Source organism: Python bivittatus, unplaced genomic scaffold (genome assembly GCF_059951505.1).
Source record: "Python bivittatus isolate LINGU-HERP-01145 unplaced genomic scaffold, Pbiv_v1 ctg000840_np1212, whole genome shotgun sequence".
Taxonomy (NCBI): domain Eukaryota; kingdom Metazoa; phylum Chordata; class Lepidosauria; order Squamata; family Pythonidae; genus Python; species Python bivittatus.
The window spans coordinates 10,833,307-10,948,548 of record NW_028277113.1 but is presented as its reverse complement, the minus strand read 5'-3'; the positions used below and the strand labels follow the sequence as shown (position 1 = coordinate 10,948,548).

Sequence of the window (115,242 nt, the reverse complement as noted above, 5' to 3'; positions counted from 1 at the left end):
CCATTGCAAACCTAGAGCCGGTGCTGATGGTGTGGATGATCTCTTGCATCCACCTGGTACAGTAGTCGTCAGTGGAGATGTTTTGACTCTGGTTGCTCCATTCATTATCATAAGCAGGAGCTCTAAATAGTCAAAGGTATTTGGGGATGGCTGAGTAGATTTCATATATAGCTGCTGTCCCACTGAAGTAAACAAAGTAAGAGGTGAGAACATGGATTCAAAGGATTTGATTTGATTGAAAGAGATAGTACAATGCAGCTTTCCAGTATTTCCCCCTTTTTATTCAAACGGCTGATCAAATGCAGAGCAGAAATAGTTCTGTTTCCAGTCAAGCTTTGCAAGTGTGATTTACAGCTCTTGATTGCTGTGCTTACCAACATGTAGAGTCTTCCCGTCCCTGTTTCAGAAGTAGATGTGAGAGCTTTTGTTTTCCTGAACTCTGACTTTCAGTTCTAATCAACTCTTTATGTGAAAATATGTCTAGTTTATGATCTAAGGTTAATATATGTGTGCACTCTTCTACTTTTACCCCGACCTACTCTTAACTATTTCTAGAGTTAAGGAAGGGCTTACAAGTGTTGGTGGCAAGATTTTCTCTTCCTCTGATTTGGTGGGACAAACTGGCAGTTGGCCTTTGTTTAACTGGTGATCCTTTGACGGGTAACCTTTCATATGTTTATTTCTTGTCTGTCTCTACTGTGCCATCTGCATTGACATGTTAGGTCCCACAGTGCTTTTCCTCTTCAGCTCTCTTCCCCCAGACTGTGCTCTCAAATGCTTGGTGGGCTTCAGACAAGCCTTCTACAGTACCAGTTGCTGACCATGTTAGGATCATTAGCCACCCCTTCTCTGGACTGAAACCAACATTGCATCTTGAACAGTTGCTGGAGCTAAGTCCAGATTAGCCATTTTAGCTGTCAGCCATCACTTCATTTTCAAGTCTCTGTTTCTAATGTTTCTATTTCCCACAGTCTTGGGCATTTTTTCCCTTTTTGCCACTCCTTATCGACCACTCTTCCTTCTGCTATGAGAATTATTTCCTATCAGAATCTAAACTGACACCTACTGTCAACTTGTTATCAGCAAAGGAGGTACAAACTCTTTTGTTTTGGTGTCTACACGGATGCCTGGATATGTGAAGAGAAAGCAAAAAACTATCGATGACAGCAGACTCATCACAGGAATACTGCAATGTTCAGACAGCTCTGACTCAGAGCATCATTCATTCATTGATTCATTCATGTTTCAGTTGTAACTCCAGTTTAATCTGCTTGAAAAAAAATCCTATTATTCTTACAGGTCTTAGATCGCACTAACTTCTTCCATACAAAATGTCTGATGGCAATATACAAAGGAGACAACAAAACAGAAGGCAGATATGAAGGCAGCGATAACATTACTGAGAATCTCAGTCATATCCCCTATATTATCTGCTATCCATCTTTTCAGCATGATCCCTGGAAACAATTCTCAACTCAGGAAACTTACTACATAAAGGGAGGGAGGGAAGACAGACAGATATGTTTTGCTTTCCCATTAAAGTTAAGAGCAACTATGCATAATTAATGTCGGGTGGATTATTTTCCTTCCACACAGCAATTCTTATTTTAGCTCTAAGTGTAGCATTCATTGCAGCCAAGGTAATTACAAAGCAGCATGCGTGTTACTGTTGGAAGCTACAACAATATTTTTCTGGGTGTATTCTCTTTATAAAACAGTTTGACTCTCAATAAATCTGCACATGCATTGTAAGAGATATATGGGTGGTATTTCTACTAGCACAGAGAAAAGGCAGAGAAATTATTCTATATATTTTTTTTCAACCAGTTCTTATCCAGTTCAATGAAAATAAAATTATGTGGTAGCCAAGGAATGTGTGTCTTTCACTCATCTCTCCAGCAATCTACAAGCTCCCTGCTTTCCCACATTTCAATTAAATGGGAAAACCACTTGCAAGAATTCCTCCCACTAGGCTTTTTCAGTAGCAGTGCTATTGACAGCATTAAGAAGAGCTTCTGCCCTTAAATAATTGTTGAAGATTTTCTCCTTCCTGAGAGAAATCCAGAGACTTTTATTTATCAAATTTCTCTGCCTACAAATTGGTCAAGAATTTAAAAGGCCGCTTTTGCCTAGCAGTAATTCAGACATGGAAGTGTCTACTTCGGTAGACCGCTACCTGGATCCCTTCCCTGCAACTCATTCTTATAAGAAAAGTCTTAGCAACCTTCAGATGCTTGGGGTTTTAACTCATAATCTCTTGCTGTTAGTCATGCTGGCTGGAGCTGCTGGGGATGGAAGTCCAAATTTCTATATGGTATCCACTTGCCTGCAATTGACATAATTCATAATACTCAACTAGAGATGAAAATATTGTTTTGGTCACAGCATGAAAACTGGTACAGCGCCAGAAAATCCATGGACAGATCTGGACTGAGATTCTGTCTTTGTCCAGAATGTTCACTGGGAGATTTTGGTTGCTGTGAGAATAAATGTGAAGAATGAAGTTTAGAACCATATATGCCACTTTGAACCCCTTGGAGTTAATGAGAGATAAAAAATGCAGTAATTTTGAGGGGGGGAGATAACACATGTATTCTAGCATACTTCACAAAAACAAATATTTTCATATCTTTCTGAAATGGAGCAAACATCTCCTATGTATTTGGGAGGGGTGACTTTTTTATTTTATTTTTTTAGCATTCACACTAGAATGTATTATGTATTTTGATTCACATTTCTCCAAATATATTTTGCTTAAAACACACATTATCCCAAGCATTATTCTGTAATATAATGCATTGCAGACATTATTTTTATGATTATTTGTATTTTTGTACAGACTCTTCTCTAATATACAGTACCCATCTTTATTACTGGTAAACTGCACTGTAAAATCTGGGTATCTGCAACATTCAACAAATAGTTACATTTCAGTTTGTGCCTTGATTTTAAAGCATGGAATTAAATACATTTGCATTCAAATGTGGACTAAACTCATCTATCCCATTCCTGAGCTGATTATTCCTTATTTTCTTCCCACAAATTAAGTAGGTGTGGCTGTTCTTGTATGAATCCCCCACTGCTACTATAGTTTAGGATTATGAGAAAATAGAAGGAAGTAATCCTCATCATTTTTTCCTCTTTCGTCAGTGGTCTAGCCATCACCACTGATTCATAGCATAACCATCACTAAGCAACTGTTAAAAACATGGACGCTATCAAGGGGAAGAAGCCGGGCAGCTAGGAGAGATTGACAACGACTGCTTCTGTCATCCAGAGGAATGGAAAAGGCGGCACTGACCAGAAGTGGGATAATTGTGAGGCTTGGAGAAATGTAAAAAGGAGAGTGGGAGGAAATTGGAGGAGGGAGCGGAAAGAACGTAATAGAAAAGGAGCTTACACTATGCAATCTGATAAAAGAAAAACCCAGCACAAGGGGATACCAGTGAAGGAAGAATTAAACTGAGAAATAAGTGTAATTGTTTTCCTTGCGTGTCCTTTTCATCTTGGAGAAAGGGCTAGTTAAACTGAATGTCAGTAGACGTTGTGAAATTGCAGAAGTCAGGTTAATGTTCATACATGAACATCCTCAGGCAAGGTTCTTCTTCTTCTTTAAACAGATTGGCAAACCTTTAGAGACAGAAACAAAACCTCACTGGAGACTTTGGCTGAGGAATAAGACATTACTGGAGGTGATGCGACTGGTGTTCATTATCTGATGCCTCCGTGATTTCCAGTAAAAATGTGCCTCTTAGTCAGAGCTAGGAAATAATAATGCATAAAAAGGAAGGATATGCACTTGTAGATTCATTGCAACACAGCTTCTTTGGAAGACAACTGCTGTTATAAAGGCAGTTCTACGCTTTAGAAGGCAGTTTCACTTTTCTGTAGTTCAAAGGGTTGCGTTTTAGGTTTCCGCTTCCTCAGCCCTACGGGTTGTGCTTTTTGCTTTATCGTGATCTTTGCCAGCCAGGGGATTTGGGGAATAATTTTGATCTGCCCTTTATTAAATAGTATCCACCTATGTAAGAAGTCGTTCCTTCCATATTTATTTCTTTTGAAGGTTCATATGTTGGCAAACAGTTCAGGGTGGGGGTGGGGATCTACTGGAGAAATGCAATAGAGATTCTGAGGGATTCTAGTAAAATCTTTTAACTTTGTTGACGATAAGGGACCGTTGCAAAGGTACATCCTTCCCATGGAGTTTTCTTGGTTAAACCTCAATATGTAGGAAGGAATGTCACATGTTCTCTATTACAGTCTTTCATTTTCAAGAAAGTACCAGGATTTCTAGTCCTAGAAAACAATCTCTTGGGCCAAGACCCACAGAGCTGGATCAGACTGGACCTCATGTTTAAGAAAACTGCAGTTGGAAGGTTGTCTCTGTGTGTGAGGGGAGAGAAGGATTATAAAGATTGGTTTAGTCTCCCAGCTCCTGTAATCGAGGTAAATCCCTCTAAATCTGCTTAGGACAGCAAAAAGAAAATACTGCTTAGCGCAATTCACATCAGAAATGGTTTCTCTTTTCTATCATTCCTTAACGCTGAGTGGGGAAAGTGGCATGTTTTCTGATGTTGGTACCCACAGCAGTTCTACCGTCCAGGAAACTATGCCTATTCTCAGAGAACTCGCTGGATCCATGTAGGTCCACATCCCCTCCTTACAAGAGCTCCATCTTTCTCCCAATCATTTCTCCTTTGTGTTTCATTGCATCTTCCTTCATGTTTGATTTCCTGACATGAACCCAAATTAGGCCAACAATTTGGCTTACTTTGTCTAAAGGCTGTTTAAGGCTATCATTAGTGGCAAACCCCGAGGAACACAAGTATAATTTTCTTAGGTTTTTATGTTATTATTTTTTTTAAAAAAAATGAAATTAGAAACAGCCCATAATGACATAAATATAATTTCCTCTTCACTAGCGTGCTTGACATTGGCTATCATGGTCCATTTATCATTAGAACATGTTTTATAGTTTATTTGCAGTTATTGAGGGCTTTTTCCTCAAACTGAATACTGGAAAGGGGCCTTTTATGTTAGATCAAGTTTTACTAAAGCTTGATCAAAAAGGGTGTCTTTAAGAGCCATGTCCCAAATAGAGGTTTGGCTGGTTTACAGGTTTGCTAAATTATAAGTGTAATACAAGAAACTGCACCTGTTAAGTTTCTCTCTGCAATGCATTAAAGGTAATGAGCTTTCTTTGGCCATGTCCGTACTAATAATTTAGAGCACCTTCTTATCTTCCAGATAGACTACTGCAATCCATTCTACATGGGGCTACCCTTGAAGAGTATCCAGAAGCTACAGCTGGTCCAGAATGTGGCTGTGCGGGCTATTTTTGGAGCCCCAAGAAGGACCCATATAACACCGTTGCTCCGCGAGCTGCATTGGGTACCAGTTTGCTTCTAGGTCCAATTCAAGGTGTTGGTTATCACCTTTAAAGCCCTACATGGCATGGAGGGACTGCCTCTTCCCCATGACTTCAACCCGTCCCACCCGATCACACAGAGAGGGCATGCTCCCGACCCCCTCGGTAAAAGAGCTCCGATTAGTGGGACCCAGAAGGTGGGCCTTCTCTGCTGTAGCCCCTGCTCTTTGGAATATCTTGCCCCTGGAGGTGAGATTGGCCCCCTCACTCCTGGCCTTCCGGAGGGATTTGAAGACCTGGCTCTGCCATCTGGCCTGGGGTGGGGAGGGAAGACATCAGGTGTGGGGTTGGCTAGCTCCTTAGAGCCCTGGTGTTTGTTGCTTTGAACCATGGGCCTCCTGGTCTCTTTCTTTTTTAGTAATTGTTTTATATAACTTTTAGGTTTTATGTAACTGTATTTTTATTTATTGTTTTAATGAGTTGTGAGCCGCCCAGAGTCCCCCATTAGGGGGAGATGGGTGGGGATAAATTAAATAAATAAATAAATAAATAAATAAATAAATCTTCATAGCATCACCAAGCCAGAGTTGGTGATATAAAACCTGTACTTTGTTGTTGTTGTTGTTTAGTCGTTAAGTCGTGTCCGACTCTTCGTGACCCCATGAACCATATTGCGCCAGGCCTTCCTGTCCTTCACTGCCTCCCTGAGTTTGCTCAGTTTCATGCTCATTGCTTCAGTGATGCTATCTAACCATCTCATCCTCTGCCGTCCTCTTCTCCTTTTGCCTTCAATCTTTCCCAGCATCAGGGTCTTCTCCAAAGAGATCTCTCTTCGCATTAGGTGGCCAAAGTATCTGAGCTTGAGCTTCATTATCGATCCTTCCAATGAGCAATCAGGGTTGATTTCCTTTAAGATTGACTGGTTTGACCTCCTAGCAGTCCAGGGGACTCTCAAGAGTCTTCTCCAGCACCACAGTTCAAAGGCATCAATTCTTTGGCGCTCGGCCTTTTTTATGGTCCAGCTCTCACAGCCATACATTACTACTGGAAAAACCATAGCTTTGACTATGCGGATCTTTGTTGGCAAGGTGACGTCTCTGCTTTTTAATATGCTATCTAGGCTTGCCATAGCTTTCCTCCCAAGGAGCAAGCGTCTTTTAATTTCATGGCTGCAGTCTCCATCTGCGGTGATCTTGGAGCCCAAATAAATGAAGTCTGTTACTGCTTCCATTTCTACCCCTTCTATTTGCCAGGAATTGATGGGTCCAGATGCCATGATCTTAGTTTTTTTAATGTTGAGTTTCAAGCCAGCTTTTGCACTCTCCTCTTTCACCCTCATCAAGAGGCTCTTTAGTTCTTCTTCACTTTCTGCCATTAGGGTGGTATCGTCCGCATATCTGAGGTTGTTGATGATTCTCCCTGCAATCTTAATTCCTGTACTTACTGCTGCTATTTTAGTATAATTATGGTTAGATTATTCTAGAAGACACTATAAGTCACTTGTGTGGCAATGATTTTGTGTCAAGAGTGGCACCTTTATATCCATCCAGAAGTTTTGCAACTATCCAATCTTCTTAGAAATTCTGCCTACCCTGTCCCATGTAACAACTAAAGGAAAGCTGTGGCTCCTAGAGTTCTTGATTTGTATCCTCTAGAAGTTTTCTGATCATGATACCAAATCAACTATGTGGTTCCTGCCTATTCTGACATAGGATGTACAAAATATTGTGCATACTGTGAAATAGATACCCCCATCCAAAGAACTTGCCTTTCAAATCTTGTGAGGTTTTGGTAGTGATTTACATGTGCCCCCCAGACTCCTGGTTGCACCTTCTGTCTTTTCACCTTCAGTCAGAACAAAACTTTGGAGAAAACTTTATTCAAAACAGATAACCTAGAAAAATTATTCCAGTGAAAGACAGGATGTTCAGACGTATCCCTTTTCTACCTCATAACTTGGCTAAGATCGAGGGTAGTATCTTTAACTTTATAAGTGCAGAAACATCGCAGTCCATCCACAAGAATTTGTCCTTAATTCTTTTGCCTTTTGAAAGGATTTCTCAGGCCATTTTTCTTTCATCAAGTTATAGAAAAAATGCAAGAGACTTTTTCTGCCTGGCAATAATTTCACTGATTATCCAAGCCACAATTTTGTCAGAATAAAGTGTTAGTTAGCTTCACTGTCCAGTTATTCCTCTTAACATACTAGTTCCAAACACAGCTTCCCTAGAATCTAAAGGAAGAGAAAAATTAGTTATAACATTAATGAGCTGATGCCAGGTCATCCTTACTCACTAGGAAGGCTCTTTCAACAGTTCAGAGATGAGATGGAGTTTTGTGGAATCCCAGAATTAGCCCTGAATCAAAGAGCAACGTTCTAATGCTTCCTTCTAAGATTGTGCTTGATTGGCCTGCTTGGGACCACTGCTGAATAGTGCCTCTTTGTTCCATCATAATGAGGCAACTCAGAAGAATAACGTGGCTGATGATATCAAAAGCCACGGAAAGGCCCCAAAAAACCAAGAAGAGCATTTTATTCCCAATAGTTCAGCTGGGTAATTTTAAACCTCTGATTGAATGTCCTTATCCTTGCCTCTACTTTTAAATTGTTCTGCATATTGTTTCAGTTGAGATCTTCTTTCCCACTCAGTCATGCAAACCTCACAGATTCTTTTACATTCCAAGCATCTTTTATACAGATACAAGTATACTGAACTGATTAGGCCTCCCCTCTGGATAAACATGCTTAAAACCAGTGAGCTAAACCAGCAACTTATTAGAAAGATGTATCGGGGGTCCAAATTATGTTCGGGAATGCCCTTCTTAATGTAGTAAAGGTCCTGATTCCTAATGCATGACTAAAAATTTGATGTAAAGTTAATTCGACACCAGAATCGCAAAAAGAAAAGGTAAAATGATTATACAGCATGGATTTCTATTTTGCAATTATATACATCCTTTACTTGGGATCCAGTAAATCCTTCTAACCCTTTCTTTGACTAAGGGCAGAGAAGGGAATGCTAGGGATTTAAGGCATCATTTGTTTACATGGCTGTATTTTAATAATCATCTCAAAGCTAGTGTTACATGGCCCAAGTTTGCAAATGTTCCCAGTCTTTTTGTTTATAAAAAGCCAGAGATTCTTCATATGCCCAAGCTGTTCCAAAGAAATTGGAGGAATGGGTTGGCAAGGGCAGATGAAGGAGGAGTAAAAGGTCAGATCCTCTGAAAGTTTCTAAACTTGTTAGAATCTTTCACTGTGTGGGTGGCAGGTATATCAGCTGACACAGGGGAAATGTAAGTGCAAAGCTGGCCACCCAAGACCTTGGGTCTCTGCTGACACTCCAGCTCTTGAAGCTTGGGAAGGCACCTGCTGTCTTTGCCAAAACAAGCCATCCACTACTACAGGCAGACTTGAAAAGACCAGTCTTTGTCAGCTCAGGGGAGGGGGGGATTTGGGAGCAACCGAGCCCTTGGTTTTCACTTAAAGAATCTCAAATGACTGGTTTAGAATGCAGGAATGTTTTGCAGAATTGACGCACCCACCCCAAATTAGAGGAGACCGGGCTTGAGATCTGCTGAGCATTAATATGCATCGGACTAGAATTTCACGCGTTGAGTGAGTTTTGTAACCCCGTGCGCTGGTGGTCTGCCATTGACAGGATCTCAATCTGCAATTTGTTATCTTTAGGCCTGATAAGGACATCTGGTTTTGATTCAGGTGGCCATGAGCTTGCCTCAGAGTTGAGGAAGAAAAAAGAGGCTCCCTCAATTCACTCAAATTGAATTTTCTCACAAATTTCAACCGGGATGAGAACCAGGAGAAGCTGGAGCCCTTGTCACACATGTACCCCAAAAATAAAAACAACCCAAAAAAAACCCTGCTTTGCTTGCTTGGACTTTTGGCTCATAAAAAACTACTATAAATCAGTTTCACCTGGTTGGCTAAGTGAGTACATGTTAAAAGCAATAAAAGTCATTAATGCAATCAGATATTTCTCTGCCTATGTGCAGATGTATTTTTAAAAGGGGTGAACTCTTTATGACCCTGATGGTCACATATCTTCCTTTGGCCCTGTAAGTTAGTTGCACAGTAACTTCTGGCTCTTCAGCTCCAAGAAAACAAAAGGAAGACAACTGAGCTAACACTGAGAACATGGGAGAGAAGAAGATCTGTAGCATCGCATTTTCCAGGGATATAGAGGAATATGAGGGTCACTCTCTGCCTATCCCTTTTTTTAAAATATAACTTTATTAAGATTTTTAAAAAGAAAGATAAAAACTAACAAGAACTAAAGTTTAGAATGAAGAAAGAAGAAAAAAGAGGGAAATAGGAAAAGAACAGAGCTAAAAGTACAGAAAATAAAAAGAGAAAAAAGGAAAAGAAATATAAAGAAATGACTTCCAATTTTCTTCTACAGCAGTTATAAATGTAAATTAACCACTCTTTCTATGGTTACATCATTGCTTATATTTTTTTTCTATAATCTATTTTTTTCTAACCATCAGATCCATACATCATAAGTTCATTTTTTTTCTGTTCATGAAAAAAGTCAATAAGACTCTCTGCCTATCCCTAACAAGCCTATGAAGATTCACCTTGGGGAAAATCTGACTTGCACTAGTGTAAGTATGGATAACATTGTACTGATGAGTATCTGCAAAAAGTTAAGGAAGTCAGTAAGTGCTGTCTTCTTTAGGAATTCTGAACCTTTCTCTGTAGACAACTGAAAAATAGCAAATATAATTCTTTCCACATACAACGACTGTGCCAATTTAGGATCAGCACTCCATCCCTGTGTCCCCACAATTGGGGCAGAGGTGGTGGTACATAAATTAAGGCAGTTAACCTTCAGATCAGCTGCTGCTCCCTGGGAAATGTTGCATTCTCCTCTTGGCAGAAGCTCTGCTTCTTGCCACTTGCTCCTTGGATTCCCCCAAAACCAAGGCACTTGAGCACCTCAGATCCATCTTGTGGCTGAAGCTATCAGAGAAGGGGCATACACAAGAGGAAGGTATTGGCAGTCTCTGAATCGTGAGTTTTGAAGCAGACTGACAGAAAAAATAAACCCCAGAGGAAGGATCTCAAAACAGTCTGTCGAGGACCAAACACAGACAGTGCCATGCTTAGCTGATTAGAAGATGATTTTCCCCCACTCCCAGTAACAAATTACTCTGTGAGTGGGAGTGTGTGTTTTATTTGCATTGGCTGATAAACATAGGAGAAGCTATTTATAAATAAATAGGGTGTTAAAAAGAAAAGAATTGGAGGGAGGTACAAATTACTGTTGCTCCAAATCCTTTGGAAGGGCTACTACCCCAGTTATATAACACTCTTTATAACACCGAAACAAACTTTTTATTTCTTCCCTGTCTCTTCTCTTTGCCTCATCTCCACCCAATTTAGTTCCCCTCTTCCCTTCCCTATGCAATTACCCATTCCTCTTACTCTACCTCCATCTTGTTTCTTCTCCGTCACTCCTCTTCCTGCTAGACTGAAGGGAAGGAAAGAAGGGAATGGATGTGTGTCTATATGATGTATTTTTATGTGTTAGAAGAATAGTTGGTGTATGCATGGAATCAACTAATGGTGTACTTATTTTACAAGCAATTATATTTAATCATCCACTATTAATAGAGGAATAGTTGGTGAAGATGTTGGAACTTGCTGAGATGGCTACATTGATTTCTTTGATCAGAGAAAATACAGTATCTATGCATTGCTGACTGGAAACCCTTACAGATTTTTTTGTGTGAAACAGAAACAAATGAACTTATGACTTATGGTTTTGATGATTAGACAGGATGGATTATAGAAAGAAGAGATTTATGTTGTAACCACAGTAAGAGGTAAATTCACAATTGTACTTATAACTGCTGTAAAGAAGATCGGAAGCTATTTCTTTGTATCTTTTTTTTTTCTTTTCTATTTTTCTTTTACTTTCTTTGTCCTTTCTTGCACCTTTTCCTTTCTCTTGTACCTTTTCCTTTCTCTTTGATTCCTTCTTCTTTTCTTTTTCTTACTTTATATTAGTTTGTATTAATTTTTATCTTCCTTTTTAAAAAAAATCTTCAATAAAAATTATAGATCTAGATATAGATCTATAATTTTTATGTGCAAACACATATAGGAATTGGGTGCATGCACACATGGGTGGGGAAGGAGATCGCCATGATTTGTTTCAGTTGGCACTACATGGGACCATTTGTTTGTTTTTTAAACCCATCTATTTTTCCTTTCAGCAAATCATAAAATGTGGATTGTCTTGTTTTTTGAGAAATGCAGAGAGGGAAAAAAATTTAGAAAACTGGGATGAAGGATAATTGAATGGATTATCCTGGAGGAGATATAGTTGACTGATGAGACCATCAAATGGGAGCATTTCATTCTGTAGCTGTTGCTGGTCCACTTGTTGTTCTATAAATCCTTGTAAAGTAGGTTTACTACAAAGTATAGAATCCAATAGAGCATCCAATGTTATGTTCCTGCAATGGGAATTCATCTAATACGTGATGTTCCATCAGAAGTTTCTGGATGAAACTCAAGATTTATGGCCATATCTCAGTAGTACAGAGTGATAGAACACATGCTTTGTGTACAAAAGATACCAGATTTTGCCCTTGGTGTCTCCAGGAGAACATGACCCCATCTGAAACACTGCAGAAATCTGCTTCCAGTTAAAATGACAGAATGAGGTAGCCATCTCAAGATAGCTAATTTATGATATCATTAAGGGCAACAAGCTATATAAGCTGCAATACTATATCTATTCCATTGAGAGCAAATTCAATGAGATTTATATCTGAGAGAACATAAACCACAGTGTGCTACTTATTATTATTATTCTTTTTTCCCCCCAATAAGCAGGGAGAAATATCTTTCTAGGATTTTCTCTTGTGGAATTCACTGTTGTCTATTCTTGCACTGGGAAAGGGTTAAATGTCTTTTTCTGCTTTTCTCTGCAGACTAACCTTCCTTATCTGAGAATTCCCAATAAGGGTGGCTGATGGAATTCTGACTGGATATTCTGGATCCCATATCAGCCACATAGAGAAGCTTACCAGTTTGGGTTAGACTGATATAGACCATACTGGGCCACTACTGTAGTAAAATACAGCTCCCTATACCCTTATCTTAGTAGGCGTGGCAGACATGTTGAGTATCTGGGTAGCTCCGGCTAAGCTTGAGCTAGCAAACCCAGGGCGGTTGATGACTCCTTGGTTTTGTGGTGAAACGGTTATTCCATCACTACTTCAACACAGAAATTTGGCTCATTTTCTGAAAGGCTGTGAGAAGAACCACATTGTTCTGGGTGCATAAAGGGCAATCATAGTTCCCTCAGGTCATGATGCCTACTAGGTGTCTGACCTGCCTTTCACTTTTTGATAAATTTATATGGTCAGACTGAGGGTTTGCCATACAAGTTAGGACAAATTAAACAGGCTGAAGTCTCAGTGAGATTGGTGAGATTTTTTGGCTTCACTTTGTATGTTGGCATCTGCGGGCTGCATTTAATTGTATTTATTGCAGCCATTCTGAATTATAGTCTGGAAAAATTAGAAATGCCCTTGTTAAGACATCAAAGGAACATTATTTAAAATGTTGTAGAGCCATCAGTGTCCTTTTACAACTGAGAAAACAAGGAGCCAGTCATCAGGCTAGAAAGCAGGAGACTGGGAGTTCTAGTCCTGCCTTAGGCATGAAAGCCAGCTGGGCGACTTTGGGCCAGTCACTCTCTCTCAGCCCAACTCACCTCACAGGGTTGTTGTTGTGAGGAACATAGGAGGAGGAAGGAGGATTAGGTATCTTCGCCGCCTTGAGTTATTTATAAAAATAATAAAGGCAGGATTTAAAAAAAAAAACATGTTTCTGTTCTGTTTAGGTTTTTTAACATAAACATGAAATTAATGCTCTTCATGTGGACCTGCATTTGCAGACAATTTGGAACTTGCAAATGGTCCAAAATGCATCTACTGGAGTTTTGATGGAAAACCAAAACTGAATCACATACCTGTCATCTCAGATCACTTGTATAGATTTCCTGTATATTTCCAGGCTCCATTCACAGTCCTGAAATTGAGTTTCAGACTCTCAGTAGCCTAGGCCCAAATATATCAACCACTTTCCTTTTTTGTGAACCTTGTGGATCCTTGTTAACACTTTTATCATCTGTCAACAGTTGCATGATGCACAGTATTGTGGATTCCCCTACACAGGAATATCTATTGTGGAACTCACTCCTTATGGGTATCTACTGTGGAATATTCCTGTTGCCCCAATCTGCTTGCCATTAGACAAGCAATGGAAGCATGCTTATTTAATCAGGTTTTGTCTAATGGCTGCTATTTCTTGGAATATTTTCAATTTGTTCCTCATAATTGGCTTACATTGGGGAATTGTGTATTCTTAGTTTTAGGGTTTTTTTGTTGCTGTTTGTGATTTTTTTTTTCTAAACATGTTTTTAGATACTGCAAATGGTTTCAAACTAAGAAATAGAAAAGTAGAATAAAATTCACTAAATAATAAAATAGACATATTAAAAAAAATGATTACATGGGTAGGTTACTATCTTAAATGTTTTCTCCTCAAACCTATCTTACCAATTTCATTATTCAGGAGCCGTGGATCAACTGACAATGCCTGTAGCATTATTGTAATTAAATCAAGGGCTGGACTGAAATAGTGAAAGATCCAGGTTAGCTGCTCTTAGCTTTCCAAAGAAGAGGGAGACATAAGTACATAATGACTTTCATTCAGTTAGCAAAGCTAATATACTGATTGTTTACGATAATTTACCCACAACTGGAATATACTGTACTGGATGGAGAAGTCAAGTGAATACAAGCTGCATACACGTTGTAGGGGGTGGCAGGGGGGCATTATGGAAATAAAAATCTTAAGGAAGTTTGAAACTTTTAATGGATTTTAAACGCTGTTCAAATGCTGCATTTTTATGTTAATGTATCACATAAGTAACAGAAAAAGTATATACATGCAAGTGTATTAGTGATGTAAGATGAAATCAAAATTAATCATTTTTAAAAGGATAAAAAGGGGACAGGGAACCCTTGGAAATTATACCACAAACAGAACAATTCTAAAATTTCTGATCATATTTTTGAAAGCCATCTTCCTTGTTTCTTTGTTGAAAAAAAAAGTCAACAATTCATTGCTGTCAATCAGGTTTCAGGTTTTCCTTTCAGTGTATATAATTCATTCTTTTGCCACCTTTCCATTAACTAAAAAATCCATAATTCTTGATTTCTTGCAAATAAAAAAAAATGCTGGAATTTAAGCCAAGAAAAAGTATGCATTTTAACATATTACAATTGAGCTAAAGTCACATTAACATTCCTGTTGATTTCAGCAGTAAATCTTTGGCAATATTAAGTACAAGTCCAAACCATATGAGTTAGTGTTCCAACTCCTGAACTGTAACTCCAACCGTAAGTTGGTAGCAATTAATGCTTCTTAAACATTTCTGAGGTGTCAAATATACAAGAAATCATTTTTAGTTGGCTATACAGTATTGACCTCATTTTAAGATTTAAGAACTTATTTAAGAAAAGCTGATACTAGGTTGCCACATCTTTTTTTAAAAGTTGCATAAAACTCTCTCAATGTATTGCAAACTAGAACAGACGGAAATGTAGCATAATTCCCTACATTATATATCTGTCTGATTATGGGAAACATGATTATAAAATTAAAGTTTTAGTAATCTGAAACATTCTCTTGCATAACTTTTTTCAGCCAGGCAAATTTTACTACAGGTAAACTGTTTGCAATTACGAAAGTGATGAACAAGTAACTTTACAACCAATCCTTGCATTTATGACCTTCGCAGGTCTGTAAAGCAAAGGAAAGCTGATGTAAGATTGTAAGCATAGTCATGGTTTCCCTTAGTGACTGGTTTGCTGAACAACTGAGTTGCCAGTCCCAGTTGTGGTTGCTAAACGAGGAGTACCTGTATATGGATCTATCATGACAAAAACTGTATATCTGAATAATATGTCAGTGATTATATGTCTTCATCATTGTGAAAATGACTGTGCTTTTTAAAATTGTTTCCCTTGCATATAATCTTTAAAACAGCTTATAAAAATGTTTTTCTTTTTTTACTCTCAACTGCTTTTTTTTTTTTTTTAAAGTATACAACCCTTTGCCAGTTGGCTGAAGCTTTCAATCATTCCAAGCTAAACAGCAAGAGAAATGCTTGCAGCAGGTTTTTGGAAAGCCTCTGCTTGCAAATGGCTCCAGACTTTGCATGGTTTACTCTTGTTCTCTGCAGATCAGTTTCTTTAGCAAAGGAACAAAGGGAGGCCCAACTGAACAGGGAGCACAAAGCAAAATGGAAAAATGAGTCATAAACAAGTGTTGCATTTGCAAGTGTCACTTTTGAAGTACAGTAATATTATTCCTAAAAGGCTCTTCTAAAATTGGGGAGGAATTGTCATTCAGAACTTAGCATATTTTCTTAATGGCATGTAGCCACATTGACACAGCAGTCCCTGCCTGGTTGGCACATTTTAGTTCAGTGGATTATATTAACATTAATGTATTAATATTAACATCTGTTTTAAAAGCTGTTTAAAGACTTTCCCATAGGACTCCTTGAAAGTTTATAAATGTTGGCTTTTCTCCCTTTTAATTATTTCAGTGCATTTAAATTCTGTGTAATGTGCCATGGAAAGAAAAGTGTCCATGGGAATTCACAGATTTTTTTTTTTAAACATGCCCCTACAATTACATGCTAAGGAAAAGCAAACATGGGACTACATTTTCTAATGATTACTGTGGTGTGTTGGAATCAGGGAGATCCAGATTCAAGCCCTCACAGATCTCACAGGTCATTCTGGGGCAGACACTGTCTCTCAGCCCTTCTCACAGAGCTGCTGATATGGGAAGAGAATTAGGGAAAATCTTCATGTACATCACCTTGAGCTTTTCCCCCCAAACAGTGGATAGAAATTCAGGCAAGCAAGCAAGCAAATAAACAAGAGTTGAGTAAAACGTGTATCCCCAAAAGATTTCATACAAAACTGAATTGGGAGATGCTCACTCCTAAACCTGATCAGTGAGATTTCTTCCATCCCATGTTTATCATAGTCAGGATTGCCACGTGTCCTCTAAGGATCATGGAAGTGGTCTATGTACATGTCTAGAGGGCATCAGTTTGGCAAAGGGTGGACTAGAGTGCTATCTAAAGTGAAAATGTAAGGCAAGTTTGGAGCTCCCGCTTCACATAAATTGGCTGAAGAACGCTGAGTGAAACAAATACACCACTGATACACTAAACCTGCTTTCCAATAAGATCAGAACTAGTCCTATTTATGTCAGTAGATGAATAAATATCACGTAGAGGAATAAAGCCCCTAATGAAGGCTGTAAAATTTTGAAAGGGCTGGTTTTTTTGTCTGTTTGCTTTCTCACAAACATTCCTGCCATTTTGGAAATACGTCATTGAGCCTTTATACCAGCAATGGCACCTGCCACCTTTTCCACATTTGTTCATGTTCAACAAGCTGGAAGGGAAGGAATTAGAAGCTAAAGCTGAGAGATGCTTTACATTTTTCTTCCATTGCTAATGGGAATTCTGAAGTATTTTTACCCACCCAGCTCATTCACAAGATTTTCCTTCTAGCTCTCTTCATTCTAGGTTTCCCAGTTACAGGTTTTTCTAGATATTTAAGTGTCCTTACATGGTGAGCTTCCATGGGCAAGAGGCGGCAAGGGGGGCAATGTATGATGTCATCAGCACATAAATGATGCAGCTTATGTATGATGTCATTACTCTGTCTGATGACTTACGTCGGTTGTCATGACATCATTTTAGGATGGTGCCATTTGTGCAATTATTTCGTGACACGTGTTGGCATTTTAAAAATATGTCATTTTCTTCAATTCCCTTTGGTTCATTTTCCAGGAGAAATAAAAAACCCAGAGTACTGTATATTCAGTCTAAAGTCCTCATTTCAGAGAGCTGAACATGAGGATGAGCTTCAGCCAAATGTCTCAGTTGATGTCTGTCATCTTATGTGCAGTCTGATAAGTTAAGAAAATAGGATTGCCAGTGAAAATGGTTGGCAATAGTGAATACACATATTGGGTTTGATATGCTGGGAACCCCAAACGACTGGAATTTTTTTTAAAAAAAAAAGGTCTATAAAGCTGCAGTCCAGTATTAGCTAGTTAGTGGGGGGCAGGTAATACCTACAGTGACCATATCTCCTTTATTATAAAAGATGGTCCTTTATTTCAGAAAGCTGTCCTTTAGATTTATTTAATTTAATCATCAATGCAAGCAAGAAGGAAACAAAAAGACCAGAACACATCCTCTCCAGCAGACAACACCCAGGTAAGTAGGGATTTACACCAGACAAACAATTGAGCAGAAAACAATACCCTAATCAAGGAACTACCAAGGAGAAAACTACACTCCACCAAAACTGGCAGGGCACGCTACAGTATATAAACAGTCAGCAAGCCTCACACTCACGTGCACTGATGATGTTACTTAATCGGGTAATGAAACATCTGCAAGCAAACAACCAAGCTGAGAGAGGACCAAGGACTCCACAGTTCAATCCTGAGCTATATATATTCTATTGGAATCATTTTCTTGGTACTGCTCTTGAATTTTCCTTTGTAAAGTAAAGTTATAACCATTTATTTATCCTTCAAAACCTCTTTCACATTTGCCCCTTTTTCAGGTGTGCCCTTTATTTTTTCCAAGAAACTATGGTCATTGTAGTTATACCTCATCCTGAAATATCATTTTAAAAGGAGGCTGTTTTCAAGCTTTATGGAAATGCAGGTCTCAGACTTGATCCTGGTTGGCAGACATGACATATTCCAAAGGCCCTGATGATTGCAGCATAGCATTTGTAAGTTTGGCAGAGGGTCAAGGCTTTCCCAGGCAAATCTCCTTTGGCAACTGGGGAACAGGGCTGATCCATGGCTGTGATAGGCAAGTAGGGACGACCTCTATCAATGGAATGGGGATTTTGGCAGAGGGCTTAACGCTGGAGGGGAGGGAGTGGCCTCACAGTCCAGCCAAGATCAAGAGCACTAGGGCTTGGCTGCTTCTCCATCAGCAATGGCGTAAATAAGTTACATTTAGGCAATGCACACAGACTGTTATCCTTGGAAAGTTCCCAGCTGGCCAGTCTGCAGCTGCTAAGAAGGCTGGTTTTGCACGATAGTTAAATTTGAACCCTATGTAGCACTGATATCACATCAGCTTCAATCAATAAATTATGACTAACATTTTCCCACCTTCTGAAACAAGTTATATGTTTTGTTGGTATCTTTCAGGATCTCCTCATTCTCCTAAAAACCTAATTTTAGCAAGAATTATGCCATTTTTAAATGTAGCACAGGCTCATTCTTATCTAAATCTCTTATCTAAGTCTCTGTAAAGAAATTAAATATTCCCTTCCTTTCTTCTCCCCCTTGCCTCTTTCAAACAAAATAATCAGAAATAGAGTATCAAAAGTGATTTTTAAAAGCCCAGCTAAATATGATATTGTGTGAAACATGATTAACATGCATATAAAAATGTGAATTCAATCAGGCCTGCAGGAGGTCATGAGGCCAGTTTAATTCTCCACCCATCTATTATCCTCTATGAAAATCTTTTCTCTCTCAAAGCTCCTGTCGGCATTAGTTGGCTAGTACAACTGGTGTCAATGGAGACTTCTGTCCCGCCTGGGGGCAATTTTATGGAACCACAACAGGTTTATGTATGTGTCTGTGTCAGTGTATGGAGGTGGGAAGAAATATTCCATCACACACGCAATAACTCTCATTTTAGTTTCTGCCCTTAATTCAGCTTTATTAAGGTACAGTGTACAAAGACCTAGTTGTTTTCTATTGTCAGGTTCTAGGCCAACCCATCTCCACAGAAAGGAAAATTCTTCCAGAGTATCTTTAACCAAATTGATCACAAGAGGATAAAATAAAACTGCAGAAAACTGCAACTGGATTGCTTTCCCTGCTCAGAATTCAGTTTTTCGCCCATGTTTGTAAGGTGGAGACTTTCTCGGTCTCTTCTCACCACTTCTGGATGAACTGGCTAGCATATGCAACTCTCTCCAGTTCTAAATATACCATTACATCTATGAACACAAAATAAAGCCTCATTACAGTATTGAGCTATAGGAGTGCACAGCTTATGAAAACTCTTAGTGTTCTAGTTCGTTAGTTTGTTTGAGCTTTGAGTAAAAAGCAGCGTTACATTCATTTTGGAGTATGCAGCTTGGCTTGTTTACTCAAGCTATCTAGGACTCCATTGGAGCTAAGTTTGTGCAAAGCTTTGAACAATTGCTTCCATTCAAGAAATCTTTGCTCAAATAATTCCGTTGATTTAGATTCATACAATGAAGCGGGGGCCACTTCAGTGTGACAAATTGAATCGGGTGGCTTTGAAGCACCTTATAAAGGGTTTCATAGATTCTTTGTATTTTCTTCTACTTCACATACAATACTCAGTGTGTTGGGGTTTGAGTGGATTGGAGTGATATCAGTGAGAGCCAGCCGCTTGATAAATTGGTGCTTTCTGCCTGGCCATACCCACTGTTGTAGCCATTTTGGGAAGAGGCCACCATTTCCTTTGAATGCCCACCTGCAGGATCTGGAAAGTGCACAGACACAACAATATTAACATAATTTTGGGTGTATTTCTCCTGAGATAGTTCAAGAGCAGGCTTTATATATGGAGAGTGTTTCATGAGACAGGCAGTTCCCTGTTCCACAGATGGAGATGCATAAGCTCCCTCCTGACTAGATATGAACTATAAAAATATTGTATCTCCTCAGGGTGGCTTAGATTGTTATGGCTTCATATTACACAGTTCATCTTCTTTTATTCTAAACTGGAATTTATTACTCATCTTTTCTCTGTGGAAAGGCAGTACCTCTCACCTGAGTGCCACTAGGAGTTCTATGTGATGCAGGAAGGTTGGGATATTATTATTATACTCTTAGAAATATATACTTCCAAAAGATGTATGCAAAATAGCACATATATTTGTGCATATTCCACATATAGATTTGTCCATGTGTCTGTGTGTCTGTGTATGTGTGTGTGCGCCTTTAAATCAGTATTGACTCCTGGTGACTGCCTGGATTAGTCCCTGCAGTTTTCTTGGCAATATTTCAGAAGTGGTTGCCATTGCCTTCTTCCTAGGGCTGAGAGAGAGTGACTGGCCCAAGGTCACCCAGCTGGGTTTTTGCCAAAGGCGGAACTAGAACTCCCGGGTTCTAGCCTGGTATCTTCAACTACTACACCAAAGTGGCTCTCGTATAGATACTAGGTTTTTAAAAATACCTACAGTGAAACCAAGCAATTTCATACCACTATGCAAGAGAACTATGCCCTGCAAGGGTCTACTGATATCAATATTAACCTTCTTTTCAGAACTAATTGCAGTTGGGAGAATGTTGTTCAGGACTAGGGAGGAGAAAGGAAGGATTAAACCCTTCTTTTCCAGTGTATAGTGGACAAATCTTGTGATTTTTCTCCCAATTAATACAATTATTCCTACTTTAGCATTTTTTCTAAGCCTGGGTATATGCATGTATATGCATATTTGTGTATATGTATGTATATGTATATCTATATATATCTCCAAACTGCATTGCAACATTGGAAATAGTAAGTAATTCGTTAAGTTCATGAAGAATGAATACAATAAATTCATAAACAAATTAGAATGGAACAAATTTACCATCAGTTCATGCCCTGTTACAAACTCAGGAAGACTAAATCAGGACACATAATTCAGGTTTGATGTGCCTGAAAATGGAAGATAATGCAGTCATATCATAGCTCATGCCTCCATACATATAATTTCACCATAAAACAAGACACAAGCATTTTTAGAAAGCATCTCTCTTCCCTTCCCCCACCAAAGACTAGAAACTTTAAAGTACTTCTGTTTCAGAGTTGTGACTTCAGAGGGCTAGAAATTTAATTACTAATGGCTCAGAGTTCTTTCTGGACAGAACTGCTAATCTAAGTCAGCCACCCCTGTGTTGATTTTGATTTATTTTACATCTATATTCCAATTTCTATGGTTAATTTATTGACAAGCAAAATCCATTATATATATAAATTCTGGTTGATCCAAAATTCTGGTTGATCCAGTGCAGGAAGTTAATGTGCCTTTCCAGGAAATCTAAAAAGTACAATACACATTTCCTCTGTGGCACAGTGACCAAACCACATTGGCTGTATTCTGTGTGATCTTTCTCATATGGTTGTGCATATTTAGTTTTTCAGCCTGCTCTGCTTTGTCATACACTTCCCTCCTCTTTTCCTGTCATTCATCACTTGTTTTGCTCTGTTTCTACTTCCTATCTGGCAGACAACAATATCCCCAAATCTCTTGAGGCTGTTTATGAAATCTCTTGCTAAGATTTTTTGAGTAGGATGGGAACGTCATCCGCTACTATAATCCTACAGTCATTACATCGTGATAGTTTTACAAATAAACTATGTGTTGCAGTACATTTTACTTAGCAATAACTTCTTATTTTTGTCACATTGTCCAATGAACTAAGGGTACTTTTTTTCTTCTTAGAATAACGAATTATAAAGTCCCAGCATAAGGTCGAATAAGCCACTCCAAGCTTGAATTATGACAACTGGGAACAAACACAGCAAAGAATTTTAAAAGTATTTCTCTTCAGCTCTGCAAATCTTTGGCCTGGCCTGAACGTTTTTGGGTTTTGTTTAAATATTTTTAATACATTTTCAGCCTTTGAGGGAGAGAAGAGACATGGGGAAAATGCAGTGACTTCATCAGAGGGGATAGTGAAGGATTTTTCTCCTGTTCTTTTATTTGGGGAGAATTAAAAGGGGACTAAAATCTAGGGGAGGTTAACTTGTTCTTTTTATAATTTCATTTCATTTTAATGGCACAGCTGATTTGGGCATTTTCATACTGACTTTCATTAGCGCAACCATGGTCATTGCAGGGGCTGGAGGCCCTACAGATTGCCCAATCTTGTTCAGATGACAAAGTTCAATATAAAAAGGGCTTGGGTGGGGCTATGGGGAACTCAAGGGGGGCAAAAGATGAAACATGCCTGATGTCATCATCATGCAAATAGCATGACATACGTACAGATGCAAGTATGTAATAGCAACATTTGCATGATGATGTCATGGCAGGTTGTCTTCTTTGGCTGCTCATGGTTTGCTGCAGATGCTGTTGGGTGGAGCACCTGAAGAAGGTTCAGCACTGATCTCAATGTCTGACATTTAGACATGACCTTACCATATGGGAACAGATAGTTCCTCAGCTACTGCAGCCCCAAAGCAAAGAAAGCCTTAAAAGTTAAAAGCTGCACATAGAATTGTTCCACAAATGGACTGGGAAAAACTCACTAGGACCAAGCTTAGTTACATTGCCCAATTCCGGCTAGCAGTTTCATAGTCGTATTGTCAAAAGCTTCTCTACTGATTTCAAATGCGGTCTGCACAGTGCATTGCAGTAACTAACACAAGCTTATGTTTCAGGTACACTAAGACAAAGAAAGATGGCCCTGCAGCGAGACATTCTGCTTCCACAGCTGATCTGGTCACTTAAGCTTCTTATGTGCCTCGTACATTAAAATAAATGAGAAAATGATTTTTCCTCCATCAAAAATGATTTGGCAGTCTGATACAAATTTAGAAAGGATGGCTTGCGGTAAGTAAACTGAAAAAACAGAAAGCTCCACAAAATTTCATGCATTATAGTAAGCCCGGGCTGGAGCTTTCTCTCAGGCGTCAATACAAGTCATTTGCTGCCAAAAATGAAAGATAAGATGGGGATTCATGGAGAGAAGGTGATTAGATTGCTGGTTGTAATTTGCCTCAGTACCACTAATGGCCTTTCATCATACCTGAGAGAAGCAGGAAACGTCAGGGCAGTGTTTCTCAACGTCGGCCATTTTAAGAAGTACGGACTTCAACTCCCAGAACCCCCAAGCCAGCATGCTTTAGGGAACGCAAGACAGACCTTTCCCCATTTTCACCTAACCACAGCACAAACACACTCTGGTGACTGCTTTTTTCTGCCCTGTCCCCACAACATTGCCTTCATCACTTTCCAGCCTATGAGAAAGTCAGCTTTAAATCATCCATAGCTGAACCTGTGTTAAGGTAATGTTTTCCCCTTTACTTGGACAGCGTCAAAAAGTAGCCTCAAGGTATATAAAATCTGTTAGGCTTTGTCACCCATTGATCAGAGGGAAGACAGGTGATGGCAAATATTGGCCACAGAAGTAGGATGCTGGTATATTTTTTTTGCCAGTTTAGGTCTGATGGAGAGCACTACAGCTGAGCAGAGGGGAACGGTCTTCTGTGACACTTGCAGTTTTGTCTTCCAACAGCAGCACAGGAGGACGGGATGCCCCGAGGCACCTGCCGCTTGAGAGTGTTTCCTCCCTTTCGAGCAAGAGGGTCACTGCTGCTTTTTCCATTATTTGTGCCTGAAGAAATCTATTTCTGTATGTCGTTCACTATCAGGATCGGTACAAAGCAATGCCCTTCTGCTGGGCTGCAGGTATCCTTCATCTATTTCTCTTAGTAAGGCTGGAGTATGCTTAGCCAAACGCAGCACCACAGTTTTACAAGATGGCTCGTTTTGAAAGGCATCGCTAAGGAGCGCTAGGAGGATTAAACACAGAAGCCAGTATAACCTGAAATTAGGCATTTCTTCTCAACTGGCCAGTCAAACAAAGAGATGAGAAATGGGGGAGGAGATTTGAGGTACTTTAGCATTATGACAGCCCTGTCTGGGGAACACAGTACTGAAATCTGGCCTATCATGTCTCCAATGTTTTCTCCTCCTGAGAAGATGCTTCTCTTTTTCCTGATATGTAATTTCTTTTGAATTTCTCTTGGTGGCGTTTTTGAACGTAATTGTTGGAGATGGTGGAGGATATTCCTGGTGGCATTGTTTTCATTGCATCTTTTTCCTCCCACGCTTCTCAATCTGAAAAATCTCCAACAGGAGAATAACCTTCACAATGTATTCCTTGAGATCTTATTGAAGCATGGAAAATTAGGAAGGGCATGGGTCACATGATCATGGCTGCCATCTTGCCGTCTCCCCCCCCCCCCCCCATAAATGTTCTTGCCTGTAAGAATGCACTGGGATAATTTTTCAGAATTTTCACATGGTTTGTCTCATTGTAAAATTTGGGGTTTTTTGGTGGGGGCGTCAGCTTTTCCCACACCCTACCACTTGGTCCTGTTCTGTTCAGTTTTTGCAGAGTTATGCTGCCGGATAGACAATTTCTTTCCCCATTCCAATGGGTTGGAAAGCATGGGGAAAGACTTGTATGCCTCTTTGTCCCAATACCTTTATAAATGGCTGTCACCTTGCAGCCTAGCACGCTCCACGTGAAGAGTGGCGACAGCTGCAGCCTCCCCTCCCCTCCCCCTGGAGTGACCTCCCCCTGGCTCTGGAGAAACAGGCTGATGCTGTCTCCTGGCCGTGCTAGGCCTTCCTGTGACCTGAGAGAAACCCCTCCAGCCTCTTTCCCACTAAAGCCACGCTACAGTTCTCCATTTATTTTTTCAGGTGAGTAAACGCTGTATCAAATGCTGGTGTCTCAGTTGCTTTTAATTAGCCTTCTGGAAGCCAGGCTTTCATCTTGGGTGAAATCTGCGTCACTTCACTTCGGCTATTTTCAGCTGTAAAGCTCTGGGTTTGCTTTTATGTAGCTCATGGAAGGCACACAGGAAAGGAAGGGAAAAGGGGCTAATCCCATCTATTTCAGATATATTATGGTTAGGCTTATTTTTTAAAAGACCCACACAGATTTTAGATACAAAGAACCACTTTCTCAGAGTTAGTGTCAGACGCAATCTCCCCACAGGGAATGTGAACGTATGAGAAAATCTGCTGTAATGACCCTCATTTTTGTGGCTTTGGTATTCCATGCAGTAAAGTAAAGCAGGTGAGCCTCTTCTCATGAATAAATATCTATTTGGAATAACTCCCCTACCAAATTAAACTGTCCTATGAAGAGATGTACAGAATCTCTCTCTCTCTCTCTCTCTTCACTGTATCAGTTTTGGCTCATGGTGAATCTGGATCCTTCTGGATGACTAGAAATGAACTTTGTTCCTTGTGTGGTAGACAAGGTGTGGACTTGGTGTGGGGAAACCCAGGTTCTAGTCACTCCCTCAGCTACAGAAGCTCACTGGGTGACTTTGGATCAATTACACTCTCATTCAGCCTAACCTACCTCACAGGGATGTTGCTGTGGGGAAAAATAGGAGGAGGGAGCACTATGTACATTGCCTTAACTCCTGTACAAAAGATGGAATATATATCTAATAAATAAAAATAGTATTATATAAAGGTTAAAAAAAGCAATATTGTATTAATGATGCTAACATGCTAGCACTATCCCTGTCTATTTAATGTCGGTCTGTGCTGCCTTTCAGAATAAAGCCTTCACAAGCCAATTTATATAAAACATAGAATACCATAGCAAGAACCAGGAAATATAATTCCACATTACAATAAACAAAACCACCTGAAGCAATAAGTATTGTCTATTAGCGGTAGGGCTACCATATCTGATTTGCAGAAATCTGGAAGACCATGAGATGACATCACAGAATTAGAGTTTACTGTCATCCAGTGGTCACCTGGATTTTTGCAGCCTAGATATAGTAGCCCTAATTAGCAGGGCAGTAACATATTTGTACAAGTCTACCATTACAGTTGAAAACTCATTTTAAATGAGCAGCAGAGGAAAAGAACCTAAAAGAAATGAATTTCAAAATCTACCTGAGATGTGGGACTCCTGAAAAAGATGATTTTCTCATGTCCCCGAATCCAATGTTATGGTGGTCTTATAACATGAACCACACTAATTCATCTTAAGATACTGAGAGATTCATAAAGTGCTTTTCCAACTATTCTTTTATGAAAGAGTATCTGATACTTTCCTGCTTCTGAATGAGGGAGTGAAGCTATTAGAATTTCTTCAGTGGATCATGGTTATCTGAATTCATGTCAGAATAATTATTCTTCCTCTAATGGCACATCTCTACCAGCAGTTTTAATGTGTGCTTTTAATTGTCTATCATTAGGACACATTATTATGCCACTTTAAACAATGGATGGCTTATTGGAGGTTAGTTATGTGTGTGTGTGTACACACACACACACACATATACACACCATATGGCTTGCCTTACATCCCTAAATTAAACCACTGACCTTAACTGATGGAGGACATATCCTGTTGCCAGCATGTTAGTAAGATTTAGCTTCCAGTCCTATCAGTGTCTATACAGTATAGGAAAGGTGAATAAATGCTGGATTCTCTCTCACATCCAGCTGCAAAATGTTGACTTGCTTTCCATATTGCCTGTTCCAAGTGACCATTGCCAAATAAACTCTTATTTAACTTACAGTGTGGGAGGTCTGAATGGCCTTAGTTTTAATTTGGGCTCGCTTCAGACATGCAGATTATGTATTGACTACCGAAAGAATATCAGCTCCATCAGGCAGTTTTGCCCATTCCTGGGGGTGGGGAGAATACAGGATAAAGCAACCCTTCCATTTTGGGATTGCAGTGATTTATTGGACCCTACAGCAACTTCTCCATGGTGTCTTCCAGTTGTGTTGGGACTAGGCATTTTGGGAGTTGTAGACTAATAATCTGATTCGCACTACATAGAAGAGGCTTGATCTGCAGCACTTATAAAGATTCTGGGACAATGCATTTGATAAGACCACCATGCTGCTCTTTGTATCTATAAATAACATGAAGGACAATCTCACTCTGATAGAACATTAGGCCCAAAACACTAACATGCTTGACATACATTATTGGATCTCTTGAACCTTTTAAAACTTCCAATTAGCCAGTGGGGACTCCAATTTCAAATGGCCAGCATCACCAGATGAAGTGGCAGTTTACTCACAGGTATGTTCCCATTATGTGAATCTGAATCCTCTCCCCTCCCCACCTCTGGGGTCAAAGTATAGGCACGATTCCCATGTTAGGCTAGCAGCAGCTCTCATATGTATTTCATTTAAAAGGGGGGGGGCATATATGAAAAGCAGTTGTCTTGATTTTTTTCTCTCTCTTTCACAATTATACATATGATATCAACATTTTTGAAAACTGAAATTCATCAGTGTGTGCAATGTGTGTTTTAAAAGCAAAGCCATTTTTGCCTGTAGCACGCATACTAGGAGATTTATTTAGTTGTACATTATTCAACGAATAGGATTAAATGAAGAAATAATCTCATCTAGCTGAAATAGCAGCAGGGTAAGGGAAGCTGAATACTGTAGAGGCCGCTCTGACCTCCCTAATTAGCACCTTGGCCCTCCACTCAGCCGTACTGAGGAGTCAGGCCTCTTAATGAAAGCATCCAGAGCAGACAAACAGAGCAGGCTTTATATTCATGAATATGTTGTAGATTAGACCAACGCAGCTGTAAGGAAAGAGCCAAGTTCCTTATTTCTGCTGATACTGCACCTTTGATAGGACTGTGTATTTTACTGCTACCAGTAAAATAAAATTGTTTTCTGGAGGGCATTGCTGATTTGGAAGCAAAATCATCTCCATCTCTATCTCCCCCTTCCCCACTCCCTTTGTAGTATATTATGGTCCAAAGGGAACTTGGGTAGGTAGGTAAGAATTGAATTAGATATGGGGGTGGATATTTTACAGCCCTCAGACATGTCTCAAACCAAAACTTCCTTAAGACAGAAGGAGGATAGGCCTCAGAAAAAACCTTCCCATGCTTGTTCTTCAAGTAACTTACTTACTTATGTACTTTATTTATTTATTTATTTATTGTTAATAGAATTTTAGACTGCCCTTGAAGAAAAACTATTGGGGGTGCCCTGCAGGATTAAAGCAATTAATATTGAATTAATTCAGAATTACAGCTCTGTTCTGCTTAATTTCAAAAGGCCACAATTTAATAATCTGGCACAAAAATACTTCTGGGATAAAACCATTATTCTTGTCAAGTTATTCTACATGCAGGAATACCTAGGCAAATAAATATCTCCTGGTATGAACACAGTGAACAAGCACCGGTCTCTGGTTATTAGCCCTGTTCCTTGATGAATGCTTATGATGGCTGGTGAAATGTGGGGCCACGCCTGTGTGGCAGAAAGCCCTCCTTTAGAAACCCACTGCATGTTTTCACATGTTTGGTATAGTATCTTAAACAGTTGTGATATTTCTTATCCTGATATAAAATTAAATGAGGGAAAGATTTTCTTTTGTCCTTACTTGAAATAAAGAGGAGTAGAGATTCTGTTTCTAAGAGTAAAGGCACAGGTAACATTTACGGACCACTGGGGGCAATTCGGAAGTTCCATCACTTTATTCAACTGTAACACACTTTTATTCTCCCTGGTGAAGCTATGGAAAGTCTGATCTTGCAAATCTGCAGCAAAACAAACTCAGCTATAGGCTCCGCTAGCTGGCTACTACTCATAGCTCTGGAAGTATTTACACTATAAAACAGACTAAAAACCTAATATACAAATTAACAGATATTTGCACAACACTTTAAATAATACTAGAAAGGCAGCCAGTTCATTTGAAATGTGGAATAAGACAAACATCTGACCCAGTATTTTTTTAAAATGAATATACAGATTGTGTGGTGCGGCTCAAAAGCGAGACTTTCATCTTCATTGCTCTTATAACCTCTTTCAACTTCATCTTCATCTTCATTCATCTAAAATACAATCCAGGTTTTAAAAGTGAAATTGCTCAATATTATTTTGCTGTGATTAAAGCCAACTATGGCTATGTTCAGCCTTGGTAAATCCAGGTATGTAACTATGTAACTGGTTTAAATATGTAACTCTATGTAACTAGTTTAAACAGGAAAAATCCATGGTCTCACATCTTTCTTCTGGGAGCTACCCTAATAAGAATGAAGAATAGATGAAAGAGTGAACAGAAGATGGTTGGGCTAGGTTGTACAAGAGGCTGAAGCAGAGTGCAGAATATTAATGGAAGTTGAAAGAGGTTATAAAAGCATCCGTTCACAATTTTATCTCATTAATATCTTGTAAGGTACACTTTCTTTTCATTTTGATTTTGAAATGGATAAATGTAGTAGTAGTAGTTGATTAGTCTTATGATCATATGAAATGAAATAAAATAAAATAAAATAAGTAAAATACAGGATCTAATTCCAGGGTAAAATAGATAAAAGAAAATACAATAATAAAATACATATGTGGTAAATACAAAGAATCAGCATTCAGATAAATACACCAGCTTTACATGATACCCCGATCTGTTCAGTATGATGGGTTCTTAGTTGAACTGCCTTGTCTATAAACTTAGCAATTCTGCTCACAATGTATATGTTAGAGCACAGGAGGAAATAGGACAATCTGTGATTCAGGTCCTAGTGGGCTGTTCAAGTAGGGATGTTAAATATCTAAGCCTAAAAGGGGCATAGAGTTGACAGTCAAACAAAACATGAGCAATATCTTCGATGGCTGGGGCACCGCATATACACACCCTCTCATGATATGGCAGGTGATGGAAACAACTCAAATCTTGCTCTAGAATAGGCCTTTCTTAAGTATTGTGTCAAACTCATTGATGGGTATTTTTTGAACTGGAAAACAGTTTTGTTCTTAGCCAGCTAATTTAAAGATTTATTTTTTACCAATAACTCCATGTCTGTTTGGGCACTGATATTTAGGAGTCTCTGTTTAAAAATTTCCTTTGCCTGCGAGGCAGTTGAGAGTAAATATTGGGTGGAAAACCCATGCTGTGAAATAACTTTGGTAAGTCAGCTTACCCAAGAGGTGGGCTGAGCCATACTTATCTGTTCAGCTAAACATATTTTGAGTAGCCTTTAATTATTGCGTGGCTGTGTATGGAGTGAATACCTGTTTCTGCTCTGACCACAGGGTTTGACGTGTTCTTGTCAGTTCCCGGTATGCTTCTTAAAAAACGGGTCTAAACCTGTTCAAGTGAGGTAGCTTTTGTAAGGCCCCACAGTTCTGCACCATAGGTCAGCATTGGGACTATTTTTGCCCTAAATACTTTCAGTATGGGGGTCAAGGCACCTGGGTAATTATAATTAAATAGCTTATATAATCTTTTGGTACTTGCCTCAGCCCTCGCCGAGCTTCTTTTGAAAAATAGAAAATGGAAAACAAGCATTTATTGTGAGCTTGCTTATTATTTGTAGGCTTAGATTAGATCTACCATTACAGGAAAACAAAAACAAAACTATGCTTGGTGGGCTTTATTGCACCAATTAAGCAGTTTTAATGTTCCAAATGAAGCAGTATACAATATTGCAGAACATATAGGAGAAGGACCACCTAAACGAACCCTGGACTGTGTTAGGAAGTAGATCACATGACATGGATAGAGGGAAGAATCAAGTGGAATGATTCAGTCTTAGCCCTGTCACTCTTCAGCATCTTTATTAATGACTTGAATAACAAGGTGAAGGGAATGTTTTTCATATTTACAAAGGACCACAACATTGGGCAGAATACGTCATACCCTAGAAGACAGAAATGCAAAACAATCTAGGTTGTTAGTGGTTGAAAATCAAATAATGAAATTTAAGTGCAAAGTTCATCATTGAGGAAAGAAAAAGGGGGCATATTTACCTTTGACACAAAAAGACTGAGTGGAAAGGTTACCATGCAAAGAAGACCCTGACTCAGTGTTTTTCCAACACTACAAATAATGGAAAGGAGCATAGTCTTCATTGCAAGAATAGCTTTGGAAGTCAGTTAATTACTAACAGTAGCAAATGCACTAAGTACTTTTTGAAAGGTAATGCTTTGGTTCCTCAGGATCATTGAAGTAAAACAATACATAGTATAATAAATTATTGTTGGTTGGTTAAGTATGTCTGTGATCTTGTACCATTGCTCGATTACCTTGGGATGCCTACATATGTTACCATTCTTGCAGACTCTCTGCAGTTTGTTCTTCTGGATGTTTCAGTAAAGCAAGCAGCAGAAAACCAGTATCCTCAATCTAACATCTTTTACTTGATCAGCAGAAAAGGCATTACCCTATATTTATCTCAAAGGGTTGTATATGAGGGTGTTTCAAAAAGCAATTATGATTTTTGGCATCAGCTATTCTTCTTTTCCAAAACATCTCATAGTTGCACAAACTAAAAATGTCACTCATTTTACCCTTCAATTTTCTCTGAAGTTAATGTAGAAAGTTGCTGTTCTGTCCATCACTGATACACATTCCTTGGATAGTTTTTTTTTTTTCCAGGAAATTCAAATTCTTGGTGTAGATTTCACTGCATAATTTTGTTCCCATTATATAAATAAACAAGTTGGAGAAAGAAAGAGCTCATTCCATTTCATATTCAGAATTCACCCAGCTAATAGCATTGCAAGCAATCATTACAAGGCCTTGGAAGGATTTTCACCCCAAAAGCACAGTGCATGATTGAAAACACTTCACTTTTCAGGTATGTTTTACACAGACACTGTTGTTTCATTTCAGATTGGATATTGACACTAGTAAAGGTTTTGAAAATGTAAAGAAATTGCCTTGCAGTATATTCCAGAAACTTTGGATTACAACTCCCACAATTCTTGTCATTGAGTGTTTTGGCTCAAGTTGATAAAAACTGAAATCTCAGCTTCTACCAGATCCTATGTCTGATATGTTGAATTCTTGGGTTATCTAAGATAGTTTTAAGATAGTTATAAGCTCTTCAGAGTGTCAAACAAAGGTCTTTTATATCTAGTCATGGATTGATTCTTTTAATTAACAAAACTGACAATTAACCCTGAGGTTTTATCCACACACAGTGTTATGTTCTACTATGAAGGTGGGAGTCTGTCCTACCTAAGTATGGATGGAATGAAAATCTCACTCTTATGAAAATATTTCATAGAGGCAGAAGAATGGGGAAGTTAAAAACCAAACAGCTTTTTTTAAAAACTTTTTTGTTGTCTTTTTTTCTTTTTTCTAGTATACATAAGCAAAAATAAGTAATAATAGAGTAGAGACCTTAATATTAAGTATTAGGCTTAAGATAGAAATCTTTACCACATGACAAATAACTTAATGTATTTTGCAGTATTTTATCAATGCCACACTCAGCTTTAAATGTAAAATTTAAGTAACCTTACACATATCAATATTAACATTTTAGAAATCATAGTTAACATTGATATAAACTTTCTTTTTTTCTTAATCTTTAAAGCTTTAAATTATCTAAATCATCAGTGTTAATAATCTCCAGTCAACACTGTATAAACACCACTGTACCTACAGTAAATAATACAACGTGCTACTTGAGTTTTATAATAATACAATAAAGCAATATTAAAAAATGAAAGTATTCCCAATCTTATCAACTATCCTTTAAAATAATATCCATGAAGGTCCATAAATAGTCATAACAGCTCAATCCTATTTTAAGTGAATATTAAATAGATTTGGAATGGTTAAGAGACAAAAAAGTTGGTGCTTTCAAAGTGCGCTCTAAATTTTTTTTAAAAAAATCAATGCTATTCAGGCATATAAAAGACAAAGTTCTCTTTGTGAATCCATCTTACATTTAAAAAATAGATGAAGGGCTCACCTCGAGGGCATATGAGAAGGTCTTCCATGGAATTGATTGGTCAGTATTAATTTCCCTCTCTAGAAGTTACCACTCCCTGCAATAATACATTTTTGTTTGTGTAAAGCCTTCTTTGGCCTTATCCACACTGCCTGGTTCACCAGAATAGGCTGGAATTAGTTTTTGGAAGGTAAAAATGGAAGACCTTGCCCTCTACTAAACCCCCAATTCACTGTCAAAGTGACCTGCAGGTGTATTTTTCTGTTCCACGTCCAAACTACACTTTTCTATAAAAGTTAGAGATTCCTGACCATTTCAAATAGAGTACTTCAGTTTGCTGCAGGCTAACTCCAGCAATTCATTGGCTACTTTGTAGAAGCAGGAATGCCCCCTTAACTGAATCAGTTGTTAGCATGGTCTCTAATATCTCTTAAAGCTTCTTTACCAGAATACTGTTATAGAAAAATAATTTATGTGCTCTTTAGGAGTTGCACATACATTCAGACACAACAAGCAGATTTAAAATAAAAATTTAATACCACTTTGTTGGTCTCTAAAGTCTTCAGAGGTTACTTTACCAGGGAACCTGTAATAGCACAGTAGTTCTAATACTTGCCTTGTAAATAGAAAGTTGCTGATTGAAAACCTCCACATTAAAAAAAAAAAAAGTTGTTATTCTTTCCCTGAGCCAGCTGCTTTTCCTAGGCTCTTTTTAATATAAGTTCAGCAGTGCACAGTTTCATCATTGGAAAAATGCTGTGCTATTACAGGATGTATATGCATTTTGATGCTTTAACTTTGTTTATATATTGTACTATATGTATATACATTCCATTTAAGTGTCTGTGTGTATATATATTCATATATTATTATTATCAGCTGAAGCAATCCACTGCAGGATGCAGGCCTCTTTATTGAAGGTTATGGACCAAAATCTATATCCTAATCCAATGGGGGGTTGGTAGACAGATGTTGTTTTTGACTTCCCAGTCTAAGGTTGAGAGAGAGAGAGAGTTACTAGCCCAAAGTCACCCAACTGCCTTCAGTGCTTAAGGAAGGACTAGAACCTGAGTCTTCCCTTTCCTTAAGCACCTTAATTCCTACACCACACTGGCTCTCATATAACACACATACATTTAGAAGTCTGTATGATCAGGAAGACTTGTTTATAGGAAGAAGAGCTATTGGCCACTGCTTTCCTGGAACAGAAAAGTGGTAGAGAACAGCAGCTGGAGGACTGTCCAATGGGAGGATACGATAGCCTGCTCTCCAGACTCCTTGCAAGCTGTTGCCAAGGTGTTTTAGTCCGGACAGGATTTTCTTAAGCAGTTTAGAATCAAGCCAGTGTAAAACCCAATAAAACATTCAAGTAATAAAAGAACAAAATAACACAACAACACAACACAAGCAGAAAACTACAACAATAAAAATACATTCCATTAAAGCAATGCGCACTGAAGGTCCACTCATGATATCTTAGAATTATGGAACTGGAAGGATACTGATTGGGTTATCTTGGAATAGTTCTAATGCTACAATAATTATAAAGCTGGATGGTACATAAATTCTTATAAATAAATAAACTTTATTTATTAGTTATTTGAAATTAAATAAAATTCACTTCATGGGTTTTAGACAAAACTTTTTCTAAAAAGATTCTACTTATCTTTTAAATTGTCCCCTCCCCCCTCCCCCCCAAATAAGGCTATTTGTGCAGATGAGTTTATACTAATCTAACTGAATATTTGCTTCAATTATCAACTATTTGAATTAACAATAATTTAATTTTACCTCCCTGTTGCCATTTCCTAATAGACATCCTATATATTTATTTTTCTAAGCATTCATGAACTCCCTTCCTTTTTTCCTTTTTGCTATTGGTACTTTAACTCAAAGTGTCATACAATCATTCTGCACAAATTTAATTTTTCATTTATAATTCTTCATTGTTTTCCCAACCCGTGTTTCATTATTTTTTTAACCACACTGAACTCTGTTAACAGAACATCAGCTTTCTGACTGGTAATACTAGGAACTCTTGATTTTGAAGTACTCCATGAAAGAACTGAATCAGAAGAAACAAGTTTTAATTATTTTTATGTAGCTTTTGAATGTGATGGGTTAGTCCATGTAATAGGATCCATTAGCATTAAATGAAAAAGCAACTTAGATTCTTCAGAGGAGAATTGGAATAATATAGAAGCCACATTTTAAGACAGGGATAGGCAGCTTTTGGTAGCTAAGGCCTATGCTCTTTTTTCTTTTCTTTTCTTTTCTTTTCTTTTCTTTTCTTTTCTTTTCTTTTCTCTTTTCTTTTCTTTTCATTGTATATTTCCAAGGGAACTGACTAGAAATGTAACATATCCAAAAAGGTGGAAATACCATGTTCCCCATTTTTCTTAATGGAAAAACTTTTAAAGCCATAGGAAAAAATGTTTTTCTCCATTTTAATAGAAATGTTTGGGGTAACTATAATATATGCAGTATTTAATTTTTAACAGTGTTTAAAGAGTTTTAAATGTTTTGGTGCTTTATATAATGCATTATATAAAATTTGCTTTGCATATGAAAGTATTTTGCTTTATATAATAGAAAAGTATAGTTTATTCAGACCAGTGATGTCCATGGAGAATATGGGTGGGATGGGGTCAAAATGGGCAAGTTGGAGATCAAAGCTCGTCCCTTTGTATGTATGTGTGATGCATGTATAAAAGGGGCAATTTTAAGACTGCCACCTTGCCTGTTTTGACTCTACCCCCATGGATGTTGCTAATTAAGACAATTATTATAAATACATTGACAGGGTTTTAAAAAACTGTTTTTTCAAATGGAGCCATAAACTGCTGAACACTCTGGAATATAGCATCTCTTCATTTTTGCCTGGTTAAGAAAAACAACAGGCTAAAACTTAAATCTGAAGTCACTATCAGCAGTGCAGCAAAATAAAATTCTAGATTTTACCTCTAATGGATCAAAGTAGAGGGAAAAATGAACGGGAGAAACCACGGCTCAGAACGCACATTTTCTGAATTAGAAATACTATTGCTATCGGCAGCTTCTGATTCTGATTCTTTACTTGCTATCATTTGATTATGTTTATGGGCCTTGAAAACTGAAGTTTTACCTATAATAAAACAAGCTTTTCCTCTCTTTCTCATATTTATTTCTTGATTGGTTGTGTTTCCAAACATAGTCCTATTTATTTCACCATAACCGTTTTATGCGCCATTTAACATGAACAAATATCAGGAAATAATCCTCTTTTTTGTAGAGAATAAACACAGTAAAAAAGGCTTCAGGTAGAAAAAGGACCATCATTACCCCCACCCCAGCATTATCCTCCTTAATACAGGCTTCATGATGATGCCATGTGAGTGAATAGGGCCGAGGTTTTTGGTGTGTGCCTCCACTATGCAGGTTATAATCCTTGCAACAGATCAGGGGCTACAACACGCTCCATCTCACCTTATAGCGTATGTTTGGCAAAAATCTGTTTATACTGCTCCTAAGCTTCTAAAATTAACAAGATCAATTTACTTTCACACATACTGAAAGTAAGTCCCCTGGTTCAGTGGAATGTAGTTTGGAGTAGCTTCTGCAAAGGTTTACTACTGTCTAGTAAATGAACCTGAAACATAGACTATGCAATTAATTGCTAGGGAGTAGGAGGAAGGAAAAAGGGAAATGTATATCTTTATATGAGTTTTGACTGCTGGCAACCACCTGGACAAGTCCCTATAGATTTTTTGCCAACATTTTTGGAAGCTGTTTGCCATTGCAGTCTTCTTAGGGATAAAAAAAAACGACTGGCCCAGAGCCACCCAGCTGGCTTCTTGCCTAAGGCTGGACTAGAGTTCACAGTTTCCTGTTTTCTAGTCTGATACCTTAACCACTACACCGAAGTGAGACGGATATGAATCCATAATATAATCTTTATGCATTTTAGTAGTGGTTTTAAGTAATAGTAAAAACAAGTTACACCTAAATAACTATAACAAATGATAATTAACTAAATCTATAATCTAGTGCAGTGATTGTTTTCATTTAACACAAATGTTGTGATCTCCAGATACTTAGAAGAAAGTCAAGTCACTTACTATCTAGTAAGGATGTGCAGTACTTCAGCATCATTCCGCAAAGATGCTTGGACCTCATGGGGCGGGGGAACGTAATACCTGTGTGCAGCATTTTAAAGCAGTCATGGTTTTTCCTTGCTCACATACAAACTACAGAATATTCCTGCATGCTCCAAAGCATCTTTTCTAAGTTATTTCTGAAATCCTGCACAGGCTTGGGAGGATCTAGAAAATGTTTATAAATGTAGCATATCAAGCTATTCTACGTGAATGTGCTGTCTTTATTTCTATATGCAGTAGTTTATTATACAAAAATGTTTATTATTATTGTTCTTATTGTTATATTATTATTCTATATTTCCATGAGAAACTGAAAGTGGAGGGCTCTCTCCATTAATTCTTACAAAATCGATATTGTTTGTTACATTGGACTAGGTGGAAAATAGGTGATGTACTTGTTTTACTTCTTTTTTTTGTTGTTGTTTAATGAACCTCCAAAATGCCCCAAAAGCTGGGGGAAAATGTTTGGCTCTATCAACGTCATAGTCATATGGTTTTCATCAGCACTTTTTGTTGTTTACCTGTAGTTCCCAACCACAAAAAAGATTCTCCATTCTTCTCTATCCTAATACAAGGCATATTCTCACATTCCTGTCCATACCCTGTCAGTCAGAAGGATATGGAATAGCTGGCAAAATACTGTTTAGCAGAATCAGATCTTAGCAACAGTGTAAATTCAGCCATTTGGTTTGAAACTGTAACTGTGTCAAACTTGACAAAGACATACATTTTCATATATCATGTTTTTTTACTGATTATTTAGCTTGATCTCTTTTATCATTTTGACCCAACATTGTCAATTATTGAAATATACAGGATCCACTTACATCAGCTTTTCTAAACTTGGCAGTCTCTAGAGCTGATGGATTTCAATTCTCATAATTTGAAACCAGCACTCTACTGGGAATTGTGAGTTATACTATTTCTAATGATTTACCAAAAGCCACTCAAAAAGCTGGTGAACCACTTCAAAGCTTTGGATGATTCTGACGTTCTTCTTGTGGAAATTCAATGGTTTTTGTTATTGCAAATTAATTTGTTCTCTTCCTATAATCAGTATTATACTATATAGTAACAGAAGCAGTGTACATCTCCACGTGCTTTTGTGCAATGCCTATACTATGAAATATAAAATTATTATATTATATGATACAATACAATATATTAGATGTTACTTAATCTAGTTTTGAGAAAAGAATCCAGTCTTCTGGAACTTCAGAACAAACTTCAAAACATATAAAAAATATATTCCCAAAGCTGGCTTTTCAAAATTATTGAGAAACCTTCAAGTGCATTTCACTGAATAAAGTATAGCAAAACTGACCCCTACTGGCTGACTGCACAATTTTTTAAAAATCTCCCTAACAAGTATTTAAGGCTAGATGGAAGATATGGGAGCAAACGATTTTTGTACAGGTAGTCCCTGGGTTAAGCACACCTGGTTTAAGGATGACCCATAGTTAAGAACAGAGCCTACTGTAGAAAAATTTGAGCTAAATACAAAATGGTTCAAGTTAAATACACAGTGGTTCAAGTTTATTACACAATACTACTTATACAATATTATATAATAATACTGTTCTGGCTTACATAGAAATTCGATTTAAGGATAGACCTTGGGAACGGAACCAGTTCTTAAACTGGGGACTGCCTATATTCAAAAAAGTTTTCAGGGGAGCTGAAAATAACACAGAGGGTTGTCTCTTTATGTCCATTTGCTGTTTTTCATTGCCATGATTAGCTGCAGCTTTAACAATAGCTCTCCTTAGAAATAGGTCTTCTTTATCCTGATAACAATGACATTGTTATGTCATCCATCACCAGGAAGAACAGTGATTTTTAAATATAAAGGAGCACCAAAGGAAAAGCTGCATGTTGAGATCATTCTAAAGCATGATTATTTTGACTGTCATTGCAGTGGGCCTTTAGGTACCTTGCCTGATGAGCTTGAAAAATTAAGCAGTCAGACCTAATTAATATTTAGATGGGAGAATACCAGGAAATTTCAGGACTGTGAGCTATATTGCAAACCGTCACGAAAGCAGGCAATAACAATCCACATTTGTACTGTTGACCAAGAAAACAGTATGGACTTTTCCACGTGGTCCCCGGGATTTAGGCTTGATTTCAGGGAGATTTTACCTTTCTAGTGGGCTGGAGGTGGGGACTTCAAAGTCACTTGCTAAATATGGATGGGAGTGCATGCTTCTGCTCCTCAGTACTGTCACCTTTTGGGATGGATCCCTATAATCTCCACAAAGAAAAAAAACAGGAGAATGTGTATCTTTTACCCATTTTACTTAATCTGTTAACATTATATTCAGTGAAATATAAGAAGAAAATGATGAATTCTTACTTATTATTTTCTATAAACATTCTAAACCCAATTTCTTGGCTTTAAGCTAAATTAGTTCCACAAAGAAATTTGGCTTAAATTATTTGAATATTGGATTGCAGACAAATCATTTTCTTCTTCCTCTAGTTCTCTGGAGATTTAGAGACATGAAGTTCAGAAATGCTGCTACATTCTCCTAATTCACAATTCTCCATTGACTGCCGTTCTGAATTATCTGACCTTGTTTTTGAAGAAGAATCTATGCATGATAAAATCTCTGTTGTTCGAGTTTATGCAAATTCTGTACACACTACCAGATTGATTGCTTGAATGAAGCCATGCTGTGCATTTCTCTACCTGTCCCCATTATGCACAGCATGGCTCATAGGTCCCTGTTTTACAGCCTCCATAACTCTGTGAAAATTCAGTACATTTCCTGCCCAACTTTATCTAGAAGCAAAGCAAAAACAGTGGGCAAGCCATCAGATAGGATTAACACATCTTCAGGTATGTTTCTCAGTTTCTGCAAAATACTGTCTCTTGAATTACTACACTAAGTTCCCCATCTAGCTATTTAATATTTCATTTCTCATGAAGACTGATGTTAAGATGGTTTATATAGTGGTGTATTTTGCTTCCAAATGCCACTGCGTAATTATTAGTCTTTACAGTTCTGAGGATGTGCATAAAAGTATGTGAATGTTGCCTGGATAAGAGAATTCTTGCCATTTTCACTCTGCGTATTCTTGAATTGCTTTATTATTGATCCAAGTCCAAGTTTAATTTACAAAACACATATTTCAGTAATTAGATTTCAAAATGGGAGCTGGGGAAGTCAGTGTAAATCCATCAAATGTCTCCTTTTCTAATAGAGATATCTGGCAGGCCGGTTGTCCTGTTCTTCAGTGGAGACAGGAAAAGTAACCATTGCTCCAACATAACTGTTTCACACCCATACATTTGACAGGATCAGCACTAGAATAGTAGGTGATCAATGGTGACTTGTGTACTACTGTGTTGTGGAAGGTAGTTCCTATAAATGTATGTATAGGTTTTTAATAAATGGTGATTAAACTAAAATAGAGTTTAAGCTGGGAATAAAATCATGACTGTTTGATGCCTTGTGTTCTCAGTAAAGCAAAGAAGATAAGAGATGTATATAGACTAGTTAAAAATGCTGCCAAGATTATTCATATGTCTCTGAACTGACACTACCATTGGTCCTACTATATCCTACATGAATTCTCACAGGTTTAATGTTCTCTTTCTCTCTAAACCGTGGAGAGGCATGGGAAAACAACCCATGCAACTTCTTTCTAACCCAATTTCCTAGAAAAATGATGTGACCAATTAAAATAATTGTATTTCAGCAATGTGGTCATTTTTCACTTTTGACTGCTATCCACAAAACCCACAATATTGATGACCAGACAGTTGTTTGTTAAAAATAGTCTGAGAAAAGGAAAAATGACATTGGTATAAAAAGTCATGGCTTCTTACAATGCAGTGTACTATTACTCTAAAAGTTTGTTCAGGAAGCCAGGTTTTATAAGCAATGTTAACCAATTTTAATGAGTTTTACAGGAAAACTGCAGTATATAAGAACTTATTTAAGTATCTTACCATAAAGTACTGCTGGTCATGTGGTTCCAACCCTAACAAACAGATTTGGGAGGGTTCTCTTCCAGCCCTAGAGATTAAACCTAGAACTTTCTACAGGTAAAGAATGTACATTTAAACTACAGTCCTGCCTACACCTATATGCTTCATGGTAGTATTTAAGACTGTGATGTAACATGGTGAAAGGAAGGAAGAAGTAAGCTCAAATCTTCAATCTGCTATCAAGCTCACTGGATTGATTTAGGCTAGGTGACCTCAGCCAGTCACATCTCAATTTATTGTAGTTCATAGGATTTTTGTGAGTATAAGATGAGGCAGAGAAGATAAATATGCTATTCTGAATATCTTGGAAGTTAAGTGGACTATAAATATAACCTAAATGTTATCAGATCTATTCCCTTAAATGAGCCATTGCTGCAGCAAATATGGATGATAATTTGCAGAGAGACTTACTCAGTGATTGCTTCCAATTTGGGATTTCCTTTAGTTCTTTACTCAAATAACTCAAGTTTATGTGTCTGTTGACAGTGGATTCTGAGCTCACCTCAACTGTGCAAGAGCATGAGGGGTGCAGGGGGAGGTATCAGTGATTTCCCATGCTACCTGTAACCTCTCTTGACCTCCCCAAAACTACTCCAAAGGGATTGTTTGGGAGGGCTTTTGAAGGTAAAAGGATCTCCAAAGGGAAAGAGTAGAATAGCTCCTTCCATGAGGAGTGTAAACCATCTGGTACTTGAGACTTATCAGTCTAACTCAGTGTTTCTCAACCTTGGCAAATTTAATATATGGGGACTTCAACTCCCAGAATTCCCCAGCAAGCCATGCAAATGGGTGGGGAAGTCAGCCATGCAAATGGGTGGGGGTACTGGCTGGGGAATTCTGGGAGTTAATAAGTCTGCACATATTAAACTTGCCAAAGTTGAGAAACACTGGTCTAACTATACATTTTCAATTCTCCTTCATGCAGTGGATTTGTGGTTAGCTTATTACTTTTCACTATAAGTCCCAGGTCTGCATCAAATGAAATAAATATTTTACCAGTGAAGCCAGCATAAGTTCTAGTGCTCTCTGAGATGGTAAATTGATAAAATACCAACAAGCAAAGTTTAGATATGATTAACCTGATCCTGAAGCCAAATCTTGTAATATTTGGAGGAAATGTGGTTGAAATAAATGAGATATTAAAATGTTATGTGGATTGAGTTGTATTTGCCCATAATTTCTCTGTGCATTTATTATATTAATATCTAGTAATATTTGTAGGACAGATCCTTTTCTGCCAAGTCCATCCTGACCATGTTCTCAAATAAACATATTGCTAAATGAGTACAACAGAAGCACCATTCAGAAAGGTGGGATTGTCACATCCAAAGAAACTGTGAAAAACAGTGAGTCACTGAATAAACTCCAATAAACTTCTTTCTTCTCTAATTAGTTCCATCACTTTTGGCAAGATTAATTCTTAATTGAAGTCAAAGCCAAAACTCTCACTGGCCTGATCAGAAGCCCAGTGAGCCTTTCATTAGATTTTAGTGTATTCAGGGGACAACCTCAAATGGTGGCTGTTAGATGGAACTCTTTGTACCCTGTTTTGGACTAGACCACTGATTATATTTGTCACCAAGGTGATGCCAAAATAGTCTCTTGATGAAAAGTAGTTTCTCCCCCTGACTTACAGTATACTGTAAAATTCAGACACTATAATATCAGAGCTAAGCCAGGGCTGTCTGGGTGGATTCTGATCTAGACCTGAAGGGTGTGTAATGCCAAATTTCCTGTCAGTGGTTGAGCAGGCATGTGTTGTAAGCAGAAGATATTACTATGTTGACAAGTCAACACAGACAACCAGCTTTCTAGTACTTACATCAGGTCTGGCAAATACATCAGACCAGCAGACAGTCTCAAGGGACCTTATTGCATATCTATCTCTCCTGAGCTTGAAAGAGAATTCTGAGGCCTGAATCTACACTGTCCATAATAGCTCATTTATCTGGGGCTCCACCTCAGATCTTTGAGTGTGGTTCCTTACACTCTACTCCATGGGGTCAGGAATATGAAGAGCCTGACATCCTAAGAGCCTGAGATAGCATGCCATTTTTGAAACCAAAGGCTTTATGTTGCATTCAGAAAGATACAAAATTGGCACCCAAGTACTCCAATTTATCCAGTTCTTAGCCAAGGAAAGTTGATTCTGTTCTGACAGGGTTTTGGCCATCTGTCAAACATCTTTGGTTTCTGCTAATCATAGATGGGGGGAAACCCTGGATAGTACCCAAGCACCTTCCCTCTCCTCTCCCCACTGAGTACCTTTTTTTAAAAAAAAATCTTCTCTTGGATTAGTATTCTTCTACATCACAGATATTATCAGGTAATGGGGTAGAAGATCAAGGCGGTAGAAAATAGGGACCAATTGCTGAGACTGCATCATTATGCAGAGAACTAAGTTATCTTTTGAGATATGTGCATTCAATGAGGGCATTAGCATAAAAGGGATCTGCCTCTTCCTGCTCCAATGTCCCCGCTAATCTTTGGACCATGAAGTTAGCTAAAGTTGGCTCAGCTCCTTGCTACTCTTCAGAATGGGATGTAGCTGCAGAGAGAGCCATGATCCAAATATATTAGGTAGACTGAGGATTTGAAGAGAAGTTAATGCATGAAAGAAGTACCCCTTTTCAAAAATATGAAGACTAAGGTTCTTAGTTCTTAACTCAGCAGCAAATTCTGTGTGATTTAAGCAACATGAATGGAGAATCTGTGCAAACTGAATAATAGATTATAATTGTCATATTCATTGATAGAATCATGAAGAACCCTCTTATCATCTCCTTAGGTCAGCAGGGCAACATTCATGTCAAAATTCTTTATGCTGGAGATGGGAATATTTTCTTCATAATTCATTTTCACAAATCCAAAGATTTTTATTATTATTTATTAAAGAATTAAAGAATAGAATAACTTTATTGTCATTCCACTATACACTATACACCAAGTGCATAATAAAATGAAATTCCATTGCGGTTGGCTCACAGTTACTATCAAACACTAAAATACAATCGAGATACTCTAGTTACTATAAAATATACATTCTATACACATTTGACATTAAACATTCAAACATCTAATAGTGTGAAGGAATGGTTGGATGAAGGCCGCGCTCAAGGAGATAAGCATTCCCTTAGCCCTCAACAGGAGCGTGGGAAGTTTAAGAAGTTGAGACTGGCACCATCTCACGGTGTTGTGGCCTGCTGGCTTGGGAAGTTAGATTCAGTTTGGAGAGATTCTGTCTTGAGGTGGAAGCCAATAAACGCAACAGAACTGTATCTGCGCTGTCTCGGGGAGTTTTTGGGCTGAACCTGACAAATAGCCTGGGGAACAAAGCTATTTCCCAATCTGGCTGTTTTACATCCGATACAGTGGAAGCTCTTCCCAGAGGGTAACAAAGAAAACAGGCCATGATGAGGATGGGAGGCATCACTGATGATCATTCGAGCTCTAGACAAACAGCATACATATGCTAGGTCTTGGATGAGAGGCAGAGAGATCCCAATTATCTTCTCAATTATTTTTTACCTTGTCTAGAATCTGTGTACCTCTAAAGTGTATCTTTGCTGGATTAGAATATCTTGATGAGTCCCATTTGATATAAATAGAGTGTTTCTAAAATATTCATTGCTTATAGGATAACTGTGTAATTGGGAAATCTCTATGGTCATTCCAAAGCATGTTATTAAAACAATCCAGAAACTTTCTTTGGAAACTTAGGAGATTTGAAAGTGAAAAATATTAAAGTTCATGTTTATTGAGCAAATGAACTGGGTTGAATAAATTTAGAAAATAAAAAATAATTGGGAAATAATGAAAATTAAACAGTTCTCCAAAATGTTTAAGGTACTACAAAAAGAAATTTAAAGGAAGTGTATTGGGCACATGTGTTTTGAAATAACTGGAAGATGAGAAAAGTTTTGTTATCATTGCAAATGACCTTCTAGAATTCTTTTTGCTGCAGTTAACCAACATGGAAATAAATACAATTAAAGAATACATTTCAACTGTTTGCATCAAGTTCTCTGAATGGAATATTTAATAGGCAGTGATTTTATTACTGTTGAAATTCTACATAGTAAACAGGAATCCCTGTATTCACTTCCCTGTTCATTTATATCAACTGCACTGTGCAAATACTGAAGAACTGGAATTTAGCTATTATAGCGCCTGTCTACAAAAAGGTAGTTGACATTTGCCAAGCACTTATATAATGAACTGCCTGATGGGGTCAATTCAAAGCCTAGTTGGGTTCCAGAGCTGAGTTCTCCATTTTCTATCATACCCTCATACTGCAACATCTGGCTGAAAAATATTCCCTTGAGCTAGGTTCTGCATGATGCATCACATTTATTGATTTCGAGTCTGCATTTGATCTTACCTCCAGAAAAAACCTCTAGAAAAAACTTATAAAAGCTACAGGTGATAGACAGTTGCCTCTAATAATCTACAAGTCCTTAAGAACTCCAGCATAAGGGTTTGCAAGCAAGGCCACTGTGCTAAATAGATTCCATCTCCAAAAGGAGTAAGGAAGTGTTTTGGCTCCCCTGCTGTTCAGTCTGTGCATCAATTATCTTCTGGCTGAAATAATTTAGAGTGTCATCCCCCAAAGTTAGCCAATAAGCACATTGCAATCTTGCTGTATGCAGATGATGTAGTGCTTCTATCACAAACATCAGTTGGATTAAAATGAGCTCTGAGTCCTAAGCCAATTATTGTTCTGACCAAGCATGTGAGATCAGTTACAACATCAATTAAAACTAAGATCCAGCTAAATGGGCAGGAAATGGAGCAAGGCAACATTTTTAAATACTTGGGTATAGTATTCAAAGCTCAACTAAACACAGGACAAATTAAAATTATGTATTTCAAAATGCATAAAACTCAGTGGCAGCAACACAATCCTTTTACATTGTAAAGGAAGACAGTATATTCCAGCAGGGATACAGTTATATTTGGCTAAGACACATGAGTAACTTTTGTTTGGAATTCAGTGGGGACCATATTGCTTCTTTGTTCCTCTGGAAAGGGTTCAGTCTAAATTCTTAAGGACTACATTTCAAGTGGTCCCCTGTATGTAACATGGTACTAAGGATGGAGGAAGGTCTGACTAAGATAGAAATGGGCACATTGATCTGTATTATTGCCTGTTGGCTAAAGTTACTGGTTTTCTCAGAAGATCTAGTTCTTTGTGGTGGATAATTTGGGTTGCTGATGGGCTATGATCAAACACTTACTGCACTCAAGAATTGTGCTAGAGACTTACCGGGAACGCATTACCAAGCAGTCAAATACTTTTTTTTTCAGTCAGACAAGATATTTAAACCAAATAACTGTCTCCAAACAGCTCTAACTCATTAGTCAGTTAGTTGGTCAGTCAATCTTTATTTCAGTCAGTGACCAGCAGAATACAGAGGCAGTCAATCAAACAACAAATAATTTTAAAAAAGGAATACCAATAGAGGCGAATATGTGTAGCTCAGGGTTGAACTGTGGAGTCCTTGGGGTTCTCTGTTTGAGATGTTTCACTACCCGGCTAGGTAACATCTTCAGTGCTAAAATGGGATGCTCTCTGTTTATATGCTGTGGCCTGCCTTGTCAGTGCTGGTGGGGGTGGCGGTTTTGTTTTGCTCCTCTGGTAGTTCCTTGATTAGCATATGTTTGCTGCTTAATTGTGTGCCTGGTGGTAACCTTTGCTTATCTGGGTGATGATTGCTGGTGAGGTGATCTTCTGGTCTTTTGTCTCTTTTGAATGGTATGTAGATGCTGTTTATCTCTATGCGTCTGTTAATTGCTGCTTTGTCTGAATACCAGGCTTCCAAGAATTCTTTTGCATATTTGGATTTAGCTTGGTCTAAAATGCTGACAGTTTCCCAGTTAAAACTATGGTTGAGTCTGTCCATGTGTTGTGAGATTAAGGAATTTTCATCATGTCTTCTGACTGCTAGTTGGTGCTTGTGGATGCGCTCTCTAGTCTTCTGCCTGTCTGTCCCACGTAGTGTTTGTCACAGTCCTTACACTGTATGTTGTAGATGACTCCTGCTTTTTCTTCTTAGGCTACTGGATCTTTTGGTTTACTTAGGGTAATTTGGAGTGATTTGGTTGGTTTATGTGCTACAGAGATGCCATGTGATTTTAATAGTCTGTTGGTTGTTTCTGAGATGTTTCTGATGTATGGCAGTGTGATCTTTTCATTGGTTGTGTTGTAGTAGGTTGAGCGGTCAGGCACTTTTTGATAAAGTTGCATGGATATCCATTTTGTTGGAAGAAGTTGTATAGGTGGCCTTTTTCCTTTTTCTGCTGTTCTGGGTTGCTGCAATGTGTTTGTGCTCGCTTGAATGTTCTTACACAGCTCCTCTTGTGGGAGGTTGGGTTGTTACTTTGGTAATCGAGTATTTGATTGGTGTGGGTTGTCTTCCAATAAACTTGGGTTTCTAATTTCCTGTTGTTTCCTCTGCTGATGAGGATATCCAGGAAGAATAGCGTGTTGTTGTTTTCTTCCTCTCTGGTGAATTTTATTCCTTTGAAGAACCCCAAGGACTCCACAAAAGGAATACCTCAGAGAACATCATCTCAGGTGACATCCTAAATATGAATAATGATCTTCCAACAGAATAATATTAATACTAAAACTGTAATCCTAAAGCTAAAACTATTGACTCTAACCCAAAGCTAAAAATTGGAGTCTGGGGAAACATTATATTCTATTAGTGGTACTAAAACTCTAAATTTAATGTTGCTGCATATAGTCAAGGGGGAAGTCTGAATCCCCTTGAGAATATGTATATGGCAGTAGAGCCCTTTTTTGTTCATCTAGTGGTGTGTTTGTTCCAGTCAGCAAGTAACAACAGTCGAGGGATGCCAAATCTCACACTAACGTTAGTATTAATTTTAATGTGCTCCCAACAGCTGTTCTTGAGGGCAAATATGAACTAAGATTATGCTCTTGTGGAGAAGAACCCGCTGAAACCATAGCTCATGTCCTGTTACATTGTACCTTCTATGAGGATACAAGGACCCACTTTATAACTCCATATTTGTCAAGTACCCAGACAATTCTGATTTATTTTATGTATAGTTACTCTTATCACACCAGTACAATTCCATTTCCTGGAATGTGCCTAAATTTTATTACACTGTTTGTAAGGCTCAACGTGTTTTGATTGCCTTGATGATCTAGTTACAATTTTACAATGATCTAGTTACAATTTGTTTTTTATTTTATCTGAAACAAATTGTGCAATTATTTTGTTAACTTGTAGAATTCTGGCCAATAACTGTAATTAAGACTACTATTACTATTTAGGAAAGTAGCCTGGCAATTAATATGCCTCATCCCATGAAACACTCCTGGATTCTTTGATCTCTGTAGGGCAGGTTCCCTTTTCAACCTGTGCCTCCCAGACAAATAAAGCTGATATGAAAATGGAAATAGCAATGACAGGGCTGATGAAGCTATGTCTGGAGACAGAAAAGTTAGGAGGAGGGAAAAGAAGGAAAGACTATTGCCAATTATGGTGGTGGTGGTGGTAGATCCCCAAAGAATTTTTTAGCTCCACATTGTGGTTCTGTTTTCTAGCAGTTCTGTCATTGTGCCTTGTGGGTAGAATGATGTAACACATTATAATTAAACTGGAACAAATTCATATGTAACAACAAACCACACTTAAAGACAACTTTTGACGTTCAGTAACACTTGATTTTCACATCTGTTGGTAGTTGGTCTGTAATGATTTTGTATCAACTGCTTACAATACGTTATACTGAAAAATTACTAAACAATCAATAGGTGTAAGTAACCTAAAGATGATGATTACATATTCAAAATCAGAAGGGTGAAAATTGGAACACAAAGGCACATCAATCCAAAAGTTGTGAGTAATCCAAGTAATAATTTATTCCAGATTATAATGTGTGTTCACAATTGCTATGTCTTCAAACTTAATAATACAAGAAGGCATGTTAATTTATAAACACAATATTCATTTCAAAATGCACTTATTACACAATCACCTGCACATTTGTATAGATCTAAGTCTACTGAAAGCATTAGCTACTTTTAAGAAAAAATATTATGGAACACGAAAAACATATTATGGGATGTAGTTATGGTGCTTATGACCTCTCTATATAAACTTGAAAAGCATATTTACAAACCATCTTATCTTGATGCATATTTCATCTAGTATTATAAATAGGTAGTTAACTGTTGAACTATAAGCCTTCATGGAAGGTGAAATTGTCCACTATAAAGCCAGAGTTTTCAAAGTAGGAAGGTGACCTCCTTAAAATGTCAGAATTGGCAGAGAGGGGCCCAATTAACTTCTCCCCAGATAACCCCCTTTTTTTTCCTTTTCAAGGCAATTTAGATAGCTCTTTGATCTTCCACACCACTAGAACTGATGGTCACATTCTAAGATAACTGAAAACATGCTCTTTTTTATGTGAGCTTTTGATTTCCCTATTCTTGGCTTATCTATGTGTATCCCATTGTATGTACTAAGTCTATATAATCTCAATTTGTAACTCGCGCTTGATTTCTGCATTGCAAATATGATCATTCCAGGATTGTATTTTTATTACACTTGGGGAGGCATAAGCACTGGAGGTAAATATATAATAGTGCTGTCTTTGAAAGACTCTGATCAAAATATTCCTACTGTAGATTCATGCAGTTTTAAGCGTGAATTCATGCATGTACACTAAATCAAATCCCAAGTATATGTAACTATGAATGAAAATGAAGCGCAAAGATGCAGCATCCTTCCTTTCTGAAGAACACATCAAAAGGCATTACAACTCCTTCTTGTGAACCAATGACAGTGTTGGTTTCTTGCTCTTAATTTTCCGTTGTTTACCAACATTATCTCTGTACAGTATCTGGTAAAAGCACTTTCAGGATAAAGATGTACAGGTAAATATGCTATTAAGGAAAAATGGGCATCTGGTCTGTAGCCCATTCTATTGGCTGCAGCCATTTTTCTGATCAGGTTTGCCTTTTGTCTTTTGATTCCAAATTGATAAAGGCAGAGGGAAAATGAAAAGGAGAGACTAAAGGAAAGCAACATTAAAATATATGTTTAGCTATTATAAAAACAGAACCAAATATTAAACTTATAAAATATTATTTTAAAATGCCTGTTCAAAATGCCACAAAACCTACTGCTTTTATTGAGATACACCATCCTTCTAGATACTGTGTGTGTTTTTCGCTGACCATTCAGCCAATAACTAAACCTAAAAGTCTATCAAGTCTTATGATGTTCTACATGAAACAGTTCCCACCAGGAACTACAATCCATGTTAATACTTTGTAAACCATGGAGAAAGATTGTGCTAGATCCCATAGATCTTATTATGAATGCTTTTTAAAATCAGTTTATACAAGTGGTGCTTACTTCAGAAGTTCTGGGGCTAATTATACTCACACCTATTTGGATGTCATCTATCTTGTTCTGTAAAACCTTCCTGAGTGTGTTGAATATCTCTAGTTATTGAGTTCAGTATCTCTACTTACTTATCAATCAAGAAGACACCCTGAATACTTCTGTTATATCTCTTTACTTGTTTTAAGAATCAAGTGAGCTCCTAAGAGCTCAGTCTGTCATACCCTAATATAAGAACAATCATGTCATAAGACTGAAGCAGTAACATGGACAAGAGAAAACACCTGAACTAAGGAAGCAGAAAGTTGTTATTATCACCATTTAGAGCAGTTTATATTTATGCAGACTGTATTGGTGTCACTGCAAATAGAATAATTTTTCTCAGACTATACTGTGGAGGATCCTGTGGAGGATTCTTGACACATTTTCCTTCAAATTTATTAGCAGAAACATCTACTAGGTACTGTTCCCTACTTCTGAAAATAATAGCTGCAGTCATGTCAACCCACCCGTGAAAATATACAGCGAACTGCAATAACTGCAGCTTTTAAAGTGCCTGTCAAACCCAATCTGCTCTCAGTCATGTTAATTCACATTTTCCAAAATATCTGAGCAAAATATCCCCAAACAGAGCAAATAAACAAGCACACATAGGATAATAGCCTCTGGAGGGGAGAGAAGATATTTTTTAAATGCTGGAATAACTGTAAGAGAACAAACTATGGTTATACCATTTACAAAAGAAACAATTTTAAAACATGCTGCTCAAAGTTTATAAATGTGGAATAATATATATATGACGTCTGTTAAAGTAGCGGTTGGCATTACGTATTATTCAACAAGCTCTTAAATGTTAGCACTCAAAGTTTTCCTTGAAATAGAATACCCTTATTCAAAGTAATGTTTTGAAACCACAACTATTGTAAGCATTATGTACATATGACATTTCCTTTCAACACAAACTGCATTGTATTTAGTGACAAACATGTACTTAGTTGCGCCCAACTGTTACACTTTCTGTGAGAACCAGCCGGTCTCATCAACCAATTGTGGGAATTCAGTGAATTGCTGTTAGGATTATGACATGCTTTAGGGGAATTGTCAAAGCCAAATGTACTTTATTTATAGACACAAGCATCCCATTGATCTTGCCTAGGATCTTTTAAAAGAATCACTTTTATAGGTCTGTAACAGTTGCATCTCGCTTGAAAAAAATGAGGTTCTGCATTTCATTTGAATTGGATAGCAAATGGCAATCTAACATTCAGCTTTCAGCTTAAGAAGGCCTTTATAGTCCAGGATGATGAGAATTGCACTGTACATCTTCATCGGTTTTTAGTTCAGTCCACTACCTTCAAAACAGGCAGTTGTTTTCTGCCTCTTTTGAAGGAAATAAGAATTAATTTTTCTAGTGACTTTATTTTTCATAATGAACCTTCAATGCATTTACAGCAACTTGAGGTCTGTTACTGCCATCTTCTTTCTTCCTTTTCTTATGATCACACAGTTATGTAATACACAATCATCTGACTGCTGTGTGTTCAGATAGTCATTATAAAAGGAAGAAGAAAAGAGCAGTGACAGCTTTTGCACTCTTGCAAGGAAGCAAGTTGTTTTTGATGAAGAAGGAATAAGACAAGGAGGACAGAAATAAAGGAGATTGGCATGAGCCCAATTATTATTTTCTTTGTTTTTTTCAATTATCATTAGATCATGCAACATTCATCTAAAGAAAAAGGATTTCATTTTGCTGCAACTGCGTGAAGGAGCTTCTTTTGAAGAAAAAAGTCACAGGAAAGGCACAATGTTTTCTTCCTTTTCTCTGAATTTGAAATGGTATTCAGTCCCTACACTTACTTTACTTGCTACTCTTCAGCATCTTCTCCCTTCCCTTGTGAACTAGGTAACTTTAAAGCAGAAGGGGTATTATGCACTAGCTGGTGGCTGTATGTGTGCTCTGAGTGTTACCTTTATTTATTCATTACATTAAGCTATAAAGTGGGTATTGACTTAGCATGTTAACCATAATGTGTTACCTTACAGGTAGTCCTCATTCAGTGATCACAATTGGGACTGGCAACTCAGTCGTTAAGCAAAGCAGTCACTAAGGGAAGCTGCAACTGTGCTGATTAGCTTACTTCAGCTTTCCTTTGCTTTATAGACCTGCAAAGGTCATAAATGTGAGGCTTGGTTGCAAAGTTACTTTTTCATTGCCATCGTAACTGCAAATGGTTGCTAAACGAGGCAGTTGCTAAATGAGGACTACCTGTACTTCTGAGTAGACATAATGGGTTTAAAGGACTGTAATATCAGATGCATATATCCATGGTCAGTTCACACTTAACACCAAGCCGTAGCAGAGTTGCTTTTAATTGGTTTACAATTATATTGTATGTGAACCATTCTGAGTAGTTCAGAATACCATTTTCCAATGCACATAAAAAGAGGGTGAAGGCTTTGATTGCATGGTTGAATACCATGTTGACTTTTTTGACTCCTTTCCTGTGGACACTCATGGACTTAATCTGGTGCATAGGGATAATTAAGAACACTGAGTAAAGATACTGATATGTTTATAGTAGAAATAGGGACTATAATAATATATATCTTATATTATTTAATTGTTTAAATTACCCCCCCCCCCCATCTTTTAACAAGTTCACGCCCATTTGTTAACTGCCGAGGTAAGGATTGGGTTTGATTTTCAGGGTCTCTTGGCAGATATGCCCTCAACTCACATCATACCTTATCTTCTGGTGCAATATGTGATACAATAACTGTCAGAATTCTCATCAATGGGCATGCTGGCTGTGGAGTTCTGGGATTTGAAGTCCACACACCTGGAAATTGCCAAGGTTGGAAAATATTTATCATGTGACCTTATTCTGGAACTTCCAAGAATTTGTAGAAAGGGACCTATAATTATATTCATAGATTGCCTGAGCAAGTATTGTGACATACTTATCAGCGATTTTAAAGATGGATCTACAAATCTGTACTACTTCTCCATAATACAACCTATACCTTATTTTATGACTGAACCAGGATATACTGAACTTATTAATAACATATTTTTGATTAACCATTATGGAAACCAACCCGGAGTTCAATCTGTCAGCTAGTGGAAAGCTTCCGTAGATGACATCAACTTATTTTGCTATTAGTCACTATTTCATGATAAGAACAAAATACTATATTTTCCAGTGACAGAATAGTGAAAAATTTGAAGAGCAAAATATATTGCTATTGCAGAAGCTTGCTTTCTGAAGCAACAGAAAACGTATTTAAGTTTAAGAACTCTTAGTATAACTATGATTATTTCATCAAATGAATAGGAATCCCCAAAATCTACTGCAATATTTTATATATATCAACACTTCATCAGAGTGGGTACAAGAAAAAAAAAGAAAGTAATGGAAAAAAAGAAAAGAAAAAAGTTACAAAGAAGTAGCTTCCAATTTTCTTCACAGCAGTTATAAGTACAGCTATAAGTTTTCCTCTTATTCTATGGTTACAACATACCTCTCTTCTTTCTATAATCTATTCTGTCTAATCATCAGAAACATAAATCATACGTTTATTTAACAAACAACTTAGACAAGGGCACAACTTTAGTAACAGTTTGGGATACAAGCAAAGCTTTTATTAGAGGCTATTTTATTCAACATAATATTGAATTGAAAAAAAAAAGCACAAGAGAAAATACAGGCTATTTTGCAGGAGATTAAGAGAAAAGAGGAAGAATTAAAGAAATTGCCAGCATATTTCTTTTGGGGCTGATGGATAAACAATTGGACTCATGGATCTTTGTTTTGTATATAACTGCAGTGAGACTTTTATGCTCAATGGTTGAAAGACTCGATACTATCTACAATGGAAGAATGGATGGTAAAGTTGATGGAGCTGGCTGAGATGGTGAAATTGACAGCTTTGATTAGAGAAAAGACATTGACTGATCTTACTGCTAACTGGAAGCCCCTTTTGGACTTTTTGTGGGAAACAGAAAAAAATGAAATTATGATATATGGATTTGATGATTAGTAAAATTAATAGATTATAGAAAAAATGGATGTTAAGTTGTAATCCTAGAGTAAGAGTTTAATGTATGTTTTACTTATATCTGCTGTAAAAGAAGTTGGAAGTCATTCTTCTTTCTTTCTTCTCTCTATCTTTCTGCACTTCTGTTCTCCTTTCTCTTTATTCTTTATTTTATTCTATTCTTTTTCTGGATTATTAGTTCTTGTTAGTTTTTATCTTTTATGTTTTTAAAATTTAATAAAGTTATTACAAAAAAAAAAGAATTATAGGCTGATATCATTATTGAATAATGACTACAAGTTGTTCACAACTATTTTAGCTCATAGACTGAAAATAATTTTGCAAGGATTTATTCATGAGGATCAATGTGGGTTTTTACCTAAAAGACAGTTAAAGGACAATGCTAGAAATGTGTTGGACATTTTGGAATATTTGGAGCAACATAATGAAAAACAAGCTGCATTGATCTTAGATGCAGAAAGGGCTTTTGACAATTTGAGCTGGGCTTTCTTGTTTAAGGTTCTGGAAGATATGAATTTTGGAGAGAGCTTCATAAAATGGATAAGATTAATTTACACTTCACAGAAAGCACAAATAATTGTTAATGGAGATCTAACAAAACCCTGTGAGATAGAAAAAGGAACAAGACAGGGATGCCCACTGTCTCCTCTCTTGTTTATTTTGGTTCTTGAAATACTGAATAGAGATATAAGACAAGATGAGAGAATTGTGGGAGTAAAGATTCAAAAAGAAACATATAAGTTTAGGGCTTCTGCAGATGACTTGGTGTTAGTTTTGGAAGATCCTTTAAAGAGAATTGAAATATTAATGGGCAAATTAAAAGAATTTGTTGCATTAGCATGTTTCAAGATTAATAAATAGAAGATGAAGATGCTAACAAAAGATATGAAGATCAAGCAGAATTGATGAATAAAATGGGCTTAACGATTGAAAAGAAGGTAAAATATTTGAGTATCATTATGACAAATATGAATTGTATGTTATTTCAAAATAATGTTAAGACATGAAATGAACTTAAAAATTAAAGTGGCTTATCTTGGGAGCTAATCTGTAAATGCCTAGAAATCTGTTATGGATCCAGGATTATCTAGTAAGCTGCAAAGGTATCATGTTTTCCACTTATATATGAGGAATAGTTTCATTTATGAAGAATCTGGTCCTATCTATACCATTCTTGTTTCAGTCCTTGTTCCATCTCATGAAAACAAGAAATTGAAATTTGAAGATCTGGATCAATCAGTTTTCCATGTTTAAAGAGATTGGGGTAATATTCCTCTATATATTTATTTTGGAAGAAGATTAAATTCATTTAATTTTTAATATTTATTAAAATTGAAAATTACATGAGCTAATCTATATTATGAACAGGGAAGCCCCCAATACTGGTACAAAAGTTTATACTGAACTCTCATTATCATCCTCCTAGTTTAAGATAAATCAGACTTCAATATTACAGGGAGTGTTGCCGGACCATGGAGGTCACTTGTCAAACTCACAACAATCTAAATCTAATCTGTAACTGACAAAGCTGATCGCTTTCAGATTCAGGGAAAGTCTGTGCTAGCAATAATTGTGTCCCCCTAGGCCAGAGCAGCGTTTTCTGATTTCTTGGCAAGACCATATATAAATCTAATTCCACAGAGCTCACCTTTCTACTGCCAAAGGACTTATGGGGTTGGATAAAGAAAGAGTCAGCCTCAAGGAAATAAAAGTTTTTTTCCCCCAAGGAACTCCCATTAGAATTTTTCTTGCTGCTTTGTAGAAGAGATGTTATTCTCTCACAACTTACCCAAATTACCAAATGCATATTTTAATTCCTTAGCCAGTATATATTTGGAGGGTGCTATCTTAAACTAAAAGCAAAATAATAATGCAGCTAACATAAATTCCCACTCGCTGATCATTGATCCTGCAGTATTTGTTTATAGCCAAACCTACTTGTAGATGTGTGTGTGTGCGCGCGCATCTATATCAGAGAATTTTCTGTCTTATTTCAGCCATCCTTACAACTAAGCTATCCAGTAGATCAGTTTTAGCTGTTGTAATATTGAGATGATGGGCTGAGCAGAGGCATCCAGTACAAGCTAGAAGACATCATATGTAGCATGATGTCATTTCACAAAGGATACAAATAATGACATCAGCATCACTTGCATGATGATGTCATGATGCATATGACATCTCTAGTTCCCTTGGCCCACCCCTGCTCTCCTTTGCAGGCACCCACAGAGCTAAAGCCGAGAGACCGCTTGTTGCCTAAGATCACCTGGGGAATTTCTGGCTATTCACAGCTCCCACTTGTAAACTCTCAACCCTACGCTGCGCCAGCTTTCAGAAACTAAGAGACTCCATATGTTTGTATTTTAGGCAATCTTAAATAGAAACATTCAAAGGATATGAAAAAGATTCACAGGCTAGCAAATTCAAACAAAATGAAAGAAAAACCCGCATTCAAAACCCATCCTTGCCAAGTGCAACTTTTCTAGTTACCCACTTTAAATGATATTCGAGTATTATGGAAGGCATGCATAGCAGGCATGGAAAAGGCATTCCAGGGGAACACCCTATCATGTTGTTCATGCATGACAGCAGCAGAGTCATTCTGTGTTTACAGGGAAAAGAGAGACTACCTTAGCTTAACAATTACATATCACCCATAATTTTACCCCATTTTTTCTAACAGCATGTTTTTCAATGCAGTAGTTTTGAAAGCAGCCATCATAAAATCAAGGTCAACCTCTATTGCTGGGCTGAGCTGAGTAAGAATCTGATCATCTCAACATACGTTCAACAGCTGACTCTGGAAACATCAGAAATATCATGCTGAATGTAAGCAAAGATACCAGTCTTAAACACAAATCAGTACCATCTTCAAATGGCACCCTTTCCTGGAAATACCAGCTGCCACTGAAGACTGAAAGAAAGCAGGGGAGGAGAGTAGCTCAGCACTGCTGGGATTTAATCCTGCAGCTCAAGTGGTTGTTGGTCCAGTTAGTAAAAACCTCAAGTCATCTTGGGGAGGAGGAGAGGAAGGCGAAGCCTCAGAATGACTCATTTGTGTTTCCAAGTATCACATAAGCAGTGATTACACAGCAGCTTCTCCTGCAAAAGAAACAGAAAACCCCCCAGGTTAAATCCACAATATATTTCAAAAGCATCACGGCTGCATCAAGAGGTTATACTGAATCATAGTTTAGTGTCAATACATACAGGGTGTCTGCAGGGTGTGGTCAAAAAAGGCAAGATGTCAGCCACAATGGTACATATGGAACATGTATGTTTAGCTATGATCACTGTTAGACCAGCCCAAGGTATTTTGTAGACCAGGGTAAGACAGTGCTCTGATATTTTGGCCATTCCATACACAGAGCTGATTATCTCAGAAGTGACCATCCTTCTACCATACCTGAGAGCAGCAGGCTAGTTTAGGATTTAGCACAAATATTGTACACATAATCCTGCCTTCCAGGATCTTATCTTGTGGTCTGCTTCATGGCTGGAGACCTCTGCTTTGATGCTGGCAGAATTCTGCCTTCTGTTGATACAGACAAACACCATAATTACCATTATTTGGAACTGGGGAGTGTTGGGAATGAAATAGTGGAGATCTAGTGGAACATGTTATGTGTCATCTGTGAGGCTTCTCAGTTCTGGAAGAGAGACCAGACAAAATCTAAACCATAAGAAATGAAAATATCTTTCATGAAAATTTTCAGAATTATTTTTTTCCTATGCCTTCAAGTCAGTGTTGACTCCTGGCAACTGCCTGGACAAGTCTCTGTAGTTTTCTTGGCAAGATTTTCAAAGTGGTTTGCCATTGCCTTCTTCCTAGGGTTGAGAGAGAGTGACTGGCCCAATGTCACCCAGGTGGCTTTGTGGCAAAGGCAGGACTAGAATTCACCATCTCCCGGTTTCTAGCCTGATGCCTTAACCACTACACTAAACTGGCTCTATAATAATCCACCTAGGATGGGATTGTATCATCGTAGAAAGCAAGCAGAGGTTACTTTTTGTATGAAATCCTCTCTGCACATTACAAATTAACTTAAGAGTAAGGCAAACTAAATGCTGTCTTCCTGACTGGAAGTTTTTATTTTCTCTTTTTAATAAAAGAATATAAATTCCAACTGTGACTGCCACAGTCCAGGAAAAGCTGCTCGATCACCATTTAAAAAGGAACACTATTTGAATCACAGTTTGAAAGATAATTTCAGGGGTTTCCTTTTTCATATTTTTGCACATTACCCATTTTACCAAGCAAAGAAATACCCCAAAGTGAAATGTTGTCTTGACTTGATTTCTTTTGAGTAAGAGATTATTTGAGATTTAGGATATTCTGTGCAAGCTGTGCAGGCAAAGGGGAAGAATGTTTTGAAAAAGCATTAAAGCCTGCACTGCCACACTTAGTCTGAGCAAGCTTGCGGATTGTGATCTTTATCCTGGTTTAACTAACTGCAAACATCTTTGTACCTCTTTACAAGCAGAACACTAGCGAGGCATACAGGAGGTATTCATACAAGACAACACACCTATTATTTCACATCTGATCCCCAGAAGGAGACAACTCCACAGATGTTTCTCTACCAGTTGTCCTTCCTTCATATAATCAAGTAGTCTCATGGGGTGGGGGATATAGACTATCTATAGTACCATCATGTTCCTGCTAAACATGGTCCTTGCCATGCATATTTTGGAGGAGAAAATTCAAGGTAGTCAGGGGATTCTACTTGATTTAGAATCTGCATGATCAGAATTTTAAATTGCATATAGAAACTCCCCACCTCAGACCTTCAGTCCCACTTCAAGGGGCAAAGTTTTTGTGTGGTTTTTCATTCACAGGCAACCATATATTCACTTTGCTAAAAGTTGGTTACTTTCCTCAAGCTTTACAAATATTTCAATAGGAAGAGATTGTGCGGGAAGGATGTTTCCTCTGTCTTATTCCACTGATGTGGCAGTATCATCAGCAAAAACACTGCATTAGATTTTACCCTATATATTCTTTTACAAGAAAAGCTATCCATTCTAACTCTAAAATGTACTCTGAGACTGTTGTGATGGTCTTTTAAAAACTATGAATGGATTAGCAGTCAGCATCACCAAGCAAGACAAAAGAGACATTGAGTGTGTATTATATTACAACATTTCTGTTTAATTTTGCTCTCTGCCTGCCAAGAGACCTGTGTGTTCTGCCTAATGCTGGAATCAGATCTGAGAAACTGCTAGCTTTTGCATTTTTTCCCTAAAACACGTGCAAGTAACTTACTATTGTTTCTTTGTTCCAATACTTCTGTGTATGATCTGAAATCTGTTTTGCACTCTGTACAATCTAATCTAAATTAGATTATATCTAATTAAGTCAAAGTAATACACTTTGACCTATCCATCATGGACTCCCAGCAGTTAACAACAATAAGAAGCTTCAATATTTTACTCACCCTTAGGAGATACTTTAACCTCTGGTGGCACTTAGCTTTCTTTCCCCAGTACAAGAAAATGCCTTTATATGATACTTACAATTGTTTCAGATATAATTAAGGTTTGGGATCAGGATCTAAATATGCTCCTCCACTAAGCTAAGGTGCATTTATACAAAACAGCATTGTATTTATTTTTTTTTTATCTGCACTCAGTCATTACTGACTCTGCAGTGACTGCTTTTGGGACGAGTCCTTTGCAGTTTTCAAGGCAAGGTGTTTCGGAAGTGGTTTGCCAGTGCCTCCTTCCTAGAGGAGAGCCCAGCTGGCGAGCGCAGGAGGCGGGGTTTCTGTTGCTTCACGCCTTTTTCGGGTGAGCGCAGCTTCCGCGCTACCGGCAACTGCTCCCGTCTCCTTTTGCAAGGCGCCACCAGCATTTTTCCTCCCACCAGAGTGAGAGTACTCATTTATCTACTCACGTAAGTTTTCGAACTGTTGGGTTGACAGGCTAGAGGCTATTGTTGCAGCCCCCTAGCCCCAATATGCATTTGCAAAGATGGTTCTCTCTGTAGGAACCTAGGCCCATCATTCCCATGTACCCCAAAGACAATCTGACATAGTGTCCAAATAGGAGGGCAATGGGAGGAAAAAAAATCAATAACATAGTAATCCTCAACAAAGCTAAGAAGAAAACTCCTGCCACCACCTTCTACTTCAGCTGCAGTGTCTGGCAGGACTTAGGTATGCCAATGGTGGAGTCCTTGGAGTTCTCTGAACTTGGTTGTTTTCTTGCAGATGTTTCGTTACCTGGCTAGGTAACATCTTCAGTGCTAGAAGGGAGTGAGATTTGTTCTCTGGTCATATACAGTAGCTTGCCCTCTCAGTGTTGGTGGAGGTGTTGCTTTCTCCTTGGTAATTCATAGATTAGGGTATTGTTTACTGCTTGATTGTTTATTTGGTGTTAATTCTGGTGTTAATCTCTGCTTATCTGGGTAGTGATTACTGGTGAGGAGGTGTTCTGCGAGGGAATTCCTGGAAGCTTGGTTTTCAGACAAGTCAGCCATCAACAGGCACATAGAGATAAAAACATCTACACACTATTCAAAGGAGACAATAAAAAGGAAACAAGGAGTAAACAACAGCCTAATCAAGGAACTACCAAGGAGAAAACAACACGCCCACCAACACTGACAGGGCAAGCTACTGTATATAAACAGAGAGCAAACCCCACTCCCTGTAGCACTGAAGATGTTACCTAGCTAGGTAACGAAACATATGCAAGAAAACAACCAAGCTCAGAGAACCCCAAGGCCTCCACAGTTCAACCCTGAGCTACATATACTCTCTTCTATCGACACCCTGGGTTCTCTCTCCTCTTCTTCATTCAGTTAGTTCCATTCAAGTGGCACCAAAGATCAAGGCCCAGTAAAAGTAAGAATTCTTTGTCTTATCCCTGTCTGGATCAAGCAATCATGGTTCTTCCCACAAATTTGACTCAATACATGTCTGAAGCGGTTAGGAACAATGTGGTTTTGGTGGCTTAGACATAGAAACATGCAGTGCAACTTACAGGAACCTACTGTAAACGAGGAGCCTTGAAACTCTGCAGAGGCGTCTTTACAAAGCAATATTTGAATGACAAACCATTCAATTACATTTATAGTTCCACAGTGCAGACTCATATTACCACACAGCCTGTTCAAAATTAGCCCTCTGAATGAAAAGTGGCATGTCTTCTTTTTTCTGTCTTACAGTTAATATTCAAGATATTTAAAAACAATAAGCGGTTGTGATAAAGCAGGAATTCTCAGCCTTTGCAAACCCAGAACTGTATTTATATATATACTTTCTAAAGTTCTTTAAAGTAGTGCTTTAAAAGAATACGTTCTTTTTCATTGATTTATCAAATATCTGTTTAAAAAATGCTCTCTGCTGTCCTTCATCTGTGCTGGGACTGCTCTTCCCTGAATTTCCAGCCAGAAGCCCTTCAACCATGCTGGCTGGGAATTCTGGGAGGTGTGGTCCTGACACATCTAAAGGGTGCTTGGCAGTGGAGAACCACTGATGGAATCTCTGGTAATGGAAAGACAAAAAGTTCTCATAGAGAAGGCCTCCAAATTTAAACACATGATTTTGGGCATGGACTGATGGCATTATAGCTTGGAGAGTCTGGCCTTAGGGTAGTCTTTATGAGGAAGATCCCATCACAATCACACATATGGAGATGAGGCTATTTTTTAATGCTTACGCTGCAAATACTAGACAATTTTGCTGTTTCAAAGTTAAAAAAACCAAGCTACTAGTTATAGAGGCTGTTTAGCATGACAAAACTGGCTTAATATACAGTTTGCAGGGTAACACAAAAGAGCTGGGGAATGTGGTCATGGCCAGAGAATACAGATTCCAAAGAATCTCAACTTTTCTTGAAGAGTAAGATTTGAGACCTTAGGACTTCCACAGTATTCTTGAAAATAGGTGGGCAGTATCTGCTGAAATCTCAAAGTAATTGCTCAGCAGGATTTCCTGAAATTACAGTGTGGGTTTTCAGTGCCCTGTACAACCCACAACCCACAACTAGTTAGGGGCATGACAAATTATGCAAAAAACAAAACAAAATGATATGTATAGAAGTCCCACATATTTGTAATATGTTTATATACTGTATAATTCAGCTTGTGGCAATATTTGGTACAAATTTCACCCCTACTCCTATACAGAGTATATGTGACCCTGCTCAAAATCAAACCTGAATACCTTTTCTTGTAAGTAAGTGTGTTCCATGGGGCTTGTTTGCAAGGATGTATATGCACAACTCAAGCCTTAGCATCGCTAATCAGATAGCAATGCTAACAGAAGGCTGACCTAATGCCGTATCCATCTGGTATTTACGAAAAGCCGGGCACATGCAGGAGCATGGGAAAATGACGCTAGATAATTGCAGTTAGTGGATTCAGTTTGCAACTGTTCATTACATAGTTTTAGTGTTTCTTTTGGCCACTGTGGTGGTAGGAAGAAATTACTTAGATTTACCGTGCTGCAATAACTGGCAGTGGGAGTATTTGAGATGACCTCCACATGGTGGCCACAAAATGTGCACTGGCCAATAACTTATATATAAAACTTAATACCAACCTTCCATTTCTGAGAGATGTTATGGAACCACAGGTGCTTAAGATGGAGAAGAACGTTTATTCCTCCTCTACAAGAGCAAGGAAGATAAAATAGATCATAAGACCTGGCATATTATCATACATTCCAAACAGCAATTGTCAGTGTGTTCATATGGCTATTTCTGTTCAGCTGGGAAAAGGCAAATCATGCAACAGAGTTGGTTTATTTATTAAGGCACTGGCTATCTTTATATAGTGAGAAATGGATATACTTGCATCTATTCACTATACAGATAATATCTTGAACAAGGGTGTCAGATGGATGTGAGATTTTACAAATGCAAATTACTTCAGTCCTTCCTCTTTAGAAAAGGAAAGTGATCAGCTAGACAAGAAATTTGCATGCGAATGGCATTCCTAGAGAAATGTAGGCAAGTTATCTGACCATTTAAGAAGTACAGGCAAGATAACTGACCAAATTATCTGACCATCTGACCAGGGCTTACATTCATATTTATTTCATGTAAAAACTACTGCTGTCATGTTACGTACCTGCACAAGCAGAGGCAAGTACCCTATGAACATCTTTTGGAAGAAACTGTTCACATTCATAACTTATGGGACCAAACATTTCCAGATAATCACACCATTTTAGTGGGGATCTGAGTGTGAACATCTTCAGTGACTTCCCCCACCCACCCCCATCCCTGTTGCAATAATCTGGTCTTCAAAGAGTTGAAATAGAAAGGAGACTAGTTTATAATGATCAGCCTAATTAATAAGCATTTCCTCCTACAAAGAGGCAAAGAGATAAACGCAAAAAACAATTTTGATCAGATCTACAAACCTTAGCTTCCAGTTTGCAATGGAGTGTTTGGCTGGTCAACCAAGGTTGTTTTAAAGCTGCAGTTGCACTTATTCTCCAGCTAAACAGAAGAAACAATAAGTTACTATGTATGATATGTACGCAGGAACTTTTAACATTTTAAGTATTAAAGCCTGATACTTGTGTATGTGTGTATTTTAAGGTGATATATGGTCTGATATGGAAACAGACAACTTTAGCTTGAGGTTTTAATACACAAAAAAAAAAAGCATACTTCCAGAAATGGCATTCCTAAACTTATCGGTTAGGGCAAAAGTATAGGTTTAAGTTCAAGTTCTTCATTTGTAAGCTGGCCAATGTCATTCTGAATGAAAACCAACCATACGAGGCCTCCATTTCAGGATACGTATGTAATTTAAAGTGTCTGTCTAGATTAATTTTCATCCGTATAAATGGTGTCATCTTCTGGCGCCTATACATCCCCAGTGAGTGGTTTGTGCTGTGGAATTTCTTTTCTCTATGACAGGTAGGCAACTCTGCAGTTTTTATGGTATCCCTATTGTTCCTCTTTGGGACAATTCAATCATCAACATCATCATCATCGTCGTCACTGACAAATGGTTATCCACCAAGCCTTCAGAATTATTAGTCAAAATAACTGATAATAATATCTAAACTGGAATATAACTCTTAATATGTGCTTTATCCTAATCTACTTAATTAATAAAATGCAAACAGCTTTCATTTTTCACACATCATGAGTTTGTTTTATTTCTTGTACACTTTAATGGTCTTCATGTGATTCTGTCAAACTATTATTATATTTGTGTATCTCAAATGAAAGTGGGCAGACAATATATTGAAGACAAAACATAAGTGTGTAATTACCTCTTTTCCTTGATAAGAAGCTTAGAGATGAAATCTTTGGCTTCTTCAGACACACCATCAAATTCTTCATCTTCAAAGTCCCACCTACAAGCCAGGATGTTGTTCAAAGTCTCATTATCATCATCACCCAGAAAAGGAGATAATCCAGTAAGCCTATTGAAAAAAAAATTCCATGTACTTTAAGCATATCATAAGGGATTAAAAACTTTAACAAATTGCTGTATATCCCAAACATCTATCTAGGCTTGTGTTCCCGTGGTTTTCTAACCAAATGCCTATGGGAACCCCACAGGCAACATTTCAGGACACAATATCACATTTCCATTCATGTTTCTCAGAAATTTGTATTAGAAATCTCTAGTGCTGGAATTAATTGGTTGTTTATGTGCCATGAGGTTGGTATCAACTATGTGTAAACACATAGATAGACTTTCTTCAGGATAATCTGTCCCCAACCTGGTCATTCACATCTTCTAACAGGGTACCCATTGCTTCTGTATGAAATCTATCCACCTTGCTGCTGGTCATCTCCTTCTCTTTCTGCCTTTTCCTGCATTATAGACTTCTCAGAAGGGCTAGATCTTTACATGTCTCCAAAATACAAAGATTTGGTCATTTGTGCTTTGAGTGAGAACTTTGGGTTGATTTGTTCTATGATCCATTTGTTTGTTTTCTTGGCTTTATCGAGAGTCTTCTCCAACACCAACATTCAAAAGCATCTTTCTATACTGCTTCTTCAAAGTCCAACTTTTGTTTCCATAGAGAGTCACAGGGGGTACCATGGGTTGCATGATTCTGATCTTTGTAGATAAAGACACATCATGGCATCTAAATATGTTTTCCAAGCCCTTTATTTATTTATTTTTATTTTATTTATTTATTTATTTATTGGATTTCTCCCCCGCCCATCTCCCCCACAGTAGGGGACTCTGGGCAACTTCATTGAGCCCTTCATTGCTACTCTATCAAATACGAGTCTGGAGTATATTTCTTGATTGCCGATTTGTTTTACAGTTGATAGTAGATCCTAAAAGCATAAGCTATCCACCATATCTTCATTTCAGTTCTAAGGCTGGTTGTTGTATCTGTCGTCATTAGTTTGCTCTTCTTTCTGTTTAATCTTAGTCCCATTTTTTTTCACTGTGCTCCTTGACTTTCCTTACTAGAGCTTGCAGATCATTTGCATTTTCAGCTACTGTATCACAGTAATGCCATCAGCATAGCACGGTTATTGATGTTTCTTCCTCCAGTTTTAAAACCACAGTCATTTTCTTCCAATCCAGCCCCCTCAATATATATTCAACATATAAATTGAAAAAATGATGAGAGAGTATTCAGCTTTCTTTGCCAACTAAAGCCAGTCTGTTTCAATCCATACTCCATCTGGATTGTGGTTTCCTATAAGTTTTATATAAAGACAATGGGATGGTCTGGGATTCCCATTCTCCCAACAAGATTCTATATCTTGACGTGGTTAATATAATCAAAGGCCTTTCTGTAATCAGTAAAGTGCCTGCCCTCTGGAATGATCTCCTCTCCCCTCATCATATGGTTGGCCTCCACAGCCCTCACCCTCAATCTGCCTAAAGACTGTGATTTTAGGATTCCTGGCTTCAACATCAGTCAGCTTTTTCTCTTCTGCTCTATTTATCATCAAACTTCATCTCTGTATACTATTTTGTCATATTTAAATTGGCCCAAGAAATCCACCATGTTTTTTTGAACTTCATCAGCTTGACACAAAAAGAAACTTAAGGAAATTCCAGATGGGAAGTCTATATTACCAATTACAATGTATAATGTCTTCAATCTTTCCTACCTAACAGGTTCTCTGTGGTATGAAAGAAAATGGAAGATGTTCTCAGAAAATGTGGGCGGCCTGTCACTAGAAGGTGTCATTATGTGCTTTCACCCAATAAAATCCTGTGACCCGATAAAATTCTGTGACTGCACAATAAAAATCTCATCTGGAAGCACTCACAATCTTAATATTTAGATTTTAGTTCAACTTACAACATGTAGGTAATGACACCTATACTCCACATGTCAGTAGGAAAAGAAACAAAATCATAGTTCACAACTTCAGGAGCAAGAAATTCTGGAGTGCCAAAGTTGATCTTAAGCTTTTCCCTTGGTTTATATCTAAGAAACAGAACAAATTTTTTTTTTTAATGAATGGGGAACAGTAGCAGCAAATATGACTTTTATAGCACTTTTCCTAGCTAGGAATTCCAGTAATAGTCACCACATCAGGGGGCAGCAAAATGAGGAAGATTTCTTTAGGATTTCAAGTGTCAAAGAGGCCACTGATTAGGGAAAGAAACATCTGATCCCATTCTAGCACTGAAGATGTTACCTAGCTGGGTAATGAAATGTTTGCAAGAAAAGAACCAAGCTCAGAGAACCCCAAGGACTTCACAGTTCAACCCTGAGCTACACATATTTGCTTCTATTGATCTGATCTGGCTATTTAGAAGATTTTTTTTCTGATAGGAGAAGCTAGAGGTTACTGCCCGACAGTCAAATACAGTTAACAGCAACTTTCTTATAGCTTCTTTGATCTAGAGTTGGCCCAAAAAGATAAGGAAGAATTTGAACTACCGGATTTGTTCTGAAACAAATTGTTTGGATTCATCTTTCTTTCTTGACGTTCCTTTGTAATTCTTTAGGCCAATGATTTACTACACTGATACAGAGGTTGGTGACATTTTCTGGTCCCACCCCACCTCCAAACTGCTATTTTGCAAGATCTTATGTTAGTCCATTTAACTCTTGCTAGTTTTTGGTGTTCACGTGTAAAATTTCACAAGATTTTAGTAGTCTTGCAAAATCTTATATGTGACCACAGAGATCTCATGAAATGTCATGCTCTTGAAATATTTAGGAATTTTTATTTTATTTTGTGGATCCAGGGCCCCTCTTCAGGATCCAAGGAGATTCCTGGCACTTGGACGTATTGTATTGTTGACTTCTTACTTAAGATATGATGTGAAACAAGTGCCATTTGAAAGTGCTGAAGGCCAGAATGAAAGGCTCACTTTGATGACTTTTATCCATGATTTTTATCTCATTAGAGCATCTGTCACTGTTTTTTGTACCAGCCCCCTCCCCCCTCAAAAAAGAACAGAATTCACTGGCTCATTCTTTGAGCTGATTAAAAGCTGCCAGAAGAAAGAAAAGAACACAGAACTTTCCTGTGAAGTTTTCAGATTCAGACTCCTGCAGTATCTAAACTAATAGGACAATGTTATCCAAGGCCAAACCTCTTCTAGTAGTCTAATGAGACTTCACTTCTTCTTATTTAACCTTTTATCCCCCAAAATCACATCAAACTGAAATAGATTTCGGTTTGAGAAAATGAGAGGTGCTGACTATTTGATTAAAACAACATACCTCCTTGCCAGCCCAAAGTCAATAATCTTTATTTGATTTGCCTCTCGATTCACACACAAGATATTCTCAGGCTGCCAGAAGAAAGAAAAATGCACATTTATGAGAAATGGTGAATGAAATGCTCTGGGATCAGCGTTAAAAATACAACAGAGCATAAAAATATGCATCTGGGTGCTGGCGTCTTAAAGCAGGTTAGGCTCTGTGGATACGTCAAACTATAATCATGTGGTATTTGAGGCTGGGAACACTCCACCAGGGCAGCATTTCCCTTGTGGTGGCATTTCTGTTTGACATAATACAGCAATTTGAGATAAAGAATTCATTAGTGAGCTTTCAGAAAGGAAATGAAAGCACTCTGGTTGGTTTCAGGAAGTCAGGGACTGTAATTTGCAGCCCATTATGTGCTGATATTGGGATATTTCAGAAAACATTTCTTTAATATTTCTCTTTCTATTTGGACTTCTTAGTTTATTCTTCAACAAACCAATATATGCTTGATTAATGCCAGGCAACTTTGTAGGCTGTGTAGATATTAACTAAGAGGGAAGACTTGTAGAGCTACTGTAGGTGAACAGCGAAATTATTCAAATCCTGGTCTTATCAATTCTGCTTCATAGATTAATGATGGACTCAAACTTTCAGATGTTACTTACAAGTTTACCTAAAAGGGCAGCTTTTTTTTGTGATTTCAGCCTTCAAGCCCCCACCCCTTGCACTTCTTTTTTTCCAAATTTCCAAATATTTACATACAAATAAATCATGAATGTTCATGTCATAGGAATACTCCAAAGTAAATTCTGAGCTAAATCCCCAAACCAGATAAAATACAGAATTAACCAGATTTTCATCCAGTTACACTCATAAAATAAATAGTTCTACATCTTGATACAACTAGGTAATGTGGCAAACTGGTATTCTACTAGGCAAATTGGTAATTAAAAACTACTTCATCCAATGAAATAAGTATCAACAAAAAGGAAAAATTGATATTGTCCCACTTCAATTCCAGACTTGGTGGTCTTTGGAAACTGAGGTTTGGCATGAACAAAAATTAGATTTTCCTTTGGCCACAGGCAACTGAGTATTTCCTAATGGTTTCAATGTTATAGAACTGAAAATAGATTGATGTCCAAGTAATATAATATGCATTAACTCTCACCAAAAGTTATTCAATTATTTGGGATCGCATTCAGCAAGCTAAATGGCCAAATGCATAGCTCTGTTTTAGAGACAGCCAAGGCACTGGTTGCCTAAATAAACATATAGCATACAACAAGACCCAATAGCCGCTCTTCCTAGAGGAAAACAGTTTCAGGAGCAGATCTGGGTTCAGTGGAGAGTATGGTTTGATGTCTGCTATAGCCTCACTATCAAATGTATGCCTTTTAAATTCCTACTGTTTATGGTAAGTTGATGGAACTCCTCCCTGATGCCATCATCCATGCACTCAATCTCTTGCCTGAAGAATTTAGGCTATAGGAATTGTTATTTCCTTGCTATCAGCAACTATCTTTCTCAGCTGTCCTGAGGGTCACCATATCAAAAAAGGAAGGAATACTGCAGAACAGAGAGCAGATTCAAGTTCCCTAGCACCTGAACTTCACTCTGCTTTTTAACACCATAGCACATTCGAAGAATGTGAGTACAGGTAGTCCTTGCTTAACAATTGTTTAACAACAGTTCAAAGTTATGATGGCCTCCCAGAAATGCTTTACGATCTGTACTTACACTTAGTACCATCACAAACTGTCGCATCCCCCTGTGGTCACATGATCATGATTTGCAACCTTTTTTACAATGGTCATTAAGTGAGTCCCCATGATTGTTAAGCAAATCACATGGTCATTAAGTCACCAGATGACTGGACCTGATTTTATGACCATTTTTATGGTGGTTGCTAAGTGAATCACATGGTTGTTAAGTGAATCATGGTCATTATGTGAATTCCAGCAAAAAATGTCCATTGGGGAAGCTGGATTCACTTAACAACCATGTGATTCACTTAACAACCATCATATAAAAATGGTCGTAAAATTGGGTCCAGTCACGTGCTGACTCGCTTAATGACTGCCCTGCTTAATAACCAATTTTCCAGTCCCTATTGTAGTAATTAAGCGAGGACTACCTGTATTGCAATCACGCAGGAAACAGAAAGGTTGCTCCCCAGAATGATTGATCTTACAGAGGGGGGGTCACTTTAATTGCTTTTCTTGTGGCCTTTGGATCTTCTTCTGACTGATTCATTGAAATTTGGTGGATTATTGCTAAAAACAGTAGTCCTCACCCTGCAGTAGATGGTCTACCCATTGCCTACAAGTTCTAAGGGTAGAGTACAATCTGGTTCTTACTACTATTCCCACTCTTAATATGCTTTTACGGTCTGAAAGTTGGGTCTATTTATGTTACTCAATGCTCCAAATCCAAAAGGGTCATCAAGTGCAGTGATAATACTGAGTTCTAAGGTTTTCAGCCTAGTATGTATATTCTTTGCATAGGAAGTACAATAAATGCACAGAACCTTCAGATCCAAATGGAGAATATACATTTGATGCATGTATTGAATCCCTTCACAGATCTGCTTTATGAATAAGATGGCATCCATCTCTGTCAAGTTGCAGTCCTCATCAATAATCCGATCAAACAGTTCTCCTCCTTCCACACTGAAAAGAGAGACAGATAGAAAGACTTAATTCATAATTTAATGTGCTGAAGATTCCACATTCAAGGATAATATTCTCCAATCTGGCACCCTCCAGATGTCTGTACTATCTAGAATTATAAGAGAATGCTGGAATTGGGGACGGCTGGTCAGGGATGTGTGCTTCCTGTGTGAGTGTATACATGCACACATAGACCTTCATGAATTGTGTATGTACAAAACAAACTGCAATGACTGTTTCAGGATTTGGTTATTATATGATTTAGAATATAGTTTTTAACAGTAATTCCAAAACAAACTATGAACAGACTTACGTTTATGGAAGGTGGTGAATGTCAAGAGATTTGGGATAGATATGCAAACAGTTTTGAATAAGTAAACAATTATTGTATCATAGATGAAAAATATAAGTATGGCATGTATTCTATACATAGTAGAGGTCTATCTTGGTATTCTACAGGCAGAGAGAGATGACTGGTTTAAGAATATGGCCTTCTTATACATTAATGATATACTTCAGTAGTAAAGCACATGTTTTACATGCAAAAGTTCAACCTTGATATCTCCAAGCAGAACTGAAAAAATTCCTGTCTGAAACCGTTAAACTGGGTTTGTTACATCCAGGATCTGATTCAGAACAAGGCAGCTTTTTAAAGCCACTTGATCATACCAGCTACAGTCGTTCTACCACTGCCAGTGATCTGTGCATTGACTTTGTTCCCCCAAAGCTATGGGTTCACCTGCACTGAGAATGGGTCTCTGCAGTTGTAGCTCTACAGCTACATCCATCCATGCATAGAGGACCTTGGTATGGCTGCCAGATGTATCTATATACGATGGTCTGCAATACTTTCATTCTTTGCCTAAATGTATAAAGGTGGTAATGACTTGCCTACTGCAATTCAGAAATAATTTGTTTCCCAGAAGAATACTTCTTTTTTCCCAATGAAAGGTAGTATGGTTTATCTTCTTTTTTAAAAAAGCCAGTTTGTCGTCAGATGCATTGCTATTACTGTGAGTTATCTGCGTTTCTTCATGTTTTTAGCTGTGGTTTTATTGCTGGATTGTAATTACTTTCAGCTTGTATAAAGGCAAGGGGAATTGTTGAAATCAATAAATACATCCAGCATATAGTAGTTGAACCATCAAATGCTATGGATATCCCTTGCTATATTTTCAAAGCAATTTTGCTTTGCAGACATTAGCGGCAATCCAGAATGCTGGGTACAAGGGCAGGTATACATTGGGGCATCAGCAGCAATGCTATGATGGGGTCAACTCTGCACTACATAGGGAGGGTACTCAACCACAACTCCTCTTTCTCCCATACAGTTCGCATGCAGTAATGCTGTAAGGATTCTGCCAAATACATGCTACCAGGTCGTAAATGCCTATTACTTATTTTTATGTATGTGTCCTCCTTGCAAGCTTCACACATACATATTTCACTGAAAATGTTACCAATCCAGTTCATATTCCCAACTTCACCCTGCCCCTTTTCAGGATACCCTCTCCTTGTAAAGTTGCATGTAAAAGTTTAAACACCCAATCAAATTGTATGTTTCAATCCATCTCTAAGTAAACAGAAGTTGATCCAACCTCTGCATTGTTTCTCATTTTGAATCTGTAAACAGCTGAACATAAATAGTAAGTATGGATTCAAATTTGCAGAAAGATATGATGTTTAACTCTGTAGTATGTAGAGGTGGTGTCAGCTTCTGATTGTTGAAATATGACTAGTGGTGCATAATTGTTACATGCAACGGTATATGGCCTATATTATCGTCCCTTTTTTTGTTTGTCTTGGTTCACTGTGCCCCTAACAAAGCAGGTGATCTTTGCTTCAAATGTAGTTGGTTATATAGCACGTTCAAAAATAGTCTTATGCATGTGGGAATGTGTTATATGTCTGTCTGAATGTAACTGGTTTAAAATGCAGAAGTTAACATTTGGAGTACCCTAATGCTGCATATTCAGTATCCTTTAAATGCTCTGCAGATAACCAAGACTTTCCCTCTTAGTGGATCCTTGTTCCCATACTTATTATTTTTTAGGACAAAAATTAAAGATAATCTTGGTGATCTTTATGAAGGGGAAAAAGAGCCCAAATCCATAACTGGGCATACTTTGTTTAGGATCAGGCAAAATGCCACAGAAAAATATGCAAGGATTCATATTCTCCAGAATCGTTTATTATAAAATCACCTATTTAGGGTAATTTGCTTGATTCTAATAAAGGAATTGCCTAAATGTGAATTTAGAATACTTTTCTCCCTAGAACTTACTTCTCTTCTGTCACTATGTAATCTCTATAAACCTGTTCCAAATTATAATAATTATAAATTATGTCAGAGGAAAATGGAAGATGCAGGCTGGAACTGAATGACTGTGTAATCTATAGAGGTTGTCTATCACAGCAAATTGTCTTTGATCTATATCCTCTATGCTCCCATAAAATATAACTACAGGGAGTTTAGCACACTATTGACTCAGTAGGGAATGAGGAGGATCACATCAAATGCTTTGGCTGCAGACACAGCTAAGAAAGAGAAGCAGAACAAACATTTGACTGATACATACTATTCCATTATAAGCACAACGTCATTTTTTGATTCAAAAGCATCATACAGCTGAATAAGGTTCACATGAGTCAACTGATTCATTACATTAATCTCATTCTTCACTTCATCCTGCAAAGAAAAGAAGAATGTTGTTACATTTGAGGAGAATGTAGCAAAAATCTTGATGCCATCTTTAGTATTGTTGATTTCCCATGCCTCCATGTATTAGTTATCCACCACTGAGCTCTTAAAGCATCCTTTTCCAATGCAATGCCATCCCAAAGTGCTGAACTTCAGCTGGTGGAAATATCCACCACCAACATTCAACAACGGCCAGATCAAGTTTCATTAAAGTTTATTTGGTGGCAATAGTGGTCCAGACTATGCATGGCAATAGAGTACATACTTTGCCCAAGTCTCCAGTTCTATCTCTGGCATTGTAAGGTTAGAGATCAGATAGCAGAAGTGATAGGAAAGACTTCTCTCTAAGAACTTCAAGAACAACTGCAATCCAGAGGAAGCCATGACTGTCATTCTTTAGGCATCTACTCAGGTAGACATGAATAGCACTGCTTTGTCTGCTGAGCTAGAAGTACTTTGAACTACTAAGGCAGCTTTCTAAGAAAATGGGGAAAAACCCTGCTTTATATTGTTGGTTAAGTGAATATAGGTTAAGCTGGCAAGTTGAACACTGATGCTGGTCCAGAGAAAGACCAGAGAAAGCAGCTGTGTTGTGTCCAAGGCTAGGAAAAGAATGTCTAAGAGTCTTTACATGAAAGAACAGGAGGAAAAAGTTTAAGAGTTAAATCCTGGGTCTTGCTTGCTTAGAGAGATGTAGAGAGATAATTCTGTGTTCTGCACCAGGCTGATCTGTGTGTATATGATTTTTTCTTGTCTAAAATAAAGTGACATATCTAGGAGAAGAATCAATTGTTTAAGTTTCTGTTATTGCCAAGTTCCTAAGTGTAGGCTTAAATTTCTGGAACAATAGAGAATTACAGCTGTGACTGACCTAAGGTCTGATAGTCTCTTTCAACTTGAGTCAACTCCTAGCAACCTTATGGATACATCTAGATTTTTTTCTTGACAACAGTGTGGATGTGGCTTGCCATTGTTGTCTTCTGAGTTTTTGTTTTTTACTACTTAAATCTAGTTTATAGCATGATATTCTTCTGTAGTCTCCCACCCAAGTACAGGACATGTTTAACTTCCAATCCCAGAGACAGAATGTTGAGGCACTCTGCAATGAACATTTGCTAAATTGTTGTTGGACAAAGAGCAAGAGCTGAGAAAATAGAGTAAGATTTTTGTTGTTAAAATAATAATGTGAAAGAAATTACAACAAAATAACCTTTATTTATGATCTCAACTTTATAGATTATCTAATTTGGGAGGGGGGGTTGAAATGGAGATTTCAAAGGCTACTGTTTGTACAAATGTCTATTCACACAGAAAGCATATGAGGGTCCATATGACCCATCTGGAAAAGTTTGTCCAGGTGGAACCAAGTCAGTGGATAATGAAGCCCCACACGATGCTGTAAGGTGTTATTCAAACTCCACTTACCTTTTCCTTTACATTCCTGGCTTTTATAATTTTGGCTGCTAATTTGAGACCTGTCCCTTTTTCTTCACATTTATGCACCTGGCCAAATCGTCCACTAGAGAAAGAAAAAGGAAAGCATGGCTGAATTCAGGCCTCATGCAACTTTTCATTTCATTTCCTTTGGGGTTGGGATGGTCTTAGTGTTAGGACAATAAATTGCCCTGCAAGGCTGCTGTTATATTCTTGTTAAAAGATTATAATAAATGGTTTAGGAGACCAGCAGTGCCTGGGCATGATGGCTCCTTTTGTTTCCAGATCAAAAGCAGAAGAGGAGCAAGAAAGAATAACAATGCCCAGGCTTCTGGCCAATCACTGTAGTAATCAGGGTGCTGGACAAGATAGTCCTTTAAGAGCAGCAGACCTTCTGATGTTCTCAGCTTTCCTTCTCATCAAACTGCCATTCTCTGAGGTAGAACATAGAACAATGGTTCCTTTTTAGGACAGGATGGGATAGACCATTTGTTTTGTATTGTGATTTGATTTGATTGGTAATAGCAAGGGCTTCTGGAACTGGAAGACACCAGAATACCTCAGGTCCAGAAATCATCAGCTTTCTGTTCAGTCTTCCAGTTAAAATATGTAAGCCACTGTTGTTCTGGACTAGGATGTTCTGTTCTGGACTAGGTTTATTGCTTCATCCAATTTACACTTCTACCTAATCTGCACTATAGTAATCTAGGACAGTATCCAGTTGTTGTTGATCTGATTATTTTAAGAGATTCCTCACTGAATGAACTATGGTTTTGGCTGAACTTACCCTCCCAAAACTTCACGCTTGAAGATATGGTAAAAGCTATTGATCCCAGCTCTTTTTGCTGAGACAATCCGGTGATCAAAAGGGGCAGGTGGTGGTGGGGTTTCGTCTACAAATGATAAGAAACACAACACTCATTTTTGCCACATCCAATATGAACTGATGAACTTATTGCATTCCAAAAAGCAACATGCACATACACACACACAGCTATAACATTCTATGTTTTGGGGGTGTTTTTAATGATACAGTGGGAAGAGGGGTGTAAGGGACAGACAGAGACTAATAGAACAAAGACAGAGACTGAGTTCTAGGATGGCTGTTTCTATCCATCCATCCATCCCATGGTCATCCATCTGGATTTCTACCTAAGGCAGGACTAGAACTCAGAGTCTCCCAGTTTCTGGCCTGCTACCTTTAACCACTACACCAAACTGGCTCTGACCTTATATAGAGAGTTTAAATAAAAATAAAATAATCTCACAGTTATTGGAAAGACTGTATCAAAATGATTTGTGTGCTTTTTCAGTTTTTGTTCAGGTGTTAAATGTTAATGAGCAAATCACTGCTTTCCCTTCTTTGAGGTCTTAATCCTGTGCACTGTTGCAGTGTGGCATCTTTTGCTCTGTCTGCGGAAAAGACTTTTACATACATGGGGTTAGGCTTTACCTCTTAGTAAAGTCAACCTTAATTGTATCCAAGAAGCATGAACATGGGAAAAGCTCAACACAGTGAAAGATGAAATGAAACGACTACAAATTGCCTACTTAGGCATCAGCAAATCAAGATGGACTGGGATTGGACACTTTCAATCAGAAGATCACACTGTTTATTATTCAGGACAAGAAAAACAAGGAAGCAACAGCACTGCCTTTATAATTAGGAAGGGCATAGCAAGAATAGCATTTGGTTACAATACAATCAATGATAATATCAATTAAACTTCATGGACAACCCTTTAATATGATGATCGTTGAAGTTTATGCTCCAACCACTGATGCAGAAGAAGAGGAGTTTGATGAATTTTATGATCAACTTCAATTTGAAATCAACAGAACATGCAAGCAACATGTGCTGCTTGTGACTGGAGATTAGAATGTCAAAGTTGGAAACGTTAAAGAGGAAAATGTAGTTGAATTGTATGGCTTAGAAAACTGAAATGAAGCAGGAGACCAACATATCAATTTCTGCCACTCCAATGAATTCTTCATAGCTAACACTGTCTTCAAACAACCAAAATGATGCCTTTAAACATGGACATCACCAGATGGAGTATATAGAAATCAAATTGACTATATTATTGCTAAAAGGAGGTGGAGGAGCTCAGTTATAGCATCAAAGACATGGCCAGGTGCTGACTGTGAAACAGATCATGAACTACCCATGTGTAAGTTCCCCGTTAAGCTAAAAAAGACTAAAAAAGCCAGTGAGTTTCCACAATATGATCTTGAACATATACCCACCATTTTCAAGGAGAATCAGGAATCACTTTGAAATCCTAAGCCTCATTGATTAGAGAACCAGAGGAATTATGGAATGAACTTAAAGAAGTTAAGGATGAATGTGAAAAGAGACTGAAAAAAATGAAGAGAAGAAAGCAAACTGGATGTCAGAACAAACTGTGGAAATTGCCAAGAAGAAAAGAAAAGCCAAAGCCAAGAAAGACAAACATCTCAAAAAGAAACTTAACAAAGAGTTTTAGAGAGCACTTGATAGAGCAGCCATGAAGGCCTTGGAAAAGATATTCAAATGCTATGATGTCTCTGTAACTACAAAGAACAGAATCATGCATGCCATGGTATTCCCTGTGACACTCCATGGAAATGAAAGTTGGATTTTGAAGAAGCAGGATAGAAAGTGTATTGACACTTTTGAACTTTGGTGTTGGAGAAAACCCCTGAGAATACCATGGACAGCTAAGAAAACAAACCAGTGGATCATCAACCAAATCAATCCAGAGTTCTCACTTGAGGCACAAATGATCAGGCCCAAATTATCCCACTTCAGACTCATTATGTGAAGCCCCAGCTCTCTGGAAAAGGGTTAGGGTTAGGGTTAACCCTAATGTTGGGAAAGGTAGAAGGAAAGAAGAGGATGAACAGCAACAAGGTGGACAGACTCAGTTATGGTGGTGATGAGTGCACCATTGGAAGACCTGAAAGACCAGGTTAGAGATAGATTGTCATGGAGAAAATCTGTGTTGTCACTAGGAGTTGAAAACCACTTGATGGCACATTTAATTACAATTTAATTTAATGTTAAAACAACTTGCTTCTATGCCTATATGTTTAGCAAAGCCCAAACCTTATTAATTGGCAGTCAGTAAATCAATAAAAACATTTAAGAAACACCCAAAAGGACAAGAAGAGACAAGAAAACAGGTAGCACTAAAACTTGTTTACTTCCTCATCCTCAGATGAGATTTTCAGCCAGTGTAAGTAACAATCCAAATGTTATTCTTCTATTAATAGAAGAATGTAGAAAATGAAATACAAAGGCATTCATTTTGCTTGCAATGTTTATATATTTTGTGTATTTTTAAAGCCGTATTCTACCAATTATAAAATTATTCCCTTTTGAAGCTTCTTTCTTCACTTTGCTTTTGTCGCCAACCGTTGATTTAGATCCCACTGTTTTTCCAGGTAAGGCGGGCTCCCCTGTTCTTGGCTTAGCTGCTTCCTTTGGTTTAAGTCCACCACTGGCCTTCGCTACATCTACTCTGCTCTTTTTGTTGACGTCTTTGGGAAAACTTCCATCATTCACACGACGCTTACTGCTGGTGGTTTGCTCATCTTTCAAAAGAAACGAAGCTTTTTCATTCTCTGTATGCCTAGATGAGAAAATGTAAATTATTCTAGTGTCTTTTTTGGAACATTGTGGAGAAATACAAGCAACCCAAATTGTCAGAAGCTCATTTGTTTGAGAGTTCATGGTTTGTAAATGAATACATGTATTTATGTATTTATTTGTTTTATTCAATTTATATAGCTGCTCATCTCACAGACATGATTCTGGGCAGCTTACAAGATTAAAACACAAACAGTACCAGAAAACTAAAAAATAATCATACAAGCATCAAAACAATTAAAGCTACCGTACAATCAACAGGAGAACACAGTCAATTCAGGAATAATATAACCATTTTAAAGGCTTTGCACCACCACTATCTGATCCCCAGGATAGATGGCAAAGCCATGGCTCCAGGCCTTTTTGGAAGGCCAGCAAGGTCGCAGCCAGTCTGACTTTGGGGGGACTGATGTTCCATAGGGCCACAGGAATTTTAAAAATAAGTATCTGTACAGGTAGTCCTCAGTTAATGACTACTCATTCAGCAACTGTTTGAAGTTGCAACGGCACTGAACAAGTGGTACTTATGACCAGTCCTTGAAATTCCAGCTGTTGCTGCACCCCCACGGTCACATGATCATGATTTGGGCACTTGGCAACTGGCTTGCCCTTACGACAGTTCCACTGTCCCACAGTCATGTGATTGCCATTTGTGATGGCTTCCCACAAACAACGTCAACGGGGAAGCTGGCAGGGAAGGTCACAAGTCACTGTGGTAAGTCCCCCGGCCTTCCTGCACTTCAGCCCTGCTGTGCCATCCATTAGCCTTCCTGTGCTCACGCCACACCATCCATCCCCAGGCCTTCCTGTGCTTGCACCCTGCCATGCCATCCATCCCCCAGCTTTCTTATGCTCATGTGCGATGTGCGCAGGGCCTCCCAAGACATATTCCAGGCTTCCTGCCTCGCACCTCATCACACTGCCCATTGCCTGGCCTTCCTGCGCTTGTGCCCTACCATGCCGCCCATCCCCCAGCCTTCCTATGCTCATGTGTGACCTGCGCAGGGCCTCCCAAGCCATCTTCCAGGCTCCCATAACTCATGTGTGGCCTGTGCCAGCTCTTCCAGGGCCTCCCCTGGCCTCCCCCACTCCCCATGGCACCCCCCCACTCCTTACCTGGGACTCCTGCTGCTTCTCACTTAATGACCTGCATGTCTTGGGGTTTGATGGCAACCAGGACTGGCAGGATTGTGGTTGCTAAGTGATGTGGTCATGTGACATCACACTTTACAACCACATCGCTTAGCAAAGGCAATCCTGGTCCTAATTGCCATCACAACCTGAAGACTACCTATATACCTTTTCACTGCCAGTGAAATGGCAGAATATTAGAACAGGAATAAGTCTTGCAGCAATATGAGACAGATCACCTCTCAGCTAAATTGGAAACTTTAGACAGCAGACAGCTGTGTCCTTTACTATTACTTCACAAGCTTCCAGAATATGTTGGGTTCCTCATCATATGTGTGAGCAGCATATTATGGATTCCAGAATCCATTTCCATTTAACTTCCAGAATCTTTTCAAGTAAGATGGCTTGGCTAAATAGAACCATTCCCTTTCTCTCCAAAACTTTACAGTGTGGTATGAAGTTCTTCCCTTCTCTAGAATTTAGCACCTATCAAATTATTGTTATTACTGAATTTCGTTATGGACAAGAACCGTAAGTCTTTCTATCAATTGCATTAGTAATATGCCAACATTTCCATAAGAATGTTTTCTTTGTTGTCCAAAATTTCTAAACTGGATTTGGCCACAATCCAACAGGAAGTTTTCTTGTGCAAGTTTTGCCTGTGTGGTTCCAGTTTATGACAATGTGTCTGTGCAGAAAAATTTCATTGTACAATGAAAGCCAAGACTTTAGAGGATTATAAGTAATGCAGGACTAACATTAGGACCAAGTGTATCAATATAGCATGTTGAACAGGTTTCGTATTGTTGTCAACAATTGTTATGTTAACAATTATTTCAACATCTGCTCAAGCCAACTAGAAAAAAGTATATATTGAGTTCTTTTTATCTCAGAATGCCAAGACCAGAAGGCCAACACTACAAAAAAGTAGGCCTAATAGTCTAGGCCCTTGCTTAATGCAGGAAATTCAGAATGAGAAAATTCTGGTCAGATGGCAAACGAATTTCTACTTCACAGCTTTTAGTGAGGAGGTATCTACAGTCACACGATGGAGTTAATTCCATTGTCCAACTACTCTTACATTCCATACATTTCTCCTAATTCTCAACTGAAATTTATCTTTCTGCAATATGTTTACTCTTTGACTTTTGCTTTTGTCCATCTGATAGTCCTTCAGTGCTACTATGTCCATCCCCCTCAATCTTCTCTTTCCATATTGGAAATAGTGTTTTTCTTAAAAAATGCCTATTAAAAGTTGTGTGTTGTCTATGCTTGTGTGTGGATTATCTTTAATCTAATGGTCTAAAGTGATAGCTTATGTATACAACAAATCCAACTGCTACAGTTCAATAAGCAGTGCATGATGCTGTAAGAATAAATATAAAGGGGGAGAGTATGATATTGAAAACATACTTGACATCTGGATCTCCTATTGGATCTTTTCTTTGGGATGTTGTTTCTGATACTTCTGTTTTTTCATCCCTGGTAATATCTTTTCTTTTATCATCTTCTCCCACATTCTCTGGACTTTCTTTGGATCCATCATGCTTCTTCACGAGTCCTACAGCATCACCTTCTGTATCTGGGCCACTCTGACTCTGGCTGGCTTCATTGCTATTCACTTCTGCCTGATTCTTTCCTGTGGTCTTCTGAAGAGAACTTTTCCAACTATTGCTATGACTTCGCTCTGCACACACTTTAGACTCATTGAGGTCAAGAGACTTAGGCGAATTTCTCTGAACAAGAAAAGTGCTTGCCTTCTCAGTATTCTCCTTGTTGAGTTTATGGACCTTTTCTACATGAGAATATGATTCTGACTGTTCATCAGATTCATCTAGAACTAAGAAAAAATACCAATGATTTCAGTGAAAGGAATATTTATGCAACATCATTCAGCTGTTTACACAGTAGAAACCTGCTTCTCTCTTTTGAAAGTCAGGGACTTTCCAACTTCTGAGGTGAAGTGCTCATCCACTAAGAGTCTAAATATATTATAAAGAATATATTCCTCTTCCTACTCAAGAGGTGCTTCTAGTTGGAGGATTCTGACTACTGCTATTCATTGCTCTTCTGTTAAAACATGTCCATTCATTTTCCACATGTCAGAGCATCACTTCCAAGTAGCATAGGACTGCAACCCATGTGTTACTGGGAAGCATGGAAGAAGATGTAGGTCAGTAACAGACATCTCCCATCTAAAATGTACAACTACACCCCAGGTAAATTCTATTGGTATGCAAAAGGCCCAATGCCAAAAGAAGGCAGGAGAATATTCTTTTCATCCTTCCTGTTTAAAAATTCTGGAACCGTAAAAAACTCCGAAAGGAAACTTTACATGGGTGCAGAACCTTGCATTCATTAATTTAATTTAATTTAATTTAATTTATTTAAATTTATTGGCCACCCAACTCCAATGAACTCTACAGTTAATATACAGTTAATGTGTTCATCCCATTCAGAAAACAAATTTTCAGTTGTTCGTCTGATATTTTTGGCCTTTTTAAAAAACAAAACAATTTATTTACACTGCATTCAAAACAGATGCATCTGTATTCATTAGATCCCATAGGTTTTTACATGCCAGGATTTAAATATATATATATATAAATTTTGATTTGGGTTATCATAGGACTTGTTCAGTAGAATAAAGGCAAGAAGTTAATAGAGCTGACACTACTCACTAATATGTATGTATGTATGTATGTATGTATGTATGTAAGTAGTGTCAGATATATATATATATATATATATATATATATATATATATATATTCAGCTCTATTAACTTCTTGCCTTTATTCTACTGAACAAGTCCTATTGTAACCCAAATCAAAATTTCTGTTGCAGTGAGCAACACAACTTCTCTAGAATTTGGCAAACAAGTTACAGCAACAGATAATTAAGTGGATGCAGTGTGCTTAATTCTATCTCATACTTCTAAATACTGGTAAGTAACATGGCTGATCTAGTTACAGGAATGAGGTTATGCAATGCTGGCACAAGAAAAATACAACTAGCTGATCTAGAGGGGATAGACTTGGCACCAGTCCCGTGGGCAAAAAGCCAAGGTTAAGAAATTTCATCCCAGAATGCCCTGGGGTGAAAAACCCTATTTTCCATTTGACAAATCATAGTCTCCCTGTCTAGGGCACAAAGCTGCAAAAACAATACCACTCGTGTTAGTTTTGAGAGAAAGAAAGAGAACTCTAACCTGAGGAATCGGGCATTTTTTTCTTTTTTATAAATTTTGTTCCCTCTGCAGTAAGATATGACTTTTCCTATGGGAAAAACAAGCAAACAGGTCAAGGTTTCATAACATATTTCCTTTGTAAAATGTTGCATTTCCTTGTTCTAAGCACAGATTTTCCATGACTGCCAATCAAAATCGAACTCTGACAGCATCTGTAATTATTTCCTCTTTCTGTCACCATTACCTGAATTTTGTAATTATGCAATATACCTCTCTGAACTGGCTGGGGTTCCCTTAAAGAAGGAATTCAGAGTCTGGTCCCTGCTGCTGAACAACAAAGTCTGTTTATTTCATGGAAAGGTATGTGCTGACTCCCACAAGCTGTTGCGTATGAAAATGTACTTGAGGATTTTACTCTCTATTCACTATTTGGCCTTCATAAAGGCAGAATTTTTAATCTGAAATTCTCAGTGGAATGTCTGCGGAGAAGGGAGAAGGCTGTGAATCTACTACTTTCTTTCTGATCCTTAAACAAATGATGAGATATGTAAAGTTCTGTTTTTGCCCTGAGAGCAAACACACACAATCAGGAGTAGATAAGTTAGTGTACATGGGTGTGCACCTCCATGCCGAAAATCCCCACCCCCATAAAAATCAGGAATAAATGAGTTGTGGATTGATGACATGTGTTCTCTTGTTCTCTCTCTGCATGTGAACTGGCTATCTACTGACTTAATGGAAAGACTGACCAATATTATTCCACATGGTCAAGGTTTAATGCTATGTTTAATCACTGAAATGTTTTCTGTATGTTTGATAATTACTTTTTCTCTTTTTTCAGTTCCTGTTTTTCTTCTTTTTGTATTTTTCTCTCCCTCTGTTTCAGCATATTTAACAAGTAAAGATCAAAAGCAATAAATGAGCAGCAAACCAAACAAACAAATAATGAGTACTTTCTTCCATAGGATTATTTTTTAATTAGTTGATTTGTCAAGGTTACATCTTCCCTCCTCCTGACATTGCTAACTTTATAAATTATAGAACATATTTCCATTTTCTGATGAAACCAAGGTGAGCAAAATTCTGTGCAAACCTTAAAATGGTCTACTGAAGTTATAGCAACATAAACGCATGAAATGACAATGAATTCTGGTGAGCTGTAGTGAAATAAAGTAAGCCAGTTAATTTTTAAAACAGTTAATCTAGCAGTCTATTTTAGGGACCTGCAACAAAGACATGGCTGATTGTTTCAAAACAATGTAAGACTCCAACTTTGTTCAATTTCCATATTCTTTTGTGACCCTAAATAAGGAGGCATGCCTTTCCAGACATCTCTCCTTCATTTTAATTTATTTTTAAATGAATATATAGTCAGTTTGTAATATAAAGGTATCCTAACAACACCTAACAAAAAAATTGACACAAATCTTATATCTACAGCAATGGAAATGGTTTTCCAACAACTATATTTTGTCTTGCATTCCAAAACTATATAAAGCAGAGACATATGGCGTTTTTCTCAGCTGAGTGCCATATTAGCTTTGGATGTGCATGCTGGGACAGAGAAAATTTCCAGAAAATAGGCAGAGCATGGACAACAGTGTCTATTTTTTCATATTACAAATTACAATTTGGAAACAATTTCTGAAGAGGCTCTGGGTGGCAATGCCTATGTAGTCCTCAAGTTTTGCAATGCAGATGTAAGCATCTGGTCTTTTTCAAAGCAATGTCTTCCATGTCCTAATTATTTCACCCACGCTATCCCTTCAGCAATGCCCTTTCCACACAGATTGCAACTGTAAGAAGTATGTTTCCAACACTAACAAAAAATGTCTTCACCTTCTTCTTGACAATGGCTAATGTTTTTCTCTAGTTGGTCAATGAGACAGCACTAAAGATGGCACCAGCTGCCTCCACTTCTGCCCTTTCTTTGTTTTTCCTTTGCGGCATTTTTTGTGGCATGTTTTAAAAATACCTGACTGGCAATTGCGGATGGTTGCAAGATGTAATGAGAAGTCTCAGGAATCCAAGGAGTGAATGTGGCAGAAGGGGTCTTATTTAGGACAATTGTTTACAATAATTCCACATATGAATTATACCACATGGCAACATTCTGGTATTTACTGTGGCCATTTATCCATTACTAAATGTACAGCTTCTGATAAGTTCTTCTATCCAACTATTGCGGAGCTGGTATAGCAATAACCAGGATCGGCTTTACATCACCTCCACAATGGCTGAATGATGCTAGAAAATACTGTACATTGCTACTGGGGAAATGGCATATACTTTAATCACTACAGGTAGTCCTCGACTTATGACCACAAGTGGGACCAGAATTTCTGTTGCTAAGCGATGGGGTCATAAAGCAAGAAGTCACATGACCGCATTGCTTAGTAACCATAATCCTGAGAATCCTGGCTGCCATCGTTAACCAAAAATCGCAGGTTGTTAAGTGAGTACCCACGCCAATCCAAGCCATTCCGGTCTTGGTCCCTCCCAGCCCCAAGCCTCAGTAAGATAAGGGACTGCCTCCAACTCCCCTGACCCGCCTATCTCCTCCTCATCTCTGCCCTTCTGGCCACCCTGCACCCTGCCTTGCCACACCCCAGGAAGCCATAGCCACCCCAGCCCAGTCCCCGCCGCAGCCACCCTTGTCACCCTGAACTCCGAGAGCCCTGCCACCCTGTGCTCTGCTGCCCCAGCTGAACCTTGCTGCCCTTTGCACCACACTCCTGAGCAGGGCGGGGCTGGGCTTTTGCTTTGAGCTGTGGGAAATAAAAGCCAAAAGCCCAGCCCAGCCCCACCCAGGAGTGTGGCACAAAGGCACGTTTTGGTGCACTGCACTCCAGGAGCTTTTTGTAAAGGGGCTTTTTGGCATGTTGGAGGTCTGAGGCTGCTTTTGGCTGTTTCTTTTTTCTTCACAGTCAAAGCCCAGCCCAGCCCAACAGCCAGGCTAGGCACACCTCGTCAGCAGCGGGAGCAAGAAGATGGCAAATGTCAGCTGGGGAGGCGGAGCTCAGGGTGGCGGGGGGGGAAAGGGCATAGATGGGGGGGAGATAGGCAGGTGGAGAGAGTTGAAGAGGCCCTGCAGTCATAAGCATGGGCAGGCTGCCAAGCACCCGAATTTTGATCACATGACCATGGGGGTGCTGCAACAGCCGTAACTTTAAGCACCGGTTGTAAGTCACTTTTTTCAGTAACTTAGGTCGCGGAACAAATGGTCATAAGTCTGTATTAGCAGTTAAGTCTCCTTTGGGTCAAATTCAACTCCTGTTGATGTCACAGACTTTTCCATGTCCATGTTTCCTGGCAACTATACAAAAGTGATTTGGGGAAGTCTTTCTGAGTTTCCAGTCTAGTCTACAGCCCTAGAATTTGGGGGGGGACTTTGATACAAGTCCTCATCAGATCTGATCCTGTTTAATTCTTCAAAATCATCCATCTGGCTGGGTATTTTCACTGATACAGTCAAATAGAATAACTTTCCTTCTTTTTCTATTGTCCCTTTTGACCTGGCACTTGATAGGGGACATTAGGATCTAAAGTTGATCTTTCTTCCAGAGTTTTAGGGTAACAGCCTATAATAATTTAACATCTAAAATATAAGAGATTCTCAGAGTTCTCTGAAGCAAATTAACATTCCCATTACTTAAAAGCAAAGCAGGACTAATCTAAAAAATGTTTTCACCCAGAATTTGTTAACATTTAAAGAAAGAAGGTGATTTGAAACTAATAGGTAGCTTCTAACTTTAACTGACATTTGAAAGCAACAACAGGCTTTAAAAAAACTGGCAAAATGGTGATGGTGGTTATCAGTGAATTTATAGTATAACTTGTTGGGGACTATTTTTTCTGTAGTCTCCAGTGCTTCAGTGACATCTAGAGGACGCTTTTATGAATATATTGCTCCCAGAAAAGTACACTATTAACTAATGGGGGAAGGGATAGATCACGCCTGGATTAATCCCAGACAGATCTTTCGTATGAGCGTTCCATTTTCAAAAATAGTTGGCCAGATACTTCTGAGCTAATCATCTATCATTTGTCCTCCCACTATTTTGTTATTTCAGGTACACTGGCTATAATTATGGCTGATAAATATTAAATAACTAAGTATTTTAAGCTAAAATTGCTGACTGGAGCTAAAATAATAAAGAATGCAAGATATAAATGGTATCTTCAACGTTTTGTGTGAAAATGCACAAAAGATTAAAAAAGGAAAAGGAAACCACTATAACTGAAACCCTCTCCTTGAACTTTACAGCATTTTATTTATTTAAGAGTCCCTGAGGATTGAGATAGTAGATAAACAATTGACAAGTTTAATATGAACAAATGTACAAAATAAAGAAATAAATACTAAAATTTGTCTGAAATTAATCTGAAAACCAACTGCACAATCAATTAAAAAATACACTAGGCACAGATATTAAAATAGCACTAATAAAACTAATTATAAGTCCACATTTCAGCATGAATAGAAAATTAAAATTAAAAAACTATCCTCAGTAAACATGCATAAATCCAAGTTACAAATGTTTCAGGTTGTAGCATCCCTAGGAATGCTGGTAGGGAATAGGGGAAGACCCACTTCCAAGTAAGTCTAGCTAAGACTGAGCTTTATATAATTATCATGGCATCTTCCCCACTGAAACCCCACAGCACAACACATGGAAATATTACTTGCAAAGATGTTAATCAGTGATTTCCCACTACAAAAGGGATCACAAATGCAGAATGAGCATAATTATGTCAAAGAGCTATTTAAATCTACAACTTCTTAAAAAGAATTTCCATAATTGAATCTAGGCATTCATGTAGTAAATGAATCTGTCAAAGAGGCATCATGAGTGTTTCCCTAATATAAATTTAAAAAATAATTTTGATCTGAAAAGAGATAAGAAAGGTGACTTTCAAGAGGTGTCTAAACAGTTTGTGTCCCAATTATTTTCCCCTCCCACAACATCTCCTCCACAGTGGCCAAGCAGTAAGATAAATCATGGAGGCTCAAAATACCATTGTACAACTCTGTGAGAAGCAGGGCGTTCTTTGCTGTAATGGCTGTAGAATTCCTTCTCAAGGGATATTCATTCAAACTCCTTTTTGCCATCTTTTCAGAGACAAGAACAGTGAAACCATTCTGCTTTAGAAGCTAATAATTTTAAATAGCATTTTACATGTAATGAGTTTTACAGAGGAGCATGTTCATCAGGAAAAAAAATGGAATGGCTTATTTCAAATTATAGACCCAAGATTTATGTTTTACTGTTTGAATAGGCAATTTAGGGTTATACCTTACTACCAGCTAACAAACCTATGCTATTTTGTATGACTCTGAAGTGTGTGTGTGTCCATCCCATTTTCCATAGAACTGATGTATCAAGGAAAAAGCTAAGCTAGAATTCTTTTTTTTCTGAGACTTGGTTTTCTATCAGCAAGAGCTGCTTTTCTACTGAAATCCACATTGCTTTTTCTGAGTACTACCCTTCACTCTAAACCCCATCCCTGGATCCTTCAGACTAGAGCACACATTCTCTTAGAGCTCCCATCTTCCACAGCTAGCATGCCCAGTGACCAGAGAAGAGGACATTTGTGGAGATCCAAATCTGGGAGAGGCTGCTGTACAAAATATTTGCTTTCAATTACCACTTTCTCTCAGGTATCCAGATCTGGCAACTGTGAAGCAGGTTGCCTTCAAAGGGGAACCAGTGTTGTGCCATGCTGAACAGGGTCTTCTTTTTGTAAGGCCTTTGGCTGTTCCTTCTAGAGCATAATATTTGCCTGAATTCATGTGAGGGCAAAGTGTTCTCAAAGCAGCCAAAACAGAAAAGCTACCTTTAACTTTCATGCCATTTTCTTTCCCATCTACCATAGCCTGACCTGATGGTTGGACACGATTACTTAAAGAAATATGTGCTGGAAAAGGCAGGAGTTAGACATGAAGGCAGCTTTAGGCATAAATTATCATACCTTTAGTAGCAATTGGAGATTCAGTCCAAAATTAACCGGGGGATTTTATGAACACCTGACTTCTTTTTTAAAGAGCTATTTGAATCACCTCTTTATGCACCAAGTCTAATCTGGCAATGTTATAATATTCAACTTCCTTCTTTTTTTAAAAAAAATCCACCTACTGAAACCCTTTGATTTTCTTCCCTCTGCCAGAAGCTCTACAATGAATGTTTTCATGAAGGTTACTTGGGTTTTTGTCCTTTATCATCCCATCAGATTGAATCAAGCACTAAAATGAACTGTTCTATGACTTTGGCTGAGCTGCATTTACTGGAGTATGTATATGTGTATTTGCAACAACTATATTATCTGCAATGAGAGATCTACCTCAAAATGCCCTCAGAGACTTACTGGAATCAGATATCCAGCTTTCATATCCATTCCATTAATAACTACATGAATAACCATAACTACTAACCATATTAACCAGTATGGTTATTTGATCTGAGTAATGATTTCAGGCTGTTGAACATATAATTCTCAACCAATCTGACACCATGGTTGTTGATATACAAGTACTTTTATGAAACAAACATGTCTTCTTAGTCACCAAGCCACATGCAATTACACTAAAGCCTCATTATCTTAAGATATGAATAGTGTAAGAGTTGCTCAGTTCCAACATTCCTCTTTCTGGTACTTCCCCATTTATTCTTCTGTGTTTGGTAGTCCTCAAATTTGCTGTCATTTATATTGATAGAAGCTCAGGGGAACTATCCATTAAGGATGATGATGGAGTCACAAGATTTAATAGGGCCTTTTAAGAGGCTTATAGAATATTCCTGATTGTCTGATATGTATTAACATTATGTAAACAAAATCAGCCTCGTAACTATTATTCTGAGGGACATTGCAGCACCATACCACAAAGTAAGCAAAAAGCAGCAAAAGGCATTGTAAAAGTATCCCAGATTGCATGCATTGTGCTTAGATAAGCACAATATTGTGTTTGGATATTGTGCAAGTATTGTGCTTGGATAAGACTAAACACATTTAGTCCTTTCATCTCTTACACAGTCAATGCTCATTTCTGAATTCAGAATCAATGCACCATCATTGTTGAAATTGCCATGGCATGGACAGCTGGGGTATACACATATGCATGGTTTTTTCATTCACTGAATTTAGTTCCCATCTGGGAGTCTAAGGCAATGTCGATGAGAAAGTAGAGAGTCTCACCTCATTTTATCACCATAATAACCTTGTGAGATAGGTTGGGCTTACAGGGAGTGACTGGCCCACAGTTATCTATTGAGGGCCATGGTTAAATGGAGACTTGAACCTAGGTTTCCCCAGTCCTAGTATAACATTACATACACATTGGCTCTCCACTACAATACACTATGTTTGATTGCAGTAAGAGCCTGCCATTTGGCAGAATGAGTTAGCCACCTCAAGAAGCAAATTCTGGAGAGTGGGGAGTGATCACAAGAAGTTGTTGGAGATCATAGCTGTATGTGCAGCAGAAATCTTACCCTCTGTTCCCAAAGCAACTTAGTTGTGATTAGGTGCAGTAGAGGTCATCTCCCTAACTCTCTACATCCCCCACCCTCACTTTAGACCTTCAATTAAGGTTCAAGGGTCCTGGAGAGAACATTTGTAGTATTAGACCAAGTGCAACTGACACTGTAATTATTTTGATAGAGTGTTAAAGCAATCCTTTATTTGCCCTGATACTTTAAACAGAAATTGTTGAGCTATTTTATTGTCTTGCATTATTTTTGTCTTTAAATTGCATGTTTATTGTGTACCACTCTGGAATCCCAGGGGGTGATGAATGATCTAGAAAAAATCAAAGAAGTGTTAGGCTATTGAAAGTATCAATATTGAAAAATGTTGTACAATCACTTCTACATGGAGCACTGACTATGAAAAAAAGAAATGAAAGAACAAGTCCATAAGTTTTCCTCCAGCCTCAACACATCCAGTAGAAGATGCAATCCTACCAACATCTAAACCTCACCCAAATTAGCTTTAATTCTGCTTTAAAAACTGTGTCCATGTTTTGTCTTTTTGTTTAAAGGTTTCAAGGGTCTTTTTGTTTGTTTTGAATCACTGAGCAGTCCCTCTGAATATCCTGTAAGCACAAAAATATAAGTACTATTGAAATGAGACAGGTCTCTAACTGCAATCCAGTTTGGAGCATGTCTCCAAATGTTCAGTAGTTCCATTGGGAAACCACTGTTTTTTCCTCCCTGTGGAGTGGATGATGAGATTCTAATTGCCAATTGTACTCTGAACAATAGTAAATACCAGGCCTTAGCTTGACAGACAGTCTCTGCAAAAGAAGCAGACAAGCCCAGCTGGGAAGCATTACAGGGAGAAACTTTCACTTCTTATTTAAGAGCTGAATTATAACCTGGTTTTGCTTAACATTATACAGATGCATGTTTAGTAAATCCAGCTGTGGTTTATTGGACAGAGCCAATGATTTTTTTTTTCCTTTTTGAGAATAGCTAAATTGGCCCTGGATTCTATTAAAATGCATTTTTATTGCCTACATTAAGCTTTAATTGTGTTTCATGTTCGAACAGACCTTTTCCTTTTATATGGACAACCAGAGTGATTAACAATAACATGCCAGAACAAATGCAATAATATCCAAAACAACAAATCAAACAATAAGAAAAATTACCCAACAGCAATGCTGTAATAGTCTATCCTCCATGCTGATAGGAATGGTTTTTTTTTTTTTTTAACATATTGATAATATACATCACTCTATCTTTTATTTCCAGAAAACAGAAGCAGTGGGTATTTGGAACCAGTATCTAGATACAATAGCAGAGTGGATGAAGACCAATAAATTGAAACTTATGAAACTTAATGCTTGGATAAGTAGTTGGTAGCACTCTTCCCCAAAGAAGTCAACAAACAGTGATCTTTTATTTCCCTAACCCTAACCCTAACTCCAACTCCCCTCCATCCTAACCAATATGGCCAGTATCATAAAAGATGAGGATAATCCTGCAGTAAGATTTATATAATTTGAAAGAAGTTCTGCACAAGTTTTCATACCAGAAAACCAGAAGGACGCAACTAGGACCAACCCTAGAATATCCCATTCCATTTCATAGTACAATGTTGGACCAACCATTTAGAGAAATAATTTATCTTGTGCTCTCTTACACTTTTGCACATTTGGAAATGAACTAGAAATGAATCAGTCTGGTTCCTTGGAAGTGACTTAGAATGGCAAGCCATAGCATGAAGAGCATTGGCCTACAGCTAGTGACTGGAAAGCACTGAAATAATCCACCGCAGCTGAAGAAAACTGAAAACCTTGAATTTTCCAGTGGGGAATTCAGCATAGACTGTAATGCCCAACAACAGTGCTAGTTCAGTGTTCAATATTCCTAAAATCTATCTAGATGTTGGGACAGATGAAATGTTGCTCCAACCCTGCAAAAAAAAAGTTCATCTGAGCTTTAAGTGCTACTCAAATTTAGGAGGACTGCCTGGGCTGGTCAACTTACACTTTGAACCATTAGCACTTTGTTATCTCTTCTGCCACAGCTTTGGGCCTGGTTCTGCAGAGATAGAAAGCATCCTGGTTTCTCTGGAAAACTATCATAAACAATTGCTCAGTCCTCTCAACAACATCCAAATCATAATTGTATTATCCTTGCTTGCATCTTCATAATTTAAGAGGACATTTTGTGCTTGATATTTGCCAATCTTGGCAACAAAGGGGCCAGGAGAACTGGCAGTGGATGTGAGTCTTCCACATCTGCAAAGATAGAAGCTTATTTTGCCTCAAATTCACTGCTTCAAGATGTGGTATTAGTACATTGTTACTTTGTTACTTTTTTGGAAGTAAGAAGTAACGTAAATGTTTTTGAAAGCATATGCATTAAAGTTCTTAATGTCTTACTCAAAAAGAAAGCTGATATTTATCTAGAGAAATCCATGTCATGATTTTTAAATATTATATTCTACAGTATCTGTGCTTTCTACCACAAGCATAAACCATTGGGTCAAAAACGATTATATATAAATGGCTCTGACTAAGAGTGGTACAGGGCAGAGAAAAGCTAAATCAGGCTGGGGAGAGCATAGCTAAATTCTGCTGGCTGGCCCCACCAGCTGTTGATCTAAAGAAAACTAGACTGACACTATGAAAAGATAAATACATTTATATGGAAGAACAGAATGTCCATAAACTAAATGCATAATTTGGTAAGCTTCATATAAACATCACCTGTTAACTTAGCTGATCTTGGTCTCGTAATGATTCCAAAGGAAAGGAACAAGGTAAACCCAAAGGCCTCAATCATACTTAGCCATGCAAAAATAAGTTGAAATACTTTTGAAAAAGTATGGAGGGGGGATATATCTTTGGATCTGTATGTCCGTTCAAAGAATTGCAAGAAATGCAGAGAACAGCCTTCTTACACAGATCCTCAGACTGCATCATATGATGCACATTCAATTTCTATCCATAGCACCCTGTGCTTCACTGCAGCTGCCCAACAGTCTTCTCAGAAAAGTTAGAAAGACTAGGATTCCTACTTTCTCCTCTCAGGGACTCCACTTGAAATGGGTGGTTTCCTGTACCAGGAGAAGTATATGCAAATAGGTCACTGAATGGTGGGGGTGGGTATGATTCAAATTCCTTTTCCCTCCCCCTCAGTAAAATAGAGGATGTAGCTTTCTATTTGTCTAGCTAGCTGGAAGGCAGGACAGAAGTTGGTGTCAGAAATAAGACTCTCTGTGTGTGTGAGAGAGAGAGAGAGACTGGTATGAGAAACAAAACCTTGGGAAACAAAAAGCTAATGGAGAGGACAAATAAATGGCTGTAGTAGAGGCCAGCTAGTGATTAGAAAATAAGCACACTCACATCTCCAACACTCCCAAGCATGCCTTTAATCACACCTACAACAGCTCTTTGTTTTAAATGGCCTTCAAGGCAACAGGTGAAGAGGTGTTAATAGATTTCCACTTTTAGAGGTTGTAGTTGGATAATGTTGGTATAAGGGGAAAATACTAGCTATGTGTAAAACCTACCATTCCAGAAATGAAATGTTCTGAATAATTTGTTCTAACTCTCCTCCAGATATGTTGAGCTAACCATTCAACTTTCCCAGAAATTACTCCTCCAAACTGGCAGTGTTTTGTGGTGTTCTAGGCTTATGAGGCCTATTTGGGGTCTGGACCATGTCTAAAACACTACAAGCCTCTTCTGCTTTGGAAGTTTAACTTGTAGAAAACTCTGTGTTTCAGTACACCCTGAAATACCTGGATTGGCATTGACCGGGAGCAAAATAAAATGCAAGACTCCATTCCCAGAAAGGTAGAATTTGCACATATCTAGGAAATACTACTTCAATGCAGGAACCGCTAATAGTGTCCTAAGGCTGTCTCATTAGAAATCTGAGATTTACTCATATACCTTGGAGGAAAAGTACAAGAAAGAGAAGGTGCTGTAGTTTGACCCAAGTACTAGAGGAATCTTTTGCAGGTTAGTATAGTTGTATACTATACTAACTATAACTCATACAAGGTTCTCAATGCCCAAGATATTTTGCTGCCTGAGGCAAAAGAACAACTGGTTTGAGCAACAGGCAATTGTAAATGCATAAATTCTTTCTCGTTTTACCTTGGACTGTATTCTTTTGATGGGTTGAGGGCTTTTATGTTGTTTTTGCATCTACTGTTTGCTGCCCAGAGTTATGGATTGAAGATGGACGGCTATATACATTTTCTAAACAAATAAATATTTAAATCACCCTGAGGTCATTTGACTCCATTGAATAGCTTATAGTTAAATTCTCATTTTAAATAACTTATATGATGGAGACAAGATGAAAACAATATCAGAACATAGATATTGCAAGAGCATATTTATGCTACAGTTAGTTAAAAGTGGGGACGGTCTACATTCTAAACATGGGGGATCTGGTTTTTTGGGGAGTTCTGGAAGTTACTGATGGACACTTCTTCAAAGTTCACTCATTTTGCTTCATTTTTAATCTCATATCATGTGAAAGTTTCTAGGTCTTTGTACAACCTGGAAAATAATAGTTTGGATGTGTGTAGAGAAATACATCCACCACTGGCTCATGGCCTGATTCACAAATAAAACTCTACCATTGTTTAGTGTGATAAGGATAAGCAGTTCAAACATTAGGTTCACATATTCCTTTTTCCTCTAGTTGCCCAATAAGTTTGCAAATAAAAGGTCAAAGGATTCAGCTTCCATCTGAGATTAACTAGTATAGCTTTGTGTCAGATTTAGCTCTGCATTTGGACATGTGTCAAATTATAATTAATCTAAATTATGATGAAGCTTTTGATCTGTACAAGGTGGCTCCAAAGGTTCAAACTCAAGGTTTCTGTAGATTAATTTTTATCACAATTATCTATAGATAAACTAGACTATGGTTTAGTAGTGCATCTGAATCAACCCAATGTTTAGGTCTAATAAAAATATATTGTTATTAGTACAGAGTGTCATTTTTTTTTTTTTTGCAAACTATATAACTTATAAACAAATTGAAAATACAACAAGGAACTGGAAAAGGAAATTGACAGTTTTGTTGATTAAAACTGACAGTTTTGTTGATTATAAGCATTTAATAAAATATTACATAATGGCTCAATTATTTCATTTTTAAATGTTACCACTGTCTTTTATTTGCTTGTATGTTTTAATAATCTGGCATAAAACCTGGAGTGAGATCATTTATACTATTTCCAGTTTAGAGTAAAGTTCTATACAGATGCTCCAAAAGATACAATGCTCCAAAAGCTTGAGAAGTAATGTTTGGTTGACTAATTACACTACACTGAATTTTAGAAGAGTTTTGTCACCAAAGACAATGGGAAAAGGATTTCTTCTTTAATTATGGTTTCTAGAATGAACAAACTGTTAACTGGATATTTAGATGCATGTGCCATTAATAGCCTGTTTGTACTATTAACTCTGCTTCTAATTTTATGCACTTTTAAATTGTAAAGTCAGTTATTTCCTATAGTTAGCAAGAAAGCAATGTTCACTAGATACAAAGGAGTAAATACAATAGGCTCCTAGCAGCAGGGTAACCTTGGACTTACCTTTTCATTCCATTTACTGAACAATGTTTCCTTTTTGTCTGAGAACATCTGCATTCTGAAACGACTTTCTGACTTATCTTTTTTCAAATTGCCACCAACTCTGAGGAGTTTATAAGGAGCTTCTTTCCTGCACATTAGATCAGTAAGTGTATTTATTTCCTCTCCTAAAGAACCAACAAGTTGCTGAACCTCCAGGATCACTTGTTCAACGCCTTCTAAACTTTGCTTATGTTGTTCAGCATTCTTGGTCATTTCAGAGAGCTTCTTGTTAATGTCCGTACATAATAGCTTTGTATCAGAGCTCATTAACTTTTCTGATGTGACAGCAGGTGGTCTTTTGCCACAGCTCCTTCCATTTGCTTTCAAGAGTTCAATATTCCCTTCTGTAGAACAGATTTCCTGTGAAACACAATCTAACTTCTGCAGAACATTGTCTTGCATGTCAGCAATGCATATATTTTCTGATCCAAGGAAACCACCTTCAAGTCCAACACACATCTGTTTTCAGGAGCGCAGAAATTTGTGCTTGATAAAGAGAGTGTAGGGGAAAGTCCCTCTTCATGAGACATGCTGATTCTATAAAGCATTAGGATCAAAAATATTGGCCAAGGAGTTTACTACTGATGAAGATGACTTCTTTTTGCTGGAGGTACCATTATATCTATTTACATGAATGTACAGAAGCTAAATGAAGAGAACTCCCTTCAGAAGCTTTCTAAGGGGCAGACACCAATGTATGTGATCAAGCTCAATCTATTAAAAGAGGATGCTGAAACTTGAAGAGACAATCTGAGTAGTTAGGAAAAACATCTATTTCTTTTTTAATATTCCTGAGAAAATATCATGATGGTCCAGGCAGGATGCCAAGCATCCTCATCTAAATACACTTGCAGTCAAGTGACCATCAGTTCTTAGGGAAGTCAGAAGAATTATTTGCACTTGTGGAATGTGATTTCATAAAGGCTGTAAGACATCTGAGAAGCGAGGGACATTTTAGCAACTGCTTATGACCAATATGTGTCTAGCATCCAACTGGATCTGTGATATGAACCAAATGAGCACCCCTAAAGGGAAAGCTAAATTTGGGTGCTTGACATTTTCACAGCTTAATACTAATTGTTTAAAGTGCCAGCTGCTTTACAAAAAAATTCTTGGCATGCAGAGAATTTATTTCAAAGCATGTTGTAACATAAATAGTTCCTAAAATTTAGAAGCTGTTTGCATATAAGTAGAATTAGAGATCCCTTTCTTCACACACTGCTATTTATTCTTTTACTTATTTTATATCCTGCCTGCTCGAGGATATAACAAAACAGGAACTGTATAATGGAATTGTATCAAATCAATAGGACCTGGTTGTGACAAATATCATACTGAGTAAATAACAGTCATAATAATTTATCAGAAAAACTGATAGCTGATTTTTGGTCTTTCTTCTGCAATATACAGCTGACATTCTTATATATTAGTTTACAAAATGTTTGTATGTCCTATTCATATAAAAACTCAGAAATGATAAGACTAAGCTCTAGTCCAAAACATGGAATATATAGTATATACTTGAAGTATATATAATGCTCTTGTGTGACCCAACTTCCCCACTGATTAGAAGGAGAGTATGATATTGAATTGAATGGTAAAGTTATTATATGCATACATTTCTTATTATGGATACTGAAATTTATACACATATACCTTCAGCTGTGTCAATCATTAAAAGTAGAAGATAATTAGCTTATAATTTCAAAACAGATATAACTTCATTGAAAAGTGATATCAGTTGTTTGTCCTGTCCCTGTTAACTAAACTGTTAATTTTGGAAAAGCCCCAACTGTGGACTTTTCTGCAACTTCACTAAAGACTCCTGCAGGGTAGGATCTCTTCATACTTTTCTTTGTTCTTATGTAGGACAATCCAGAACTTTGTATACAGCATGTAATGTTCTTCCAGATATCTGAAGTAACTGGTGAGAGATGCTAAATTAATCCAAAAATGCAATATAAAATTAAGACTCTTTGGGAAAAATAAAAGTAAAAAGTAAAGTCTTGGTAGGAGAGAAATAATAAACATACTTCTCTGTGTCAGCTTGAGATGAATGTATTTCAGGGTTATAAAACAACCTTAACAAATGCATAAGATTGTACATAATTTCAGCTGAAATGCCAGAATTATCCCAAATAGGTACATTGCCTTTTTTACATATGTGATGGTCCATTCCAACCTGTGTTGAAACAATTGTTAGGAAATCAAGTGAAACTGCAGTACCAAAACTTGGATCCGCTATAGTTTTTATAGACTTATGCTTAGAAAGGCAACATTTCATGGCTAAATGTACATGACATTGGCAACAATGACTAATATTTGTGTGTGAATACATCAGCCAAATATATCTACATAAAAACTACTCTATGCCACAATCCCTTTGACAGTGAATTGATGATACCAAAATCAATAATTGTGCCACTTTATGACCTCTGATACCTCATTTCTGATGAATTCAATGACCTTTCCACCTGTGGATGTTTTATCAACAGCCATTCTAAAGAAAAGCAATACAGGTAGTCCTCGCTTACCGATCATTCAAAGTTAAGATGACAGTAAAAAACGAGACTTACGACTACTCCTCAAAGTTGCAGCCATCACAGCATCCTGTAGTCACGTAACTGCCATTTGAAACCTTCACAGCCAGCTTCCAACAAGCAAAGTCAGCAGGAGGCCACAAGTCGCTGTCACGTGACATCACACTTAACAACTGCACTGCTTAGCGACAGAGTTGCTGATCCCTATTGTGGTTAGTAAGTAAGGACTACCTGTAGTCATATACTAGTGTCAATTCATAGGAACAAACACTTTGCAAAGATTTCAGGGCAAAGCTATGGAGCTTTTTAGTTGTAATAAAATAGAGTGGTGGTCATTGTTTTATTTCCAAATGCAATTCCATCTTGACTTTTATTTAAAAGAAAGCTTTTGAGGCAGTTTACTATAATCATAAAAACATGTATGTGCTACAATCATAATCCTGGTCAAGCCTTCCCTCAAAATTTGCTCATTCTTTTTTTTATTTCTTTTTCAAGATATGTGAAATGTTATCAAGCATTTCTTACATCATCTAATCCAGCACTTAGTTCTTCCAAACTTTTTGGCCATTTAATAACAATAGGAAACGAGAGAGCTAAGAGCCCTATGTTGTGACTGTACTGCATTTACAAGACTGACAATTTACTGAATCAGTACTTGTTGAAAACAAAATGCCTAGTTTTTAAAAAAAAGGTTTTAAAAAAACCCTATTCATCTACTATTGTGTAAAAAGCTTGGTCCAGCCATGACCTTGCAGTAAGACTGTTTTTGTACAGACACCTGCAAATTTTAATACACAAATTCAGATTAGCAATGTGCTTGTGACACTGATCCAAATGGCTTTCATCTAAAAGCAGGGAGCTGAAAGAGGAGACAAAAAAAATCCAGAGTTTAGAGATCCCTATTTCATGCACAAAATAATACATAATGTCTACACACACACACACACAAACAACCTATAAAAGTCAGGAGCAGGAGAGTTCCAGCTAGGAAGAGTTATGTTTAAAAATTTAGCTGACAATCCTTTTGACACTTGGACATCTGCAAACCTGCAGCAAAGCATCAGGACTAGTGTTTATACCACCTTCAAAATAACATAATAACATAATTCTATAAAAACATTGATCTCTGAGATACTTGTGTGACTATTGAAGGATATCAGCGAGAAAGGGTCATTTATAATTCTAACTCAATCACCAGCACAACCATCACCCTATGTACACATTTCTGAATACCAGAGGCCAAAGGCTGATTGTATGTCAGTGGATATAAGGAAGACTTCAGAATAGCTAAGAGGTCCCTAAGAAGTGCAGCTATTAATGGGCCATGGTGGGCAACTGCAAAACGTGGGCTCTGTCCACATGTTTGAAGTCAAGGTGGCAGTGTCCAGGTTTCCAAGTCAGGACACAACTTGAATATATAGGCATATTTCTTTGGGTGACATAAGCATGTGAGATCTAGCATCTTTGGAATCAGATGCAAACTTTTAAATGGTCAGCTTTTTTCAGGCTGCACCCCCATTTTATTGTTGTTGTTTTTTGCCCCTGGTGGTTGCAGGAGCACAGTCAGTAATACCATGACATTGAATGGCCTGGGCCAAATTTTTTTGCTGGGGGTGGGAGGAGTTTTAAGATGTGTATCCGTTACAAAGCAAATAGCATCAATTTTGGTCTTTAAACCATCCATAAAACCCAGAACCCCTAAAGCAGCTATGAACATTTCAACATTCTAGAAGGGTCCTGGGAGGCAATATGCAGCCTCCAAAGCATAAGAAATCTGTCCTACAGTAATTTAAATCAACTCATGCAGTTAGGCATAATTCAGCTGTTTCCTCCCCCACCTGATCAGTTGTAGCCCACACACTTTGGCAGTGCAAGACAACTGGAATCATACTGATGATGCAGGTAGATGGAGCATGCTGTCAAGAACCATGGTTTCCATCTGTAGAGAGCTTTAAGGAAACTAGAACGATCAGCACTTAACCGAGCTCAAGTATTTATTACAGATTTATGTAACACATTGTCTTGCTTTATGGAAGACAGGCCAAAAAGGTGTCAGAAGACAGACTCTACCTGAAAAGTGCCACATCAAGAACCATGAGAAGAAGCTTAGAAGTTGCTCATCATCAAAAATTATCTAATGGAAGTCTCAGCAATGGACAATTTACCTGGTCGTTGCTTTCCGTGATAGGGAGAAATATGTTGTATTCCTATATACCGTATTATTGTAATTAACACATGCTGTTCCTGCAGATATAAATTAGCACATGCTGTTCCTATGCAAACCGGGCTTCTCTTCTCTCCTCCCTCTTCCATTTGGTGACGTGTGAGATGGGCAACTATATAAATTGCTTAAATAAATAAAGTAAGTATGTAAGTAGCCAGACTAACTCAAGAAAAATACCCAGTGGAAAAAGATTTATGATCTCTTAACTGATTTTGGTCAAAATGTACATTGGGGTATGTGATCTGTCTTCCAAGGCCTTGCACTAGAGTGATTTGGAGGATATCAGGATATATATGAAAATAACCCATGGGTAATAGCAATCAAACATCCAGCAGTCTTGCTCACTCTAATGCATTTCACAGGTTTTTGCCTTCCATGACACAAATTGCTTGTTTGTTATAATCCTAGCATTTCACTGAATGTTATCAGGAGTTTGTGTTATAAGAAAGAACACACTGAGGCTCCTTTTCCAAAAGACTCTTGGTTTTATATTGCATTTTTGGACTGATTTAGCATCTCTCACCAGTTGTTTCAGAAGGCTTATTTGCTCACGCTACACAGCTTAGATTTATGGTACCTGGCATCCAACATGACAAACGGGCTCAACGAGAAATATTCCCATAGTAGATTCCAGCTCTGGACTTCTTTGGCTTCATGCTGCTTATTGAGATAGGCCATCATTCACAAGTGCCTACTGCTACTGCACTTCATTACCAGTAGACTACAGGTTGTTGTTGTTGTTGTTTAGTCGTTAAGTCGTGTCCGACTCTCCGTGACCCCATGAACCATACTGCGCCAGGCCTTCCGGTCCTTCACTGCCTCCCTGAGTTTGCTCAGTTTCATGCTCATTGCTTCAGTGATGCTATCTAACCATCTCATCCTCTGCCGTCCTCTTCTCCTTTTGCCTTCAATCTTTCCCAGCATCAGGGTCTTTTCCAAAGAGTCCTCTCTTCGCATTAGGTGACCAAAGTATCTGAGCTTGAGCTTCATTATCGATCCTTCCAATGAGCAATCATGGTTGATTTCCTTTAAGATTGACTGGTTTGACCTCCTAGCAGTCCAGGGGACTCTCAAGAGTCTTCTCCAGCACCACAGTTCAAAGGCATCAATTCTTCAGACTACAGGTTACTGTATATTATAACAGTCCAAAGTGTAACATTCTCAGTTTCCCAAATTTGTTAGGTAATGTATTCTTTTTTTTGAAGCATTTATAAATGCTGCCCCCAACCCTATTAAAATGGCAATACCTGAGTTGCATTAAATTGCAGCTTACGTTTTGTTCATATAGATAAGACTAGGCAAACATCTACCCTTTATTTATATCAAATGTTTGCCATTTCCTCAACCCAGAATCCTAGGAATGATTGTAGTTTGCTAAGAATGCTGAGAATTCTTCACAAGAAATTCTTACCCTGCCCTTGTCCACCTCTACCCCACTGGAGATATAAAGATCTAAGAGGCATCTGGGCAAGGAAAAGAGTTCTTAAATTAATTACAATTAATATTAGTTAATATTTAACCCCATTGTACAGAGAAAGGCAATCTTTAAAGACCATTGTTACTGGCATGTTCATTCTTTCGTGTTATATTTCCTTATTTCAATATGTATTGCAAATATTTTAATAAATACAATTTTTATAATTTATTCATGTGTTTGCTTGTTAATATAAACAGTCCCCAGAAGAGCCCTCCCTGCCTTTCCCTTATATATCTATCTTCCTGTTTTAAGCCTGCAGGACAAAAATTATGTTTCATCAGCCATCCACTTAAGTGCATGAAAGAGCCAATCATGGGTTCTTAGTTTTGAATAATCCAAGCTTTACAGTATAGCTGCTTGACTATTTGCAAATATGTGCTCCAAAAAGAAAAAATAAGTGTGGAAAACTACCTACTGTAGCAGGAACCATGTAGTTAGCACTGATTAATACAGCAAGAAACTGAGCGATTCCACAAAGAATCCTAACAAGAAAACTTTTTTTTCTGGGGCATATGGTGATGGTTCTTCGTAGGTTTAATCAAGAGTAGGAAGGACCAACAGAACCGAGTTTCCAACCATTCAAAATGACCTTTTTCGTCTAAAGCATCTAAAATTACCTGAATGCATCACTGACATGAGACAGATCAAGTCTTCATATGAAACCATGGGAGAAACCAAGTTCTCTCAAATCTGACTTTGCATTTATGCTCATACAGTAGTCAAAATACTTTAATGGTCTAATCTAAAGAATATCATTATATTTTGTGTATATAATGACAGGTTACTTATATTATATACTTGTGTATATAATGGCAAGTTACAAACAAAAATGCATACTGTGCAAAAAAAAAAAAGCTATTCAAATCAACGCAAAGGTTTTGGACGATAGGGTGGCAAGGAGTTAGGTAGAACTCAGTAGAAGAGAGAATTAGCAAGAATGATCAGCTAGAGTTAGTGTGTGGCAATGGTGCCATGTAATAAACTCTATGCAATAGAGACTATGCAATAAAGACGACAGATTTGCAATCATTTATTTTTAAAAAATGCTATGAAAGTTACAGCATGAAATGTCATCTGAATGCATATAATATTAGATTTAAACTGGACTTGACTGGAGTTAAACTGAACTGTACACTCTTATAGATTCTCAGCTACACTGGTAATTGATTTGGAGCCTACCTACAGGTTTACCCAGGGCCCGTTCTAAGCCTAGGAGACCTAGGAAATTGCTGAGGGCACCAAATTTTAAGCAGTGCCAAAATTGAAAAGATTTCCAAAATACACAATATTAGTATAATATTTGCTCCTTGCTTTAGAACTTCTTTTTACACTTTTCAAAAATACCCACAAAGTTGGTCAAGTGATAATGAACAGCCCAGTAACCAGACTTTGCAAGTCACAAAAAAGAAATTATTATTACAGCTATGGACCTCAGGAAGCTGATAATATTACCAACTCAAAACAAAGGTCTGACAGGAAGGTACCGATTGAGCAAGTTGCAAGACTATCAGCGTATCGAAGTTATAAGCTCTAACAGCGCACTCCGTGCACTAGCAGAGTCACTTGAGGCTTAAATATAATTTTGCAGAATTGTTGCCAAATGACAATGGGTGCCGATGTAATTAAAATTATTTACTGTGATTCACATTAGATAGGGTGAAAATGTCCAAGAGAAGAAAAAAAATGTCCAGGGCTCAAAAACTCAAGGAAAAAAGGAAGAAAGCACCTTTTTGAAACTCCTAAGAAAATCAGAAGATGAGCCAAACCATTGAGGGGGCCAGAATATGACTTTGCTTAGGGCCCCAAAATGTCTAGAGCTGGCCCTGGTACACTACTTATATCTTAGGGCACTCTGAACTCTCTCCTATAATGGACATTGCAGGAAATCACCATCAGCAATGAGTCCATTTTAGGAAAGCTGACAGTATTTGCCATTGTTTATCCCCTGGTAAGTGTTCTAACCACTGTAATAATGGCACTGTGTTTCCTTAACATACATTGAATTATTCAGAGCTCTACAAAGATCAGGAATGATTTACAGGACAACAACTAACCACACCTTTCAGAAGCAAACTGAACTAAAATCTCTTGCTTGTATTTGCATATCTTGAGTAATCAACTGAGTATTTTGTGAGAATTTGAGCAATTGTACAGTATCTAAATTAACTGACTTCTTGTGTCTTCTATGATAAATGAGTGTAGTGTCCATGGGGTCATCCCAAAAATTGTCTGGAACTCTATTCAGCCCCCTTCTTCTTGACCCAAAGGAAATAAGGCACGCACACGCACACACAAGAGGTTTGCTCAGTGAGGCTGAAAGAAAGAATGAATAGCATCTATTTTGTCTCTGTCTACAATGATTTTACCACCTGTTAATCAGTTTGAAGCCTGACTGGTCCCATATCCTAAGTTAACTGTCTGCAAGGTATCCTGCAAATACCCCTTGGTAATAAATCATTACAGGACACCTAATCTTCACTGGCCATTGTAAGTCCAGTGGAGTCTTTTCTTCCCATTATCTCAGTCACACAATGGCAGCAGAAAACAGGACATCTTGCCTACTGTGGTTCATTACCCTTAACATGCTCCTCCTCAGCCTTTGTGAGCTTTCTTCCTGCTCCCAATGTCCTTGGAAAAGCAAGCACAATGTGCATGTTAAGCTATGTGTTAAAACAAATCCCCTTTAAAAGCAAGCCACTCGTCTCATCTTTCAATATATGTATGGCTCTAAAATAAATGATTTCCTTCAACAAGTGCCAACTGATTGAAAATGTTTGGCACACTAATGTCAGGATTGCATTTAGAAGCATATCATTTTCCAAGTCCAAATGAAACAAAGCTTAAGTATACATCTGTTGTTCATATCCCCTTCTTGTTATCTTCGTCTGGCTTGTCTCCCCCCCTCGCCCACTGTGATCTCCCTTTCTTACATTATTGTGGATCGACTGTCGCCCTTTGCAGTTCCCTGTTTTAATGATTTATACAAGTGTCCAAAACGTCTATCCTCTGCAGAATGCTCTGTTTTGTGAACTTGCTTTTTGGAAGGTCCACCACTCTAAATATGACTTAGGTACTATGATCCAGAATCTTTGCATTCAGAGAGAATAACAATTGCATATGTACCTTCAACTGTGGCAGAGAAAGCAGGGCTGATCACTAGCTGTGATCCTACTAATCATGTTCTGCCTCCTTTCCTGTCATCCTGAAAGAGAATTTAGAGCTGTGAAGGAATCCTTCACTTTTAGCAAGCATCTATGCTTGGTGAAGGTGCAAGGGGAGATAAATGTTAAGAGACTCTCAAGAGAAGGGGCAAATGTCTAATATCTCAAGAAAAACCCCTGGGGCCAATTATGATATAGTGTTATTCTTAGTAGCATTATAGGAAAGCAGTGTATGAAAACAAAGACGTTGTACCAAACGCAATGTTCCTAGGAATTGTTTTCAGGGAGTCATTCTGGGGACATTTTCAAAGCATGTAAATACCCATAGAGCTACTAAGTGGCTTTGAAAAATTAAAGAAAAATAAGGGAAAATGTTACCACTGATTACTCTTGTAAAACAGCAGTTAGGTCCATCTGAGTGACTGTGCTGCCAAATTGTAATCCTCAACCCCAACTCTACCTCCTGGAAATGTCCTCCCCCAAGTTATTTCATATAATTTCAGCAAAGTCCTAAAAAGTCTGGCAGATTTCCCTTTGGGGCTAACGGGGATTTTTTTCCAAAGCAAATTCCAGCTTCAGAGTTTTCCTCAGGATCTCAGCAATGGAAGAAAAGGTTAATTATCAGTGATCCCAGCAGACAGTTTTTTAAAATTATTATGGTTGGTCGCACAGTCAGCCAGATGTTTAGACTGGATTTGACATTTTTGTCTACCTATCGAGTCCTTCCCGAGGACCTGGGATAGGCAGATGTTGCTGTTTAATGGTGTTAAAGGTATCGTTGCAGGATGTAAGCTGCTCCAAGCAAAGCTGCCTTTTGCAACTGACTGATGGTGATTTTGTCAATGCAGATGGAGTTCAAGTGGTGCTCCAGTTGTTTTGGGATTGTACCCAAGGTGCCTTTTACTATTGATACTATCTTTGCTTTTTTTTACCACAGACTTTCTATTTCTATTTGCAGGTCTTTATATTTTGTGATTTTCTCCAGTTCTTTCTCTTCTATTCTGCTGTCTGCAGGTATTGCAATGTCCACTATCCAGACTTTTTTGTCTTTCTTATCAACAGTTGTTAAGTCTGGAGTGTTGTGTAGCAGATGCTTGTCTGCTTGAATTCTAAAGTCCCAGAGCACTTTAGCTTCTTCATTTTCTATTACTTTGTTTTGTGGTCCCACCAGTTCTTGCTTGCAGGCAAATGGTATTTCTTACAGATATTCCAATGCACCATTGTTGTTATTTTGTCATGCCGTTGTTTGTAGTCAGTCTGTGCAATCTTCTTGCAGCAGCTAACTAGGTGGTCCGCTGTTTCTCCAGCTTCTTTGCAGAGGTGGCATTTGCTGTCTTCTCAATTCCGGCTTTGTATGCATTTGTTCTTAAGGCTTGGTCTTGTGCAGCCAGAATTAGCCCCTCTGTCTCTTTCTTCAACTTTCCTGCTCTTAGCCATTGCCAGGTCTTGTTATCTGCTTTGCCTGCTAGTTTGTGTGTGTGTGTGTGTGTGTGTGTGTGTGTGTGTGTACTAGCCATCTAATACTTTGTCTTGCCATGTCTCTTTTCTATTCTTCATTTGGTCTTTCTTGTAGGCCAGTTTGGTCACTTCAGTATTCAGGAAGCCTTCTGAATACTAGCTTCAGTGCATCTTCTTCGCTGTCCTTCGGATATTCTTCCAATGTCCTTTTTTCTTCTTCAACTGTCTGGTGTACTTGCAACATCCCGTGCTCACCTATGCTCCTTGGTAAGTAGAGTCTGTCAACGTCACTGCATGGATAAAGGGCATGATTCATTGTCATTCTTTTTCTGGTCTTCCTATCCAGGGCTTCTAGTTCTGCTTGAGTCCAGTCCACTATTCTATCTGTGTATCTAATGACAGGAATTGCCCAGGTGTTCATTGCCTTGATGGTATTTCCTTCCCTGAGTTTAGACTTTAAGATCTTCTTCACTCTCATGATGTATTCACTACTAACTTACTTCTTGACTTCAGTGTGCTTCATGTTGTCAGCTTGAAGGATGCCCAGGTATTTGTAGTGATCTTCTTCATCCAGACTCTTGATGTTATTTCCATAGGGCATCTTGATTCCTTCAGTTTTTACAATGTTTCCCCTGTTGATGGTAAGGGTGGCACATTTGTCCAGTCCAAACTCCATTGCAATATCTTGACTCATATCTGGACAATGTTTAGCAGCGATTCTATTTCAGATGGTGTTTTTCCCTACAGCTTCAGATCATCCATGTAAAGGAGGTGGGATAGCCAGGCAGATGTTTCTGATGTTTGGTAACCATGGCCTGACTTGTTCTTTTTTATTTTTATTTTCATTTTTATTATTTGGGCAAGTTTGATATAAGTCTGCATTTACTGCCCTGGGTAAGATAGTGGCATGCTGTTGAGAATTAATTTGGGCCAAACAAGCATTTCTCACAAAATCAATTTAACAATGAAACTTTTTAGGAAATGTAGGCAAAGAGTAGAAGATCAGAACCTTAATGCAAAGTTTTATGTTCAATTAAAATTATGTCTACAATCCCCTTGCTGCCTCTTAGCCATAACTTAATCCCCATTGTCCATTATATTTGGCCCCATCTGAAGATTCCTGCATGGGTTTAACAGTCACTGTAGTCATGTTTCTTTTCTTTCTTAAAAATGGCTCCATTGAAAAGAGGCTCAATTTGAATTTCTTAAGGCAGAAAAAAAATGATGTGATAAATTATCCACTAATAGTGCACAAGCCTAGTTCCAAGAAATTGGTTTGAAGAAAAATTCCTGAAGTTCTGAGGTGAAAGCCAAAGGTGTCATAACTCTGAAGAAGGGGAATGAAAGAGGCACTGTCTCCAGGTGCCCAAGGAGCTGTACTTCATTTCATGTTTTGGAGACTGCTTCCAATCTTTGGTTGCTGTCCAAATCTGTTCTGGCAGCTCACATCCGGTATTAAAAATTTATAAACCACAAAAGGCTTTTTCTTAAAAGAACGTTAACTGTGGATGGACAGCCTGAAAAGACTTTAAAAGGGAGAGCAACCAGAAGGAGTTATGTGGAAAATTGGGTACAAGTAATGGCTTCTAACTCCATCAGAATCAACTTAAAAATACAGCTAATTCAATTTTCAAAGAAAGAAAAGTTAGGCTGATAAAAATTTTCATTGAGAAAGTTCAGATCTCAGCTCTGAAATGTCATCTTTTATAAGGTATTTTATGTAGTTCTTCTGTGTTTCTAACTCAAAGAGGCAGGAAACTTTGCTCACAATGTTTGACAGTCATGATTGGATGGGGCTCTGAAGAGCACATATTTAGGAGCAATAGGGTAGCAACAATACAATAGACATTATCTCAGCAGACATTAAGTACATAGTATCCTTAAACATCAGTCCAGGTTTCATTTGTGTACCAGTAAAAATGGACTTGGATTCCCCCCTCCCCCCAATAAATAAGGATCTATGATCCAGCCAATATTGAGCACAATTTAAGTTTAATTGTCAATTATAACAGCAAATATGTCACCAAGGGTGGATTGTAGAACAAATCACAATTTGTTCATATGCATGTTTCAAGTAAAGCTAAAGTGAAAAAAGAAAGCTAACTAGTTTCTAGGATAAGATCTTGAGCACCATTTTCAAATAGATTATCTTGAAATCACTTTGAAGTCCTGAACCTTAGTGATAGGGAACTAGAGGAAATGTGGAATGAGTGAAAGAAATCGTTAAGGATGAATATGAAAAGAGACTGCCAAAGACCGAGAAAGAGAAGAAAGCAAACTGGATGTCAGAACAAATGGTGGAAATTGCCAAGAAGAAAAGAAAAGCCAAAGCCAAGAAAGACGAAGATCTCAGGAAGGAGCTTAATAAAGAATTCAGAGAGCTGTTAGAAGAGATAAGAAGCAGTATTACAATGACATCTGTAAAGACATTGAAGATAGAAACAGATATGGAAAAACAAGGACTGTTTTTGAAAAGATCTCTGAACTCAGAAGGAAGTCCCACCTCGAACTGGTATAATAAAGGATGACAATGAACAGATAGTAACTGATTCCAAGAAGATCAAACAGATGGAAGGAGTATACTGAAATTCTGTACAGTAGAGATGTCAACATCCAAGGTATCTTAGAAAATATTCCCTATTTACAAGTACCTATAGTACTAGAAGTTAGATCAGCATTCTGATCATTACCAAATCAGAAGGCTACAGGAATTTATTTATTTATTTACTCAATGTATATGGCTGCCCATCTCAAATCCATGATTCTGAGCAGTTAACAACAATCAAAAACATCATTAAAAATAGAACAATAAAGACAACAATAAACATATAATCTGCAGCCAAAGTAAATAAAATTATCAATAGCAAATCTATATAACAACTGCATGGGCTTTGCCACACATTTGGATCCCAGGGCTGATGACAAAACCATGTCGTTAAGACCTTACAAAAGGCTGACAGGTCAATCTAATCTCTCTGGGGATGATGTTCCAAAGGGTGGGAACCACAACAGAATTGATGAAATTTCTAGAGAAATATGGCAAGCAACAGAAGAAGAATCTGTAAAGGTTCTAACCAAAGTATGCCAGAAAATCTGGAGAACAACAAAGTGGCCAACAGATTGGATGATGTCAGTCTATATACTTATACCAAAGAAAGGAGATTTAACAGAGTGCATAAATTATCATACAATATTTTTAATTTCACACACTAGAAAAACAATACTTAGGATCATTCAACATAGATTGCAGCCTTATGTGGAAAGGGAGATGTCTGATGTTGTTTTAAAAAGGCCAAGGAACATGAAATGTCATTGCTGATGCACTCTGGATGATTGAGAAAGCCAAAGAATACCAAAAAGAAGACAGTGTGTGCTTCATTGATTACAGAAAAGCATTCTATTGTTTTGATCATGTCAGGCTATGGAATGTGTTTAGAAAAATGGGAATCCCAGAGCATTTTATTGTCCTCACACGAAACCTATGCACAGGTCACTAAACTACATTATGGACATAGTGAACAGAATGGCTCCAGGTTGGCAAAGGAATGAGACAAGGTTGTATGCTCTCTCCTTATTTATTTACAAGGTGATGATGATGATGATGATGATGATGGTTGGTCTCATAGTCAGCCAGATGTTTAGACTGGATTTGGCATTTTTGTCTACCTATCGAGTCCTTCCCAAGGACCTGGGATAGACAGATGTTGTTTGATGGTGTTAAAGGTATCATCGCCGGATGTAAGCCGTTCCAAATAAAGCTGTCTTTTGCAATAGACTGATGGTGATTTTGTCAATGCCGATGGTCTTCAAGTGGTGCTCCAGATGTTTTGGGATTGCACCCAAGGCGCCTATAACAATACCAATATCTTTTGCCACAGTTGTTCTACTTCTACTTGCAGGTCTTTATATTTTGTGATTTTCTCCAGTTCTTTCTCTTCTATTCTGCTGTCTGCAGGTATTGCAATGTCCACTATCCAGACTTTTTTGTCTTTCTTATCAACAATTGTTAAGTCTGGGGTGTTGTGTGGCAAATGTTTGTCTGTTTGAATTCTAAAGTCCCAGAGCACTTTAGCTTCTTCATTTTCTATTACTTTGTTTTGTGGTCCCACCAGTTCTTGCTTGCAGGCAAATGGTATTTCTTGCAGATATTCCAATGCACCATTGTTGCTACTTTGTCATGCCATTGTTTGTAGTCAGCCTGTGTGATCTTCTTGCAGCAGCAGACTAGGTGGTCCACTGTTTCTTCAGCTTCTTTGCAGAGGCGGCATTTGCTGTCTGTTGTTGTCTTCTCAGTTCTCCTATATGTGGAATATATATTCCACACATAGGTTTAAATCATCATCATCATCATCATCATCATCATCATCATCATCATCATCATCATCTATGGGAACCAGGAATTTAAGAAAATAAGCTTGGCTTTAAAACTGGAAGAAGAAACAGCAATAACCTACTCTATGCTGATGACACTACTCTGATAGCTGAAAATGCAAATGATCAGCAAGCTCTAGTACTGAAAGTCAAGAGCACAGTGAAGAAATGGAACTAAGATTAAATATAAAGAAGACCAAAGTAATGACAGCAGGTACAGCAACCAGCCTTATAATTGACAATGAAGATACTGAAGTGGTGGATACGTTATGGCTTTTAGGATTGACTATCAACAGTAAAGGAACCACCAGTCAAGAAATATGCCAATATCAAATATGTAGCATTTGATAGGGTAGGAATGAAGGCCTTGGAAAATGCTGGGATGTGTCTATAGTTTCAAAGATCAAAATTGTGCAGGCAATGGTTTTTCCTGTTATGCTCTACAGAAGTGAAAGCTGGGGTTTGAAGAAGCAGGTTAGAAAAAGTATTGATGCTTTTGAACTTTGGTACTAGAGAAGACTCATGAAAGTAGCATGGATAGCCAAGAAAATAAATGCATCACTGAACAAATCAACCCAGAGTTCTCAATTGAGGCACAAATGACTAGGTGCAAATTATACTTTCGACACATTATGTGACGATCTAGCTCTCTGGAGAAGGCTATAATGTTGAGAAAGGTAGAAGGAAAGAAGAGGATGACCAGCAGCAAGGTGAATGAAATTAATTACAGTGGCAATGGGTGCAACGTTGGAAGACCTAAAGGCCCAGGTTGGGGAAAGATCATCAATGTGGTCATTAAGAGTCAACACCATCAGTTTGATGGCACATAATCAATCAATCAACTTTAATAATTTTAGTGGTAGAATTATGCCAATTAACTCTTTCAGTGTGAACAATGGCCCTCAAAAGTACTTAACATTGGCTGGGTGATTTCCATTTAACAAACTCTGTGAAAGAATATAGTCAAGAAAGAACAATGCTGGAATGGTATTCTGGTTGAATACTATTTGTTTATTATTTTATTTATTTATGTATTTATTTATTTATTTATTAAATTTCTCTCCGCCCATCTCCCCCCAATGGGGGACTCTGGGTGGTTCACACAAAGCATTAAAACAATAGATATATATAAATACATAAAACATAAGAAATTAATACAAAATTACAATTATTATTATTAAATAAATATTCATTTATGTTTGCACCTACAAAATAACAAACATCAGGAACACAGAGGCATAAAAGTAATGAAACAACCATATTTCTGCTCATACTTCTTTCTGTACAAAGTGCTGCTTCTTGATTGATCCCTGAGGGTTATAGCATTTTATCCGTATCAACAATGAACTCCATTTGTTTTCATTTGTAGGTTGCATCCATGGCCTCCTAAAATGCTGTCAGCCAATAGTTTAAATAATAGTATAATGGCCAGGTGCCAAATTTGGAATGGCACTAGAGCAACATGGTTTCTTAAAAAGGACATTGTTATGGCTATGCAAATCTTTCAAAAGCAGGGCTTCAGAACATGCAGGAACAGCTTGTAAGCACTCTTTGGGAACATCAGAGCAGCTGTGTCTTTTCTCAGCCTTGTGTGGCATCTTTGAAAACTGTGCCTTGCTAGGGAAAAGATTTTTGCTTGCACAGCCCTCTAAAACTACCGTCTTATATCCAGACTATACAATTTTGCTTCATCTACTGTGATGTGTTTAAAAATGCATTGAGTTGATAATGATGATTGCAATCTACAAATTATTTGTATCAATGGGAAAAAGGATCAAAAACAAGCGTTTAGTAAAAATCCCAGAAGCCATGTTTAGCAGATAGCTGTGTATAGGCTAGAACAAATCTTCTGTTGCTATTAAACAATTCTGTTTGTAACCTATGATTCCTAGAAAAAACATATTCAGGCCACTGTATTTTCCAGAAAACTCCTTAAAGCATTCTTAGGTTTTTGTGACTTCATGATATCCATTATTATTCCTGGTTTAAAATGTTAATTAAAATACCCCAATGAACAGGTTTTGCACTATACTTATTATGCTTTATTATTATACCACCATCCAATTACATGTGGCTTTACCCAGAACAGGTTGAACAAATCTCTACCTGAAGGGCTTGCAATCTGAACCAAAGATGTTGGTGTTATTAGTTTCAATAAAAAAAGAAGAAAAAAAAAGGAAATGTTTTATAGGATCAGTCATGGCTAAATTTTTATACTGTGAATCTGGGGGACTCTTTGGGATCATTTATTTATAATTAGGGTTGCAACCATCAAAATATATTTTTATCAGGTAACCTTAAGAGTGTTAGTTACTTCACAAATTAATCTGTCAATGACATTATCATACATTTGCATTTGGGTAAAACTGTGTCTGAGACATAAGTGGAATTTCAGGAAGAGGAGACAATTCCCTTTTTAGGGAAGATGTTGCTATCTGCATCCTCATACTAGCCTTGTGCTAAAAGCCGTGTGATGAATCCAGACCTAGGGCACTCCACCTGAGGACTCTGCACTAGTCTGAAAACAGCTCTTGGTCTTTCTCCATGCCACTGGCATTTCTGAGAACGGAGCCCATTTATTTCTGGCCCTGCTGTGGGGTACCAGCAAAACTCTTTTCTTCTTCTTTGAAACCCTGCAAAGTCACGGAGCTTGTGGGTGGTCAGTTTCCCCACTGGAGGGAACTCCTGCCTCACCCTAGTTCTTGGGCTTCAGCTCCCTAACAGATCCTTCACCAGGAATGTTGGCTTGATGCCCTCGGCTCAGATTTTCCCCTCTCCCCACACACAACTAGACTAACACACATGTCATGAACTCAGGATGTGGGTTGGGAGAGGGTACTAGCAGTTAATTTTCCCTCTCTTTGGGGTATAGGGAGGTATTTTTTTTCCTTCTGGGATATGTAGCAGTTGGAGGTGGGACAATCTGATTTTTGTTATGTGTTGTTTTCTATTATTAGAGTTTCAAGGTCAGAATGGTAGGGTTGTCATCAAATCAGCTTTAAACCATTTCAGGTGTTTGAACAGGGAAAATAGAGTTCAGGTGGAAGGGACTTATTCATACTTACCACAGTAGCCCTACTGAAGTTACACGTGCCTGAAACATTGACATTGACTAACTTAAGTCTCACAGATTTCAATGGGTCTGCTCCACATATGACTAAAATTAATTAACTTGGGCCACATTTTTGCTGAATGTTTTGTAATCACCTAACGTAAGCATAGCAGCCCTGGTTCTAATACAGCAGTAAATTTAAAAAGGTATGTTAAAAGCAGGCAAGGTATTATTTTTCAGCGTTTTTGAAAAATGAATGTTCGTTGCTGGTGTGTTGAAGTGCATGCTCCTTCAATCATCTCCAATGCTGCTAGGAGGAAAATGTTTATTTTCCATTGGAATTTATTGATAGGATTCTTCTGCTATAGCTCACTTTCTGTCTTTAGGTTACACTGTTTTCCAAATTTATCTATTGCTTTAAATAATCCTTCCTTCTATACAGATATACATACAGTTGTAGGCAGTGCATATAGATAGCATACGATTGGTGAATTAACTAACAGAATGGGATCTAGCAGAATTGGAATCATAGGAAGCTTACAGGACTTGACACTCTGTTCTGTCTGGAGTGTACAATAAGGTGCAGGATAAGGTGCATCTTCAAAGGTTTATTATTACCATTATTTTAGGATTACACATATTTATACTCTGTGTGTGCGCGTGTATAGAGTTACTAGGCTTTTGTATAATCAATTCATAATCAAATGCTGGTTAAATTAACACCATCAGAATCTGAGTACAAGGCTTCTTTGATTAGAGAAAAGACAACGTCTACATTTATTGGTGACTGGGAACCCCCTATGGACTTTTTGTGTAAAAATGAAAAAAATGAACTTGTGAATTATGGCTTTGATGATTAGACAGGATAGATTATAGAAAGAAGAGAATCATGATGTAACTTTAGAGAGAGAGGGGTTAAAATATAACTGCACTTATAACTGT

General features: G+C 37.9%; 1 protein-coding gene across 1 annotated transcript; it reads right to left on the bottom strand.

Moving 5' to 3' along the window:
- Window positions 1-48,924: 48,924 nt before the first annotated feature.
- MYLK4 (myosin light chain kinase family member 4) lies at window positions 48,925-101,459 on the bottom strand. Its single transcript, XM_025168016.2, is given in 17 exon segments — window positions 48,925-57,629; window positions 63,077-63,143; window positions 63,902-63,980; window positions 64,769-64,921; window positions 66,782-66,910; window positions 68,162-68,232; window positions 70,680-70,821; window positions 73,401-73,510; window positions 74,948-75,041; window positions 75,744-75,849; window positions 78,296-78,570; window positions 81,132-81,552; window positions 82,929-82,995; window positions 95,979-96,418; window positions 96,421-96,548; window positions 96,550-96,639; window positions 101,359-101,459. Coding segments are annotated over 16 exon segments (2,436 nt in total). The 3' UTR covers window positions 48,925-57,629; window positions 63,077-63,113.
- Between the last annotated feature and the right edge of the window lie 13,783 nt (window positions 101,460-115,242).